At 49.5% G+C, this 114764-nt stretch overlaps 2 protein-coding genes across 3 annotated transcripts; one reads left to right on the top strand and one right to left on the bottom strand.

Moving 5' to 3' along the window:
- The first annotated feature begins 8222 nt into the window (after positions 1-8222).
- Positions 8223-31141, top strand: PODN (podocan). The gene is made up of 11 exons (XM_081223884.1): positions 8223-8344; positions 14897-15213; positions 16577-16670; positions 18048-18112; positions 19732-19841; positions 20990-21146; positions 21451-21566; positions 22124-22781; positions 25888-26036; positions 27157-27369; positions 30075-31141. The coding sequence occupies exons 1-10, from the start codon at positions 8260-8262 to the stop codon at positions 27341-27343; spliced, it is 1938 nt and encodes a 645-aa protein (XP_081080010.1). The 5' UTR covers positions 8223-8259; the 3' UTR covers positions 27344-27369; positions 30075-31141.
- A 2258-nt stretch (positions 31142-33399) lies between these two features.
- Positions 33400-80723, bottom strand: SLC1A7 (solute carrier family 1 member 7; the record flags this gene model as incomplete). Of its 2 annotated transcripts, XM_081218477.1 has the most annotated exons (11): positions 80421-80723; positions 74091-74170; positions 54187-54402; positions 45036-45078; positions 42699-42921; positions 38980-39079; positions 38038-38271; positions 35890-36084; positions 34981-35115; positions 34449-34551; positions 33400-33819 (listed from the first exon to the last, which is right to left on the bottom strand). In XM_081218477.1, exons 1-11 carry the CDS (start codon positions 80595-80597, stop codon positions 33601-33603), a joined length of 1725 nt encoding a protein of 574 aa, XP_081074603.1. In that variant the 5' UTR covers positions 80598-80723. The 2 variants fall into 2 exon arrangements, with proteins under 2 accessions (XP_081074603.1, XP_081074604.1); XM_081218478.1 differs by lacking the exon at positions 54187-54402 and having other exon boundaries at positions 33734-33838.
- Positions 80724-114764: the final 34041 nt, after the last annotated feature.

Raw genomic sequence — 114764 nt, 5'->3', positions numbered from 1 at the left:
CTGATGACCATCACAGAAGGGCTCTAGGCAGGGGAATGAAATAATTTAAACTGTCACTGTAGCTGCTGTGTGGAGAATGTACTGGGAGTACAGGGCTGGAGAATGGAAGGTGCAAGAAGATGGTGTCCTGGACTAGGGTGTCAGTGGTGGACTTAGATGTGGAAATTAGGCAGAGGTAGAGCTGACAGAACTTGGTGACTGGATATAGGGGCAAGAGTGGCTTCCAGTGACTGGCCAGGTGAATGGTGGGTCATGACTGGAATGAGGAGGGGACAGCAGGTTTTAGGGAGAGTGGTTGAAATAATAAGCTCCACTTTTGAACTTGTTAACTTTGAGATGCCTGAAAAGATTTCCAGGTGGAGATATCAAGGAGGCAGCTGCATTTACAAGACTGGAGCTCAGAGGCGGGGTCAGCTTACAGATGCACTTTTGGAAGTCATGAGCATATGGGTGGTAGTTAAAGCCACAGGAATGGATGGTGTTACCTGGGGAGGGAAGAAGGGGGATTAGAGTACGCCTTGAGGAACTCCATCTGTTAGAGATCAGGTAGAGGAGGAGGATCTGGCGAGGGGTATGAGGACGAAGGACTAAAGAGGTGGAGGAAATTTTCCTGAGAAAAGATACAGCCTAAAAGTGGCAGTGGTCAACCGTGTCCTGTGCTGCTTGTGAGGTCAGTTAGGATGATGTCTGAAAAGTGTCTACTGGATTAAATTTGTCAACATGGAAGTCATTGGTGATTACTACAAAATCACTTTCAGTGCTAGATTGGAATTGGTTTCATAAAGAGCTACAAAACACAAGAACAGAAAAGTTCCATTTGGTAGTGATATGTTCAGTTTCCAAGTGATTAGTACAGAGCAAGCACATTAGCTAATACTTTTAGTTCTAGATTAGGTCATCTTGCACATGCTGTTCTCTGTGCCCACCCTCACCATTCTCTCCCTGCTGCCTGCCACCTTATCCACTTGGCAAATTCCTTTTCATCCTTTTCATGCCTTAGCTTTCAGGAAGTTGTCCCTCTTTGCCACACACACACACACACACAAAACAAAAAAACAAACACTACGTAATCATTCCTTTGTAGTAATATGTTTCTGTCTCCTACCGAACAGAGAGCTCCTTAAGGGCAGGGACTGCATTTCATGCGTCCATTTTGATACCCCCAGTGCAAAGTCTTGGCTTACTGTCATAAAGTGAATGAATGAGATAAGCTGAATAACAATTTCATATTCACAGGGGGCTTTTCTGAAGATAGGAACCTCATCATAGCAATGCATTCTCTCTGACAATGACCTTCTGTTGCCCCGATGTTGAAGGAGAACATTAAAAATTCCTCCTTAGCCGGACTTATCTTGCTATTTTTTTTTTTAAGAATCAATTTTATTTATTTATTTTTGGTTGTGTTGGGTCTTCGTTGCTGCATGCAGGCTTTCTGTAGTTGCGGTGAGCGGGGGCTACTCTTTGTTGCAGTGCGTGGGCTTCTCATTGCGGTGGCTTCTCTTGTTGCAGAGCACGGGCTCTAGGCATGCAGGCTTCAGTAGTTGTGGCACGTGGGATCAGTAGTTGTGACCCGCGGGCTCTAGAGGACAGGCTCAGTAGTTGTGGTGCACGGTCTTAGTTTCTCCGCGGCATGTGGGACCTTCCCAGACCAGGGCTCGAACCCGTGTCCCCTGCACTGGCAGACAGATTCTTAACCACTGCACCACCAGGGAAGTGCTATCTTGCTATTTCTTTGAAAATATTTGCAGCTTCTCAGAATAGTCTTTCAATTAAAGATTGAAGCAGCCTGAAGTAATCAGAAAAGTCAGTTTATTTGTTGTTTTATTACATGTTTGTAAAAAACAAAGTGGCCTAGTTGGTTCTGGGTACATTAAAATCATTAGTCTTCTTGCTGTACTTGTCCAAATGAATTAAAAATCTCAGGTTTCTGTAATCCTTGTTGCATATGTAGAAGAACAGTAAATGGAGCACATGATTAGGAAGTTGAGTGTGGAGGTGACGGAGGAGTCACTGAGGTGGGATCAGAAGAATCTCAGATCAGGTCCTGTCTGCCTCCTGGAAGCTAAGTTAGGACAAGGCTTTAAGCTTTGTCAGACTTTAGTTTCTTCCTCTGCACAAGGGGGACACTGTTCATATTTTTAAAAATAGTCTCATTAGACTGTGAACACCTTGAGGGCAGAAACTGTTATTCACCTCTGTCTCTAGTATTAATACCATGTCTACCAAAGTAAGCATCAGCAAAGGTTTCTCAGACAAATGAGGAGTAGAAAACAATCCATTAAAGTTCTTTTAAAATTGTAATACACCTTGTAAAAGGTTCAGTTACATATAAACATAAATTCCTTCTGTTTTCTTCATCTGTGTCACCCTAGAAAAAAGAAACATGAAGTTAAATCCTGTAAGTAACCACTTTATCTTCTGAAACTTTAGCAGTTAGAGAAAATAATACATTTAGAGCAGCCTGGTATAGTGGGAAAACTTGGGGCCTATCAGATGAGGGTTTTGGTCCTAGCTCTGGCACTTAAACATTGGGACCTTCCTTGAGCTGATAATGACTCTGAGCCTGTTTCTCACTCTGTAAAAAGAGAATAATAATGCCTACCTTGCTGGTTGTGAGGATTAGCAATTGTAGCTGTAAAGTGTCACGTACTCAATAGATGGTGCCTAATGTTATTTGAGAAATTTTTTTAACATGAAGGAATTTATTCATTGGAACATTTTGTGATAATCCTTTGAGTTCAGATAATCAGCTAACTTCAGGATTGGGGACAATTTGCATTCCTCGTTGACTGTCATCTTACATTTTTCTCAAGATTCATTAAAATTTAATAGTCTCTGTAACTGAGTGAAATATAGGATTATGTAGACTTTCAGAAGGTTTGCATTTCATCCAAAGATTACAGTTCTAGCTGTCCATGGCATGGCTGCTTTTTGAACACAAAGAAGTTGCTTGATTTTATTGACTGGGGGAAAAAAGGGTAATCAGCCAGATTGTACCTCTGGGTAACTTACTCTGTGGGATTGAGTTTGTTTAGAGACTTACTCTGGGATTGAGTTTGTTTAGAGACCACACTGATGTGAATTAGGAACTTTGGGTATACTACTAAACAGCTAATGAGGGCCCTGAAAGATTTATGTGCTATCAGGAACCACAGCCATGTCTGGCCAAATTTTAGAGTTTTTCTCAATAGAGAGTTACAAAATCTACTGGAAAGGTCCAGTATTAATATCTATCTGGAGACTGCTGCAAACAAACAGCTCTTTAGTTCTTGGTAAGAACAGAGACTATTGGGCCAGATTTCTGGCCCTTAAGAAATGTGGTGTCTGATTCCATTTGGCAGGAAGTTTAATCTGGTACGGAAACCTTAGCCAGACTTCTTGGAGAAATATTTTTTTAATGTAACATATCCAAAACTTATTGCAAAAAGCAATGTCCACTTAGTCTATCCTATTAATAATCATTTAAATACTTTGTAAATATTCACAGTGCTGTTTTCAGCAACATCTAGTAAATGCTTGACCTTTTAGTTCCTGAATTTGTTGTGGCCATAAACTTTTATGTAAAATTGGGGGAAATTCATTGTAGTCTGCTGTTTATTTAAGCTGCAGGCAGAGAAGCAGTAAGTGCTACAGATTTCTGATCAGCTACCAAACAGCGGTAGGTTTTCTTTTTCTTTGCAAGTTATTGTATAACTCACTTTTTAGAACATGGCACCTTCTGTAGTGTACAGAACACTTGGTTCAAGATTAAACACCTCATTTAGAACTGGAATATATGGACACGAATTTTGGACAGGAAGGCGGAGCATTATAAGAGAACGGCTGACTTAGGCAGGCTGAAAGGAACCTTCCCCTTGGCAAAATGATACCCAAGGGCAGGGGGTGATAACAGTTTACAAATATTTGAGAGGTGCAAAGACCAAAGGGGGAGGGGATTATTTTGCTTAGTTATTAGAATTAATGAGAAGAAATATAGAAAGGAAAATTTCAGACTGAAAACCAGTTGAATCTCCTGACAGTAAAAATTGGTCGTGAGAGGACTGAACGCTCCAACCACAGAGAAGATCCTAAACGAATCTGGCAAAGCAGAGCATTTCATTGCGGAAGATGTACCTCAACAGTGGCCGAAGGAGCATCTGAATGGGAGGAAATATTTTATTGACAGGCACTCTTGAGGATTTCTCTTTATCCTCTGTATCAAAATCTTTTTTCTTCTATGTGTCAGAAAGAAGACTTCGATATCTTTTTATACTTACTTGTTTATACCCTGACGGGTTCCCTGACTTACTAGATACCTTCGGAAGAAACAGAAAGAAATGAGTATTCAGAAGCTTTTAAGTTTTCACGATGTAAAAGCAGCCTGAATTTTTGTTTGTTTGTTCTTTTCTTTTTTTTTTAGTCTGTTTTTTATTTAGCTTGAGGTAGTAGAATCTGAAAGCCACCAAATGGTAGCTGCAGTGTAGGAGACACCTCTCACCGGAGTTGGAACCAGAAGGCCTACGTTTGAATCCTGGCTCAAGTACATACTCATTAGCTGGTCACCTGAGCAAGTTCCTTAGCCTCCCTGAGCATCAATTTCCTAAAATAAGGGGGCAATGATCCCATCATGCTTGGGAAGATTAAGTGAAACGATGTGTAGGAGAATGCTGCTGTACAATGAACCAGTTCTAGTTGTGTTTATGTTGTTTTTTTTTATTGCTACTGTGACAAATTACCACAAACTTAGTGGCTTAACTTCTTACCTGGAGGTTCTGGGAGAGAATCTGCTTCCATGCTCATTCAGGATGTTGGCAGAATTCAGTTGCATGCGGCTGTGGGACTGAAGTCCTGGTATCCTTACTGGCAGCCAGGGGTAGTTCTCAGCTTCTAGAGGCTGCCTGTATTTCCTGCATCTTTAAAGCTAGTCAAGTCCTCACATTTCAGATCTCTGTAACCTCCCCTTCTGCCTCATCTACCTCCAGCCAGAGAAAGTCCTCTGGTTTTTATTTATTTATTTATTTATTTTTGCTGTGTTGGGTCTTCGTGTCTGTGCGAGGGCTTTCTCTAGTTGTGGCAAGCGGGGGCCACTCTTCATCGCGGTGCGCGGGCCTCTCACTATCGTGGCCTTTCTTGTTGCGGAGCACAGGCTCCAGACGCGCAGGCTCAGTAGTTGTGGCTCATGGGCCTAGTTGCTCCGCGGCATGTGGGGTCCTCCCAGACCAAGGCTCGAACCCATGTCCCCTGCATTAGCAGGCAGATTCTCAACCACTGCGCCACCAGGGAAGCCCAGTTCTCTGTTTTTAAGAGCTCATGTGATTAGGTTAGAACCACCTGGTTAATCCGGGATGATCTCCCTATTTTAAGGTCCATAACCTTAATTACATCTGCAAAATCTCTTTTGTCATATAATGTAACTGTTCACAGGCTCTAGGGATTAGGGTTTGGACATCTTTGGGGGTTCATTCTGCCTACTACAATGATGGTATTTTAGGGCTAGAAAGGGACCTTACAGAACATGAGATGGGGTTCTTGCCCTGGAGGGTTTATAATCCAGGGGGAAAGAGATGAGAAATATAATATTCAGCAAGAAAAGTCTGATAATAAAGAATTTGTATGGGATGTTATAGGAGCCCAGAAGACTTTTTCTGTACCTAATTTAGCCTGTGGTTTTTTCATCATGCCCTGCTTGTTCTTTGATCGCATTTATCAAGATCCTTCAGGTGGAATTCATATACACAGAGCACCACCATGCAATTTGATTTCTGAATGTCCAGAAAATTAAGCTGCTGCCATAGCTCAGTATTTGGGACTCTGCTACTTAATAAGGAAAGGTCTTGAGCCCTTGAGGTCTTGAGTAAGAGGAGTTATTTTCTTCTCTGATGATGAAGTATAACACCACCTTATCTCCCCTTATCTTGTCCCTTATCCCCGATTTTTCCTCATCAGGCCCCCCTTTGAGAGCCTTCCTGTCCCTCACTCCTAGGTCTTTCCGTCCGTGTATGTCTTTACTCTTACCCTCATTTGAGTTTTCTTGTTTCGTATTGTTTTGAAATAGAAGGCACTTACCTGGGGCCATGCAAAGGTTTCTGTTTAATTCTTGTCACTTGTCATTTCTGCTTTAATAATGTTCCGTGGATGTTCAGTCAGAGCTCGGTGATAGTTTTGTAGTAATAGCAGCTGCCATTTATTGAGCACTGGCCATGTGCCAGGTGCTGTGCAGAGTCCTGTACTTCCACCTTCTCATTTAACTTAGACATTCTGTGAGGTGTAGGTAATATTTATCTTCATTTGAACCGGGCTGGGATTTGAACCCAAATCTAAGTCCAAAGCCTGTACTTGACACCATGCACTACAGTAATATTAGGAGCTGAAACTGAGGGGCAGTATGAAGGCACCAAAGCAGCACAAGCAGATTCAGGAAACCTAAATTTCAAACTCTACTCTGTCTTGACAGCCCATGTGAAAGTTAGAGGATCTGCTTCGAGAGCACCAGGATTGTCTCCATTTCCCACCAGAGACACTCAAAGTGATTTCTGCATATAAGACTTCAGCCAGGTGAATTTAGCTTGTGCCTACAGCACTGGGCAGCCACAGAGCATGTGTGGGCCCTGGCTTGGCATTCCACAGAAGAGCCTATTTCTCTGACGGGGGGTGCAGGCAGGCAGGGGGAAGTGGTGTGCCCTGTGGCTGGAGAATACCTTCCCCACAGGGCTGGGATGATTAAGATCTTCAAGTATTTAACTTAGTAGGCACTCAGTATGTGCTGGTTCTCATTGTCCTTCTAGAAGGTTGTCTTTAGTTCATGGGTATTCAAACCAGTAGAATCGTGCTCTTCTAGCTCCACTTGAATCTAGGCTCAAGGAGAATTGAGGAGAAGACATGAGATGCATCTCTGTTGGCTCCTGTCCAATCCTGTGAATCATACCAACTCATAAATTTAAGCTGGAATCTGAGGCCAAAGAAGGCAAAATATTTCCCTTTCCCCTTCTTGAGTTCTTGAGTTACTGATGTAATGGAAACAGACAGTCCAGGGTTCAAATCCAGGCTCGGCACTTGGCTGCTCAAGTTACGTGCCTGTCTCCATCATGGAAAGAACTTGGACTGTGGGGAACAGTACACTTGGCCTTTTTACCCAGTCACTTATCCTTTCTGAGGCTGTCTCCTCACCTGTGAATGGAGGCAACAGCAGTTCTTCTTTTACAGGGTTGTGAAGATTAGAGAGTAATGCATGTGGTACAGTCAGGATCCGGTAGCAGAAGCAGTGAAAGGTCTGGAGCTTTTACACCAGCTGTTCATTCATTCAGGGCCCTGGCAATTTAAGTTGAGCGAGTAGTCCCAAGTTGCAGTCACTTATCCTTTTCCCTCTCCAGCAGGAGGGCAGCCAGGTAAGGTAGCTGGGGGTGCTCTGTCCACAGGCCAGAGCAGGTATGGGGGAGAGCCTTGTTAGGCCGTGGAGGTGCCAAGTACCACCTAAACCCAGCCTGACTGCGTTCTACCACCAAAGACCCTGGCGCCAAACGGTGTTGCTTCAGCTGCTAGTAGTTAATGCTCCTTGACTTGGAAACGTTTTCAGTTCCTGGGAGCAGTATGGTGCCGCGAGGGCTCACGGCTCACCCCCCTAGTCTTCCTGCGACTGGGATCCCCATGCACCCTACTCCCAGCGCAATTTATCGTCCTTCAAGGCTCAGCAGGCTGTGGGCCCAGGGCCGAGGTGGACGTGGGGGGAGTTTTCCGGGAATGGGCCCAGTAGGGTCTTGGCTGGAGGCCCCGTTAGCCACGGCCCAGGACCCCCGGGTGGGAGAGTGAATGGAAAGGTACTCGCGCCTGGAGCGGTTGCAGAATCCTCTGTCGTGAGGAAGGAAGAGCTAAGAGGCACTTGGTGGAAGGGGCCCTCTCTCCGGCCCTCCTTTCAGGTGCTGGGGCCTAGAGGGGGTCCAGTTCCACTTGGGAAGGCTGGGAACTAGGAAGTGTTGCGGGCTAGACACCCCGCCTTCCCAGTCTCCTGGAGTGGGGGGGTTCCGGGGGGTGGGTACGGCGGCCCCGCCAGGGCGGAGAGCGGGTGAGGGGGTCCGTGCGGCGGCACTGCCTCCCCGGGAAGTGGGGCTCGGCCCAGTCCAACGCGGGGGGAGAGGCGGGCCCTCCCCTGCCCCCGCCTGCGGGGACCCTACGCCTGTGTCCGGAGGAGGCTGGCGTCCAGCAGATGCGCGCGGGGCGGGTGAGGGGCGGGGAGGAGAAAACCCACAACAAAACTTGCGTCGCCGATCGCACGGCTGGACTTGAATGGAAGGAGCCCGCGCCAGCGGACCGCAGCCGAGACTCGGGAGAGGGCGGTCAGCCGGCGGGGCGCGGCGCGGGGGCGCAGCAGGTACCGGGCTCGGGCGGCCGGGTGGGCCGAGGGCCGGGGCCGAGCTGGGCAGCGGACTTGGACTTCCCGCCTGGTGCGACGGCTCCAGCAGCTGGCCTGGCGGGGCCGCGCATCTCGCCCCGTCAGTCGGAGCCCTACACGGAGGGCGCAGTCGGAGAGCTCTCCCTCGGGGGCGCGACCCCCCGCGATTCCCACCCCGCAGGGGCCTGTTCTCTCCCGCCAGAGGCTGGTCCCAGCCCCGGCCCCTCCTGCTGCGCACATCTGGAAAGAATCTGAGGGCGGATGGGGTGGGGGATGGAGTGGAAGGACGCAGGCAGGCAACAGGGAATGTGGGGGGCAGGTGGAACCGGGGAGGGTCGAGGACCCCTGTACTTAGAGCCTGGGCGCTGAATATGCCCGTGTCTTTCCACGTCAGCTCATCCCAGGTAGCCCACCGTTCGACATCTTTACAGACAGAGAAACTGAGGCCTATAGAGGGACAGAGATCTGCCCCCAGGACGCGCGGACAGCCCGTGCGTCCCCTTCCCGTCCTTCTCCTGGCTTGGCTCCCCGGCCCCGCGCCGCGCAATCGCTGAGCCAGAGCTCTCAGCTGGGGTCCTGGTGTCAGTCTGTCTATCCGGCTGCCTCCCCGCTGGGACAGCAGGACTGAGGAGGGGGCAGGGGGGTGGCCGCGGAGCGCGGGGTGGGGGGCGAGGCCGGCGCGCCGCGGCGAAAGCGGCCAAAGCCCCCAGCCTGAAGGTCCTTGAACCGCCGGCTGGCCTGGGCTGAGGATAAGATCGTGGCGTTAGAATACCTGATGCGCTGTCAGGTGGAAGAGGGGGCGTCGGCGAGCTCCTGGCGGCCCCCGGGGCTGGGGCCGAGGCTGGGGGTGGGAGGCAGCTGCAGCCTGAACTTCAGGAGAGGAGCAGACACAAGCGTGCATGCGTGCGGCACTGACCGTCCCGATCCGGTCCGGGAGGCACAGAAGGATACGCGCCCGTCGCTTGCCGGGCATCACGGAACGTCGGAGGGTCACGCAACCTGAGCGTCTGCCCTAGGACTTCGGGCTGGCTGGGGAAGGTGAAGCTGTGGTCTACTCAGCTACACAAGGCACCACGGGAGCTCCTGGGTGGTCATGTCCCCTTGTAGGGCCCAGGGCCCAGCCGATTCTAAACTAGAGTGCAAGTTAAGAAATGTCAGATTCACATGAATGCTTTCATGAAACCTTGTGGGAGCATACTTTGTCCCTTCTAACTGAATCTTGGGACAGGGGTGACTAGTGGTGGCACCTTTAGGCCTGGTAGAGTCCTACGTAAGAGCTCCAACCATGATCTGCTTACAGCCCTTGATAGCTCCCTATCATCAACCCGTTAGCAAAGTGCCTGATGCCCTTGGAGACTTGGACCTTCGTTCCCTGTTACCCTTCCTTAAACATACCTCCCTCTTTGCCCTCCCCATACTGTGCCTTTGCTCATGCCCTGTCCTCTGCCCTGAGTGCCTTTCCTCCCCTTTGTCCACCTAGAGAACTCTTCCTCAGTCTTCAAGACAGGCTCAAGGCTCTAAGCAGGAGTCAGAAGACACGAATTCTAATCCTGGCCTTGCCTTTAAAATACTAATCAGTAAACTGAGGGAATCAGACCAGATAATAATGCTGTAGCTCTTTCCAACTCTGCCTTCCACAAATACATTCCTTCATTCAGCAAACATTTCCTGAGCACCTGCTTCTTGCCTGGGGAGTCAGGAAAGACTCAGCTGAGCCCTGAAGGGTGCTGTGGGAGCATCAAGGGACTCCCTAACCCAGCCAAGGGGGCAGGAGCAGCTTCCCAGGGCAGGAGCGTTTGAGTAGGAGCTTGCTGGAGATGGGCGGCAGTGGGAGCCTCCTTGTGCTTTAGTTTCCTCATCTGCAAAATAGAAAGACTAGCTCTTAGTCTTGGGATTTCTGTTATAGTCAATAAGAAACAGCTGTTCAGGGCCCAGCACAGAGCAGGTGGTCAGCAAATCTTTACTGAATTTGAGTGGAGAAGGAAGGCGGTGCTGGGGTTTGAGGATCTACCTCCTGATTTGGTTCTCCCTTCCCCTTCCTTCTACTAGTCCTGCCTTAATCCCCCACTTAAGCAGTTCAGGACCTTAAGGTTTGGTTCCCTGGGGCGAGTGAGTGGGTGGGTGACAGCGGGTCCCAGGTACTTCCTCAGTAAGAGTAACCCCAAGTATGTTGCACTTGCTGGGCGCCAGCATCAGCTGGGCATGTCATTTCATTTACACCTCACGAGGAGCTCTCATCTCCATTGCCTAGACTAGTAAACAGAGGCTCAGAGCAGTGAAGGGACTTGTCCAGGCTCACACAGCAGTCAGGACTGGAACAACTCACCACGGACTGAGCTGCCCTTCTCGCCCAGCATTTGCTGTTGCTCAGCAGGGGGATTCCTCACTCTGGGGACTTCCAGAGACTAGGAAGGCTCTCTCCTCTGTTCTTCCACACCCAGCTCCAACATGGCTAGGCACAAAGAAGGGGCTTTGGGGGCTTATCTTGCTCCACATTCTTAGAGAAACAAAAAAAATTGAGACTCAGATGGGTCAGTGATGTCGCCAAAGTCACACGGTAAACTAGGTGATGGAGCTGGAGTTGCCCAGGATCCCAACATCCTGAGGGTGGCTGGCCAAGCTAGGAGGAGGGGGACGTGGCACTGGGGCCACCACTCTCCAAGCCCTGTCTGTTCTTCCTCCCTCTCCCTTGAATCCACCTCCTTCTCTCCATCCCTGCAGCCCAGCACCTCCCTCTGCCCAGACCAGGCTTATTATCCGTTGCCTGCACCACCGCACAGCCTCTGAGAGCTCCCCACTGGTCCCTCCATAAACCTGCCTACGCCACACTCCAACTCTTCAATGGCTCCTCATTTCTCCTAAGATAAGGGTCAGTCTTCCTAACCTGGCTTTCAAGTTCTTTCTTGGCTTGGACTGTGGCCACTGCCCACTTGCATCTCTCCCAGTCCCCACACCACACCAGACACTCTAGTGAGCTTTGTAGAGGTAACATGGGCTCTCTTGCCCCAGGGCCTTTGCACATGTTGACCCCTTTGCTTGTATCACCCTTTTCCTTTTGCCTAATATTCATCCTTCGTGGCTAAATAAAGCATCACGTTTTCTTGGAAGTCTTCTTGGCATCAGGCAGACTTAGGCCTCGGGCACACCTAGGCCTTCTCTGGGTCCCTACGGATGCTAGATTCCCTCTATCACACCTCTGATGACACTGGGATTATAATACTTAATTTACACATAATATCTAGACCACCACTGACCATTAGAAATATAATGTGAACCACAAATGCAAGCCACAAGTGTGTAATGTAAAATTTTCTAGAAGCCACGTTAAAAAAGTAAAATGAAACAGGCAAAACTTTAATGATTTAACTCAAAATATCCAAAATATTATGTAATCACTATAAAAATAAATGAGATATTTTATAAGATATCATTAATATTAATGAGATGTTTTACTTTTTTTTGTACTAAGTGTGTGAAATCCATGTACACTACATTTTATACTTATAGCACCTCTCAATTTAGAGTAGCCACATTTCAAGTGCTTGGTAGCCACATGTGGCCACCACATTGAACAGTGCAGGTGTGAGCTTTTTAAGGATAGTAGACATACCTGAGTCGTCTGTCTGGGTCCTTGGTGCCCAGCTGTGCTTGGCCCAAGGAAGGGCCTCATGGCTTTGTGGTTAAGACTCAGGCTGGGAGCACAGCCTTGCCACTTAACAGCTGTGTTACATTGGCCAATCCCACTGGGCCTCAGCTCCTCATCTATAAAGTGGTGAGGATAACATTTTCAATATGGTTCATGATGTTAATATAAATTAAATATTTTTACAGATACAGTTTAGAGACCTTTACAGATATGAAACTGAAGGTGAGCGTACAGGGTATGTGGGGAGGATCCTCCTCCTTGGCCTCCTGCCCGGATTGAATCTGGGGCCTGGGCCTGTGCCCATACTCCGCCTCCCAGAGTCTGGATCTGCAGTGGGGTCAGGCAGGCAGGCAGGCAGGCAGGGTGGGGAGACTCTGGTCTAATGCTGGTGGCGCCAGGGACTGAAGGCTGTTGACCTAGCTGGGGGGTTATAACGTGCCCTGGGAATGATGGTCTGTAGACTGGCCAAGGATTTATGGCGCATCTGGTCAGGGCACGGAGCAGCAGGGGTGTAGTAGGGCAGGCAGGGCTGGGCTGCAGCATGCATCGCTCACTGCTGCCGACAGAGCCTGGGAGCTGTGTGTGCTGGGCTCCCTGGTGCTCTGATGGGCCAGTGGCTGGGGCCCAAGTCTGCTTAGACCTTCTGGACCTACCTATAGGGTCAAGCAATCCAGGTTGCCAGCCCTCTTCTCTCTCCTTACAGCTTGCTTTCTAGGACCTCGTGCACCTTGGGGCCCCTTTTACAGGGCTCACCCAGTCTGGTGGGCAGTGGTTATTGACCTGGGGTCTGCTGCCTCCTGACAACAAAGGGCAGGGGCCTTGTGTACTTTACCTGTATCTTCCATGCCCAGCACAGGGCTGGGGGCAGATGGGGCCTCACCTTCAAGAAGTGGCTGAGCCAACACGTAAGGCAAAGCAGTATCTGAAATACCACAGCAGTCACAGGGCAGCAGGAATTCACAGGAGGCTAGGAGGAGGGCCACATCTGGGAGGAGGTGGGCCTGGGACTGGACTGGAAAAGCACGATCAGGAGCTACACGGGAAAGGGAAGAAGCAGGGGGTTCTGAAGCGGAGAGTGGCGTGGTTGGGATGTGAACAGTGCACATGGATCAGATATTAGTGGTAGAGCTAATTAGCAGAGAGCTAACATTTATTGAGCACTTACTGTGTGCAGTATGTGCATCCCACTGACTCTCACAGTATCCCCAGTAGGACAGCTCTGGGGCCACCCAATGGACGGGTGAGGAAGGTGAGGTTTAGAGGGTGACAAAACTTGCCCAAAGTCACACGGCTGATAAGAGCCAGAGCCGAGCTCGAAGCTCCGGCTCTCTGGCTCCAGAGCCTGCTTTCTTAACCAGACATCAGTGTCATCATCAAGCTCCCAGGTGCCCAACCCTCCCAGGCCCAGCATCTCGTCAGACCCTTCTAACCACTCTGGGTTGTGATCTCTGCTCTAATGGTGGGGAGAGAGGCTCAGACTGCGGCAGGTGCCCCCAGGCCTGGACGCTTATCTGGTACCTGCGTTCATAATCACTGCAGCAGTGACAGCAACGCCTCATCACCTAATGGGTGCTTCGCATCTGCTATCTTGCTGACTCCTCCCTGGAGCTCTGAGGTTCGATATATTATGTGCATTGTAAGATGAGGAACCTGAGGCTCAGCAAGGTCAGAGCCACTAAGTGATAGAGGGGGACGTGAACTGGGGTGTGTATGACTCCAGAGTCAGTGTACCTGAGCTACCACCTGTTACAACTTACCACACCCCAGACATGTTTTCTAAGTGAGTCCCTGTAAAGAGAGCTCCAGGGACCAGCCCAGAGCCAAGCCACGCCCATAGCTGCCTGGAGGATGAAACCCCAGCATCTTCCTCAATGGCCTGAGGCCATCCCTATACCCCTACTCCCTGCTGTCCCAAGGGAACATGCTGGGGCGTGGTCTCTTGCAGGTGGCAGTGGTCACGTGAGCAAAGCTGTCCCTGGTGAGGGCAGCTGAGGGTGTAAGCAGGAACAGGACTTGGGGGGCTCTGGGGGCAGCAGCAGCTCCATTCACTAATGACTACTCTGTGCCTGGCACACAGAGACAGAAAGTGGCTCACAGCCCTGTGTGGGAGAAAGACAACATCACATATTCAAAACCCAACCGAACTCATGCAAAGCCCCGAGGCAACAAAGTGATGCAGAGCCCTGGGACATCTCAGAGTTATCTCAGGGGATCTGACACTGGAGTTGGTTCTTGGAGAAGTTGCTGATTGCACAGGAGAGGGGGAGGCTGTTCTAGGCAGAAGGAACGCACATGCAAAGGCCTGGAGACAGGAGCTACTATACTAAACAGACCTGTGTAAGCGGGGCAGGTGAGGGGGGGGATTGGAAGAGAGGCAGGGCCACGTCCTGAAGATCCTAGAATGGCAGGCTGAGGAGCTGGGACACACCCTGCTGGTGCTGGCCCACCACGGCCTGTGGCTGCTGGAGAAGGGACAGGGCCTCAGCGCTGCCTGTGCCAGGGCAGCGAGAGCTCAGCAAAGTCCAGACCAAGCCCTGCAAGTCACAGTTCTTCCTGGGCCTCAGCTTTCCTTTCTGTGAAATGGGGGTACAGATTCCTTGAGGTCAGGCCTGTGAGGGTTGTGGGAGGCTTTGCAGACCTGCCTAAGGACAGGGCTTCACTTCACCCCGACCCCTCCAGAGGGCAGCCCTGAGGGGGTGGGTGGGAGGGGAGGGTGGCAGCCAGCAGGTCAGATGCATGCTGAGGACAGGGTCCAGAGTGGGCTCCGCCTTGTGGCCTGGAGGGCCCCATTATGACTTTCGTGGGCCCTGGTCCCCTGCCTGCTCTACCTGACAGGTTAAGTCAGTCCTGGTGCCCAGGTGGGTCTGACTTGACCCCTCCTGCAGGCACCATGGCCCGGAGCAGGGCACTGCTGCTCCTGCTGCTGTTGCCGCTGCAGCTGCAGCTGGGACCGGGGCTCGCCGTGAGGGCCCCCGTGTCTGGCCGAAGTGGAGCCCACAGCCTGAGCCCTGAAGAGAATGAATTCGTGGAAGAGGAGCCGGTGCTGGTCCTGAGCCCTGAGGAGCCGGGGCGCGGCCCGCCCACCATCGACTGCCCCCGAGACTGTGCCTGCTCCCAGGAGGGGGTCGTGGACTGCGGCGGCATCGACCTGCGCGAGTTCCCGGGGGACCTGCCTGAGCACACCAACCACCTGTCCCTGCAGGTGAGGCCGGCGCCGCGCCAGCGGTCACCAGGGCCCGCCCCCCACACGGTGACTCCCGCCCCAGAACCACCCGCGCCACAGCCCCCAGACGCAGGGCGGGTCAGACTCGAGGAGGCTGGCTCTACCACGGGGCGTGAACCGCCCCCCCGCCCGCGTCCTAGGTACAGAGCACAGTGACCTCATGACCTGCTTTGTCTCACGGGGGGAGTCTGGGCTGAGGCCTTGTCAGCAGAGTCAGGCCCTGAGAACAGACACAGACCTCCCCGGCAGCTGACCCTCTGGACAGACAGGGCACCTCAGACTCCATTACAGGCCAGGAAAGTGAGAGCAAAGCAGACCCCCCTGGGGTGCCTTGGGGGCTCAGGGGACACAGTGCTCTCCCCAGCTGAGGCACAGGCTAGATTTTAGAACCTGAAGAAGTGGGACATGGCATTCCAGACGGGGACTCAGGGAGCGCTGGTGCGCCCATGACACCCTCGTGTGGCCCAGCAGCCCTGGGGGAGAGGGAGGGTCTGTCACACCCATTTCCAGAGGAGACCAGGCCCAGTGAAGGAAAGTGACTGGCCCACGGTCACGTAGCCCTGTGGGGTCTGGGCTGGCCAGTGGTGGGAGCCCAAGACCGGGGTAGCCTATGAGGGAAAGGGACGAGCTGAGGGCAGCCCTTACTGTTGCTTCATTCATCAAATAGCTCCTGTGTACCTGCTGTATGTTTCTGCTCCTATGTGGGGTGCTGGGCACGTAGGGAGGTCTCGGACATGCTCTGCCCTTGAGGCTCTCAGAGTCTGTGAGGGAGGCAGAGACCTAAACAGGTAGAGATAACAAATAGAGATAAAGGACTAGTGCTGTGAGGCCAGGGCAGCTCCTAATCCAGCCCCCTGATCCAACCCAGGAAGGCTTCTGGAGGAGGTGGTATCTGACCCAGGTTTTAAAGCATCTCAAGGGTAGTGGGGCCTACAGGGCATAGAAAGGGAACTAAAAGTGGTTTCTGGCTTGGGGGAGGGGAGAATGGGCTGGGACACCTGTCACTAAGTGGGAACATGCAGGGAGCAGGTGTGGAGGGTAGACCACATTCCAAGTTTGAACTGCCTGTGGATGCCCATGTGCATGTGCGCGGTGATCCTAGAAGAGGGACCCACACCTCTGTTGTGGTTACTGCTGAGCCTGCAATGCCCACATCTGGGCTTGCTTCAGAGCCGGTCCCCAGGGTTCGTCCACCACGGGGCAGAATCCCAAGGGAAGCACCCAACAGAGGGACTGGCTCCTGGGACTCTGGCTGAGGGTGGGTGCAGGCCTCTAATGGGGCAGGAGTCCTGGGCACCCCCTCATGCTGCCTCCTCACCGCCCCCATCCCCCTACTCCCCAGAACAACCAGCTGGAGAAGATCTACCCCAGGGAGCTCTCCCGGCTGAATCGGCTAGAGACTCTGAACCTCCAGAACAACCGCCTGACTTCCCGAGGTGAGGGATCACCCAGGGCTGGGGACCGGGACCCCAGGCAGGGAACTGGGTGCCCATGGGGAGAGGCCCGCCCTGCAGACCCTGGCATATGGGAAAGAGGAGGCCTAGGCTGGGCTGGCATTGGGGCCCCATGGCAGGGACTCCCTGTGGTTGGTTGCCTAACAGCCGCCACTGGGCGTTTCTGAGACCCGGGAGTCCGATCAGGGGAGAGGCTTCAGAGCAACTCAGACTCCAGGTCCTGAAGAGTCACAGACTCTTCAGTTCACAGAAGGCCTTTAGAATCAAACAGTGTAGAGTCCTCAAATTTTAAAAATTTAAATTATAAATAAATTTAAAATTTATTTTTCATCATTTTTCTGATGATGAAAATAGTTTCTGATTATAGTAGAAAATTTGGAAAATATAGAAAATAAAATGGAATAAAAAAAACCCACTCATGATTCTGCCACTTGGAGTTTAGTCACTATTGACATTTTGGTATATTTCTTTCCATTTTAAGAAAAAGCATAATTTATATACCATAAGGTTTACCCGAATTAAATGTACAATTTGATGAGTTTTAGTAAGTTTATATGTTGTACAACCATCACCAGAATTCAGCCCAGCCCTTTTCCTTGTGTTTTTAAATTCATAGCTGGACTGATAGTATGAATATTATAACTATTAGAACTGCTTTGTTTCACTTAGCAATTAGCTCAGCTGCAAATCTCATGTTGCTAAAAACTCTCCGTGGCTATTATTATACACAGGGTATTCTATGAAGGGATGCTGCACAGTTTATGTAACTGTTCCCTCTAGTTAGATACTTGGGTGAGTCCCAGCATCTGAGGGTCTGGGAGCCCAGAACTGAGTGTCAGAGGCCGACTTCAGGACTGGAGAAGGGCCAGCCTGGCCGGGCTCCCAGTGACAGCCCAGTTCTGACCCTGCATCTGCCAGATGGGGCAGGGGAGGGCCAGGTGGGGTGGAAGCTCAGAGGCCACAGACCTGCCCTGCCCTGCTGTGGGGCTAGGTATGAAGAGGACCCTTCTGGGGCTGCCCCCAGGGACGCACTCCTTCCTGGCAGGTCCTCTGCCCTGTGGCCTGACCTTATGGGGGCCCATTCCCACCCAGGCTGCCCTGAGTAGGTGAAGGATCAGTCATTTCTCAGTGGACACTTCCCATCTGCTCTTCTCAGCTTGGGCCCCTGAGAGCCAGGGGAAGGAAAAGGGGCTGGGCAAGCCTGTTGGGTGGGGCTGGGAAGGGGTCACAGCCACACCTGCCCCAGGGAGTACCTCCCTGTCCTGGCAAGTGGGGTGCGTGTGGGGGCGGTCAGTGTTCACGTGCTCCCCTGTAGCGTCTCCTTCATCCAGGGCTCTGACTGATGCCTGTCCTTTGAAGGGCTCCCGGAGGAGGCATTTGAGCATCTGATCAACCTCAATTACCTGTACCTGGCCAATAACAAGGTGAGGGGCCTTCAGCAGGGCAGGGTGTGGGGGGCTAAGCACCAGGGACTCTTCTGGGCTAGCTGCTGGGTTCCTGTTGCTGCTCAGACATGGCCCAGACCCAGGGCTTCAGAGCGGTCAGATAATGGCAGAGGCTGAGACCTACATCGGCATAGTGGGGTGAGAGCTCATCCCTATGGGGAGGGGGTGCTGGAGGGCTTCCTGGAGGAGATGGCATTTGAAGGGCCGTGAAGGGTAATAGGATTTCAGCCAGAGGCCTCAAGGGGGAGGGCACCACAGTAGAAGGGACAGCATGAGTGAAGACATAAAGGCACTCAACCTCAAGATATTTGGCCTGCCCCCGGGCTCTGTCCTGGCCCCCTCTCTCTGAACTCTCAAGGAGACTGTCTCTCCTCCCTGGCCTGTAACACCCATCTACATCATGGCCACATCCAGAGGCAGTCTCCAGCCTTTCCCCTACTCCCACTTGAGACTCAAAGGTCCACCTGCCTCCTCAGCATCTCCCCCAGATCTTTAATAGAAGTAGAACTGGTTGGTGCTTCCTGCCACAGCCCCCAAACCCCAGTCGTCCCGTTGTCTCCCCACCTCTGGAAAGGGCATCTCCAACTACCTGCAACACCACTGGTCAGAGCCACAAATCCAGGTGTGCTTCGCTCATGCACGTATGGTCCCACTGCAGGCCCTCAGCTCCCCACACCCAGCAGCCCAGGACCGCCATCCCGCAGCGGGACACAGACGTGGAGCCCCTGCCTCCTCGCTTGCTGCCCCTTCTCCTCAGAGCAGCCAGAGGGGCTTTACAAAATCGTGCCTCACTTCTACCACTCCATCTCCCCTCCCCACTTAAAACCCTCCTGTGGCTTCAACCTCGGCCCAGGAAGAAACCCACACGTCTCCCCAAGGCCCGCAGATCTGTGTGGCCTGGGGCCGCGTGTCTCTCTTATCTCCCCACTGGCCCCCTCACACTCCGCTTCACCCCCAGGCCTGGCAGACCCCACACACAGGGCCTCTGCTTGCTGCCCCTGCTGTGTGGGTGCTCTCCCCGCAGACAGCATTTAGGGTGCTGTCATGCCTTAAGTGTTACCTGTTCCCCAAGCACCCAACCCAGTCGTTCTCTGTCATCAGTCTGTTTGAATTCCCTGCAGAGCAGTGATCACTCTCAGATGCTTTTATTCCTGTTTATTCACTAGGATGTAAGCTTTGGTGGTGGAGGTGGAAGGAGGTATCTCTGTATCTTGTTCCCTAGGACATGTCCAGTGCCTGGAACTGTGCCTGGAATATTGCAGACACAGGGACTACTATTGAATGAATGAAGGGTAGACACTGTGAGCCGGGTCTGGGGAAGTGTGGGTGCTCACTGTGGCTGCACAGAGGGCCAGTGTCGGGGGGCAATGAGGGGAGAGACCAGGAGAACAGGCAGAGCAGGGGACAGGCTGGAGAGCTTTGAGTGCCAAGCTCAGGACTATGGGGAACTGATTTTGTGTTACTGAGGATTTTAGAAAGATGGCTCTGGTTGCAGGGAGGAGACGAATTGAAGGGGCTCAGATGAGCAGCAGGTAGTGTAACTCAGCAGCAGCCTCTGACCTGCCACTGGTCCTTCTAACCAACTCTTCCCTTTCCAGCTGACCTTGGCACCCCGGTTCCTGCCAAATGCCCTGATCAGTGTGGACTTTGCTGCCAACTATCTCACCAAGATCTACGGGCTCACCTTTGGCCAGAAGCCAAACTTGAGGTCAGAGGTCAGAGGGGGGCCCTGGGCTTAGGCTGGAGAAAAGGCAGGAGCTGAGGCAGAGGCTGCCAGCCCTGAGTGGGGCCCAAGGGCCCAGACAGGCCCTGGAGGAGGGGCATGCTGTGCAGAGCAGGCATGATACCCCATGCTCAGGGCTGCGGTGACAGACGCCCAGGGCTGCCAGGGCACAGGATCTGGAAGACTGACCCCTAAAAGATGAGGAGGGATCAGTACAGGAGGCGAGGACAGAGGGTGATATCTGGGGAATTGCGGGGAGCCGAGTGAGGGTGTTTCCCTCCTTCCCCAGCCCCCAGGGGAAGGGAGCATCTTTCAACAGGCAGAGCCATCCCTCGCTGAGAGCTGCTTTGGGAGGAGTGAGTCCCCCCAGCACAGTTGTGTGGGCAGCACAGGGTGGTGTTGGGGAGGGAAGGTGCTGACAACCTCTGGTGCCACTCTGTCCCTGAATCTGTCACCTCGATTCTCTCCATTCCCTGGAGGAGTCGGAGTTGCTGTGCATGGCCCCTTCCCACAGATGAAAAGGCTGAGGCCCAAGAGAGGCCACACAGCAAGAATGAACTATATTGCCTGTGGATTTCTCTTGTTCCTTATCTTCTCTCCTTGTAGTATGGTGGCTCCATGAGGGCAGGGGCTTGTTGGTTCTGTCCACTGCTATATCTTTAGGATCTAGAACAGTCCTGTCACCTGGAGGCACTCATTGTATATTTGCTGAATGAATTGAGGGGTCACCTCCTCTGAGCCAGGATCCTGTGCTGGGCACTAGGGACAAAGAGGTGATAAGGATAGGACCGTTCTCAGGAAGTCCACAGAACTCAGAGCCAGCTGTGTAAAGCCGACAGGCAGGGACTCCAGGGCTGCAACACTAGAGGAACAACTGAGAACCTTGAAGGATATAGAGGAGCAGGGACTTGGGGTCAGGAAATCCTGTTTCTTCCACTAACTTGTGGGGTGGGTCCTTGGTCCCCTCGGCTATGTAGGGGGGACTGGATTTGGCGGGGTCTGAGGTTCTTGAGATGGGAGGACGGTGCCCTGGGCCCCAGGCCCAAACTGAGCAAGGTCTGGAGCCTCACCAGGTGAGGTGATGCCGGGGCTGGGAGGCCTGGGTGGGTGAGCACCTGTGCCTCATCCCCTAGGTCTGTGTACCTGCACAACAACAAGCTGGCGGATGCTGGGCTGCCGGACAACATGTTCAATGGCTCCAGCAACGTGGAGATCCTCATCCTGTCCAGCAACTTCCTGCGCCACGTGCCCAAGCACCTGCCACCTGCCCTGTACAAGCTGCACCTCAAGGTGGGAGGGAGAGGGCAGGGAGGAACACTGCCAGAGCAGGGACCCACAGCAGGGGAAGAGCCCAGTCCCACACGGGCACAGCAGTAAGGCTGTGGGGCCTTGAGCACGTGCCGGCGGGCACAGCGTCTGCTGAGGAGAAACAAGCAGAAGCCCGGGCACCTGGCTGTCAGCCCCACAGGGAGTACTTTAGGCCTGGGCCCCTCCCCGTGGCTCCGCCAGACCCCTCTCCACACCTCATCCCAAGACTCTGCCCTTGCCCCTTGGCCGCCCCTCACGCTCCCCTCCCTACCGTCCCCCCTCTCAGAACAACAAGCTGGAGAAGATCCCACCAGGGGCCTTCAGTGAGCTGAGCAACCTGCGTGAGCTGTACCTGCAGAACAACTACCTGACTGATAAGGGCCTGGACAACGAGACCTTCTGGTGAGCCCCTACCTGGGCCCTCAGTGTGAGCTCGGCACCCAGGAAGCCCTTCCCAGGGCTCACATGGCCAGGCCCTTGCCCACCTGCCCCTGGCCAGTTTCCACAGAGAAGGAACTTTGAGACTTTTGCCTTTACTGACATTTCTGTCCCCAAGAATAATGATATGTAAGGCCTGCCAAAATTCTAATAAGGCAAGGAAGTGTTTGCAGAGGCTGTCTTCTTCGTACAAAATAGAAACTCAAACATACTTGTTGAAGGCAAATCTATTTTCAGTTTTTAGGGCCCGGGTAGCCTAAAAGGACAAAAGGCGTTAGTAAAACAGTTAGTCTTCAAATAAACTTTTATGTGTCAGAAACCATGCTAGATCCTCCCTATATCAATATGTCATTGCATCAAACCAGTGAGAGCCTCGGAGAGGATTGAGGTCCCCCAGTCAGCTAGCGGCGGAGCTGGGATGAGTTAGAGGCAGGTCCCCTGCCACCTCCCTTGGGAATAATGTTGGAAACAAGTGCCATGTGGGCTCCTGCCCACTGGCCTGATCCCCCGCCTCCCTCCAGGAAGCTCTCCAGCCTGGAGTACCTGGATCTGTCCAGCAACAACCTGTCGCGGGTCCCGGCAGGGCTGCCGCGCAGCCTGGTGCTGCTGCACCTGGAGAAGAACGCCATCCGGAGCGTGGACGCAGACGTGCTGACCCCCATCCGCAGCCTCGAGTACCTGCTGCTGCACAGCAACAAGCTGCGCGCGCAGGGCATCCACCCGCGGGCCTTCCAGGGCCTCAAACGGCTGCACACGGTGCACCTGTACAACAACGCGCTGGAGCGCGTGCCCAGTGGCCTGCCCCGCCGCGTGCGCACCCTCATGATCCTGCACAACCAGATCACCGGCATCGGCCGCGACGACTTTGCCACCACCTACTTCCTGGAGGAGCTCAACCTCAGCTACAACCGCATCACCAGCCCGCAGGTGCACCGCGATGCCTTCCGCAAGCTGCGCCTGCTGCGCTCCCTGGACCTGTCAGGCAACCGGCTGCGCACGCTGCCGCCCGGGCTGCCGCGCAACGTGCACGTGCTGAAGATCAAGCGCAATGAGCTGGCCGCCCTGGCGCGCGGGGCGCTGGCCGGCATGGCCCAGCTGCGGGAGCTCTACCTCACGGGCAACCGGCTGCGCAGCCGGGCCCTGGCCCCCCGTGCCTGGGCCGACCTCGCTGGTCTGCAGGTGAGGGGGCGGGGCGAGGCGGGGGCAGGGCCATGCCCGTGTTGGGGGGCTACTGGTCTGGCTGCCCTGAGCCCACCCATCTGCTGGGCCCGGGTGAGGGGTGGGCGGGAGGGCTGGGCCGTGAGGGAGGTACCCGCTGGGCAGTCTGGGCCTTAGGGTAGGGGGTCTGGGCCATAGCCAGGGTACGGCGGGCTCGCGGTACAGGAGCGCAGGGCAGAGCTCAGCGGACATGGCTAGGCAGAGCTCATCACCTGCAGGGACGAGCTTGAGGAGCCCTGTGGGGATAAGGGGAGGTCATGGCTGCAGGTGCGGGGGGCACTGGGCATTGCTCAGGAGGACTGGGGGGCAGGGACAGTTCAGGTGGCATGGGAGAGTGGAGCTCACCCCCCTGTGGGCAAAGGATAGGTGCCTGGAGAAGGCTGGGCTTGGGGCAGGGGAGGACGGCAGGCCCGTGAGGGGTGCTGACCTCACCAGTCTGCAGAGTCTAGGGGGGTGTACTTGAGGCTTCTGGGACTGGTCAGTGAGCGAGGCTCCCGTGGCCAGAGTCTGAGACAGGAGGGCTATCTGGCCATGTGAACTGAGCCTCCTTGGTTACAAGTGAAACCTGCCAACCCAATGAGGGGCGGAAAGGGAACTTCATTAGAGAAACCTGGGAGGCTCTGCTGCCTGACCAGGCCCCTCTCTCCCAGATGTCCTCAGGCCTTGCTCTTCCCTTTTCCTCAGGGCTCTGCTTAGATATCAGCTCCTTGGGAGGTCTTCCTTCACCACCTGCCACCTTCCTCTGCTTTGTTTTTCTTCATAACCCTCATCCCTTCCGACAAGAGATCATCTGTTTGCTTGTTTGTTGTCTGCTCTTCCTGCTAGAACAAGGGGCGGGCATTTTAGTCTGTTGTGTTTCCTGCTGGACCAGGGCCCTCGTCGTGATAGGTGCATGGTACATGCTTGTGTGGGGAGCTGTCAGGGTGGGGATGTCTGAGGGGAGTACAGGGGAGAGGCCCTGAGAGTGGGAGGCTGGGAGGTGGGGCAGAACCCTGAAGGTGGAGTTGGGGGTTGGCAGCTGGCCCTGCAGGAGCAGCTGGGGTCTCTCCCAACCCAGACAGCCCGGCCGAGTGCCAGACACCAGGATCCAACCACCTGTGCCAGTCTCTCTTGGGTATTCTTAAGGGGCCCAAAGCCCATTATCCTCTCTTCCACACCTACTCCTTCTGCTGCATTTTCTAACTCGCTGAAGGGGGCAACATCCACCCAAGCGTCCACGGGAAATGTGGATGCTGCCCTGACACCCCCTTTGCACGCTGTCTGCCCTCCAACGCCCACTGTCCCTAAACCCTGCCAACTCTACCATCACATCTCCCCATCTCTCCACTTCTCTCCATCCCTACTGCTCATACCACCAAGTCAAGCCTTCCCCATTTCTTTCCTGGACCCCAGCTTCCTAGGAGCTCTCCACTCCTAGATTCCACATGCAGTCAGAGGGTATCTTGAAAAAAACATGCTCACCTTACACTCCCACCCAGGACCCTTCTGTGTCTCCCCGCTGCCTTTAGAACCCAGACCAGCACCCTTGCCAGAGCCTTCAAGGCCTAGTCTGCCCCGGCTCCCAGCCTAGTGTCTCCGTTTCCCAGGTGCACTGGGCTTTGTTCATACTGTCCCCTCTGCTGGAAGCACCTTCTCCACCCTGGTGGCACCTACTCATTCATTCATTCCACAAGCCTGTACCCAGCTTCACCATGTGCAGACACAGCTCTAGAACTGAAGACCCAGAGGGAAATAAAACAGAGCCAGGGTCACTCACTACCCTCCTAGAGCTTATAATATACCTTGGACTCAGCTAAAGTGTCACCTCCTCCAGGAAGCCACCGGTGATGGGCAGGTTAGATGCCTTCCCCGGGTGAGTCCAGTCGGGGATGAGGTGTCTGGTGGAGGGGGCTCTTCCTCTCACTGTTGGATCTTTCTACAAGCAGCTGCTCTTGTTGCTTCAGAGCCCCCGCCTGCACTGGCTGCCAGTCTATTCCCTCCACCCGAGGCTGGATCGGGCCCCTCCCCCAGGCTCCCTCATCACAGCCCAGTTCCACTGCTGCTACTGTCAGATTGTTGCGTCCATCTCCCCTGCCAGATTGGCTTCCTGAGCACGGAGGCAGCGTCTCAGTGGATTCCATGCCCCCAGTGCCCATGGGCAGGCACTGAGGATGTTTGGAATGAATGAGGAAGTGCTGGAACCATGTGGAAGGAACCCAGTGGGGAGCAGGGAGCCCTGCTGGGTAGGGGAGGTGACAAGGAGGCTCCCTCAGGTGACTGAAGCGAGTGCTCCCCTTGAATCTTGCATCTGGATTCATGGCCCCCAGTTTCCTGGCCCTGAGCCCCAGCCCGTCAGGGTGAGGAGGGAGCTTAGAGATGATGGAAGCCCACCTGTGGCTGCACAGGTGTATGTCGGGGCAAGGGTGCTGACAGCCCAAGGGGCAGGCAGTGAGTTGGGCCCGGGCACGTCCTGGTCTCCTGCCTGCTGCAGGTGCGTCCTTCTCCCTGGGAAAACTACCCCATTTTCCTGGCCACCTGCTTCCTGGACTCTAGGCCTGTTTTGACTCTGAGACTGACCAGCCTGGGGCCTGGCTGCCATGCCAAGGTCACTGTGGGCTTTGAACCCTTGCCCCTGGCCCCTGTCCACATGGCCCTGAGATCCACAAATGAGCAGCCCCATCTCCACCCTCATCTGACACCACTGGGGTGAGATTTAAAGACTGGAGGACCCCTAGCCCCTGCCCTTCTGGGGTCTTTAGTCTGATGGCGGTGACAGGTGTGTTAAGGAGGGAGGACTTTGACACCTAGACATCTCGGCCGTGAATTCCTGTGGGAAGGCAGAAGGAGCGGAGTAGGATGTACATCAATTAGAACAAGGGCTCGGAGTCAGGTGCACCGGCCTCTGGCCCGTACAGGCTGTATGGCCTGGGATAGATCTCTGAACCTCTCTAAGCCTCTGTTTCCTCATCTGGAAATGGGGATAATTATAGACCCCACCTCACAGGGTTATGAGATTTAGATAGGCTCTGGAGTTGGTGGGAGCTTGGCATGCTGTTAAGTGCTTTGGCTCCCCTGGTCACCCCTGCAGCTGCTCGACATCGCCGGGAATCAGCTCACGGATATCCCCGAGAGGCTCCCCGAGTCGCTTGAGTACCTGTACCTGCAGAACAACAAGATCAGTACTGTGCCCGCCAATGCCTTTGACTCCACACCCAACCTCAAAGGGATCTTTCTCAGGTAGGAGGTCGTCTGGGGCCCTGCACGTGCCCCTCTGGGGACTGGCCCGGCTCCAGCAGGATAGTCAGGGCACATGGGAACCACTGGCAGGTAGAGGTCAGTATTTGAAGCCTAGCTTTCCTGCTGACCAGCTGTGTGACCCTGGGTACATCACAGAACCCGACTGAGCCCCTGTTTCCTCAGCGCTCAAGGGTGGGGACAGTCCTGGCCAGGCCTGGTGAGGTTCATAGGTTTGTGAAAGGGCTTTGGAAGATTTAAAAAGCAGAGCATTTGGGTATTATTGATGTTCCTGTGGCAGGAGGGGACCACAGAAAGCATCTTCCCAATTTACAGCTGGGAAGGCTGAAGCCCAGAGAGCACAGGTGACCACTGTGCCCACAGCTGGCCAGGCTGCGCCTGGGCCTCAGATCCAGGACAGCAGATGTTCAGGTCTTCACTGGGTTCTGGGGGTTTAGAATGATTCAGGGGACCCAGCTACGCAAGGAACTTCCATACAGCAGAGCCAGGGTGGTTCTTCCCACCATCCCCATCCCCCAAGTCAGAGAGGAGACAGATCAGAGTAAGGCAGTATGTGCACTCCCAGGGGCTGTGTGACCCAGAAGGCCAGGCTGGGTGACATCGGGGTGCAGTGTGACCTGTGCCTCTCGGCTCCTGCAGAAGACTGAGGTGCAGAGAGTTGAGGGGGCCTGAGAAGAGAGCCCAGCCTCCCCCTTCGCAAACCTAAGTGTATCCCTGGCCCAGCTTGGCCCTGGCCTTGTCTGTGTGCCCCTCCACACCTGGCACCAAGGCGACTCCAGGCTGGCAGCGCAGGAGCCTCAGGCCTAGAGGTTAATGCCAAAGGGCAGGCAGAGAGGAGGTGTCTGTGTCTGCCCCCCCAATCATAGTGAGAGCACATATGGGGGAGGCCTTCCCTCCACTGCACTGGGTCACCCCTACCCCCCAGCAGCAGCCACATTGAACAGCTTGAGCTCCCTGTGACACCTGTGCTCCTGAGCCGCCTCCTTTTGTGTTTGCCGCGCGTCTTCCTGGAGGGCCCGTCCCCTGCGCTCCACTTCTGGGCTGGGTCAATGTGGGGCGTGGTCAGCCCCCGGCGCTGACCCCACATGGGTGGCCTGCACAGGTTTAACAAGCTGGCTGTGGGCTCTGTGGTGGAAAGTGCCTTCCGGAGGCTGAAGCACCTGCAGGTCTTGGACATAGAAGGCAACCATGAGTACAGTGACGTTTCCAAGGACCGGGGCCGGTTGGAAGAGGAAGAGGAGGAGAAGGACAAGGACGAGGAGGATGAGGAGGACAAGGAAAGGTGGTAGTGACAGGGTAACCGGCTCTGACATAGGTAGGTGGTCTGTGTGGGGTGCACTAACCTGCTTCACCAGTTTCCTGGCCCTGACCCCAGTTTGGGTCTTTCTGTCCTTTCTTCACCCTCTGTCCCCTGCTTCATCATTCATTTTGCAAATCTGTTAGGGCACTTGGTATGCTCAGGCCCTGAGTGAGAGGTCGGGTATGACAGTGCACCTGTGGGAGGCCGGCCGGTGCTGGGGGCCTCCATGCAGGGTGATGCATCCCTGCTGGGACCCGCACAGGCGCTGGGATGGTGGGAGCAGGGAATGAATGTGGGGCCCCGGGAGGAGGCTACTGCTGTATCCAAGTCAGAGATGCTGGGGGCGGGCGGTGAGGATGCAGACAAGCAGCTGGGCCTGAAAAGAGTCTGGGGGTGCACACTAGAGGAGCCCAAGTAATCCTGCTGGACATGGGGTGAGGGAGAAGACAAGATGCCAGTTCTAGCTTGGAATTCCAGGTGGACGACAGTACTGGGAGGAGCAGGTTGTGGGGGGGAGTGATGAGTTTGGAGGGCGCTGGAGGGGTTGTTCAGCGTGGGCTGGATATGTGGGTCTGGGGCTCAGGAGTGAGGTCTGGGCTGGAGATGGGGGTCCAGGCATCGTCAGCCTTGAAACAGTCACTGAGGCCACAGGAGGCTGGGGGAGCTCGCCTTGGGGGGGAGAGAGAGAGAGAGAGAGAAAGAGGGAGGGAGGGAGGGAGGGGGAGAGAGAGAGAGAGAGGGAGGGAGGGAGGGAGGGAGAGAGAGAGAGAGAGAGAGAGAGAGAGAGAGAGAGAGAGAGAGAGAGAGAGGGAAAACGGCCAGCCGGAGGGGAACGGCGGAAGGAGCCGGGACAGAGCAGTGGGGGACTGAGACAGGAGAAATGCAGGCAGCCCAGGACAGAGGGTGATTACACACGTGTGCAACACAAACACCTGCACGTGCACACAGCACACCAACCCACAGGTACCCACGCTCACACCCACGTCTAAGCATGTACACACATGTTTAACACAAAGCACACACTCAAACACACACCACACATGTGCACACAGAGACACATATACTCCATCGCACATTCACAGATGCAGGACAGGTGCACCATTGCATGCACGTATGTGCATGCGAGTACATGCGCACATGCCTCCCCAGGCACACGTGCCCTTGTGTGCACACGTGCACACACACATACGTGTGCATGCCCATTATGCCTCCATGCACAGGGTTCTCTGGAAGTAGAGGGAATCAGCCGTGCTTCTGACAGACTGATAGAGCCGAGCATGGCCACGGACTCACCGGATTTATCCACAAGGAGGTCACCATGACCTTGTGGGGAGCGGCTTCAGGGGCAAAGAGGGTGGAGAAAGCGGCTGGAAAGGAGAGGGTCCAGGGAGTGTAGACACTTCTAAGAAGTTTGACTGTGAAGAGATGAAAGAGGGTGGTGGTGGGAAAGGGGGCGTGAAGTTCAGGCAGGGCTCTGTTCACGTTATGCCTTTTTTAAGGGATAGAGCTGGCTTGAGGGCTGATGGGGAGGGGCAGTGTGGAGGGGGGAGTTATAAAATATAAGAGAAGAGAGCTGGGTGTAGCTATCCCTGTGGGAACAGGAGGAAGGACTGGCTTGGGCAGGAGGGTCCCTGCTCCTTTCACTGTGTCAGGAGGACGGAGGACCGAGTGGCTGCAGTTACACGCATATTAGTGGCTTGGTAGCTGCACATGAAGTCGCACCTGCCTGATGCACACCTCTCTGTGCAGCAGGAGGTGCTCAGCAGATGGGGGTGGGTGTGGAGACGATGACCAGTTGGATCCGTCCATGGCTGGGGTTTTGGCCAGGTGTGTGGGACAGGAGGGCAAGGAACAAGGAAACTGAGGGTACTGGCAAGAGAATGGCTGCCTCGCGGAGCCTGGGGGTCAGGCTGGGAAGGGAAGAGGGTGCAGACAGGAGGGGTTGGTCTCCTGGGGGGGATGTTGGAGAGTGGGCACAGTGGTGGCGAGTAGCCAGGAGGAGAGGTGTGATCAGGAGGGAGAATCAGAGTGAGCGGAGCTGGGAGTCCTGGGGCCAGGGTGTGGCCATGGGAGGAGGCCACTGGGCCACTGTTCGGATGCTGAATTGAAGTGGGGCCTGGGTCAGAGAAAGGCCTGAGGGGGATTGAGGATACCGTGGGTGGATGACAGAGGGAGGTGGGGAAAGGGGTCCAGTGGATGACAGAGGGAGCAGTGTGCTGGGCTGGCTATCCAAGCGTGGAGGGCAGGCCCAGAGGCAGTGCTCGGGAGTCATCTTACTTGACTCCTGGGGCCCTGGGCCATGAAGCTGGAGCCCCTTCTCTCCATGCATTGTCCTCAGGCAGAGCCAGGGGTCAGCGACTGGGGTGACTGGCCATTCAGTGAGGATGCTGTGGCCCTCACGAGGGGTACCCTGGGTCCTGGGGTGGAGAAGATCTGCCCCCTTTAGAGGACATTGGCCACGGTCAGGTGTGCTGAGCGGGACCCTAGGAGAGGCCCTGGGAAAGGCCAGAGAGATCCGAAGTGCCTTCAGTCCACACCAGGCCCCCCAGGAGCACCTCCTGGTGGGTGACCCGCTGGCTCTGGACCCCCGGGGCACCTCCCCCTCAGGCCTGCAGTTGCCTGACCCTCCCAGAGCCCCCAGCTCTAATCTACCTGTCCCAGGCTGGTCGTGGTTGGCGGGTCTGCCCTGGCCTCCCCTGACTCTCCCGCGTGTTCTGCAGGATGACGGACCGCTGGAGCCTTTCTGCAGCACGTGCCTGAGCCTTGTGCGTCCCCACTCTGCCTCGCTCACAGACACACCCAGCGCAGCACCTGCCGGGCCCCCGCTCCGCACACAGGCTGGACCCAGTCTCCCACACCCACCCCTTCCTGCATCTCATCCGCAGCCAGACACATGCAGACACCGCACCCACCGCACCCACACACACCACACAGCTGCACATCATCCTCCAAATGTCCCACTCTCACCCCACACCCAACACCGCCATCACTTCCTGAGTCCTGCAGACTCGAGGAAGGGTCTGACCTGCCCCGGCACTCATGGGTGCCTGTTCCCTGCCCCGTGGACACACGTACATACACACACATACACGAGTCACATGCAAACAGCCCTCCTTGGCCTATGCTGCCAAGAGCTCTTGCCCCAGCCAGAAATGGCCAGAGCAGCTTGCTGGCTGACTGTCTGCCCGTCCGTCTGTCCCTTGCGGAAGACACAGAGTTACCTCCATCCTCTCTGCGGCCAGGTGCCTGCACCCTCTGGAATTCACAAAAGCTGGCTTTTGTTCCTTTCCCTCCATCTGGGGACAGGAACCTTCAGGACTGCTGCCCTGGCCCGCCCACCTGGCTCCCCACCACTGGGGCCGTCACTCCCCGCCAGGCCCTGGCCGGCTGCAGGCACGTCTCTGATGGACCAGCCCCCCTGAGGCCAGAGGGAAGGTCTGGGGCCGCTAGGGCCCTTGGGCCGCTAGGGCCCTTGGGCTGGAACTAGGCGGAGGCCATGGGGCCGGGCACAGCAAGAGCGAAGGGCCCAGCTGCACCGATGAGAGAACTTTTTTATTCTTTGGGCCTGAGGGGAGTTCTGGGTGCCTTTGGTTTTTTTATTCTTTTTTAAGGAAAAAAAATGATAAAAACTTCAAAGCAGATTTTTCTTGTTACAGAAAAACTAATATAAAAGCATTACCCCAGTCTGGCAGCCTGTGGCCGTGTCTATGTGTGCTTCCTGCCAGGTGCTGGGCTCATGCCTGGCCGGGTGGGCAGGATCCAAGCACCTCAGCACCTTCTGGACCAGCAGGAGTCAGTGCAGAGTTCAGTTCTCGGGGCCCACAAAGTAATCACACAGGCAGAGGTCCAGGGACGCAGGGTTTAGTTGCAGGTAAGGCGGCCTGGAGGCAGGTGCAGCCCCTCAGCTGGGTGGAGGTCAGCAGGTTGGGACCACCACACTAGGCCGTGAGCTCACTCTGCACTCCCAGGGTCTGAGCATCCAAGCAAAGGACTTGCCGGCTTCAGGCTGCTCAGGGCTCCTGTGCACTGAGTGGGCATTCCTGATGGGGTCTGTCCCATAGAGGATGCTGGAGTGGGAAAGGGGCTGGAGGCAGGCCTGGGAGCTGGGGCTCTGGTCTCTGCAGACCTGCCCAGGGAAGAAGTTGCAGACATGCCCAGTGTACCACCACCACCAGCAGGGCCAGAGCTGGACCAGAAGGCAGTACCCGGCTTAGAGCAAAGAAAAACCTCTGACGGGCAGAGCTGCCCCACAGTGGATGAGATGCCCAGCAAGTAGTGGCCCCTCACTACTGCAGGTGTGTAAGCATGCTCCTGTCAAGCCCAGTAAAGAGCAGGTTCCTGCCTTGTGTGGAGCAGATACCATTGCTCAAAGGGCCTTAGAGATGTGACACAGGGAAGGGGCCAATAAGCCAGGCCACACCATGTGGGGAGTTAGGATAGCTTGACATCTGACCTCTCCTAGGTGACTGGGCCTTAAGGAAGGAAAGATGCTCCCATGGTGGATACTACAGCCCTCAGCCCTGCAGTGGGAGGGGGAGCCGGGCGCCCTTCCTGGGCTCCTCAGACTATGGCCCTGGGAGGAGGATGGAAGTAGTTCAGGAGCGGGGGCTGGGAGGCAGGTACCCTCCTGATTCTCGGAGTGAGCCTGGAAGGCCCCTCCCCTCCCCCAGCTTCAGTGTCTCCAGGGCTCCACATTGTTAAGACCCTGGGGCTGCAACTTCTCCCCAGAGTACGTCCAGAGCAGGCTGTGTGGCCAGGGCTCTTCTGTGTCCCCTGCGAGCCTCCTGGAGGCACCAAGGGGCTGAGGAGAATGACGGAGGAAGAGTCCAGAAACTTCTTGGGCACATCCCCTCCTTAAAGCAAAGCATTCACTGAAAGGAGCCAGGCTGGCTGAGGAAATGTGTTTCTTTGTGAGGACTGACCTCAGGGCCCTGCCTGCAGAGCAGAGCGCAGGCTGCGGGCAGAGTGGTCTGTCCACACTGTGGCTGTCCAGACAGGCCCCTGGGCAGCCTGGTTTGCACTCTACCTCCTGCATGTGACGGCCCAGGCAGGCCTGTCCCCACTCCAGCCACCAGGATGGGCTCATTTGCACGCTGGCTGCCCAGGCAGGCCTGTCCACACGCTGACAGCCCAGGCAGAGCTGTCTACACTCCAGCTACACAGACAAGGCTGTTGACATTCTGGCTTCCTGGACAGCCCTGTCTGTACTCTGGCTGCCCAGACAGGCCAGTCTGCTCTTTGACTGCCTGTATTAGCCCAATAAAGAAATGCTGGCCAGAGTATGGTCGCTAGGTGCACAAGATTGAAAAAGAAAATACCTTTATTTAGTCATCACTGAATTTGCAAACACAGAAGGGAATAGAAAATCTAACTCCACTTCATCACACGGGCTTTGGGGGAGCGCTGACCCCAGGGCCACATGGGTAGCTTGACTGAAGCATCCCAGGTGAGTCTGCCTCCCCAGTCCCGGCCAGCCCACCTGTTCAGTGGGAGGCTAGCCCTGGTGTTTCTAAGGGCCCTGTGGCTCTGATGAAGACATCCTCATCTCCACATTGGGTGAGCTTTGTGAGAGATAACTGGTAGGACAGGAGACAGGATGGGCTGTGGCACATGGAAGGCAGCGGTCTTGGCCTTAGGCTGGGCCCATCCTCGGGGAGAGCAGTTTGTTTGAGGCCACGTGTTACGGGGCAGGGTGGGGGCTGGCCTGGGCTGGGACACAGCTGGGGCAGAACCAGGACATTGCTATGTCTTCATAAATTGAAAGCAGTGGTGGCTTTGGGGCTCCTGGGGAGGGGCGGAGCCTCTCTCTCGGCATCTGGCCTTGCAGGCATCCCTATCCTCCGGGAGGGAGGGGCCGAGGCTTGAAAGCCTTGAACTAGAGTCCTGGCCCTGACATTATTTGCTCTGAGACCTGGGCAACTGTTTTCAGCTCTCAGAGCCTCAACTCTGAGCTCCAGAAAGTGGGGACCGTACCCCTGCCTGCCGCCCTCACAGGCCAACATGATGGAAATGTTACAGTCGGGGCTTGGGCTACGCCTGCCTGTAACTCTCCAGCTGGGGCTCCCATGTGCAGTCTTTCCCCTTTCTGAGACTCCACTCTCCGTCAAGTGGATCTCATTCCGGTCTCTCAAGGTGGGGGAAAGATAGTGTGAGCCTGGTCCTTGTGCTCAGGAAAGTCATGAGTTGAGATCCTGCCCTTGGCCCCTGATCGCGGAGGCCTCCCCTGGCCCCTACAGCTCCGCAGGCTCAGACGTTGGTCTCAAGCTCACTGATCTCAATGGTGCAGTGGTCCAGGCTGGTGGCAGCTGGCTCCTCATCCTGCTCTACCTGGATGGGGACGTGGTGGGGACAGGTGGGGCCCAGGGTCAGCTCTGAGGCCTCAGCCACGCTCTTCACACAGCCGTTCTGCTGGGTCGCCACGATCTCCTGGAGGCTCACTGGCTTGGTCTCGCAGGGCGGCAGCTTCTGGTGAGGGGAAACAGGTCTTGGCAGCAGCAGGCGAGACTGGGGTGAGGCGGTAGGGAGGACTGAAGGAGCAAAGGGCTGGGAACAACCTGACCGGGTTTCCTGCAGATGTGCTGGGGGGTCTTGATAGGTCACAAGGACTCTCTGGGCTCCAGTTCCAAGCTGTCCTGCCTTCTCCTGGGACTGTCTTAGTAGAGGAGGGCACCTGGCCCACGGGGTCCAGTGCGGGAATGGGCGGCTCCCCTGCCTGGCCTCAGCGTCCTCCCCATGGAGTGGGGCAGCCTGCTACACGTGGTTGCTGAAGGAACCCTGAGGACCGTGAAGCCCCCGCAGACGTGTGGACGCTGGCATTGTTGTCGGCAGGACACTAGGGTGCTGCTCCCTGAGGGCACTGACTGTGTTCACCACTGCTGCTCCTGTGTCTGGATCAGCACCGGCCACAGTGGGTGCTCAGCAATTTGCTGTTAGAGGAATCTGTCACCCGGGTGCCCACGATGAGAACAAGGCATGCAGGGATCAGGCGAGGGCTGCCCAGCTGGTGGGTGGCCGATGTGCTGCCTTGCCCACCCCACCTGGCTCCACCCCCGGGTCTTTGGGCAGCCCGGCTGGGAGGGAGGCACCCTTCTCACCTCAGTGCCCGTGTCCTGAGAGAAGTCCTTCCGGCAGACGTGAGCCATGATCCCGGCGGCCAGTGCATCACCCAGCACGTTAATCATGGTGCGGAAACGGTCCCTGGTGGGCCAAGGTGGGCGGTGAGCGGCAGGCCCTCTGCTGTAAGGGGAGCTGGAAGAGGACAGTGCTCACCCCAGCAGCACCCACAGGATGGGCGCCTTCCTGGTCCTCCCAGCCCACCACCCCGTGGTGATGCTGAAGTGGGGGATGCAGGGTCGGCTTTGTAGGCACGTGACTGTGCAGTGGCGCAGGGCCTGTGTGTAGAAGGGCCTGGACTTGGGCTAACGCTCTGCTCCCACCCTCTTGAAATTCTGTATAATGTTCGAACAAGGGATCCCACATTTTCATTTTTGAAAACTGGGCCCCGCAAAGAATGCAGCTGGGCCGGTGTCAGCGAGTACCCACTGTGCCAAACCACAGCAGTTCCCCAGCCCACCCCGAGTGCCTGCCACCCAAGGGATAGGGGTGGGTGGGGCGAACCCCACTCACAGAGCCCAGTCGACGGCGATGATGAGGGTGATGTCATCAGTGGGAAGTCCCACGGAGGTGAGCACGATGACCATGGTGACGAGCCCGGCCTGAGGGATGCCAGCTGCCCCGATGCTGGCTGCGGTGGCTGTGATGCTGCAGGAGGGGCAGGGAGCATTGCTGGGCCCTGGACCCAAGAAGGAGGCCAAAATCCCAGGGCCTCTGGGGATAGCATTGTGGAGCAGGAATTGTTAGGAATGCCACATCAGGGGGTTCCCTGGGTGGGAGGCATGTCTCTGCTTAAGGTCTTGTGGTCCCAGAGGCCCCCATCCCTGGCCTCAGCAGAACCTCCTGAGAAGTTTGTGGAAAACCCTGTGTCTGGAGCCACTGTCTCTGTAGGTTTCCAGGAAGCTGCCCACAGATTCTGATTGTCCACTGGCACAGCTCTGCCCAGCCTCCCTCTAGGACTGGGTCCCCAGGGTCAGACTTGTACCCTCGGGGTGGCATGTGAGGCTTTCCCCTTGGCCTCTGCCCCTCACCCTAGCACCCTTCCCTCAGCTCTAGCCACACCAGCAGCTCTTCCACCGTCCCTCAATCCTGCCCCTGGCCTCTGCTTACCCTGTGCCTGCCTGCATCACCCTCCCTGCTCTGCATGTCCAGACTGCAGGCCCTCCTCTGGCCCCAAGCTTCCCAGCCTGCTCAGAGCTCCCCCTCTGCAGAGCAGCGCTGGGGGAGGATACTGGTGCCCTGAGTCACGAGGCCAGGTCACATTTCAGCCCCAGCACTGGCTTGCTGTGTGGCCTGGAATAAGCCCCTTGCCTTCTCTGGGCCTCAGAGACTCCATGAGATCTGGGAGCTCAAGACTCCTGAAGGCTGTTCCGGAGTACCCCCACCCCAATCCACACTGGGTGCAGGGTGTCAGGAGTGCACCTGATGGTGATGATCTGGCCGAAGTCCAGCTCATAGTTGTTGACCTGGGCAATGAAGATGGCGGCCACAGCCTCGTAGAGTGCGGTGCCATCCATGTTGATGGTGGCGCCCACGGGCAGCACGAAGCGGGCAATGCGCCGGTCGATGTGGTTGTTCTCCAGCAGGCACTTGAAGGTGATTGGCAGTGTGGCTGAGCTGTGGGCAGAGGGGCCAGTGTCTGCTCATCACCCTGCTCCAGGATGGTCAGGGCCCCCAGGTTGCCCGCTGACCAGTGATGGAAGCTCTCCACCCCCACCCCCGGCCCCACGCCAGGCAATTGGCCCATCTGGGGTGGGGGGAGAGCAGGCTGAAGGGGCTTTGAAAATGGTCACATGGCCAGACTTGCCCAGGCCCAGGGCCTCAGAGACCCCCATACACACAGGTCAGGAAGGGAGTTACCACCAGCCGAGCTCCTACTATGCATCGGGCACTGTGCTTTATACATCCTCACGGCTTCCTGCGAGGGAGGGGTTTTAAGTCCCTTTTACAGGAGAAAAAACTGAAGCCCAGAGGGGAGGAGGGGCTGACCCTGTGTCGCACGACTGTGCCAAGTGCGGATGAAGAGGTCAGTCAAAAGCAGGGCTCTGGCGGGACCGCTGGCTTCAGATTCCGGCCTCCCACTAGCCCAGTGGCCCTGGCACCTCCTTAACCTGCGTGTGCCGTAGTTTCCTTGTCCCAAGCAGTCCATACATTACAGAGCTATTAGGATTAACGAGTGGGCCCTCAGGACAGCGTCTGCATACTGTAGGCGCTCAACCAGTGGTAGCCACTGCTCACGTTGCAGCTGTGTTGTTACTGAGCTCCCAGTGGCAGTGTTGGGACTGAAACTTGGGTTAGCCTGGCCCCAGAGCCCTTCCTCTTCCACAGGCCATTGCCTGGGAAGCCCACTGGCCCCTGCCAGAGCCCCTCATGGGCCCCAGGCATGCTGGGCCCTAGGCCGTGGTTCCTGCCAACAGGAAATGGCGAGGGCTGCCGGCTCTGTCACGGGGGCCAGCAGCTGCTTGGGGCTTCGTCTTTCCCTCTCACCTCCTCCCTCGGCCCTGGGTGAGGGTTCCTGGACAAGGCTTCTAGGGCTTCTCCTCACTGGGCTTCTGCTCCTCCTGAGTCCTGTATGAGGTGCTTCTGCTGCCAAGGGTGGGCCATGTGGCTGCCAGGGAAGGGGGTCTGTGGTGGCCCTCATTCCCATTTTACAGGTTGGGAAGCTGAGGCCCAGGGAAGAGAAGGCAGTAAGGGATGCAGGGAAGAGCCAGGCCTTTGGTGCCAGAGACATGGGCTCAAGTTTGGGTGACTTCTTCCATGCGGAGCTTGGACATTTGCTGTGGGGAGAACCACCCTTTCTTCACAGGGTTAGATGCCCAGTAAGTGACCACCTCCTTTCCCCCACCCCACCCCTTGCTCAATAGCCGAGTTTGCATGACACTACCTCCCTGGGTCTCCTGCACTCGTTGCGGTCTGGGATATTTGAGGGCAGGTGCTGCTTCATCAAGCCCAGACCGGCCTTAGTGGGTTATCTCCATTAATCCCACAGTAACCCTATGTGGCAGAGGCCACAATGATCCTCAGTCTGTATCCGAGGAAACTGACAGGGAGGTCACCAGGGAGGTCAGGTGACTGGCCCACAGCCACACAGCTCGTGGGTGATGGAACCATGAGGCAAGTTCCCACTGTCTGGAGACACCGCCAAGGTTGTGACGGGGCAACCTGCCAGGCTGTCCCAGTGACAGTAGACAGGCAAGGTCCCTAAACAGCACAGGGCCTGACTTCAACAGAAGCACCACGTGGCAGTGCAAGGCAACAGCGATAGCGACTGCAGACTCAGCACTCTTCAGCTCTCCCTGCCCCTGTTGCGTGGAAGCCGAGCCCCATGTGGATTGAGTGAACCCGGGGTATGTGGGCAGGTGGAGGAGGGCTTTCTGCCATTTGGGCAGGTAGTGCCTCAAGCATTACATTTTAAGAATACGTCTTGTTACCGTAGCGTCTCCCAAGTTTGTGAAGCAGGTCACGCTGACACTTTCCGTGGTTCTATGGCTACGGACAAATGATGGCTGGACAGAAGGACAGCATTCAGCCATGGTCTCCTCCCCCATCCTGCCCGCTGCCCAGGGCTACCTGGAGGAGGTGGCCAGCGCGATGAGCAGGGCCTGGAGAATGCCGCGGATGAAGACGATGGGGTTCTTTTTGGTGATGAAGAAGTAGAGCAGGGGCAGGATGAAGAGGCCGTGCACCACCAGCCCGCACACCACGGTGACAGCGTAGAAGCCCAGCTTCTTTCCCACGGTCGTGGGGTTGTCCATCTCCAGGATCTTGCCAGCGATGAGGAACACGATGCCAAAGGGGAAGTACCTGGGGTGGGCGGGGCAGCCGGCTCAGTGCCGGGCAGACAAAGGTCCTGGGAGGCCCTGGCACTGCATCACTGCCTAGCTTCACCCTTCTAAGCCTCCCGGGGCCCCTGTGAGGACAGAATGAGACTGTGTGCCCAGGTGCCTGGCACGTGGTGAAACGAATGCTACCTCAACCGGCCCAGCGATGCACAGCCTCCTGCCGCTCTGCCTTCCTCCGTCCAGGCCTTTGAGGAGCTCCCCTGCCCTCTGCAAGCCCACGTTTCAGCCCAGCAATGCCACAGCCTCTGGAGGTGACCTTGGCAGGCCTCTGCATTTCCCCATCTGACTGTGCAAGGTTAAATTAGAAGATTCCTAACGTCTGAACTCTGAACCAAGAAGGGGCAGCTGGTTGTCGCTTCCAGTGTTTCCTTTCTCCAAAAACTGAGCTGATGAGGCCCCAGGTGATGGGGAAGCTGAGGCCAAGAGCACAGGGCCAGGTTTATTAGCTCTTAGCTTGCCGCCAGTGGGCCTGATGGGGCCAGAAGTAGCAGGCCCAGGGCTGGAACCCGGCCTGGTCAGGGCTGGGGGGATCCAGGGGAACGCAGCCTCCCGGGCAGCTTTCTGCTCCCTCCTAAGGGACCACGGTGTCCCTCCGGCTGCCCAGGGCAGAGCTGGCAGGGGGTGGAGTGGGTAGAAGAGAAGCCCCCCGCACCCCTACGATGAGGCTTACCACACAGCCACTGCCACGATCTTCATGACGGACTCATTGAGGCACTGGCAGAAGCTGACCAGGGGGGCCCCGCTGTCACCCATACGGCCCAGCATGATGCCTGCGGGGGGCAGGGACACAGCATATCACAGACGCCGCAGACGGCGGCAGATGTGCACGACGCCTACGTGTGCCAACACACGCTGGCGGCCAGGCAGGGACAGACCTCAGGCACATGCAGATCTCGGCGCTTAGCCGACTGCCCAGCAGCCTCTGACGCCCCAGCGCTTCCCCCGCACCTCCCCTCTCCTCCCCGCTGGAGCAGGCTGTGACCTCCCCACAGGGCTCTCATCTCTTCCTCCTCTCTCACCCCGCTCTACCCAGCAGCAAGTGCCATGTTCTGAAGATAAAAATGCTCCCTGCCAACACCTCCAACTGGCTTCCCTGCACACACAGAGCATAACCAACACTCCCACACCCCCCGCTTCAGGCCCCACTTGATCTGACCCCGTTTCCAACTCCCGCCTCTGTCAGGCCCTGCTTTCCCTTCCTCACTGTGCTCCTGCGTCGCGGCCTTCTTCACGTTTCTAGACTACATCAAGCTCTTGACTGTGGTGGGGCCTTTGCCTGCATGGTACCCAACGCCCGAAGCTCTGGCCTGGCTGGAGACCCGCTCCCACTGCCCTGGCAGACTCCCTGCCTACTCCCCTCTGTTTCACTTCTTTCTGATCCCTTCATATCACTTATTACAACAGTCTGGTGTTTTTGTCTGTCTTCTCCAGTAGAAGGTTAACCCCATAAAGGCAACTCATCATTGGATGGATGAATGAATGTATGAATGAACAAATGAATGCATGATAAAGCCTTTTCCGGAGCCCCTGTTACCCTACCCTTGGGGTTCTGGGCTCTCCGTCACTCAGGAAGCATTCACATGCGTGCTATTCTGTGGGGTGAGCTCATGCAGGTGAGCATGGTGAGGCCACTCCTGGAACAGTGACAAGTGACTGCCCTCCCTCTGGTGACACAAAAATGGAGAGCAAATCACACCCTGTGACTGCCCTCATGGAGCTTACTGTCACTGTGTCCGAGAGGCTCACCCACTGACTCAGCTGGGGAGGGGCAGGATTTGAACCCTGGTCTGTGGGACTCCAGAGAAGAGCTCTTTCCCTGCCCACGAAGCCTGAATCCACGTTGTCTGTGGAGCAGCTACCACGGGTGATGGGGAGCGGTGGCGCCCTGCTGGGGTGGGTAGGAGAGGCCGGAGATGCGATGACCCTGGGCCCAGCCCTGCGCATCTGGCCCACGGAAGCCTGACTGAGCTCAGAGCCAGGGTTTCTGCTGCCTCTGTCCCTTCTCGGCTATTCCTGTTCCCCATCAGGCTCCCTGGGGCACCCATGGGCTCCGGCTAGCTGGGTGCTAGTGTGCATGGGACGCAGCGGGTGGCAGTGGGCTTCCTCCGACAGGCAAGGCGAATGACACCTTAGCGTCAGCCACATCCCAGCACCAGGGAGGAAACGGGGAAGGAGGTTGCGGTGAGGGGAGCAGCCGTGCAAGTGTGCTCGCTCACACTCAGATGTGGGCACACAGATGTGGGTGCAGCTAGAGCTGGGCACACACAACAAATATACACTGACACGTGGACAGTTGCATGTGCTCAGCAAACAGTGAGTTGAAGGGTCTCAAAGGTTCCTTTAGCTCTGCCAATAGATGTCCTTTAAGTGTGTTACCACCCCTAAGAGAGGTGATGGCTGGGAGGAGGAAGAAAGTCCAGGATTGGGGACAGATTATCAGATGGACTGAGGATGCTTCCAAATACCATCTCCTCACACACTCGGGTCTCTGAGGTCCTGGCCCCTCTGTGTGCCTGCCTGGCCTTTTGACCACGACGATAAGTGCTCCATTACCCCTTATCATCCATCCATCCATCCATCCATCTACCCGTCTCTCTGGAAGATTTTTTTTTTTTTTTTTGTGGTACGCGGGCCTCTCACTGTTGTGGCCTCTCCCGTTGCGGAGCACAGGCTCCAGACGCACAGGCTCCAGACGCGCAGGCTCAGCGACCATGGCTCACGGGCCCAGCCGCTCCGCAGCATGTGGGATCTTCCCGGACCGGGGCACGAACCCGTGTCCCCTGCATCAGCAGGCGGACTCTCAACCACTGCGCCACCAGGGAAGCCCTCTCTGGAAGATTTTACTGAGCACCTGTTCCAGCCAGTCCCGTGGAGGCTATGGGGCTAAATGGAGAACAAGCCCTGTCTCCGCCTGCATGGAGCGTACACAGCTGCCATGCAGCCGTTAAACAGTCACACAAACAATTACCTAACTGCACTGGGTCAAACATGTGAGTAACACAGGGCACCTGACTGGGGGGCCAGGTAGACTTTCCCCAGGACGGGATGCTTATGCAGAGGCCCCTCAAGGATGAGAAAGGTGCAGGGGAGAGGGAGGGGCAGGAACAGCCAGGCTGAGGGGAGGTGGGAAGGGTCCGGGAGGCGCCTTCCAGGAACTGGCGGGCAGCTCGGCGTGGGGAAGTGAGCAGGACGAGAGGGGGCAGCCTGGCCAGAGCTTGCAGGCTCTGTGGGCCGCGCGCGGCGTTTGGACCCCTCTTGGAGTACAGTGGAGCCAGTGGAGGCTTTACATAGAGACTCAGTGACCCTGTGAGGAGGACACAGCAGGACAGGGAACTCTTGAGGCGGTATTTGCAGAAACCAGGTAAGAGATGACGGCGGCCTTAGCTGGGGCAGTGGGCCGAAGGTAAAATGCACAGACTGGAGAGAGATTTCAGAGGCAGGCCTGACTGGATTTGGGTGTGGGCTGAGGCAGAAGGTGCGGTAGCAAGTGACCCCCAGGTTCCTTGCCTGAGAATCCAGGAGGATGGGGAGGCTTTCCAGTGAGAACAAAGCCCTGCAGAGGAGTTGGAAGCCAGAGAGGCCCTCCCAGGTCTGGGGCTGGGGTGACGGGGGGCTGATGTGATTTTATAGTGAGACTCATGATGACCCCTGGGCTGGCCTAGAAGGACGAGGTGGGACTGACAAGCTAGATTGCTGTGGAGGGGTTAGGACTTCCTAGGCTCCAAAAAAGGGAGAAGGTTGTATGCGTACGTTGGCGGGGGTGGCCATGGGCGCACAGGCAGGGGCGTATCCAGAGGTTTTGTGGGATCTGAAGCTTACACAGTTTGCGGACCTCTTCAAGAAAAAGAATACAAACTTAAAAAAAGAAAAATAGGTACAGGCCCCAAAAGGGGCCTGTGCAAGTTAAGCGTTACCAGCTTCCTGGTTAAGTAGCCTGTGGTGGGCCTTGGGGACCCAGAGAAGAGTAGCAAAGGGAAGGGTGTGGTCAGGGGGCCCCAAGAAATGGCACAGACAGGTCTGCAGAGAGAAGGCCCCATGGTTGAGGGCCGAGGGGAGGAATGAGGGCTTTAAATAAACAGCCGCTGGGACGGGACTAGAGGCATGCTCTTCTCATAGGGAGGGCCGACACCCCTGGAGGCAAACAGCACCCAGGGATGGGGAATTCTGAGTGAGGAACATCAGCTCCAACTTGAGGGAGGGCTGGGGATACCTCCTGCCCCCGTAATGGAATGGGGACATGAGCCCCTCCCTTGGAAAGGAAAGGAAGGAACCACCTGGAAGATGGGGAGACTCCAGGCTATTCAGGTTACTGGACGCAGGGATGCAGGGAGGGATAAATGCAAGGAAGGCAGGCTCCAGGGCACGCCGGGGCGGGTGGGCAGCACATACCCATGGTGGCAGAGAAGATGACGATCCCTAGCACGTTCATGCCGTCGCTGGTGCCAGGTTCTGACTTGTAAACAACCTCGGGCGGTGGGGTCAGGTCCAGGGCGAAGTTCTGCACACGAGAGCCATTCTCCTCCTGGACACCATAGATGAGGATCCGCCGAGGAGGGGCCTCCTCCAGTGCCACCTTGGGGGACTTCACAACGGGGGTAGTCTTGGTGCGGTACTGTGGGGTGACATCCCAACCCGGAATGAGTCCAAGTGTTGTTATTAATATCAACAAAACAATAATAATAACATCTTGGAAGCACATTTGTATCCACTCATGAACTATTTGATTGACACTAACCCTGTGACATAGGCAGGACAGGGATTATTATCAATTATTATCAATATCTTACCAAAAATAAAACTGAGATTCCTTTATCCATACATACACTACCCAGCCACACCTCCCTCCATCCCGCCTTCCCTCTTCTTTCTATGCCTCATTACACCCACCTGGGACCCTCTCTAATCATCCATCCATCTCCTACCTGGATAATCTACTTGGATAATCCTCCTTTCATCTGTTTATCCCCTTTCAACCATCCATTATCCATCCATAACGGCCAGCCGGCCCTGCCTTCTACTGACGGAAACTTGGATTTTCTATTTGAAAAGCTCAGCTTGTCCCGAGCTTTCTTCCCCAGCTGGGAAGAGTTGAGTAGCTGAGTCACCTCCCTTTCCTCCTCAGCCCTCAGGGCATTCCTGAGTCTTTTCCTCTCATTCCTCAGGTACTAGGAGTCCACACAAGGGCTCCTATCCTCCCAACACCACAGTATCAATAAAGCAAGTCTTCTAGTGGGGGAAAAAGGGAACCACTCAGGATCTGTGCTTCAGTTCCCTCATCTGTAAAATGGGGTCTTAATAGTTAATCTACCTCGTTAGGTTAAATGAGACAATATATGTAAAGTGTTGACAGCAGGGCCTGGCACATGGTAAGCCTTCTGTAATCATTACTGCTATTAACACCACCACCACCATCACCATCATAATCATCATCCCAACGTTGAACGCTCTGTGCTGGGTGCTGGGCCTTGAAGGATGGGTAGGAGTTTGCCAAAAGATAAAGGGCATTCCAGGCAGGGAAGTGAAGTAGCGCAATATTCTCTCTTTCTCTCTCACATCTTCAATAATTCCCCATCACTGTTGGAATAATATCTAAACTCCTTAGCCTAGCATTCAGGGCCCTTCACTACCTGGCTCATTTCACAGATGAAGACCCAGGAGGTTAGGAAAGATATAGTGATTAGCTCAGGGTTTCACAGCTCCTTATTTCGAAGCCTCTTCCGCAACCCTCAGCCACCTCCTCTGTGTCTCCGGGCCCAATACAGGGCCCCAGCACAGGGAAGTAGATCAGGAAATGCTTGTTGGACTGAGTCAACCAACCGGCTGACACTTTAGAAGGGGAAAAGAATGGGAAATTATTAGAAGTGCAGACAAAGATTGGTGTACAAGGTTGTTTACCATAATTTCTTGTTTTGGAAAACAACTGAAAGGGGAAATGGGCAAATAAATTATAGCCCAGCCTTACAAGAGCCAAAGAGTTGCATCACCACTAAATATTGTATTTTTAAGAAACATTTAATAACCATGGAAAGTACCCATTATATAACGGGAGTGGGGGGAAAAAAAGCAAGATGCACACCATATATGTCCTATGATCCTAATTTTATTTTTTAAAACATTTCTGCAGAGAAAAAAAGACTAGAAACATACCTTCTACTATCGCTATTGCTAGGTGCTGGAACTACAGGTGATTTTTATCCTCTGCTTTATATTTTTTAGTATTTTCCTAATATTTTACAGTGAATGTTGTTACTGTTTTTATTAGGGGCAAAGGATTATTCTAAAAAGAAAGAGAAAACAGGCTTAGACGCAGACAGGTCTGGGTTCACCTATTAGCTCTGCCATTTACTAGTGGAATAACCTTGGGCAAATCCTTTAACCCTCCTGAGCCTCAGATTCCTCTTCCAGGAGAGGGGCTGGCCCTACCTCAGGGCAGGGTTATTATGAGGACTGAAGGGGATGGTGTGTGCGAGCGGGTGTAAACGAGCTCAGAGCAGGCACTCAGCAGGGGCTTCCCTCCACCCTCATAATTCTTCCTCGTGAAAAGTTGGAACCCAGGGCAGGAGTGTGGCCACAGGAGGCTCTAAGGATCCAGGTCCTCCCACCACCTCTCCCTGTAGTGTCCCAACCCCAGGGACAGGGAGACTGGCTGGGCAAGCCTGTCATTCCCTAGCCAGGCCCAGGCTGGCCCTGCCTGCCCACCCCTCCATTGCCCGGGGACCCACTCACCTGTTTGAATGTGGCTTCCACCAGGTTGGCTGGGAACATGTTCCTGGGAAGAGAGTCAGTAATTGAAGAATTCCAGGACAGGAGGGCCCGTGGGGTCATCTGAACACTTCCCTTGGCAGTGAAGGGCTTCTATGATCCTGCCCCACCTCCCTATGCAGTCTTACTTCTTCCCACCACCCCCATCCCAGGACTTAAAGCTCCAACACCATCTGCATAAGGTTCCCAAAACACGCTGCATACGTCTCCAGCTCCAGGCCTTTGACCACTGTTCCTTCTGCCCAAAATGCACTGCCTACTTCTCTGGCTGATTCCTACTCCAATCAAGCAGAGGCCAAGCCTTCTATGACTGCTCCAGGTGGACTCCATGGCCCTTGCCCTGTGGGTCAACTATGCTCCAGCACGCTGCTGGATGGCACTGGTCACATGATTGCTTCCCCCACAGACTGGCTTCCTTGAAGGTGGGACTTGGTCATTCATATCTTATCTGTGGCTCCCAACACAGGACCTGGCACATAAATGGGATCATTATTCTCGTTAATATAATTTTCATAAAGCTAAAGGAGGAGGAAGTCTTGTCCTACCAGATATGAAAGCATACTATAAAGATGTAACTGTCAAAACAGTGAGATACTGATAGAGCCGTCAATCGAAAAATCAATGTAATGGAACCTGTAGCCTAGAGACAGAACCTGGGACATCTAAGTATTTCATATTTGATAGAAGTTGCTTCACAAATCAGTGAAGAAAGGAAGGACTCATTCTAGAGAACTGCATAACTAATCAACAATTCAGAAAAATGGAAACTAGATCTTTATGTACACTGCACCAAAATAAATCCCAGATGGCTTAAAGAAATAAATAATTTAAAAAATGAAACCATAAAAATATAGAAGAAACACAGGTTCATATTTTATCAGATCTCAGGATATGGAAGGACACTGTAAGAACAAAATCAATAGATTTTACTTCATTAAAATTCAGAATTTCCTAAGTGCAACTTAGTATCCTGCATTGGATTCTGGAATAGAAAAAAAGAACACTAGTGGAAAAACTGGTGAAATCCAATGAAACAATTTAGTTAATAGTGTGTACTAATTTCATGTCTTACTTTTGACAAATGTGCTAGATGTAAGTCACTAACATCAGGGGAAGACGGGCACAGCTGGGAACTCTCTTTCCCATCTGTGCAACTTTTCTATAAATCTAAAATTATGCCAAAATCAAAAGCTAAAAAAATTGAGAAGCTCTCTAAAACAGATTACAATACAAGTAAAATAATAAAGCAAATGACAAACTGGGGAAACTATACAACAAAGTGTTATCATCTTAATCTTTAAAGAGTTTTTACAAATCTTGGCCTTGTTTCCATGTTCACTGTCTGTCATTTCTCACCAGAACATCAGCTCCCTGGAGGGCAGGGATCTCTGTTTTGTTTTCTGCCGTGTCCCCAGCACCTGGAAGAGTGCCCGGCATGTAACAGGCACTCAGTAAATATTTGCTGCATACATAAATGGACCACAGAAACATTAATACCTCAGTAGAAACATGATGGAACGTCCTGACCAGGTTATTCACTTTGCAGAAGAAAAAGAACATAAGTAGCCAAAAAACCTTTTAAAAAATGTTCGGGGTGGTGCAGTGGTTAAGAATCCGCCTGCCAATGCAGGGGACACGGGTTTGAGCCCTGGGGCAGGAAGATCCCACATGCTGCGGAGCAACTAAGCCCACGAGCCACAGCTACTAAGCCCGTGTGCCACAACTACTGAAGACCGCGTGCCTAGAGCCGGTGCTCTGCAACAAGAGAAGGCACCGCAATGAGAAGCCCGCGCACCACAACGAAGAGTAGCCCCCGCTCGCTGCAACCAGAGAAAGCCCGTGCGCAGCAGTGAAGACCCAACGCAGCCAAAAAAAAAAAAACCCATTAAAAAAAAAGAAATGTTCAGCTTCACTGAAAAAGACATTTTCACCTATCAAACTGTTAAAGAAATTTTCAAATGACAGTATACACCGCTGAGGATGTTTGGTGACTCCCTCACATGGTTCTGGCAGCAAACTTTGTGTAAAGCAATCTGCAGTTCACAGAGAGGGTCTTTGTCTTTAAAATCTGCTTTAGGAATCTAACCTAAATCAGAGATGCTAACAAGGATTTTTGTTCCTGTGCTGGTACTTCCTTGAACAGGCCATGCGCCTCGTGCTCACGTTCCTCCTCTACCTGGACCCTCCTTCCCGCTCACTCTTGCTCTTGGCCAGTCTCTCCTTTTGCGAGACTCAGCTCACACATCCATGGAGTTATACACATGAATATGAGTGTGCGTTCTTTCTTAACTTCACACCCTGGCAGCCACTGTTGGGAAGCAGAAGCTATACTTTTTTTCACTGCTGCTAAAATACAGGTTCAGGGTTAGCATATGGCAGGAGGAAGAGGGCTTAGAATGAGCTACCGTGGCAGAAAACTGGTAGAGAATCGTCTTGGCTTTCCCCACTGATTTCAGCTTTGTCACAAGGGAGAGAAGAAGCAGGGTCAGGAACTGAGATCACAGAAGCTCACATGAGGCTTATTTTTGATGAGTGCTAAGCAGATTTCTGCCACCAGAATAATAGCTGCCTGCAAGGGCTTTGGACAGCAAACAGAGCCAAAGTCACGCCAGGCACACAGCCTGCCAGAGTGCATGGCCTACTGGCCCTGGGCGCTCCTAACCAGAAGGGAGGAGGCCCACACTGCATCATGTGGTAACAGTTTGAAAATGTCTCCTGGGTATACTTCCAGTAGGTTCGAGTGATGAAGTGGTTAGAGGGAAGGATGCTTTAGCATGAGCAGAAACCAAGGGCGTTCAAAAGGCCGTACGTAAGAAACCGAATGGAACTTATACCTCATATATACATCTCTCTACAACTTCCTTTAAAATGACAATAATTTAAATTAGGTGTTTCAGCAAGGATGACTAGTTGTCTACCCAGTCTCCATGCTTTCTCCTTACTCACTTACAGAAACCCAGGCATGTTACAGGGACCAAGAAGGCCCTGCCATCAAGCCCTGTTTCCCAGCCTCTCTTGCCAAAGGGGTGGCCAATGCAATGTAAGTGGGAGTCATTGGGTGGCATTTCCTGGAAGAAGCTTTAAAAGATGCCCATGCAGCCAGGACCCTTTGGTCCTTTCCTCCAGTTCTTTTCTTTCTGCCCGGAACATGGACATAATAGCTGGAGCTTCAGCAACCTTACTGAACCATGAGACACACTGATGATAAAAGCCAAGTGCTTAATAAGTCCAGCAAAGCACAAAGGTGGAGGGAGCATGGGCTCCTGATGACCACGAGCTGCCACCTCTGGTCTGCTTATTTGGGAGAAAATGCAGGCCTTTACCTTACTTAAGGCTCTGCTGCTTCAGGTTTCTGTGAAGTAGCAGCCAAAAGCATTTCCTAATACATGTGGTCATACTAATTATCAATGAACTTACCCTCAGATTTTAATAAAGAAGTATACCTTTGATTATTAAATGAAAAAATATACACCATTTTCTTTTGGCTTTGAAGACCCATGGGAAGCCTTCCTGTTTGCCCCATGAGGCCTGTGTTCCTGGTGGTGGTTACATAAAATGCAGACATAATGTGCCTGGGAGACATTGGCAGCCAAGCCCATCAAGTATACACACACTCTGCCCTGGGCCTCCCCACACATCTCTTGGGGCAAGGCCACAGTCCACCTCACTTACTATTTGTAAGTTCCCACTGTGACGGTTTCAAACTCACCCCCATCCCCAATCCAAGCTCCAAAGGTGGGAATTATTCCTTTCCAAGCACAGCTCCCAAGAGCTTCATCCAATCCCTGAGGAGGTAACTGGGAGCTATAAATAGAGCTAAGTCATTACTTAATCTCTCTGGTGTTTTCAAAAGATTGGAAAACAAAGAAGGGGCCCAGCTCTGACTGGTGTTCCGCTTGGCTTTGTTCTGTGAGGCTGCTCTGTGAGCAGACGTCAGTTTTCTGGAACCCCTGCTTGGAGCCCTGGGAAATGAACTCATGTCTTGGAGAGTCATCCAGGGACATGGCCTACTGTGTTCCTCTGGATCATCTTTGAGAGACGGATGTGTATCTTCCCTCCCTGAAGGATGCAGTGGGCCTTATTTCCCTGTTCGGTTGGACCCCTCATCTTTCTGACTTTTCCTTAGGCACACCTGCCTCCATTTCCCAGTTCCCTGCCCTGGTCCTCTGTGTTCTTGGTTGGTAGGCAACTGTTCTGGGCCAGAGCAAGGGTGAGGGGGCCGCTGGTACCCTCATCGCTGGTGTCCTCATTTTCTGCACAGCCTCTCAGAATGTCAGAGCTAGAAAGGGTCGCAGAGAGTAGCTGTCCAGGGCATTCTTCTGGTCTGTCTGTCCTAAGATGGTTGACAGCTGGATGCAGGGACCTGTATTTCCCCCCTCGCTCTCCCCACCAGCTCTCAGCACAATGTCTTTGCCCTGAGCAGTTACTTAATAAAAGTGGGCTGAATGGAACGAAAGTGACTGCACCCACTCCCAGGGTGTCCCCATGCCTCCAGGCACATCCTGCCCACTCCATGCTACCCTGCTCCAATCCATCCTTCCCAAACTCACTGCCGGCCTCCCCCTTCTCGAGAGGAACAGCCACCCCCTCACCTGGGATCAAGGTCTGCAAGGTTGAGCTCTGTGCCATCCTTCCAACCTCGTCCCGGAACCAACCCACCTCCAGAACCTTCTGCTCGTGCCCAGAAGCCTCCTCACTGGCCTCTAGGCCTTTGTGTTTCGGAACCACAGAGCTAGAAGGGATCTTGAAATCCACAGGGGGAATAGGCCCAGGGAGCGGGCTGGCCTGCCTGCAGCCACACAGAGGTGAGACGAGCTTCCCTGCAGGAAGCATGTGATCTCCCCTGCAGCTCTGCTCTCTGACTAAGAAATGGTGACAGTGATGTCCAACCACCCAGCTTTGCAAAACAACTTGCTCAGGGTTGAGAGCGACTGGGGAAAAAACCTCAAACCAGAAGGATCGATTTTCACCACGTGAAAAGCAACTGAGAGCAGGAACTCCTCCTGGAACATTTGACTCTGACATGTGGATCGGATCCAGAGCCCTCAGCCCCCAAGCAGGGGAGGCCATTGGGGAGGGGGGGTGCTCCCCGAGTGCCAACAGTCCTTCCACCACGAGGAAAGGCTGTTTCAAATCATAGGATCCAAGAAATGATGAATCACAGTCACCAAATCTTAAAAATAGTGGATCTTAGACATGAAGCTTCTCAAAATTCCTCCTCCCTTGGCTTCCAGGCTGTCGGCTTTCCTGGTTCTCCTCCTGCCCCAGCAGCTGGACGCAGCCTTCCAGTGCGGCCTCGCGCCTCGTGCTCAGCCACTCTCCCTGTGCTGGTGCTTCTTCCTGCGGCTTCAAACCCCAGCGTCACCGATGCCCCTGCATCCCATGTATGCAATCAGCAAACACTCAGCACCTCTGCCGTGCAGTTGCTGTTCTAGGCTCCGGAATACAGTGGGGTGATTTTTTTTTTTGTGGTACGCGGGCCTCTCACTGTTGTGGCCTCTCCCGTTGCGGAGCACAGGCTCCGGACGCACAGGCTCAGTGGCCATGGCTCACGGGCCCAGCCGCTCCGCGGCATGTGGGATCTTCCCAGACCGGGGCACGAACCCGCGTCCCCTGCATCGGCAGGCGGACTCTCAACCACTGCGCCACCAGGGAAGCCCATACTGGGGTGATTTTTAACTGGCCCTCCCAAAGCATATTTTATTCCAGTGGGGGAGACAGAAAAAGAAATACAGAAATACACAGATAGGGTAGTGTCAGGTAGTAATCCAAGCTATGAGGAGAGAGGCTGATGGAGGCTGGGAGGCCCCTCTGAAGAGGTGACACGGCAGCGGTGTCAATGGAAGGAGGGAAGGGCCATCCAGGTAGAGGCAGCGAGGAAGACAAAGCTCCCAGATGGGACCCTAAGCACGTTTGGAGGCGTGCACAGAGGCCTGCAGGCTGGAGTGAGGGGAGGGAGAGTTGGAGCAAAGGTCAGAGGCCAACCTGTGCATGGTGGGGGGATCTTGACGGGCCTGTAGGCCATAGTGAGCACTGTGGATTTTGAGGACCTGTGACAGGTTGAGGGCAGGTTTTTAAAGGATCCCTCTGGCTGTGGTGCTGAGAACAGACTGTAGGGAAACAGAGAAAGCAGGTGACCATACAGGACCCTCAAGTGAGAGGCGATGGTGGTCTGTGCGATGGTGGGAGTGGCAGAGGAGGACAGAAGGGGCACGGTTTAAGATATTATTTTGAAGGCAGAGCTGACAGAATTTGCTGACAAACTGGATGCAGGATATGAGAGAAAAAGAGAGGCATCAGACTAAGATGGGCAGGACTGAGGAAAGGACAGATCTATGGGGAAAATCAAGAGTTTAGCTTTGGATGTGCTAATTTCGAGATGCCTTTAGACAAGTGTATGTAAGAATCTGGAGTGCTGGTGAGAGGTTTCCACTGGAAACAAAATTCAGCAGCGTCAGTGTACAGAAGGTGTACAACACCATGGTACTAGATGAAATCACCAGGCAAGTAAGTGTAGATACAACAGACCTTGCCTGGGTCTCTCTGGCTCTTGACCCTGTGCGTGAGAACCACACAACAGGAACAAAACTGCAGGTATTTTTGTGATCTTTAGTTCATCACACATCTCAAAGGATAAAAAGAACCTGGAGAATGGAGAAAATGGAGGGAGTGGTAGCTGAAGGCCCTCATTCGTGGATGCCTTTGCCTTGTCACATTGCCAACCCTTCCCACCCTGAGTCTGGGCGTGGCCACATGGCTTGCTTTGGCCAATAGGATGTTAGCAGACTTGACAAAAGCAGAGACTTGGAAAAATACTTGTATGTTTCTTTTTGCCTCTCTCGTTCTTCTACCTTCCTCGTAAGAACATGCCCAGGCTAGCTCTCTCTTGGAACCCTCCCACCACCATGAAATAAATACAGGCTGGCCTATGGGAAGGTGAGGGACCACGTGGAGCCCAGGTGGATTATCTCAGCCAAGATCACCCTGGAGCTGCTGTTCCCCAGTTGAGCAGCCAGCTGCCTGCAGACACATGAGCAAGCTCAGCTAAGCCCAGTCCAAGTCAGCAGAAACTTCCAGCTGACCTTATGGTTGTTGTCTTAAGGCACTAGGTCTTCAGATGGTTTGTCACACAGCAACAGCTAACTGATGCAGAGGGTGAGGGTTTTTCAAGAGAAAGGGAAAGGGAGAGAGAGAGACTGTATGCTGAGGACGAGAGGAGTGCTTCTCCCTAACTTTAAGCCAAGAGAACTACTCAAAGACCTTGGCGGTGTCCCCTAAGATTTGAAGTATGTAGGGGCTGGTGCCTGACTCACATCCAAAGGCCTTGGGAAAGGGCTGCGTTTCCAGCAAGGATGTGTGTGTTTTTCACGGGCCAATGCGGACCTTGCAGAAGGGACACTGCCTAAGAGGATCACCGGGGCGGGGGGCGGGGAGGTGTCCCCAGCAGGGGAGCTGACCAGAGGTCAGGCCTGAGGAGGGCGCTGTGAGCAGCCAGATGGCGCAGGGAGCGCCTGAGTCAAGGAAATAACAGGTGAGAGACACCAGTGATAGGAGGGGCCCCAAAGAGCCCGCAAAAGCTCCGCTGAAGAAAAACAACCAGGGAGCAGCTACCCCGGCTCACCTCACTACCATAAAGGAGGACCTTACTAGCTCCCTCCCTCTCCCTCTTCACTGCGCCACCCCCAGGGCTAGCAACAGGGGAGTAGGTGCAGCAAGAAAGGGAGAAAAACCTGCTAGGACCTTCTTCCCACTCCAGCTTTCCACATCTGAATCAGATGCAGAAGGCTAGGACAGGATTCGCTTTAAACTGGATGAGTCTGGAGTTTTACTGTTAGACTGGACTGGATTTCTTTCTTTCTTTTTTTTTTTTTTGCACGTGTGGGCGTCTCACTGTTGTGGCCTCTCCCGTTGCGGAGCACAGGCTCCGGACGCGCAGGCTCAGCGGCCATGGCTCACGGGCCCAGCCGCTCCGCGGCATGTGGGATCTTCCCGGACCGGGGCACAAACCCGTGTCCCCTGCATCGGCAGGCGGACTCTCAACCACTGCGCCACCAGGGAAACCCTGGACTGGATTGCTTATCTCTGAAATTGGTGAGAAAATGGGAGGGACCAGAAGGAGAGCAAGTTTAATGGGGCGCCCTATTGAGCCCAATAAACCGTTTCCAATGTGGTGCTTCCCCCGGCTCTGTCCCAGACCTGCTGTCCTCACCCACACTGGCCTGGGAGACTCCTCTGCCATCAGGGCCTCCCTAACACCTCTACCTGCTGCTCTCCCAACCTCCATCTCCCGTTCAGACTTCCCCACAGGATTCAGATCCACCAGCCAACCATCAGCTGACGCCTCCCTCAGGAGGTCCGCACCTGCTCCAGCACAGACCTTCATGCCCTTTCAGTCAGACTCCCACTGCCTCCACCCTTCCCCCCTTCTCACCGTCTCTTGCAGACTGATTTTACCTCCTGAGCAGCCTTCAGTCTTCCCTCTTCCCCCAGGCCCATGGCTGCCAGCCTGGCCCAGTCCCTGCTTCTGTCTTCCCCGCCTGCCATGCGCCCCACCTCCAGTCCACCAGCACTCTGGCGGACAGAGGGAGCCTTCTGAGTTGGATCATGCTACTCCTAGGTTTAAAACCCATTTCCGGGGGCCTTTAGGATAAAATGCAATTTGGGGCCTGATTCCCAATGCTCTTCACGGTCTGGCCCCAGCCGACTTCTCCAGCAATGACTGTCCACTCCCCGCTCACATCTCAAGCTCCAGTCACACTGAATGGGCCATAACTTCTCCCCATAATACTACCTCCCAGCTCAGGACCTTTGCACAGCTGTTGTCTTCTTCGGGAATGCCCTTCCTGTGTCCCCTGTGCCCTCCCACTCATCCCATCTTGATGGGGGTGGACAGTTCAGTGTGAGCCCAGCAGGAGGCACGGGGGTGCTGAGGGGACAGAGAGTGGCCTCTGCGGCTGCCCCCCTTGTTACCACTAGTGATCAAGGGCAGACCCTGAGCACCTCATCCCCACACCCTCTTCTGCCCCCTGGGTGACCTGCGGGGCTGGGCCTGAGAGGTCAGCAGCCCCAGCCCAGGCATGGCGTTCCCAAGCAGGGTGCCGGCGGCAGGACTTACCGAATGAGGTCCAGCAGGGGGTCTGCTGAGCTCATGATGGGCTTCCCACTATGCTCCGTCGTCTCCTTCTGGGCTGCGCTGCCTGGGTGGATGATGGAGACCATGACGATGCCCACGATGACTGCCACGAAGGTGGTCCACAGGTAGTAGGCTACCGTGAGGATGCCCAGGCGGCTGGAGGTCTTGGCATCCAGGGAGGCGAGGCCGGACATCAAGCTGGGAGAACGATAGGGGTCAGTGTCTGTCGGTGGGCAGGCCAGGCACTCAGGCGTACCCACTCTCGCCCCCTCCTGGCTCTGCCTAGCACCCTCACAGCGTTCCAGGGAATGTGCAGGCATGGGGATGCCCCCCACTAATCCAGTCCCTGAGGCTCCATCCAGCCTCTCTATTCTCTGCTCCGCTCTCTCCACCTTGCCCAGTGTCATCAGCCAAGCCCGTTCACACCTCTAGACCTTTCCATGTGTGGTGTCCTCCTTTCACTTGTTCAAATCCTACCCAGCAGGTAAGACCAAGCTCAGTGCCTCCTCTTGGGTGAAATCTTTTAGGAGCCCATTCTGGGGGTCCCACAGCTCCCAGCCTCCTCTGTCATGACCCTGGTTGTCACTGTCACTGTCTGTCTCTTTCATCAGACTGAGGACATGTGAGAAGAGGAGCAGATCTGACTTCTCTGTGGGCCCCTCGTGCCCAGCACGAGCTCTCTGTCCTGCCACCAAGCAGGTGGTTACTGCAGGCTTTTGAATGAACTAATGAGTGAGAGTGAATGAGTGAGTGAGTTAGAGCCCTGGGCTGGGACTTGGTGACCTGGGTCCTAGTCCCAGTTCTGCCCATTGGCTATGTGACCCAGGCAAGCAAGTCACTCCTCCATCTTTAGGCCTCAGGATCTGCATCTAAAAAATGGGGCCATGGTTAGATTTTCCTTGAGAGGTGCCACCCTGTGGCCGTCTTGGGTTAGTGCCCTGGCCCAGACTCTCCTCTCGGGAGACTGTATGGAGAGGCTTGCGGGTCTCTCTCCTCTTGGCTCCTCCCCACTCACCGCCTGCCCTGACCCTGGCTCTCTGCCCACCAGAGCAAGTCAGCCCTGGAGCTATTTTAATCATGGCTGTTTGGCTGGGGATGGGGGATGGGGGATGGGGGCAGGTGGGGAGTGAGAGATTAGTTAAGGAGAGGCTTGCACTTTGCTGCCAAAAGGATTTTTCCCCAAAGCCTTTTCATTCTTTCAGATAAAGGAAGTATTTGTCTGGCTTTAATCATGTAAACAAGAGCAGATAATCCCTCCCCATCCACCTCCTCTATCATTAGGCTACATCTAGCATCAGGGCTGAGCACAGAAAGTCTCTCCTGCACCCCATGGTAACCGCTGCCTGTGAGCACCCTACTCTTCCCTGCTTGCTGTAGCAAAGACTCACTCCTCTTTTAAGACACAGTTAAAGTGTCCCCTCCTCCAGGAAGCCTTCCCTGACCATCAGGCAGGAGTAAGGCCCCTTCTCTGGGCTCCCATGGCCCCTGTGCTGCTCTCTGTCCCAGCCCCACCTCATTGAACTGTTGACTATTTACTGGAAGCACTTCCAGGGCTAGGCCTGGGTCTGATTCAATGCTGGGTCCACAGAGCCAGAACCAAACTATACTGCTGGAGTGTAGTTTGCTGAATGAAGGAGTGAATGAATGAATGAATGAGTCAATGTTTACAACCTCTATTCATGCCTGTCTGCCAGGACACCATATGTTAGTGATGGGCTTAGGGTGGGTCTTAGATGTAAATCCTGAAGGGCTCATAATGAGATTGTGTGGCCAGGAGAAATGGGGGCCACCCTGCAACATCATCCATGAGAGAGATTATCTCCAGACAAGGGCCAGCACCTCGGCCCAGGGCCAGACAGGTCTCTGACCATAACAGGATTTCCTCACAGTCAAGTCCAACTACTTCAGGCCACAGGGAAGCCATAGCCCTGAGAAGAGGCCCTGCTCGAGGCCACACAGGACACTAGTGGCCAGCTGGACCGGAACTCATTCCCCACCTCCAGGCCTGTCCTCCTTCATCCATGTAGTTATTCAATCCTTTAGCACGTGCCCACTCTGTGCCATGCCCTGTGCCCACAGAAAGAAATCAGAAATCAGTCCCTGACCTCAAGTAACTCCTGGTCTGGCAGGGGGGGTTGGGAAGAAGATGGACATGGACACTCGGGACAGAAGTGGACTCAAGTACCCAGGGGTCAAGGTGTTTGCATCAGTACCACAAGGGAGGGGACAAGGACGTGCTATCTTTTTTTTTTTCCCCCGGTACGCGGGCCTCTCACTGTTGTGGCCTCTCCCGTTGCGGAGCACAGGCTCCGGACGCGCAGGCTCAGCGGCCATGGCTCACGGGCCCAGCCGCTCCACGGCATGTGGGATCTTCCCGCACCGGGGCACGAACCCATGTCCCCTGCATCGGCAGGTGGACTCTCAACCACTGCGCCACCAGGGAAGCCCAGGACGTGCTATCTTTATTCAGAGGAGTGAGGGATCACTTCTAGCTAGGAGGATCAGGAAAGGCTACATGGAGCAAGGGGCACTGGAAGATGAGGCAGATTTGGAGACAGAGCAGACGTGCCAGGCAGCGGGACACCAGAAGACAACAGGGAGGCTGGAAAGTGTGGGGACACTGTGGTGTTTAATGTGGTCAGAGCTCAGGTCATATTTGAGGTAGAGTGAGATATGGGGCAGAAAAGATGGACTGAGCTCAGGAGTAGGAGTGACCTTGAGTGCGAGGCCAAGGGGGACACGGGAAAGTGGGGTCCAACACAACACAGCTAGCAGAATTTGCTGGATGTCTGAGAAGGGAGAACTAAGAAGTCCTTAGATCTAAGAATATCAAAGTAAACAAAGTATATAGGGAGGGTCACTGAAGTGGTATTTGTAAGAGCAAAAAGCTGGGACCAACTTCAATTATCAAGGCAGATTAGATTAAAAGTTACAGCATATCCATGCAGTGGGCTTCTAAGCAGCCATCAGAAGTGATGGTGTCATTGGAAAGATGTTCCTATTTTATGTCAAGTGGAGAAAGCAGAGTACAGCATAGTTTGCAGCTCTGCAGGGTGCCCTGGAGCTCCTGTGACATAGACCCCTCTCGAGGTTTGTGGTCCAGATAAACATAGACATGCTTGAGGGATCGTGCAGGAGAGGGGTGCAGATGAAGATCAGATCTCAGAAAGGGGCAAAGGGCTCCTCAGAAGGCCACCCTGAGAAAGAAGAGGTCTAACATGGGGCTGGTGACAGCTCAGGGACAGAGCGGATGTGGTAAGGAAGGGAGTGCAGGTTCTAGATATAGCAGGAGTGGACCCCTGACACAGGGGCTCTGGAAGGGAGAGGGCTGATGAATAAAATGGAAAGAATCCCATCACCTGGGACACAAGCAGTTCCACTGTGGAACGTGGCTCCCGCCCGCCGAATAGAAGGGGTTTTTCTACTGGCTGAAGAGAAAGGGGAGCAGCCGAGGTGGGAGCGGTTGGGGAGGAACAGCTGACAGTATGACAGAGCAGACCCTCCCCTCCCCAGGCTGGTGCCGGCAGTGCCAGGGTGACCGCAGGTGATGGCAGAGGCCGAGGAGAACGGGAGCTAAGTGCGGGGAGGGCCTGGATTCCACGTGAGACGGCAGCCACTCCCGGAACTCACAGTCACAGGGAAGGAAGTTCAACTGACTTCCTTGACAGCCTGCCATTTGGCTGGAGGGGGCTCCTTGAGGTCTAGACTTTTGGGCCAAGCTGTTAAAGTGACCTTTCTGAGAACCTCCAAGCCGGGGTGGTGTGGTCTGCAGGGAGTGTTAGGTCACATGGACATGCACAGGGGAAAAACTAAAGTTTAACAGTAGCTGTCTTTGGGTGGTAGGATGATGGGCAATTTTTGTTTTGTTTTTAATGTTTTTCCACATTTTCTAATATTTTTAGAATAAGCATGTCTTGCTTGTATGATGAAAAACACAACCCCTCAAGTGCCAGCAGCCACAGAAACCGTAATTCATCTGGAGCTTAACTGTCCCCAAACATCTGAACATCCACCTCATTTGATCCTTAACGTTCTGTCAGTGCTGCCCAATAGGACAATAATGTGAGCCACTGTAATGTTAAAGTTTCTAGTAGTGACAGTAAAAAAAAAAAAAAAAAAAAAAAGTCAAAAGAAACAGATGAGGGCTTCCCTGGTGGCGCAGTGGTTGAGAGTCCGCTTGCCAACGCAGGGGACACGGGTTCGTGCCCCGGTCCGGGAAGATCTCACATGCCGCGGAGTGGCTGGGCCCATGAGCCATGGCCACTGAGCCTGCACGTCTGGAGCCTGTGCTCCACAACGGGAGAGGCCACAACAGTGAGAGGCCTGTGTACCGCAAAAAAAAAAAAAAGAAAGAAAGAAACAGGTGAAGTTCATTTTTGGTAAAATTAACTTTAATAATACTTTATTTAACCCAATTTATCCAAATTATTATCATTTCAATGTGTAATCAACACAAAAATGCTTAGAAAAACGGCTTCTGGTTTAAAATTTTAATTTAAATTAATTAAAACCAAAAAGTTCAGTTGCTCCTTGCACTAGCCACATTTCAAGGGTTCAGTAGTCACTTATGACTAGCGACTGCCTGCTTGGGTTGTGCAGTTTGAGTTACAGATAAGGAAAATAAAGCACAGGGGATGGAGCTAATTGGCCAAGCTGCCTAGCTGTGAAGTTAAGACTGGAACAGGGATTCAGCCCTGTGGGGTTTGCCTTCTCCCACAGTGGCTCTCCGTGGTACAGATCTGGTTTAACTCCTGTGCAAGAAAAGGCCTTCCGGTTTTGGCTAACCATGATTTTAATGTGATTCAGCCCACATAATGCCTCTTTAGTTCAACGCTCGGAGTTCATGACCTGCCCCATGGCTACAGCCCTCAGATTTGTGGTGGTGAGCTCCCCATCTTTGGAGGTTTCCAAATGGAGGCTGGGTGGCCACCTGTTGGAAGGCTAGATCAAGGCTTCCAGACTGAGTGGGAGATTCCATGAGGATGACTTCAAATGCTCCTTCAGGCTCTGTGATTTATGGTGAGGGGAGAATAGGTAACCTTGCCTCCGTGACTCCCACGATCTCCGGGTGCTCCTGGGAGTACCCCACATCCTCGAGGGCCCTGGCAAAGCACCTCAGGAAGCCCAGAAGTGTGGGACTCCCTCCGAAGCCATCTGGCCAGCACCCCCGCCCCGCCCCCAGGGCCTGGGATTATGGTTCAAGAGCTTGATGTGACTGGGGACTGGCTGGTTCCTGGGCCCAGCCTGTTTCCATCTGGTAACCCCTCCACTTGCAGGGGGCGGGGAATGGAGGGAGAAAAAGGCCACTACTGACCCTCACCTGTTCTCACGCCTACTCCTGAGGTGGGTATGGTGACCCCATATAACACCAGGAGGCACCCACCGCTGCCTGCACACTTCACTGCGGGGGGCGGACAGGCTGCTGACTCTGCTGGGGGCCCCTCGCTGTTTGAAGTCCTTGGTGGCTCCCCTTCGCCCTCAGGAACTGTCCACGCTCCTTCAAGACCTTGGGCCACTCTCCTCCTCCTCACTGGCACCTCTCCAGCCACCCCGTTCTCCCTGCTGCTCCTTGCACCATCTTTGTGCTGGTTGTTCCTTTAGCCTGGCACTCTCCACCCACACCCCCCAACGCCTCACATACCTGCCCAGCCCAACCAATTTCCACTTGCCCTTTCCAAGGTCAGCTCAGACATCCTTCCTCTGGGAAGTCTTCCCTGATACGGCGATCTCACCTACCTCCCCAGGGCACCCCGTGCTTCCCAGTTTCTCACAGGGCACTCTGCCGGCATGCTCAACCCTGAAGCCCCACGGCCCAGCCCAGCTCTGGCGCAGGGCAGGCTGGCAGGAACACATGCTGAGCGAAGCAGTGAACACTGAAGGAACCCAGTCCCCTTGCCCTCCCTGCTTTACTTTCCGATCCTCTCCTGTTGCTGCTACCCAGCTCTCTAGTCTCCACTCAGGTACTTCCTCCCTCTGAGGGCCTCCTGACCCTGCTGACTAGGCCAGGCAGCTCCCGGATGCTCCTGAACACAGCCCTCACTGGCTGGGAGCCTTGGGCAAGTTCCTCAGCCTCTGTGCGCCTCAGTTTCCATTGGAGGATAGAATGGGGATAATGATGGTTTATTGTGAGCATTGATCTAGGTTTAGAATAGTACCTGGTACATAGCAAGTATTCAATATATTCCAGTAATTAGCACTCCTCTGTGATGGCATCATCTGCTCTGTGACCACCTGCCCCAGGAGACTGTGAGCTCCTCCAGGGAAAGGCTGAATCTGGCTCAGTTCTAGGCCCTCAGAGCCCAGGGCCTGGCCTGGCCTGGGTGCTGGTTTGCTGGTGTGTATGTGTGATGTTAAGCCAGGGTAGAACTCTAGACTAGTTGTGAAAAGAGGTGACTTCTGAGCTCTGATGACCATGAGCAACCACTGTGGGTTCCCGGAGGAAAAGTCACCTGGACCAGCCTTGGGCCCCTTGCCAGGTTTAGAGAAATGGCCCTGGCACTGTGTGTCCGTGTGACATCAAGCAGTTGACACCAGGTTCTCTGAGAACTTCGGGGAATGATTACCACAGGCAGTGCCCTCTTCTGAGTGCTGAGAACCTGAGAGGGTCTCTGGAGGTGTACTTTGGGGCTCTCCCTTCAGCCCTCTCCTTCCTGGTTGTTTTTATCAATGCCTTGGCCAAGGGCACTGACAGAATGTGGATCAGATTTGTAGAGGTTGGGAGGCTGGGAGGAACAGCTAATGTGTTGGATGAGGGAGTTGGAACTAAGCAGACCTCAGGCCAGTTCTGACTGACATGATGAAGAACACGGACACACGCAGAGCCATGCTTGGCTTCAACAGCTCGGAGAGCACAAGCTCTGGGGTGGAGGGGGGCCTGAGCCGCAGTGGCAGCACGTGGGAGGGGGACGTTGGGGGTTTGTTTGCTGCTAGCTTGGTGAGTCACCAGGGAATAAGGGTGCCAAAGGGGTGGGGGGCCCTCAGCCTGTGCGGCCAGAAGCCCGGAGGGCTTGCTGAGGAGGCCACGGACCTGCCCTGACGTTAAGACCCCCCTAGGAAAGGGACAGGGGAGGGAGGTGTGTGTCCCATAGAGGGCAGCTGGGGAAGGTGGCAGGGGACAGTGATGCCAGCTTGGAGGGCAGGGGCTGTGGAACACAGCAGAGCAGACCCCGGGAACACTGGGATTGATGCAGAAAGCCACAGGGAAGCAGATCTCAGCTCAGCACCAGGAATAACTTTCTAGCAAACAGAGCTGTCCCGTCCTGGAAGGGACGACCTTGAGAAGTAGTGAACTCCCAGTCACTGGAGGTGTGCAAGCAACTTGCTAAAGTCACACAGTGAGTAAGTAGATTTGAACCTTGGTCTACTAGCGTGACAACATCCATAGTCACAACATCCTGCACTAGGAAGTTAAAGGCAGGAAGGAGCCAAATCCTTGGGCTCTGGCTTTGTGTGACCTAGTCAGGGAGGCTCCCCCAAGCTGGTCCCTGGGTGCAGCTGCAGGCAGTCCACCTGACAGGCAAGTGGATGGAGGCATCTGGGGGTCCATGGGAGTCTCGTCAGCCCCTCCAAATATTAAGGTCTTTTTCCTTCCCCTGAGCAAATGACAGGCCCAGCAGTTGATAGCAAGTGCTACGTTAGCACCGAATTACGCTTCCCAGCTGTTCCTGCTACGGCCCCACCCTCAAGCCAACTCCTTCTAAGACCTGAGGCAGGAGGTCAGACTCCCACTTGGCTAAGGTCTGCGTCATCTGGTCCCAGCACTCCCTTCCAAGGGCAGAAATTCCTCTACCACCTCTGACTGCACACCTCAGAGGACAGAGAACTCACTACCTCCACTGTGGGCTAGTTATGCTTATGAGTATGAAATCTGCCTCCAGGAGAGAGAATTTCCACACTGGGCCCAGCCCTGTCCTCTGGAGCCACACAGACCAAACCTCTTTGGTTCCACTTTAGATTCCACGGGATGGAGGCAGATAGGAAGGTGGGGAGGGAGTGCAGGGCTCAGAGGGTAGAAGGTGGGGTGGGAGAGGGAGGAGGCGGCACACAGACAGGCATGGGCCTCGGGGCGTGCTGCCACACTGGCATCCCCAACTGCCTTCTGCAGGCCTCTCCTTCCCAGGCCCCTGGGCATGGGGAGGGGATCGATTGGGAACTCAAAAATAACAAGCTTGGGGCTTCCCTGGTGACGCAGTGGTTGAGAATCTGCCTGCTAATGCAGGGGACACGGGTTCGAGCCCTGGTCTGGGAAGATCCCACATGCCGCCGAGCAACTAAGCCCGTGAACCACAGCTACTGAGCCTGCGCGTCTGAAGCCTGTGCTCCGCAACAAGAGAGGCCGCGACAGTGGGAGGCCCGCGCACTGTGATGAAGAGTGGCCCCCGCTCGCCGCACCTAGAGAAAGCCCTTGCACAGAAACGAAGACCCAACACAGCAAAAATAAATAAATAAATTAATAAACTTCTACCCGCAACATCTAAAAAAATAATAATAATAACAAGCTTGAACTCAGTCAAAAGCAAAAGCTGGAGGAGCTGCAGCTGCAGCCCTCTGAGAGCTCACATATGACCATCGACCAGTCTCAATTCCTTTCCACTGGAAAGGCTGCATTCTTGAGTGTCATAAGGGTCAATCCAGTTCCCAATCCACGTGAGCGGAACCCCTACCCCTTTCTTTCCCACAAGGCAAAGAATGGCAGGTGGGAGGGAAACAGTGTGCCCACGGGTGACCGTTACTCTGCTCTGCAGTCGCAGGCTGTCGCTAGGAATGACTTCCCTGGGCTGCCCGTCACTGGTTTTTACGACCAGTGCCACTACGCCATGGTTAGGAGCCCTGCTCCAGCGGGAGGGAAAGACCCCACCCAGAGGGAACACAGGTCCCCTGCCTCCCTTCCCTCCTCCATCAGGGCTGCCGGTGTCTACTCCCCAAAGGCTCTGGCTGGGCCTGCCTGCCCCAGGCAAACGAGACCCTCTCTGTGCAGTGTCTCCACAGAGAAGAGTAGCAGCTTTTTCAAAACCCCACCCACCTCCCCAGGCTCAGAGAGGTCCCCAGCACGCCCCACGTTGAACACCTGCTCTGTGTGCTATGGGGTCCCAGAAACAAAGGAGGTGGGTTTGTGGTCCTCAGGTGGGTGGAGAGACCTGCAGTCTGGACAACACAAAACGCTGGGTCATGGCTGGGATTGAGAGAGGCCAGAAGCAGGGTCTAGCCCAGCCTGGGAATCAGGCTAGGTTTCCCAGGGGAGGGGGCTGCTGAATGGATCCTTGAAGAATGAACAGGAATTCTCTAACTGGAAGGGGGAAAGAGCACGGGAGTCTGTGATGGGTGATAAAATCTGGGAGTTTTTCAGAGTCACCAGGCTGATGGTCTGATCCCACCCGCAGCCCACAGCTGGGCCATGTTTCCCCTCCTGATGAGTAAGGCGATCAGGTGACTGGGCAAGAGGGCCAAAGAGCGATCCCAGGGCTCCCATCAGAGAGGTCAGCAGAGCTCTGCTAAGAACGGTTGCCCCATGGCTTGCAGAAGCCGTGGCTGCCCATTCCTCCTGCCCTCTCCCACTCACTGTCTATCCTGGGACGCCCCCGGCACGCTGGCTCCCAAACCAGACTCCGACGGCTGCTTGGCCCAGGACCATCTCCAGTAAGCTAGAACGTGGGTGTTTGGGAGTTTTCTGCCAAACTAGAGTTCCTCAGGAAGGGGGAGAAGGGAGTGTTGGGTTTCTTTGGCCAAACGTGACTTCCTGATTCTAAGAAAAATCAGTTTAAAATTCTTACAATAGAAAGAAAAGCAATACATACACACGCACACACACACACACACAACATACACGTATGTAAAGACCCACACCACACATTCACATACTAACCCACACACGCCCTTGGATTTCTCTGCTGCGATGTAGAGCTGACAAAACATTCTGCCATGTTCAGCATCAGTGAATCACAAACACATGGATTCAGTTTTCTTTGAATGATGCCTGGTTTAAGAAATTGAAGAATGAGGGGAGAGGAGGGTTTGGCAAAAAAGCAAGTGGAGACTTGGAGGCCCCAGCTGGATTCAGATGCTGGTTTGACCCACCCCTGGTTCCTTGCATTGCTCTTGCCTGGAGATGTGTGAAAACAAGGTTCAGTTGACTTTCCAACGTTAGAAGCAAACTCCAGCCTCAGTGGGGACAAAACGCCCCCTGGCCCCAACGCACACAGCACCTGCCGGGAATTTCTTTGTAAATCTGCAGATGGCGTTGTGTCCATTCTATGGCCGAGGTGAAGAGTGTGGTAAATAACAGAGGCTGAGGTACATCTAGAATCCTGGGGCATAGTGATGCCCCAGCAGGGTATCCAGCAGCATCCTGAGTGTCTAGTAAAAGGAAAAGGGCTTTGCAAACTCTGCTCCAGCCTCTGAGTGGAACAGTCAAATGTGATTACAAAGATGAGGGTGTGGCATAGGCTTTTTTTGTGTGTGTGTGTGGTACGCGGGGCCCCTCACTGTTGTGGCCTCTCCCGTTGCAGAGCACAGGCTCCGGATGCGCAGGCTCAGCGGCCATGGCTCACAGGCCCAGCCGCTCCGCAGCATGTGGGATCTTCCTGGACTGGGGCATGAACCCGTGTCCCCTGCATCGGCAGGCGGACTCTCAACCACTGCGCCACCAGGGAAGCCCCATGGGCATTTTTATATCATGTTGAATGAAAAAAAAAAAAAAAGGCAGATAGACATACTTTTGCAGAAGTAACAGTAAGGTTTCCTCCAAGAACTTAAAAGAACAGAAAGTTGCCAGTATTCTTTGGGTTAAACCATAAATTAAAAGCAAAAGGGATCAGAGCAGCAACAAGTGGTGTTACAGGGAGAAAATGGGAAAGGAAGGCTCCAAAGGCTTGACTTTCTAATGAAAGAAGGTGTAATTAGCATGGAATCAGTCAGCAGTGGAGCAGAGAGAAGAGAGTGGAGAGTGGCAAAGTACTCAGCACCGTTCAAGTACCACCCGTGGGAGAGGGGCCCTAGTTCAAGGACATGACAATGCCGTGGCAGGTCCTAATCATCAGACAACTAGTTCCTATGCCAATGTAACATGAGGCAGAGTTTTCTAAATTTTGTCTGAGGCTTTTGTGTTCAAAGGTAGAGACAGCAAGTCTCCTTACAGTTGACTTTGTTTTTAGAAGAATTTTTCAAATGGCAAATGCAAGGCAAGAAGGCACACATTGTCCAGGGGAAGGGAGAGATTTGCGGTTTGATGGTCTCCTTGAGACCTTAAGATTTGTAGAGTGATGGAAAGGGGCACCAATCTGCATGAGAGGCTCAGGAGCCTTCCGAGAAAAAAGAGACTAAGCCCCCCAACCCCTGCTCCTTGCAATTTGAAGTTAGAATCAGGGTATACTAGAGTGCCCATGACCAAGGTCTGTCAGCACTAAAGGTCTCCAGGGCTAACCCACCAGGGTAGAAAATGGACTCAGGGATCAAGCCCAGGGAGCTAAGCCCAGGGCATGACTGAGGTTGCTTTGAGGAACAACAATTGAGCTCTTTGGTATGATCTAGGGGCCAGAGCAGAGCATCCCTGTGGCTTGAGCAGGGACATGTAACTGCAAGGGGGCCATGTTCAGACTTGAACCAAACCATGCAAGACCTGTGTTCAACAGCGACACCATATGGAAGGAACCAGAGCAACAAGGCTAGTGGCAAGATCGGATGTTCCAGTTCTCTCTTTACCTACTTATAAGCTGACCTTGGCCAATGGATGCAGGCCTCAAGAGGAAGACACTGGGCTTCCTCCTTGTACAGAGGAGAAGTAGGACCATATTCGGCGCATTCAGTTCTCAAGTCAGTATATAAAGCAAAACCCACTCATAATTAAATTTGCCCTTGAAGATCCCTTAAGTTGTTCGTTAAGTTCAGGAGGTATATAATTTCACTCAAGACAGGTTTCCTCCCAGTTTTGGAATGGGTTGCTGTTTCTTAAGGTGAACACCAGCTAACGCAGTCAGCATACACTTAGAGGCCATGATGTAAAAAGGAAACCAAACAACCCTCTCTTCATGGCCTAGAATCACAATAATGATGTGGGGAGATGCTCACTCTGAAAGGCACTTGGGAACTGAGACTGGCTTAGAGTGAGGTAGACCCAGCTCTCCCACGGTGCACTCACCCTGGACATAGCTCTTCGAATGGGGGAAGCTGCTTGTCTCCTTTAAATGATTTTCTCTCTTCTTCATAGCATATGTAATTGAATTCACTAAATTTAAATGCACATACGATGGAACTCCACCACCTGGGGCCCCAGAAACTAACTGAAAATGGCAAACCTGGACTCATACTGGTTGTACCATTAAATAATTAAATTGTCCTGCCAGGCAACAGATTTAACCAGTGGGGTCCCCAAGTGATGAGCCTATAGGGAGAAATGCTCTGGCCAGAGGCTGTGTGCATCCGTCCTCCTTGGCAACTGTATTTATCTCTGTGGATGAATAAGTTGGCATTTAGTTTATTTGGTTGCCTCTTGTCAGCATCAGAGGACAGCCCTGACCAGCTCAGGGACTCGGATGAGGCTGAGCTTCTGAACCAGTCAGCCAAGGACCACACCCTGGGCCTAGTGAATTTGCTACTAAGAATGACAAGAACAAACATTTATAGGAAGAAGAACAGTGGCAGAATTAGGGTTGTGGAATGATGGGATTTTTTGTTGTTGTTATCCACAATGTTTGTAATTTGCTTATATAACTTTTTAAAGTACCAACTTTTTTTTTTTTTTTTTTTTTTTTTTGTGGTACGCAGGCCTCTCACTGTTGTGGCCTCTCCCGTTGCGGAGCACAGGCTCCGGACGTGCAGGCTCAGCGGCCATGGCTCACGGGCCCAGCCGCTCCGCGGCATGTGGGATCTTCCCGGGCCGGGTCACGAACCCGTGTCCCCTGCATCGGCAGGTGGACTCTCAACCACTGTGCCTCCAGGGAAGCCCAAAGTACCAACCTTTTAAAAAAGACAACTCCTAATCATCCTCCAAGGGTCATTTCAAATGAAGGTCATAAAACTTCCCTGAATTCTGACTCAACTTTCCTTCCACTGCTCTTTATTTATTTAATAAGCAGTTCTTAGGCACTTACTATGTACCAGACCCTTGATGTCCCTGAGACAGAGGTGAATTCAAATTCTTCAGGATTCTTTTTATGGTAAGGGCGTTCGGAAGAATTTCCTTGATGAGCCACTTGGACCAGAATCTGAGCAACACATCCACCTAACCCCACTCCAGGAACGGGGCACGAGTGGAGGTGACTTATAAAGACAAGGAGGGCACTATTTCTGGCTGGTCTCGGAAGAAGGGTAGAGAGAAGGAAGGTGTGGAGAGAGAAAAGAGGTGGACACACCCTAGGTGACCCCCAGTGATCCATGCCCTCTGTAATCCCCCTCCCTGTGTGGGTGAGATCTGTGACTTGCTTCTAATAGAATATGGCAAAGGTGATGGATACTATACCCATGATTATGTTATATAAGACTTTGTCTTAGAAGACTGGAGAGAGAGGATCCTCCTCCTGGCCTTGACAAAGCAAAAAGCCATGTTGGGAACTGCCTTTGGAGATGGCCAGAAGGCAGGGTACTACAGGTAGCCTCTAGGACCCGAGGGTGGCCTCCAGTTGATAGCCTTTAACAAGGAAATAATTTCTGCCAAGAACCTGAATGGGCTTAGAAGTGGATTCTTCCCTGGCTGAGCCTTCAGATGAGAACACAGCCCAGATGACACTTTGATTGCAGCCTTGTGAGACTCTGAGCAGAGGATCCAACTAAGCCATGCCTGGGTTTCTGACCCATGGAAATTGGTAGATAGTAAATGGTGTTAAGTCACTAAGTTTGTGGTAATTTGTTACACAGCAATAGATAGGTAATATACAGAGACAGAAAGAAAGAACCAAGAGACAGCTGAAGGGCTTACACTTATAGATGTGATCCTCACCTGTGATCTTGCTCCCAGCTGTTGGTGAAGTTGAAAAATTTAGGAACTGCTTGAAGCGAGGGAAATATACTTGAATGGGAAACTGGCAAAGGCTGTGCCTCATGACTGCTTGTAGGAATGTGAGGGTAGATAAAATCAAGAGGCAGTAAGAACTAGGAATTCATGGAAAATGAGGAGGCTTTGACAATCATGGCATGAGGAATGGTTCTGGGCAAGGTGACAATGTGCTATATGGAGACGTGTGGTCCATGCCCCTGCAAAGGCTGCTGTGAACACAGATGTGCAGGACTCAGATGGAGGAGTGCTACATGCACTGTGCCTGTATCAATGTTGAGGGAGCACCCAAGCATACCTGAGTCAAGGGAGACTTTCTAGAGGAAGTGACAAGTAAGCTGCAGGTGCTAAAGGAGCATGAGGAAGGAAGAGGTCACCCCAAGGGGCTGCCTGCTGAAAGAAGAAACAGAGGTAGAGGTTTTCATGAAACATCTCATCTGGGCCTTGGCGAAGACTGGTGATGTATCAGGAGCTATGCTGGGTGCTTCAAGGGCATTATCTTGTTTCATTCTCAGAATAACCCTGCAAGGGACGGAGGTGTTCTTCCCATTTTACAGATAAGGTCACTGAGGCTCAGATGCTAAGAGACTTGGTCAAGTTCACACATCTAGTGAGTGACTCCAGAGCCCCTGTTCTTCCCCTGGAACCTCTGCTGCCTGCTCACCCCCCTCAATATGCCTTACAAAGCCATGACTGGCCAAGGGTAGGTGGCCCTCCGCTTGCCTGCATGTGCCTGTCTGAGGAGGGTGTCAGGCTGGGGGCTGGTTTGGAGTGGATTCTAGAAAAAAGAGGCCCACGATCTGGAAGATGTCAGATTGTGGGAAGAATGACTGAGTTGGGCTCTAACCCAGGCCACAAGCCCCACCTCCCTCCCCCTGGGGCTCCGTTTTCTGGAACCAAGTGGCTCTGTGGCTGTCTCCCTGCCGATGGTGAGACCCTCCAAGGCAGGCACAGGTCTTCTCTCCCCTCGCATCAACCCCACCATTACCACCCATACTTCTTTACATCTCATCCTCTCTCTTTGCTTGTCTATTAGATTTCCATCTCCTGCAAAAATCTGTTACACTGACCAGCAGGAAGAGGTTAGTGTGAATGACAAGGGGGAAATGAACTGACCCCCTCCCAGTATCTCACATAAAAACACAGCAGTGCACATGGTTCTTCTCCAGAGAGGGGTCATGGCGACTGGTTCCGCCCATTGGCAGGGCCACTTCTTGTTCAGCAGCATGAGTGGCTAGTCCAGATAAGAATGCTAATTTATTTCTATGTCACTACTTGCAAAAAATGGTGTCTGTACCCCATAATGTGGTGTGCCAGCTGTGAGTGTGAATTCATTTAACTAACAACACTGTGTCCATCCAGGGTTAAAAGCTGCATTAGGGATGGAGACAGGTCATCATCACTACTTATCAGTAAATGAAGAGCTGGGAGGATTTCATGGAAGAAACTTGATCTAGGTCTTGAACACAGAGGGGGACTTAACTAATTAAGAGAAGAGGGCGTTCGTGGGAGGGGAGCAGCATGAGCAGAGGTGGTATGTGGCATGCTTAGAGACCAAGGAGGTGACCGGCCTGATGCCAGAGGCTTGGCATAGGGAAGGGTGGCAGGTTCTACTGGAAGAGGTGGGAGCATTTAGAGTCATGGGTGCCAGGCTTTGGGACCCAGGCTTGCAGGTTATTGGAACTGAAGCAAATGTGCCTTGATGTATATCCTCCCACTGCCCTGGAGCAATTTATACTGCAGGAAACCTCTGTCTCCTGGTCGGGGGTACAGCTTGGGGGCCCTGGGGACTGAAAAGCAGCAGTGCTCATGCCAGGCTCTTTAGCTATCCAGCCAGAAGCCCTGATCCCAAGACATCAGGGTTTCTTTTCAAACCATTAGAACACTTGTGGGGCTTTAAAACCTGTTTGGGCCCTTCGGCAGTTCTGGTTCAGTAGGCCCGGCATGAGACCTGACGTCTGAATTTCCAGAGTAGCTTTGGTGACTCTGCTCTGTCCGGAGTGACAACCGCCACACCAGAGTGGTTGCTCCTTGAGGATAGGGATGCCCCGCCCTGGGCTGGCCAGGAGCAAGGGATCAGGGGACCATGAGCGATGGATGGATGGATGGATGGAAGGATGGATTAACGGATGGATTATAAACCAGTTGAAGCTAAAGGAATGAGGGCTCAGGGGTGGAGTGGTTTGGAACTCAGAAATGTGTCATTTTCCCCTAAGAAGGTTTACTTCTCCCTTAGGAAAATTTTAAAGCACTTCCATTTTTCAGTGACACGGTTGCTTTGAACCAGCCGAAATTGTATAATAAACAAATGAAACATATGAGCACACACTGGCTTTTCTCAAGTTAATACCACATTTCGTTTCCAGCCAAGAGAAAGCACTTGAGTTTGGTGGTGAGAGACCAAACCTTTGAGAGCCAGGACCCAGAGAGCTGAATGGGCCCAAAGCCACTGGGTAACCTTGGTAAACTGAGACTCAAGGTGAGGGTGCCTGCCCCAAGATCACGTGATTTGCGGAGAAGCAGGTCTAGGACCCAGGCCTTTGACTCTGACTTCAGGATTTTAAGTTAAATAACTTGCCCAAGGTCACACAGCAAGGAAATGGCAGGGCCAGGATGGGAACCCAGGTCTGTCTGACTCCAGGGTCTACTCAAGGGCCTCTGCCTTGGAGGCATTTCAGTTCTGAGTAAGAGGCAACACCCTGGCAGTAAGTAAGGTCAACAATAAAGGATGATTGGGACTTCCCTGGTGGTGCAGTGGTTAAGAATCCGCCTGCCAATGCAGGGCACATGGGTTTGAGCCCTGGGCCGGGAAGATCCCACATACCACGGAGCAACTAAGCCCGTGTGCTACAACTACTGAGCCTTGCGCTCTAGAGCCTGCGAGCCACAACTACTGAAGCCCACACACCTAGAGCCCGTGCTCCGCAACAAGAGAAGCCACGGCAATGAGAAGCCCACGCACCGCAACGAAGAGTAGCCCCCGCTCGTCGCAATTAGAGAAAGCCCGCGCGCAGCAACAAAGACCCAATACAGCCAAAAATAAATAAATAAATAAACAAAAAACACAATAAAGGATGATCAAGCTGCCTAACCATATTGCAATACAACTGGGAAAAAGGGAAACAACAAAAAAGAGTCCTGTGCTTCCTGCATCGACACGCTTACTTGGCTGTCGTGTAATTATTTATTTTCTCATCAGTCTCCCAGGGCAGGGTCATGTACCAGAAAGCACAGTGCATGATTGCTGAATTCATGAATCCACTGGGCAAGTATTAATGAGCACCTATGATGAGCCAGGCATTTGGTGTGAAGGCCAGAGTGGAACCTTAACAGAGTACTGTATCTGCCTTCACAGAGTTTACAGTCCAGTGGAAGATAAACAAGTTAACAATTGAATCCATATAGAATAACAGTACAAAAGTAAGTGCTGTGCAGGAAAAGGAAGGGGGCATGGTGGGGGAGAGTGAAGGTGGGGGTGAAGGGGGACAGGTTGGGAGGGGCTTTCTAAGGAGGTCACATGGAAGTTGAGATCTAAAGGATGAGGAAGGGGAAGACGTGTAAAGCATTGAGGAAGCGTGCTCCAGGCAGAAGGGACAGCATGTGTGGAGACCCTGAGACAGGGGAAGGGTTTGGTCTGCTTAGGAAACTAAGAGGTCAGGGGACCGGAGTGAATGAGGCATGACATGAAGTGAGGCACAGGCAGGGAGGATCCTGCAGGGCCTCCAAGGTGACGTTAAGGATGCAAGGGTTTATTCTAAATGCCATGGGAGCCACTGAAGGGTTTTAGGTGAATGAATGGCATGGCCCGCTTGGCTTTTCACAAGATCATTCTGGCCACCAGGTGGAGAACAGATGGGAGGGGAACAAAAACCAGAGCCAGGAGACCAGTGAGGTCATTGTGGAGTCTGCCCAGTGGTAGGGATGACGCTGGGTTCTAGTTGGGGGGAAGAATCAGCTGGAGTCGCTGATGGAAGAGCTGGGGGTGGGGGAAGAGAATAAATATGGAGGCTTGAGTAACTGGGTAGATGGAACTGCCGCTTACTGACAAGCAGAAAACAGGAGAAGGAACTGGTTTGCGGGTAAAATCTCAAGTTGGTTACGTTAAACTGAAATCCTTGTGAGACATCAGTGGCAATGTCAGGTAGGTAGTTTGAGTGGCACTCAGAGGGGAGGTTGGGGAGGGAGATCTATATTTGGAAGGGCTGGACTTGTAGGTGGTATGTTAAAGCCCTGAGGACAGATGAGAAAAGGCCTGAGAAACTACAATGGTTCAGAGGTTGAGTAGAGAGAGAGAAACTCGGCTGGTGGGGCAGGGAGCAGACAAAGCCGGAGAGTGTAAGGCCATAGGGAGGAGTGTTTCAAGAGGGAAGGAGTGACCAACTGCTGTATCAACTGCTGTGGACAGGTCACGCAGAACAAGAACTCGGAGTGTCCTTTCGGTCTAGCAATATGGAGCCTACCGGTGACCTTGACAGATTCCCTGACTCAGTGAATGACTCAAAAGATGCATGAAGAGGAGACAACTACAGAAGTGGGTTGAGGAGTCAGGGAAAGCTTCTGGAGGGAGGTGGCCTTTCAGCAGAGCCTTGAAGGCTGAGTCCTGAGAGACCCAACTGCTGCCTGCACAAAGCCGAACTGAGCTTAACAAGGCCCCCTGGGGGCAGCAGAAAGCACCATTACCTGGCCTCCCGGGCCGGGGGGAGCATTATCTCCACCACCCTAGAGGGAAAGGGTTAGGGTTCTCAGCAGGGAGGCTGAGAAGGCTGACGACACTGTCCCAGGGGACAGAGCCCACTACGTCCCCCAGGACTCAGAGGCTTGTCCACTTCCCTCCCTGCGCACAAGTCCTGGGAAGTGAGGATTCCAAACCCATGGTCTCAGAGCAAAGGGCTCTTAGACACCATCTGGAGCTGCCGACTCATTACACATCTGGAAATTCTGAGACCTAGAGAGGACCAGGGGCTTGTCCAAGGTCACCAGCACACCAGTGGTAGAGACTAGGTGACCTCCAAGGATTTGCTGTGGTCCCACTCTAGTGGGTAAAGACTGAATTCTTTTTTTTTTTTTTTTTTTGTGGTACGCGGGCCTCTCACTGTTGTGGCCTCTCCCATTGCGGAGCACAGGCTCCGGACGCGCAGGCCCAGTGGCCATAGCTCATGGGCCCAGGCGCTCCATGGCACGTTGGATCCCCCCGGACCGGGGCACGAACCCGTGTCCCCTGCATCGGCAGGCGGACTCCCAACCACTGAGCCACCAGGGAAGCCCCAAGACTGAATTCTTTAGCCTGGCATTCAAGGTCTTTCATAATCAAGCAAGAACCCATCCTCCAACTTCATCTCCCACCTGTCTGCCCTGTGATCAGTCCCTGAACGTTTAGCAAATAGATAGCCTCCTACAGTCCTCGCAGCAACCTTTTGGAGTAGGTGTTACTATTATCATTTTACAGATGAGGAAACGGAGGCTCAGAGAAGTCTGACCTGTCCAAGGTTCCACAGCCAGTACAGCACACAGTTGAGCCAGGATATCATCTTGTGATCATCTCCAAGGTCATCTTTTCCCCCATGTCTTGCTGCATTCACCACAAAGAGCCTCTCCCTGGGAACAGTGCGTGAACTCCCTGGCCCCGAGCTACCCTGGAGTCAGGTCACGTCCTAGGACTCCAAATCACTTACTCAAGTCACTCAAATGTCCACTGAATGGGACTGAAACAACTGGTGTCACTGAATGACCCAGACTCCAGCGCCTGTGCCACAGTCTATGCCCCATGAAGCCCCCAGGGTCACACCACCCAGAGCCTGCAGTCCAGCCACCCACAGCAGGAGGAGGGCACCTACAGAATCTGTACAGAATCCTCCTCCTGCAACCCCACCCCAGACCTCCCAGCCAAACACCCGCCCCTCACCTGGAGACCACCAGTGGTAGGATCAGCATCTTCAACATCCTCATCAAGAGCTCTCCCGGAAACTGGAAGTAACTAATTTCCTGAAAACACAGCAGGAGCTGGGGTTATAGCAGGTAGTGCAGACTTCACAGTTGCTTTACAATCTTCAAAGCACCATTTCATCTGTATTCTCCTGTCTGGCCCATGGACAGCAAAGTCCATGGAGAAAACACTGGCTTTGGAGCCAAGCAGACTTGGATTCTAACCTTGGCCCCCTAGAAGTATCTGTGGCCTTAAGCAAGTTCCTCGGCCTCTCTGAGTTTTTCTCGTCTGTAACATGAGGGTAATAACCACTTCATAGGGCCACTGGGAGGCTTAAATGAGAGGATGCACATAAAGCACTTGGCAGAGGGTCTGGATGAGAGTAAATGGTCAGTAATAACAGTAGATAACAGCTCTTCCCCACCTTTTCACCATTCACCTGCCTAGCCTTGCTACAAATCGGTCTCATGTAACAGATGATAAGTGGCGAGAGGGCAGGGCTGCCTACTGTTCACACATTCATTCAGCCCATACTTTGGCAGGCATTGTACTGGGCACCCACGAGTGAATTAGGCACAGTTCCTGCACTGGAGGAATTGTCAGTCTACTTTATGAAAAGACTGACTCGTAAACAGCATTTTTGAGTCAGTTTCCCTACTGTACTGGGTTCCCTCGCCCCACACTTTCGTAAATTCTTACCCCACCCTTGAAGCAGGGCTCACATTTGAAATGCTGAGAGAGAGAGAATCGGATTGGTTGGTGAGACACCACTCTCAATATTAAAGAGCCCTCACTGGGCGGAGTTCCTGCGTCGGGCTTCCTCATAGGCTGCTGGTTCCAGCCTATCTGCCGGCCCTTGGATTAGTGCGCCAAATCCTTGCGCAGTCAGCTGTCGCCAGAGTAACCGGTCACATGACAGGAACCTAACAGCAGAAGAGGAAGGTACGCCAAAGCCCAGTTAAGTTTGAATTTTGGATAAACAACAAATATTGGTTCTTTACTTATACTAAAAATTATTTGTTTATGCGAAATGCAAATTTAACTGGATGTGCTCTTTAAAAATTTTTACATTTAACTTAGTTCAATTTTGCTATTTCTGGCAATGCTAGCTTGAGTCCACTTTCCTCAGAGGGTAAGCTTCTGGGTGAGGCCAGTACGTGGACTTTCAAACACCATCTGACTTAAATTTTTGTACTTGTAACTTTTTTTTTTTTAAACACAAAACCAAACATAACCCTTGGTTACTGGCCTGATGCTTTGAAAAGTCACAAATTATAGAATGTTGGTGCTGAGAAGGGGTTTTACAGATCTCTTAGTTCAGCTGACAACTCATTTTATAGATGAGGGAGCTGAGCCAGGAGAGGGAGGTGATTTGCCCGCAGAGTGATTTAGTGACAGTGCAGGACCAGAAAACAGGCCTCCTAGTCCACTTCTACTACCATTTCCAACACACCAGAAAATCAACTTTTAAAAATTTACCCATCTGTCTTTTGAATTAATTTTAATCCATGTGTATATTCTTTAATTTAGATAGCACTATAATGATAAAAAGGCAGCCGTTCCTCACCCATCTCTATGCTTAACCCCAACTTCCTAGGAGTGACGACCCCCAACTCCTCCAGCTGTTTTTCCTTTAGTATTGTTATTTGTAAATAATATGGTTATAAAGCTATTTCCAGATATATCTTTTTGACATCTATTAACTTCCCTGCCATGACAGATGAGGACTTAGTTCCTACTCCTTTTTTCCTCCTACCATTTCACCATTATATCAATTTTTGATTAAACTAATTGTCAAGGTTTAAAATATTTTGATCACAAAATATTGCTCGCTGTTGAGCCAACCATGCCTCCTTTCTGTACAACCTTCAGTTTTTCCCTGAAGTTAAGAACTGACTGATTTTTCATTTACCTTGTTTTCTGTGAGCCACTCGTTAATTTCTTCCAAGTGCTTTAACGTTGCTTTTTAAATGTCTAACAATAGTATTTTCTATATACTCAAACACATAGGTCCGTTTCTAGGCCCCTGGTACCACAGTGCAAGAGCTCTCCATCCTCTTGTTCCAGGTTGGACAGATTGCTCTCTAGGCCCAGTGGTTGTCATGGGTCTCTTCTTCGCTGTCATTCTGGGACTTTTCCCATATCGGAACCCTTCTTTCCTGGATCCCTTGCCTTCTTGGCTTACTTCTTTGTTTTGCTGGAATATCTCCTTTGGTACCTTCCTAGTAAGCATGAATGGGAGAGAAACTTCTGAGTCTTACATAGTAAAAATGTTTTTATTCTAGCTTTAACTCTGATAATAGATTGGCTATATATAAGACTCTTAGTTTAAAGAATTTCCCCTCCAAATTTCAAAGCTGTTTCCTCTTTGTCTTCTAGATTCCAGTGTTGCTTAAGATGTTGGGAGCCAATCTTACTTCCTATTCTTTACATCAGACCCAGTTTATTCCCTCAGAACCATTTAAGGCTCACCTATCTATCTACAGTTTTTCTGTACTTTTCATGATGACGTACCATGGTATGAGATTTTCTCCTTTCTTTTTAAAACATTCATAGTGCTGTGCATACCTTTTACTTCAGAGAAATGTTCTTGTTTTCTCTGTGAAATTTTTCTCTCCATTTTTTTCTGTTAGCTCTCTTTAAAACTTTTATTAGTAAGTTGAATGTTAGACATCCTAATTTTCTTATAATTTTCCTATTTTTAGCTCATTTTGTTTTACTTTCTGGGAGATTTCTGCAGCTTTATCCCAGCTATTGATATTTTTATCTTGGCTCATCTATTTTTAATTTCCCAAAGTTCTTTCTTTTTCTCGAATCGTTTCTTCTTTTTGCACCCTCTTCTACTTTATGGTCACTGTACCTTCTCTCATATCTTCAAACAACTTGAGGAAAGGTTTTAAAAGTTTTCTTCTACTCCCTGCATTGCCTCTGCTTCATTAGAGACCTAGTGTTCTGTTCGTTTGGTCTCTGTCTTCCATATTAGCAGCTTTGACTTCGGCTTCTGCTTGTGTATAAGTGTGACACACTAAACTTCTGTGTGCATGAGTGGAACTTGTCAACTGATGGCTCCTCAAGGAAGGCTAACAGGTGAAGATGTAGCTTTTTCACTGGGGGGAGGGTGGAATGGGGAGGATTCCCCTTCACAGCAGAATTTGGAGATCTTTCCTCTGAGGCTTCAGTGAAAGAAGTCCCTTCCTGCCTCTGGCTGTGTGTGGGGTGGGAGGTGGGGGGATGGGGCTGTGCCTAAGCCCAGCTGACAGCAGACTTAGGGGGACCCCACGCTCAAGATGCAGATGTCCACTAATTCACCTGAAGCGTGTGCCTCACCACCTCCCATCCCCCAACACTTACAGGTGGGCCTAACATCCCTAAGTCAAGCTTCTCTGGCTCCTTGGGACAAGCAGGGGGATAGAGATAGTGGATGAGGGGTCCTCTGATTACATGAACTGTAAGGGACCTAGGGGTCGAACTGGTCCAGTTACAAAATTCTAACCAACATCCCTGATTTCAGCTGCATGCTTAACCCTTGCCTCCTGCAGTGCCTTGCACTTTCAGGTCCAGAGCCCTTCTGGAGTTCTCCAAGACAAACTCAGGTGGTATCTGCTGTCATTCTGCTTCTACAGACACAAGATTTCAGCTTTCTGTGCTCTACTAAATAAGATCATTCAACTCTATCCACTTCCCATCCAGGAATTATTGTAATTCCTCGACTTCTTTTCTCAGTTGTCTCCATTTGTATTGTCTTTGTTCTTGGGAGTTTATATTTTTAAACAATTCCATTACTGCAATTTTAGTGGTATCCCAGGAAGGAAAGAAAAATGGGTACAATTATAAATTCATCATGGTTTAACTGGAACTCTCAAAATGATCTATATTTTTAAATGAGATACTCATTTCCAAAGATAAATCTTGTGATTTTGTAAGTTCTTTTCACAAATAGGACATTCTACCATTTTGCATATTGTTTATGATTTTTGCCTTGTTGCATAAGCTTACAAAACAAGAAGGGTTTGGTTTCTGAGTCACAGGCAGAGATCAAATAAACAACTCCTGGATTTCAAAATAAGATGCTGAGAAAGCCAATTCCTGACAAGTAATTGTTCTAAGGCTCCACATCCTTCCTTCAATTTATCTGGCAGGTTAATCCAGACCAGAACGCGTTAGCGCTTCCAAACAGATGGGGAAGGCAGCTTTGGCAAAGGAGGCGCCAGATGAGTTTGGCTTTTAAGAATAGGCATTCCAATTTGTTTTCACAGAATAATCTTCCTGCAAGAAATATATTTTAGTTGCTGAGGAAAATTAAAGAAAGTGGCTTGCAAATTGTTTGTGCCGTTGCCAATTTAATTCAGGCATTAGTTGAGGGTTCTCTCTGTGACACCGAGCTAGGCTCACCTTTTGGTTCAAGAAAGCCCATGTGATAGTCAGCAAGTCAAAGGCTGATGGGAGAAATAGACTTTGAACAAACAGCTCTGAAGCAAGACCTCCAGCACCTGGGTTCCAGTGGAGGGATGAGCATGGGGTGAGTGTGGGAGGAGAGTGGGCAGATGTGGGCAGGTCTGGAAGAATTTTCATAAGATACGGGATCTATGAGGCGGTTCTTGACGTAGGTAGGACTTGGACAGGTGGGTAAGGGAGGGAGGAGTAAAGTAACACTCACTAAGCACCCGCTGTGTCCAGGCACTGATGACTCCTTGATTACTCTTCACAGCAATTCTAGCAGACATATAGTCCCACCCTCCTCCATTTTACAGATAACGAAACTGAGCCCCAGAAAGGAGACAAGAGTTGGCCTAGGGCCACACAGCCATTCACTAGTAGAGTCCAAGTTCACGGTTCCTCTGACTCCAGAGTCTATGCTTCTCCCTAAATAACTGACAGCACCTTAACAGTGTAACCATAATAATAGCGGGCTCGATTCCCAGAGAGGCGTGTTTTCCTTTTAATGGAAGATGAAATCTGATACCTCGAGCCCCAGTTGTAGAGAACATATTAGATATCACTGAACTGCAGGAAGAGGAATATTATGAAACAAGGAATCTTCCAGGAGCCCATTGACAAAAACTTTCCTTGACCGAACTTTAGACCGGCCATTCTGAGCCCTCTTTTCAACTAAGCCTCATCCTTTCTTTGTCCTGCTTCACCCATGTGTAGCAAAAACCCTGCTAAGTCAATTTAGTGAGAATCCCCCCAACTCTGCCTTCAACAAAGATCTTCTTAGTGGGTTTAGCAAGACTCCCCTTCCCCATCCTTGATGTCTCCCCTTAGTAATTTTCTAGTCACTGACCTCCTCACTATGCTCATTGGCAGTAAATCCCCAGCTGCAGTTGCCGTATTTGAGTTGCTCCTGGTCACACTCCCCTGTCGCCATAGTCTTAACACCCATCACAGTAGTCCTGAATAAAGTCCTGTTAGAAAAGTTTTGCCTTCGACAGCATGAGTGTCCCTCAGTCTCCCGCATGAGATGAGTGCTAAGTGAGAAGAGGGCCCTTCCCCAGGCAAGGCACCGTCACCCTTGCAGTTACACAGGCCAGAACCCTGGGGGCCTGCATTGCCTCCCTGTCCCCCCAACCCCACATCCAATCAGCCACCACATCCTGAAGCTATCTCTTTGGGAAACAGTTCTCAGATCTGCCCTGCTCATCCCCACTGTCATGTCTCACCCCTCACCTGGCCCCCTGCCCGTTCCGCCACTACCCCATCCTCCACTCAGCACCAGAGGGATGTCTCCAAGCTCAGGTCTGACCATATCACTGCTCAAAGCTTCTCGTGGTTGCCCCAAGCCCTTGCTCGGTGGTGGGATCTAGAAGCCTGATGGCCCCTGTGCTCTAGCCCCTGCCTCACAGCGTACGTTCCGGCTGCTGTGAACAGCTTGCTCCACCTGCACCCCCCAGCCCCCCGCAAACCTTTCATGCCCCTTTGCCTTGCTTCTGCTGTTACCTCTGCCTAGAATGCCCATTCTGGCTCTCTGCCCATGAGCTGCTTTAGGAGGTATTCTCTGATGCCTGCTTTGCATGCTTATAGGATCCCATTCTTCCTTCCCCTACAGCTCTTAGCCTGTGGTTATTCCAACAAGGCATCCTTCCCTATCTTTCACCTGGAGATGCTGGTGTGAAGCCACTTCCTCTCTCACTCTAGTCCTGCAATGCGTTTATCACACCCATTTTACAGAGGAGAAAACTGGGTCCCAGAGAGGCAAAGTGACCCACTGTCATGTCATCAGGGAGCCACGGAGTGGGAATGTGACCCCCAGATTCCTCAGGCCCACCCAGCCCTCCGAGATGGGGACCCTTGATGCCCCTCATGGCTGACCTGTGGTGAGAGGTGCCGGGTCCTCAGGAAGAAGCCGAGGAGGCAGCCCACGGTGACAGAGAGCACAGACAGGATGAGCAGTCCATTCCGCCTGCACACATCCCGCCCTCGTGCCAGGATGGCACCCAGCACCATGGCAAGCCCAGCCTGCTGGCCCGGGGCACAGCACCATTCCATGCACGGGAGGCCAGCCCGGGCACAGGGTCCTGGCTGGGGGCTCTGGCTCCTCAGCCGGCAGGTGGTCAGGGTTGCTAAGCGCTAGCTGCCAGCCCCATGGCCATGGCCCGTGTGGTTGCCCCAGAGGGAGGCCACAATCCTATTACTAGCTGCATCATTAGGAGCCAGGGAGCAGATTAGAGCCTGGGAAATTAGAGCAGGCCACGTGGTTGGGGGCTCAGACCTCAAAGCCAAGTGCTCCTTTTAGAAAGGGGAGGGGACAGGGGACTGGTGGGAGGAAGAAGAGAAACATTTGTTTGGTTGGTTTGATTTTTACCTCCACTTCATTCCAGAAAGCATTGAAGGCAAGGCAATAACTGGCAATAATAAATAACAATAGACTAGCAATAATAAATAACTAGCAATGCTAGCAATCGTCAGCATTAAGCATTTACTGTACACCACGTGCTGTTCTAGACACACATTACTTGTATTAGCACATTTAATCCTAGCACTAAACCCAAGAAGTAAGTACTATAAGTATCATTTTACAGATGAGGAAACTGAGGTAAAGAGAGGTCAGGAAACGAGCAGGTTGTGTGGGAGTCCTGTTCCAGTTGTGTGACCTGTGTGAACCATTGGGAATCATCTCAACAACCCCAGGGTTCCAACCTTCATTTTACTGAAAGTAAAATGAGATTGAGACCCCAGGAGCCAGAGTCCCTTGGCCATGGGACTCTGGCCAGAGCTAGCAAGTAGCAGAGTGGAAATCAGGCCTACGTTGTTTGGTTCCCATCACGTGTACAGGTGGATGGGTTCAAAGGTGCTTCCCAATATTGTGGGGAATGTAGGATTTGAGTCCAGTGGACCCGAGTTCAAACTTGGGCTGTGTTACCCGTTGTGAGGTATGTCCTTCAGGGCTGCTTTCAGCCTAAAGCTGGGAACCCTGTAGGTTCTCAGGGCTTATTATTTTTAGAGATGACAGTGTCCAGGGGACCTACATTCAAGTCCCAGCTCTGCCACTTACTAGCTGTGTGATCCTGGACCAGCCATTTAAGAGCACACTGCCTCAGTTTCCCCAACCAAGCAGACATAATAATAGCATCTACTTTGTTAGGGCTGGTGCGACATTCCATCCAGAGGACATTTGTGAAAGCAGGAATGAACTGCAGCATGCCAAGCAGGGAAATGGCTGTTAGGTCACCATCTATATTTAGCGTTTTTAGATAAAGGTGTTCTCTTGTTTGTGTTTTTGGGGCGGTTGTTTGTTTGTTTTGTTTTGTTTTTTGCTATTTCTTGTGGCCTGGCCTGCCCTTTAAAGCCAGAGGGAATTAACTCTCGTCTATTTCACCAGGAGTCTGTAATCTCATTAGGGGCAGTCAGATGACAGCAGGGAGCTCTGTCTGTGGGTCTGTGGTGGGCGGTGTGTGCACAAGGCTGCCTCCCCTGACAAAGGGGACAGGGCCAAGAAAGTGCCAGTGGTCTTGGTGGAGGGGACTGCAGTGCAGGCCCTGAAGCCATGGGCAGAGCCCCGGACTGGGAGGGGACCCTCAGATTCTGGTCTCAACCAGCTCTGTGACCTTGCCCTCTCTGGACCTCAGTCTTGCCCTCCTTAGAATGAGAGAAACAGCCTAGGTGCTTTCTAAGGATCCCTTGGTTCAACGAGCCAACCTTCCAAATCCCCTGCTCTTTGCCAGTAGCTTTGTGGGTGTGGGGATGGATATAGGCTCTGAGAGTGATTTTTTTCCCTCCAACTCTGACTCTTAAAAGCAAGAATCTACTGATGCACCTTCAACTCCAACAAATGCCTCATTTTCCGGTTGACCAGGTGGGTTAGCGGCTGTCTAAAAGAGAAAATATTCTGAGTAGATATTTGGATTTGCACTTCGATCAATGTTCACGCCTGGCCTTTAGTGAGTTTGGCTTTTGCATTTCAAGTCCAAGACTCTGGACCCCATGGTGCCCTCACAACTGTCCCTACCTGCCTCCTGTCCCTCACACTCTGACATGACCACCTCCCCGGCTGCAGGCCTTTCCTTCCGTTGCTCCCACTGTCCTCAACAGGGGAAGTTACAATTCATTCAAGCAAATGTTCTTATAGCACCATCTCATGTCATCCCTCCTGGGTACTGGGGAGATAGCAAGACTATTGATGTGCTCTAGGAAAGGACTAATTCACACCAAAGTGTAAGTGCCTGATAACAGCATACTAAGGATATTTGCAAATCAAATAGAAAGCTCCTGGATAAGAACCCTTGAATAGCTCCCCATTGCCCACAGAATCAATTGTCTTGCAATATTACCAGATGTGCAAAAATTTTTCCATAATTAAAAACAAGTCAGGAAAAGTTGGATGAAACAAAGTTAAGCCCATTCTTTACTCCAGGAAGCTCAAAATCAGACTGCTCAAGTTCATATCTTAGCTCTACCACTTACCAGCTGTGTGACCTTTACCCCCCTATAAAATTTCTTAACCTCTCTATAAAATAGGAATGATACAACAGGACCTAGATCATAGGGTTGTGAGGTGGGTCAAATTCGGTGATGCCTGCCTGGTGCCTTGCAGACACTCACAGGTAGTTACTATTAGTTTTAGCAAAACCTTTACAAAACTCACATATGTCGGAGGAAGTCACGTGGGGGACACAGAAACCCAGCCCTCTTCTGGAGCTGAGAGTTCCATGGGTCTAGTGTTTGGGGAATACATACTGGAACACTGCCGCCCCCAGGATGAAGTCCCTGGCTCTGGGGTCCTCAGGAGCTTTGCTCACCTCTCCAGCACACCAACTGTTCCTGCTCGGCATCATACCTTGAGTTCCTATAATACCTAACAACTTTGAGTTCCTTGAGTCCTGCATCTTCTCTCAGGCCTCCACACCTATGCGCATGCTATTTCCTCTGCCTGGAAGGTTTTTGTCTCTAAAGTCACAGGTCAAATGCCCCATCTTCCCTGAAACCTTCGCTGACCTCCCCAGATACACACTCCCTCCCTCCCCTCCCACTAACTCAAGCCCTTCCTCAGTCACCACTGGGGATTAACCCCAGTTCCCCCCCACCTTTTTTTTGGCCACACCACATGGCTTGTGGGATCTCGGTTCCCTGACCAGGGATTGAACCCGGGCCACAGCAGTGAAAGCCCGGAGTCCTAACCATTAGGCCACCAGGAAACTCCCCCCAGTTCCCTTTTAAGTGGCTCTGACAAGGAAGTAAAAATCTGTGAGAATAAAATTAAGTCTCTGTTATCGTGTTATTTGGAAACACCTTGATGGATCATCCTCAAAGTTAGAGGGGAGCCCGGGGGAGCCCCAAGGGGCAAAGAGTTGCCCTCCAGAGCAGCTGAAACTGATGGGCAGCAGGAAGCCCAGGAGATGCTTCTTGGGAGATTTGAGCTGCACTGATTAAGATGCTATGGACAGAGAAGATAAACAGTGTTGTCAAAAAAGAGCCCCAAATCACAAAGCTGCCCCACTCTGCAGGAGTGAGTTTGCAGTCGGGCTGTTTCTCACCACGGCAACCCTGTGCAGGATGTGCCACGGTAGACAGCTGCAGGGTCAGTTTATTTGCTAATTATTAATGATTCTCCAGGGTCAGCAGAGGGGCCAACTCAGCCCAGGAAGGTGGGTGGAGGAAGGCTTCTCGGAGGAGGGGTCATTTAGTCAGAGACCTGAACAAGCCAGGAGTTAACCTGGGGGTGGGGGGCAGGCGCTGGTCAAGGGGGAGGCAAGAGGAGAGCTTGTTCCAAAGAGGGGCCCAGGCTGGAGATACAAGAGCTGCTTCTGGGAACCCTCAACCCAGTGGGCTGGAGCGGCCAGCAGGCCTGGGGCCTCACTTCTTCCACCATGTATCAAAGTGACTTTAGGTTGAGCTCTCTGAGCTCCCAGCTGGGTTTATGGTGTTGACAGCTCTGGGTTTGTTGGCTGCTTTTCAGAGACATACCAGAGGCGCCTTCATCTCCTCCCTGACACGTCTCCCAGCTCATTGTAGGCTGGGCCCTTCTCGGAAGGTTTTCTGTGGACAGCTAACCCAGCTGGGTGTGGATTCCTGTGAGCGTTAGTCACCGAGGGGCTGTCCTACCTCCGCTGAGGCTGGTCCTTTCCTGTGTTTGCCTCAGGATGGGGTAAAGTGACATTCCTGTGACAGTCGCCTTCCTTCTTCCATTTCCAGCCCCCTGTCTGGATTCTTCATCTATAGAAATGGCCTCGAGCACCCACGAAACCACTCAGTTGCTGTTTGTTGAGCACCTATTATGTGTCAGGCTCTGCCAAAGAGCCTCGCACCAGAGGGAACCAGTGAGTGATTCAGCCCCTCCATAGACACTGCTGAATCCAGTCAAGTGTTGAGGTACAGGGGAATGGCACAAGTTCTGGTTCTGTTCAGTCCAATACAGTAGCACTACTTAAAATGAAATTAATGAAAAATAAAGTTTAAAATTCAGATCTCTGAGATGAGATGTCCCAGCTCAAGCAATAAGGCAGAAAAAAGGGGCAAATTCCTCCTTCCTCTGTCCTTTTGTTCTATACCAGCCCTCAACAGATTGGAGGAGGGCCACCCACACTGGGGAAGGCCATCTACTTTCCTCTGTCTGCTGACCCAAATGCAAATTTCAGCCAGAAACACTCTCACAGACACACTCAGAAATAATGCTTAACCAGATATCTGGGCATCCGCTGATCCAGTCAAGTTGACACATAAAATTAACTATTGCAGTCCTTGAAAAAAGTTTCTGGTCACCTGGTATATGTAGACTTTGACAAGGACAGCTTGTGCCAAACCAGTGTTGTCATCACTTGAGCCATTGAATCAAATAAATGGACTGCTAGCCACACCTACATAAACTTGGGACTTGTTCAAGCACGCACACTTAAACTTGCTTCAGTAGAATTTTCTTCACTGAAAACAACACCAATCAATTTGTAATGTGATTAAAATGTTACGATAACAAGGAGAATATATGTCCTGACATAAAAAAAATTAAAAATAATAAACAACCCAGCTTGAACAGTAAGAGGAAAAAAAAAGAATTTAGAGGTGGTGATAGCAGAGCATTAAACCAAGCCTGGGGCCCTTCTGATGCCTATGAAACCAGTCCTGTTTACAAGACTGGCTGGTGAGGCTTTCAAGAACCCAAGGGCAAGAGGAGAACTGAGCTGCAGAGACCTTCTGAACTAGGTGCTCAATTGTTACAGAATTCTCTCTCTCACCCGCTCTCCTTTCTGCCTGCCTGATCCATTCATTCATTTTTCCTTCAACACAGGTTTACTGACACCTGGTGTAGGATGGTGATTAAGAGCACGGACTCTGGAACCACATGACTGGTATTTGAATCCTGGTTCCTAGACCAATGATCTGTGTGACTTTAGGCAAGTTACCCTGTGTCTCAGTTTTCCCATATGGAATATGGTGATAATATTATTCTATCTTATAGGGTTGTTATGTGGATTAAATGAATTACATGTGTGAAGCACTTAGGACAGTTGTCTGATCATAATAAGCACTATATATATGTTCCTATTATTAGCATTATTACTATGTTCCAGGCATATTCTAGGGATACGGCAATGAACAGAAATAGCCAACAATCTCTGCTCTCATAGGACTTACGTTTTGGTGGTGATATTTGTGCTACATTATTCTTTCTCTAATGGAGAAAATGGAGCATTTCCACTACTGCTCTGGTCCAGGTGGAGGAAACATGGCTACCAGAGCTCCCTTTCACTCCAAGTCCAAAATTCCCAGGGAAGGTTCTGATTGGCCCAGCTTGGACCAATCATCTGTGGCTAGTAGGGGCAGGGGGCAGGGTCACATTGTTTAAAATTGCTACTTTCATGGAAACCCTGTAGATGTATGTGGTAGCAATTAGAAAAGTGGACTGAATAGGCACAGCAAAGTAGTACATTATCCTAGTCGTTCAGCTCTTGGCTTTCTTTTCTTTCTTGTATAAAATGCCTAACATCTTATCCCCTGTAACGCTGCTCCAGAACTTAGGATCAGCTGCTCATCTTTCATCATTGCTCTGCCTTCTCTGATGCCTACCTCTCCCCTTTATGGCAGCAGGCACCTGGGACCCCACCCAAGTGGGCTCAGAACAGACTGCAGGCCACCGTCTGGTCCAGGTGATTTCTTACTCCTCAGCGCATTGCTTCTCACTTGTTTGGGCCCACAAGGCCACCAACTTAGTGAACCAGCATTCAACACCCAGGCTTAAAGACCACAAGGAGCCCTAGACATTCTGGAACATCCTCTGAGGCCCAAAGAGAGAAAGGAACCTGGGCAAGGTCACTGGAAACTAGGTGTCAGGTCAGGAACAGAATTGGGGTCTTCCTCTCCCTACTCTTCCATCTTCCCTAAACCTGGGAACACTCCTCAAAGAATTGTTCTGCTGTTGGCTGTTATTTTGCAGCCTCTGTCTCCTTTATGGTCTAGACTTTGCTTCCACCTCCTAACTTGCATGGCAGTAACTGTATGGACCCTCTTCTGGGACAAGCCCCCTCCCCTCCCTCTGCCCACTGATTCCTGTACAACCTGTGTCCAGGCTCTTGCTACCGCTGCCTCTGGCGGTCAGATGCTCTTTTCCTTTGGGAAGGTGCTGAGGTCAGTGGTTGCTGAATGGGAGAGGTAGGGCAGGGGACACAGGACAGCTGTCTGCAGAGCCACAGTGGTCAGTGACTGGGAAAAGACTTGGGGAGTTGGGACCACGGATGTTTAGGGAATCAGATTAAGAAATTGAACAGGGAATGGATTCAGCCTTAGTTTCTGATGAAAGCTGCGGTGAGAGTAGGCCAATGCACAGAGGCTCAGGACAGAGGGTGAACAAGTCAGGGGAAGGGCAAAGATTTAGGTTCCTGTTCCAGTATTGAGGAATGCTTTCAGGGAAGTCATTTGACCTCTCAGAGCCTTAGCTTTCTCAACTCAAAGATGACTCCTTGCTTCATGAGGCTGCAATGGGGCTGTGAGAGAGGCAAACACAGTGGTGGGGAAGAGGGCTTTGGTGTCAGACAGACCTGAATGTAAACCCAGCCCCACCATTAACTAGCCTTGTGACTTTTTAGCATGTTGCCTCACTGCTCTGAATCTGTATTTCCTCATCTATGAAATGAGGATATTAATTATACAAAACTCACAGGGCTTGGGGAAGTTTCAATAGACTCTTACATGAATAATAATTAATACAGAGCTTGGCACGTACTAACTGCTCAGTAAATGGTTGCAAGATATAGAGACCCCAATGAAGAAAACTTAAACTTAAAAGAGCAATTTATTCAAAAGCTCTTGAACTTTCCCTCCTTCCCACCACATCCCCATTTCACAATTGCTCAGCATTTTAGAACCTGACAACCACATATATCTAAGAATGGAATAGGCTACCTCTGAAGGTAGTAAATTCCTTGTTCCCAGAGAAAAACAAAAAAAGCTAGGAGATGTCTTGGAGGGCACATGGCAGAAGGGATTCAAGCAACTAATGGGATAGGGGTGAGGGGAGGAGGGCACTGGGCTACAGCCCTCAGTGATCTTTTCCAGACCCTCTCCCTCACAGAGTCCACCCCCACCCCAGATGTAGATGTGGGTGGTGACCGCTGAAAACTCTTAACTGGGCAACACTAAGGAAAATCCTGCTGAGAACTGGCTGCCAGGAAAGTCCACTATAAACGGGTCTCTCCACATCATCACACATACCTGTGTTTGGATTTCCCCTTCGTAGAGCCGGGGGCTGGTCCTACGAGAGGAAATGGCTCAGGTGGCTGGCCAGTGGACTCCTTCAGTCACAGCCTGGCCAAAGAGGGGTCTGCAGTGATCACAGAGAATCTCCAGGCCAGAGATGAGACTTCATGGGAGCAGCGATGAGGAGTTCAGGGAAGCAGTTCACAAACCTGCCCTCCTGGGCCTTCTCAGACAGCCAGACCAGACACTAGACCTGGGCACAACTGCAGACTGGTTATCTGATCAAGTGATTCTCCTCTCTGGGAGGAAGGGGTGCGGCACAGTCCCTTGAGGGGCATGGTGCAACATCTGAAGGAGGTTTGGCTTTCAAAAGCATGCCCAATACCACAATTTCATTTTGGAAAATAAACACAAATCCCCTTTTCTTTTACTCCATGAGCCACAGAATAAAGCTCAACAAAAACTTCTTGGCTGGTGGTACTGTTTCTACCTAACCCCGCCGGCCAAGAAAATTCCCAAAATGCTAGGGGAGAGAGAATGTTCCCCTGGAAGGTCCACATCATAATCTCTGGGGAGTATGAAACTTTTCTGTTCTTCCAAAGAGAGTATGTGTTCAAAAGACTAAAAAATGTTAGAAGTGAGCTGGTTCTGGGTTGTAATTAAATCTTATCTTTTCTTATTAAGTCCAGGACTCTTTAATGCATTGATTGATTGAATGATTGTGATGTGGCACTTGAGGAAAACAATATGGGCAATGGTGTTTAGAATTTTTAGCCTTTAGCTCGAGTCAAGAGGTCAAGGTCAGGGGTTGGCTCCTGTTGGGGTCAGGAAGGCTGGCTCAGCTCCTTGGCCCCAAACTCTTATGAAGGGGCAAGTTCACTCTAGCAGAAGGCTGTTGTGCTTCCCTTGGCCCCAAGCTCTGATCAGTAAAATCTAAGGATGCCATAATTAAGAACATAAGTCTTAACCATCTCATGTGCTGAATATTTAAAAGAGGAATTTTATTTTATGTCTCTCTTCTCTTCCCAAAGTAACCAGTCTCCCAAACTTTGTGTTTTAGCGTTCTACTGCTTTTCTTTATAGATTTGAATGTATCAGTTTTGCCTGTTTTTGAACTTACGTAAATTGATGCCATTGAATTTTTTCTCCACTTTATATCATGGTCTAGAGATTCAGTGTCAACAAATGTAGCTATAATTTCTTTTTTCTATGTTACGTAATATTCCGTGGTATGAATGGAATATACATATATATTTTTTTTTTCTTTTTTTTTTTTTGGCTGTGCTGAGTGGCTTGTGGGAACTTAGTTCCCCAACCAGGGACTAAACCTGGGCCATGCAGTGAAGTTGCCGAGTCCTAACCACTGGACCACCAGGGAATTCCCTGGAATATTATATATTTATCATATATTGTAGATAGACATTTGTGTTTTTTCCAGTTTTTGACTATCATGAATAATGCTACTATAAGCATTAACTGCAACTGCATTTGTGCAAAACTCTCTCTAGATTATATACATTGCAATGAAATTGCTAGCTCATAGGTTATGCAAATGTTCAACTTTACTAGGTAATGCCACCTCTTTTCCAGATTACTTTTACCAATTGATAGATTCAACCACAGTCTATGAAAGTTCCCTTGCTCCACATGCACACCAACATTTGGTACTGATTAATTTTTAACTCTTGCCAATCTGGTAGGTGTGAAATAGTATTACATTATGGTGTCTATTTGTAGCCCTGATTACTAAAATTAAATATATTTTAGTATGTTTTTGAGCCATCTGTGTTTCCTTTTCAGTAAAATTCCTGTTCTTTTGCCCATTTTTAATTGGGTTGTTTATCTTCTCTTATTGATTTATCTTCTTTATATAATCTTTTTTACCTGTTTTATATAATCTGGATATTAACTCTTTATCATTTATATGCCTTTCCCTGTTTATGGCTTATCTATGATATCTTTAGATAAACAGAATTTATAGCTATTAATGTAATTGAATGTATCAGTCTTTTTCTTTATGATTTGTCTGTCTTATTTTAAAAATCTTCCCATCTCTATTAAATTACTCTTTTATGTAAATTTCTAAGAATTGTGTACTTTTACTTTTCTCATATGGGTCTAACCAACCTGGTTAAAGACTAATTTAAGAGTCTACTATCATGTTTTCCTTAAGGTTAGCTAATTGTCCCAGTACCACATGTTGAAAAATCTATCCTTTCACCTTGAACTAAAATGTTTGCTCTACAGTAAAATTAAGTTTTGTGTGTGTTTGGATCTATAATGCCACTCTGTCTTAATTACTATAAGTTTATGATAATTCTTGATACTTTGCCAAGCAAATATCTTTTTCTTCCTTTTTAGGAATGTAATAGTTTTCAATAAAGGCACAAAAAATTTGGGAAACAACTTGTCAAATTCCAGAAAAAATTGTGATTTTTATTGTAATTGCATGGAAATTATTTTTATCAATCTGATAAATTTGATATCTTTATGATATTGAATCTTCCAATTCATGAACATGATATATCTTTCCACTTATTTAGATCTTGTTTCAATAGTTTTATCATTTTTCTCCATGTGTTGAACATCCTTTTTTAGATCTGTTACTACATACTTTACTTTTGTTGATGAAATTGTAAATAGTATCCTGTTTTATTGCATTTTGTTTGTTTCTGGTATATAGAAATACAACTGATTTTTGTTCCTGGGTTTTGTATCCTGTTGACTACCAAATTCTCTTATATACTTTGAGGTATTCTATGTAGACAAGCATATTATCAGCAAATAATGATAGCTTTGCTTCTTCCATTTCAATACTTCCACATTTTATATTTTTCCCCCCTTACTGCCATGGTTAAAACCTCCAGTACAAAGTTGAATGAAAATCATGATTTGGGGCATCCATGTCTTGTTCCTGATCTTAAAGAGAAATGCTTTCAACATTTCATCAGTAAGTATTGCTATTGTTATAGTTTTTTGGTAGATGCTCTTTATCAGATTAAGGAAGTACTCTCTTATTCCTAACTTGCTAAAAGAGTTTTTGTTTTGGGGTTTTTTTATAAGTATGTTTCTGAACTTCCCAGAATAACTTTTTCCTACTTATCTTTTTGTTATTTTTTTAAAAAGCTTTATTTAGGTATAATTTACATATCATATGATTCACTCATTTTAAGCATGGAATTCAATGTTTTTTAGTAAATGTACTGAGTGTGCAATCATCACCACAACCCAATTTTAGAACATTTCCATCATCCCCAAAAGACCCCCTCATGCCCAATTTTAGTCAATCCTCAATCCCTAGGCAAACACCAATCTGTTTTCCATATCCATAGATTTGCCTTTTCTAGATATATTGTATAAATGGAACCATAAAATATGTGGTCTTTTTTTTATTTGACTTTTTTCACTGAGCATAATATTTTTGAAGTTCATCCATGATTGTAGCAGGTATCAGTGATTCACTCCTCTTATTGATGAAAAGTATTATATTGTATGGATATAGCACATTTTGTTTTTCCCACTCATCAGTTAATGGACATTTGTATTGTTTCCACTTTTTGGCTTTTATGAATAATGTTGCTATGAACTTTCCTATACAAGTGTTTCTGTGGACACATGTTTTTGTTTATCTTGAGTGCATATCTATGAGTCTAATTACTAGGTTGTTAAACATAAATTTATGTTTAACTTTTTAAGAGATTGCCAAGCTATTTTCCAAAGTGAATATACTATTCTACATTCCTGTCAGCAATCTACAAGGATTCCAATTTCTTCACATCCCTTCCTACAGTTATTATTCTCTTTTTAATTATAGGCATCCTAGTGGGTATGAAGTGGCATCTCCTTGTGGTTTTAATTTGCATTTTCCTAATGACTAATGATGTTAAGCATCTTTTAATGTACTTATTAGCTATTCACATATCTTCTTTGGTGAAATGTCTATTCAAATCTTTTGTCTATTTAAAAATTGGGTTGTTTGTCTTCTTCTTGAGTTGTGCAAGTTCTCTGTATTCTGAATATAAGACCTCTATCAGAATTATGACTTACAAATATTTTCTCCCAGTCTGTGGTTTACCTTTTCATTTTCTTAGTAGTGTCTTTCAAAGTACAATTTTTTTTAAAAAAATAGCTTTTTATTATGTATTTTATGCTTTTTCTGTTTCTTTTTCTTTTCTTTTTTTTTTTTTTGGCAGTGCAGTTTGGCTTGTGGGATCTTAGTTCCTCCACTGGGGATTGAACCCAGGCCCTTGGCAGTGAAAGAGCAGAGTCCCAACCATTGGACTGCCAGGGAATTCTCCCAATTTTTAAAAATTAAATCAAATTTATCAATTTTTTTGTTTTATGGATCATGACTTTAGTGTCACATCTAAGAACTCTTTGCCTAATCCAAAGTCAAGAAAATTTTCTCCCATGCTTTTTCCTAAAAGTTTTATAGTTTTAGCTCTTAAATTTTGGTTTATGGTCATTTTGAATTAATTTTTATGTAAGGTGTGAGTTAAAGGTATAAATAATCTTTCTGCATGTGAATATACAATTCTTCCAGCACTGTTGGTTGAAAAAACTTGTTTTTGGTTTCTAATAACCCTATTGTGGACAGAGAATGAGGATCTATGAGAGTAATCCTTTGAGATTTGTAGAGATTTGCTTTATGACCCAGTGAATGTTTGATTTTTATAAATGTTCAGCTTGTGCCTATAAAGAATGTGTATTCTGCAAATGATGGGTGCAGTGTTATATGTATATCCATTAAATCAAACTTGAGAATACATTAGTTCAAATCTTCTATATCTGTACTCACTTTTTGTGTCTGTTTGATCCATCAATTACTGATGGGTGTTAAAATCTAACAACATGATAGCAGATTTATCTTTTTCTTCTTGTCCTTTTGATTTGAAATGTATATATATATATATTTTAATTTTATTTTACTTATTTTTTTATACAGCAGGTTCTTACTAGTCATCCATTTTATACACATCAGTGTATACATGTCAATCCCAATCGCCCAATTCATCCCACCAGCACCACCCACCCCCTGCCTCTTTCCCCTTGGTGTCCATATGTTTGTTCTCTACATCTGTGTCTCAATTTCTGTCCTGCAAACCGGTTCATCTGTACCATTTTTCTAGGTTCCACATATATGCGTTAATATACGATATTTGTTTTTCTCTTTCTGACTTATTTCACTCTGTATGACAGTCTGTAGATCCATCCACGTCTCAACAAATGACCCAATTTCGTTCCTTTTTATGGCTGACTAATATTCCATTGTACATATGTACCACGACTTCTTTATCCATTCGTCTGTCGATGGGAATTTAGGTTGCTTCCATGACCTGGCTATTGTAAATAGTGCTGCAAAGAACATTGAGGTGCATGTGTCTTTTTGAATTATGGTTTTCTCTGCATATATGCCCAGTAGGGGGATTGCTGGGTCATATGGTAATTCTATTTTTAGTTTTTTAAGGAACCTCCAAACTGTTCTCCATAGTGGCTGTATCAATTTACATTCCCACCAACAGTGCAAGATGGTTCCCTTTTCTCACATCCTCTCCAGCATTTGTTGCTTGTAGATGTTCTGATGATGCCCATTCTAACTGGTGTGAGGTGATACCTCATTGTAGTTTTGATTTGCAATTCTCTAATAATTAGTGATGTTGAGCAGCTTTTCATGTGCTTCTTGGCCATCTGTATGTCGACTTGGAGAAATGTCTATTTAGGTTTTCCATCCACTTTTGGATTGGGGTGTTTCTTTCTTTAATATTGAGCTGCATGGGCTGTTTATATAATTTGGAGATTAATCCTTTGTCCATTGATTCGTTTGCAAATATTTTCTCCCATTTTGAGGGTTGTCTTTTTGTCTTGTTTATGGTTTCCTTTGCTGTGCAAAAGCTTTTAGGTTTCATTAGGTCCCATTTGTTTATTTTTATTTCCATTATTCTAGTAGGTGGATCAAAAAAGATCTTGCTGTGATTTATGCCAAAGAGTGTTCTTCCTATGTTTCCCTCTAAGAGTTTTATAGTGTCCAGTCTTACATTTAGGTCTCGAATCCATTTTGAGTTTATTTTTGTGTATGGTGTTAGGGAATGTTCTAATTTCATTCTTTTACATGTAGCTATCCAGTTTTCCCAGCACCACTTATTGAAGAGACTGACTTTTCTCCATTGTATATCCTTGCCTCCTTTGTTATAGATTAGTTCACCATAGGTGTGTGGGTTTATCTCTGGGCTTTCTACCTTGTTCCACTGATCTATGTTTCTGTTTTTGTGCCAGTACCATATTGTCTTGATTAGTGTAGCTTTGTAGTATAGTCTGAAGTCAGGGAGTCTGATTCCTCCAGCTCCGTTTTTTTTTCCTCAAGACTGCTTTGGCTATTCGGGGTCTTATTGTCTCCATGCAAATTTTAAGATTTTTTGCTCTAGTTCCATAAAAAATGCCATTGATAATTTGAAAGGGATTGCACTGAACCTGCAGATTGCTTTGGGCAGTATAGTCATTTTCACAATGTTGATTCTTCCAATGCAAGAACATGGTATATCTCTCCATCTGTTGGTATCATCTTTAATTTCTTTCCTCAGTGTCTTACAGTTTTCTGCATACAGGTCTTTTGTCTCCCTAGGTAAGTTTATTCCTAGGTATTTTATTCTTTTTGTTGCATTGGTAAATGGGAGTGTTTCCTTAATTTCTCTTTCAGATTTTTCATCATTAGTGTATAGGAAGGCAAGAGATTTCTGTGCATTAATTTTATATCCTGTAACTTTACCAAATTCATTGATTAGCTCTAGTAGTTTTCTGGTGGCATCTTTAGGATTCTCTATGTATAGTATCATGTCATCTTCAAACAGTGACAGTTTTACTTCTTTTCCAATTTGTATTCCTTTTATTTCTTTTTCTTCTCTGATTGCCATGGCTAGGACTTCCGAAGCTATGTTGAATAACAGTGGTGAGAGTGGACATCCTTGTCTCATTCCTGATCTTAGAGGAAATGCTTTCAGTTTTTCACCATTAAGAATGATGGAATCCCGGGGCCGAAGAATGATGTTTGCTGTAGGTTTGTCATATATGGCCTTTATTATGTTGAGGTAGTTTCCCTCTCTGCTCACTTTCTGGAGAGTTTTTAATATAAGTGGGTGTTGAATTTTGTCAAAAGCTTTTTCTGCATCTATTGAGATGATCATATGGTTTTTATTTTTTAATTTGTTAATATGGTGTATCACATTGATTATTTGCGTATATTGAAGAATCCTTGCATCCCTGGGATAAATACCACTTGATCATGGTGTATGATCCTTTTAATGTGTTGTTGGATTCTGTTTGCTAGTATTTTGTTGAGGAGTTTTGCATCTATATTCATCACTGATATTGGTCTGTAATTTTCTTTTTTTGTAGTATCTTTGTCTGCTTTTGGTATCAGGGTGATGGTGGCCTCATAGAATGAGTTTGAGAGTGTTCCTTCCTCTGCAATTTTTTGGAAGAGTTTGAGAAGGATGGATGTTAGCTTTTCTCTAAATGTTTGATAGAATTCACCTGTGAAGCCATCTGGTCCTGGACTTTTGTTTGTTGGAATATTTTAAATCACAGTTTCAATTTCATTACTTGTGATTGGTCTGTTCATATTTTCTATTTCTTCCTGGTTCGTCTTGGGAGGTTATACCTTGCTAAGAGTTTGTCCATTTCTTCCAGGTTGTCCATTTTATTGGCATAGAGTTGCTTGCAGTAGTCTCTTAGGATGCTTTGTGTTTCTGCGGTGTCTGTTGTAATTTCTCCTTTTTCATTTCTAATTTGATTGATTTGAGTCCTCTCCCTCTTTTTCTTGATGAGTCTGGCTAATGGTTTATCAATTTTGTTTATTTTCTCAAAGAACCAGCTTTTAGTTTTAGTGATCTTTGCTATTGTTTTCTTTGTTTCTATTTCATTTATTTCTGCTCTGATTATGATTTCTTTCCTTCTACTAACTTTGGGTTTTGTTTGTTCTTCTTTCTCTAGTTCCTTTAGGTGTAAAGTTAGATTGTTTGTTTGAGATTTTTCTTGTTTCTTGAGGTAAGCTTGTATAGCTATAAACTTCCCTCTTAGAACTGCTTTCGCTGCATCCCATAGGTTTTGGATTGTCGTGTTTTCATTGTCATTTGTCTCTAGGTATTTTTTGATTTCTTCAGTGATCGCTTGGTTATTTAGTAATGTATTGTTTAGCCTCCATGTGTTTCTGTTTTTTACACTTTTTCCCTGTAATTGATTTCTAATCTCATAATGTTGTGGTCAGAAAAGATGCTTGATATGATTTCAATTTTCTTAAATTTACTGAGGCTTGATTTGTGACCCAAGATGTGATCTATCCTGGAGAACGTTCCATGCGCACTTGAGAAGAAATTGTAATCTGCTGTTTTTGGATGGAATGTCCTATAAATATCAAGTAAATCTATCTGGTCTATTGTGTCATTTAAAGCTTCTGTTTCCTTATTTATTTTCATTTTGGATGATCTGTCCATTAGTGTAAGTGAGGTGTTAAAGTCCCCCACTATTATTGTGTCACTGTCAATTTCCTCTTTTATAGCTGTTAGCAGTTGCCTTATGTATTGTGGTGCTCCTATGTTGGGTGTATATATATTTATAATTGTTATATCTTCTTCTTGGATTGATCCATTGATCATCATGTAGTGTCCTTCCTTGTCTCTTGTAACATTCTTTATTTTAAAGTCTATTTTATCTGATATGAGTATTGCTGTTCCAGCTTTCTTTTGATTTCCATTTGCATGGAATATCTTTTCCCATCCCCTCACTTTCAGTCTGTATGTGTCCCTAGGTCTGAAGTGGGTCTCTTGTAGACAGCATATATATGGGTCTTGTTTTTGTATCCATTCAGCGAGGCTGTGTCTTTTGGTTGGAGCATTTAATCCATTCACGTTTAAGGTAATTATCGATATGTATGTTCCTATGACCATTTTCTTAATCGTTTTGGGTTTGTTTTTGTAGGTCCTTTTCTTCTCTTCTGTTTCCCACTTAGAGAATTTCCTTTGGCATTTGTTGTAGAGCTGGTTTGGTGGTGCTGAATTCTCTTAGCTTTTGCTTGTCTGTAAAGCTTTTGATTTATCCATCAAATCTGAATGAGATCCTTGCTGGATAGAGTAATCTTGGTTGTAGGTTTTTCCCTTTAATTACTTTAAGTATATTATGCCACTCCCTTCTGGCTTGTAGAGTTTCTGCTGAGAAATCAGCTGTTAACCTTATGGGAGTTCCCTTGTATGTTGTCGTTTTTCCCTTGCTGCTTTCAATAATTTTTCTTTGTCTTTAATTTTTGCCAATTTGATTACTACGTGTCTCGGCATGTTTCTCCTTGGGTTTATCCTGTATGGGACTCTCTGTGCTTCCTGGACCTGGGTGGCTATTTCCTTTCCCATGTTAGGGAAGTTTTCAACTATAATCTCTTCAAATATTTTCTCAGGTCCTTTCTCTCTCTCTTCTCCTTCTGGGACCCCTATAATGCGAATGTTGTTGTGTTTAATGTTGTCCCAGAGGTCTCTTAGGCTGTCTTCATTTCTTTTCATTCTTTTTTCTTTATTCTGTTCTGCAGCAGTGAATTCCACCATTCTGTCTTCCAGGTCCCTTATCCGTTCTTCTGCCTCAGTTATTCTGCTATTGATTCTTTCTAGTGTATTTTTCATTTCAATTATTGCATTGTTCATCTCTGTTTGTTTGTTCTTTAATTCTTCTAGGTCTCTGTTAAACATTTCTTGCATCTTCTCGATCTTTGCCTCCATTCTTTTTCCGAGGTCCTGGATCATCTTCACTATCATTATTCTGAATTCTTTTTCTGGAAGGTTGCCTATCTCCACTTCATTTAGTTGTTTTTCTGGGGTTTTATCTTGTTCCTTCATCTGGTACATATCCTTCTGCCTTTTCACCTTGTCTATCTTTCTGTGAAGGTGGTTTTTGTTCCACAGGCTGCAGGATTGTAGTTCTTCTTGCTTCTGCTGTCTGCCCTCTGGTGGATGAGGCTACCTAAGAGGCTTGTGCAAGTTTCCTGATGGGAGGGACTGGTGGTGGGTAGAGCTGGGTGTTGCTCTGGTGGGCAGAGCTCAGTAAAACTTTAATCTGCTTGCCTGCTGATGGGTGGGGCTGGGTCCCCTCCCTGTTGGTTGGTTGGCCTGAGGCGACCCAACACTGGAGCCTACCCAGGCTCTTTGGTGGGGCTAATGGCGGACTCTGGGAGGGCTCACGCCAAGGAGCACTTCCCAGAACTTCTGCTGCCAGTGTCCTTGTTCTCACCGTGAGACAGGGCCACCGCCCGCCTCTGCAGGAGACCCTCCAACACTAGCAGGTAGGTCTGGTTCCTCCTCTATGGGGTCACTGCTCCTTCCCCTGGGTCCTGATGCGCACACTACTTTGTGTGTACTGTCCAAGAGTGGAGTCTCTGTTTCCCCCGGTCCTGTCGAAGTCCTGCAATCAAATCCTGCTAGCCTTCAAAGTCTGATTCTTTAGGAATCCCTCCTCCCATTGCCAGACCCCCAGGTTGGGAAGCCTGATGTGGGGCTCAGAACCTTCACTCCAGTGGGTAGACTTCTGTGGTATAAGTGTTCTCCAGTTTGTGGGTCACCCACCCAGCAGTTATGGGATTTGATTTTATTGTGATTGTGCCCCTCCTACCATCTCAGTGTGGCTTCTCCTTTGTCTTTGGATGTGGGTTATCTTTTTTGGTGAGTTCCAGTATCTTCCTGTCGATGATTGTTCATCAGTTAGCTGTGATTCCAGTGGTCCTGCAAGAGGGGTGAGAGCACATCCTTCTACTCTGCCATCTTGAACCAATCTGAAATGTATATATTTTAAGGCTGTGTTGTTAAATTTCCTACAAGTTTTCCTTATGATTTGATCATTTTATCATTATGTAGGGACTCTCTTTATCTCTAGCAATATTTTTTGCCTTCAAGTCTATTTTGTCTGATATTGATATCTTTCAGGGAGAAAGTCCAGGGACTGTATACATGGAAGATTTGATCTGGTGGGGTGATAAATACTGCCTAAAATATAGTTCACACAGCACTTTTCCTCTCTCTCCCCCATAGCCAGGCTCACATCTTTATATTAATCTAAGGACATCTTCATTGAGCAGGCAGCATCTTTTCCTTGGGATGCCAGAGAGCACCAATAATTTTTAACAGGTTATTCAAATCATGTGTTGTTTGGTACAAGGAAATGAAAATATGACAGAGAAAGAAGGTTCTGCCTTTCAAAGCCAGACAGACCTAGGAAACTTTCATATGTAAACAGATGTACATACCAGAGGAATGCAAAATGTTTTGGGCTCTAGATTTCTTTTTTAAGGTACAATAGCTCTACATGTATGCAGTGTAAAGCACTGCCAGCTTCTCCTGCATTCCAACCTGGACTCAACAGAAAGGCGTGGACAGCCATATTTTAACAGACTCCGAAGCAGTTGGACCAGTCACACAAATGGGGGTGAGGCTTTCTCCCTATCCAGACATCATCCCCTCATACCCAAGGAAAGGGCACCTCCTCTTCCTCACTGGTTCATGCAGAGAAATTCTCTCCCCCAGTGTGGATGAAGGCCTTGGTCTCATCCAACATACCAAAAGAAAACCCACTTATTCAGCATTTATTCTGTGCTGCGTCCTTGGCAAACACGATTTTGTCTAATCTATAAAACAACCCCATGAGGAAGTATTGTCATTATTATTTTACAAATGAGAACACTTAGGCTTAAATAAACCGACTTTCCAAAGGATATGCAGCTAGTAAGTAGCAAAGTCAGGATTTGGAACCCAGCACTTCTTACCTTCCTATTTGAAGGAGAAACCAGAGAACCAGGCTTCTGTAGAGGAGGGTTTTCAATCCACCCAGAGCAGCCAGGAAAGCAGGCAGGGGGAGGGGAAAGCATGAGTGGCCACCTTCCCTCCTGCTCCCTTCTGAGCCCTGGTACTTCGTACAGGGGGACATCAAACAGGCACAGTGGGCCCAGGAGTGACAGGGACCTAGGTGTCAATCCTGCTCCACCACCCTACCAGCTGGATAACATTGGGCAGTCACTTAACCTCCGAGGAGCCCAGTTTCCTCATCAGTAACTAGTGGAGCTGTTAATAGTTCTTGTTCCGAGGGCAATTATGAGCATTAACTAGCGTTACACATGAAAAACACCTGTGTTCTAACTGCATCTTAGATTCATATTAAGTATATTTTCTTGTATTCTTGATGCTCTGGCATTTGGGGGCTTTACAGACGCAGGAAGAGACTGCCCCTCCCAAGACTGGCAGATTCCAAGAGATAATAACAACGTGCCCATAGACTTAGCATGTCTATCATGTGCAAACAAGCCAGTCCTGGGTCTATACCCCCATAAATACCTCCTTATCTCTCACACTCGAAGCCAATATTTCCCCGGCCCTAAATCATCCCAGGGTCAGGTACCAGGCAACTAGAGACCATGCCTATTGCCCAAAGCCCACCAGAATTATCCTGTTTACCTTGCCCTGCCTTGTCTTTACTGCAGAAACCCCAACAAAGGCTCTGGCCTAGACTATTCCCTCACTCCTTTCTGTCTCCTGAATGACACTGGTGCTTTCCCCTGTGGCTGCACAGAGCCCCCTCTTTGGGATCTGTGAGCATAATAAACTTCTTCCTTTCAATCCTTGTTCTCATTTCCTCTTGTGGCCATGGTGACTTTACCATCTCATATCCAACATGGACACTCTTAACAAGAGCCTGGCAGTCTCTGGCCTGTGGGAAACATTCAATAATTGTTAGCTATTACTGTTATGACTATTGTTAGTATTCTATTTTTTTAACTTTAAAAAAATAAATTTATTTATTTATTTTTGGCTGCATTGGGTGTTCATTGCTGCACATGGGCTTTCTCTAGTTGCAGCGAGCGGGGGCTACTCTTCATTGTAGTGCGTGGCCTTCTCATTGCAGTGGCTTCTCTTGTTGCAGAGCACAGGCTCTAGGTTTGTGCGCTTCAGTAGTTGTGGCTCACGGGCTCTAGAGTGCAGGCTCAGTAGTTGTGGCGCACGGGCTTAGTTGCTCTGCAGCATGTGGGATCTTCCCGGACCAGGGCTCTAACCCATGTCCCCTGCATTGGCAGGCGGATTCTTAACCACTGCGCCACCAGGGAAGTCCCTATTTTTAGTATTCTAGACCAGCTTCCGATTTATTATGCAACCATAACGAGTCCCTTTCCTTTCTGGACCTCAGTTTCCTCAGGCCACCAGTGGGGATCCACGATAGCCGCAAACTCAGTGGGATGGTTTTGGAGATCGAATATGTAAAATGTAAATATTAGTCTATTTTCTCTTTTATTCCTCTGTCTCCTTCTAGAAGCTTCAAAGAAAGAAAGATTACCTTGAGCTCATGGGGGTTTCGTAGTCATAGGGAGCTTCGGAGCCAAAGGGGTCGAATTGGCTCAGATTGTGATGAACTCTGGATTCCCAGGCCAGTAGTCAGGCTCTGGCCAGAGCCAGCAACCATCTACCTTTCATCTGTTGTGCCTAGTTCCTCCTAGTACCACCAGGGCACAGGGCTGTGATCCAGAAGTAACAAGGGCCCCAGCTTAAGGCCCTGCCCCAGGGAGCTGGCTAAGGCCCGAGCTTCAGAGAAGAGGTACACAGGAAGACACCAGACCAAGAGAATAACATGTACACAGGTGTGGACACTTACAGACATGATGCACTCAATTAGGCCACCTTCTCCATGACTGATCTATTAGTAAGTTGTTCTCAGAAGTATTTAGTGAGCGCTGTGTGGGACCTGGTCTCTGCCTTCAGAGCTTAGCTCTAAGCTGCAGACATAAAATGTACCAACCTGCTTGTGAACATATAAGCATTCCAGAATTTCACTAGTCAATCAGTGCTTGGTTCTCATAATAAGTTGTACTTTGGGGGCATAAAACAATTATACACTGTACTATGTATTGTATTTCTGACCCCATCCATGGAAAAATATTTGATATATATAATTATATATAGTGATATATATTTGTAATGAAAAGTTGTTGGAAAAATAAGCAGCTCAAAAAAAAAAACTATGTGTTTGTTCCTGACACATAGTAGATTCTGCATAAATGTTTGTAGACAAAATATTTGTCTACAAAACATTGTAGACAAAAAAACTAACTTGTTTTTGGTCTCAGTTGCCTTCCTTAGGACCTGGTCACTTGCTTCTAATAGGTCCTGGTAAGCCTTGTAATTGATTTTGAATGAGTTACCAAATTCAGATTTTCAAGGACTAAATTTTAGGTAGAAAACAATTATTAAAATTAAAAATGAAAGTAAAACCAAAAAACACCATAAAGTCAAAAGGCAAGAAACAAACTGGGAAAAATTATTTGTAACTCATGTCACAAAGGATTAATCCCCCTAATATCTAAAAAGCTTCTAGAAATAAAGGAGAAAAAGAGCACCGATCTAATAGAGATGGGCAAAAGACAAGCATGAGAAGTTCACAGGTAAATACAGATGGCCCTTAAACATATGCAAAGATGGTCAACTTCGTTCAAAATAAGAGAAATATAGATTAAAATGACTAGAGGGTGCAATTTTTTACTTGACAGATTAGCAAAAATCCAACAGATTGTATGTAGTGAGTTTATGGTGAAACAAACATTCTCATCATTGCAGACAAGAAAGCAAAAACCTCTGTGAGCAGCAAACACCATCTATGAAATTTCCAAATTCATTTGCCCTTTGATCTTACACCCCACTTCTAGGAATTCATCCTCTGACTTGCATAAATGTGAAATGACACATGCACAAGGGTATTAAGTATGGTAATAGCAAATAGTAATAGCAAAAGATGGAAATAACCTACAATCATTAAGCGGGAGATGGTTAAATACTCCATGGTATATCCACACTACGAAAGCATAGGAACGTACAGAAAATAATGAACTTTGTGTTTAAATAGAAAGATCTCTAGTACATGTTAAGTAATAAAACTAAGGTGCAGAATAGTAATTGTATAAGAAGGGGAAAAACAAGAATGAATATTCACGTTACTGCTATTTACAAAAGAGACACTGGAAGGATACGTCAGAAATGAAGAGAAATGTTTATTAGACTAGAGCAGTTGTTCTCAAATGCCAGCATGCATCAGCATCACCTGGAGGGCTTGCTACAACACAGATTACTAGTCCCATCCACAGAGCTTCTGCTTCAGTAGGTCTGGGATGGAGCCCAAACTGTGCATTTCTAAAGTTCCCAGGTTACCAGTCAGGGGATCATATTTTGAGACCTACTGGGCCAGAAAAATAGAATAGAGTCAGAGGCTGCAGTAAGGCTTCTCAAGGTTTATCTTTTTTTATCGTTTTGATTTTTTTAAACATATGAATGTATTACCTGCTCAAAAAAAATCTCAATGTAAAGAAACCAGTGTGTCCAATAAAATAACCTGCTCCTCAGTCACTCTCTATTCCTTGAACTGTTTTATTTTTCTTTATAACACTTATTATTATACCTAAAATGATGTTATTTTGTTTACGTGCTTTTCTCCCTGCCCCCCCCACTAGACTAAAGTCAAGACATTGCCTTTCTATTGCTCACTAATTTCCAACATACTATGTATCTGGCACATAGTGGGTGCTCAAGAAACAGCTGTTGAATGAATAAAGTATCTGCTGAATTCTCTTAATAGACACTCAGTCAGTGATCCTTGGTTGATCACCTGGGGAGCTTTTAAAACTTACCACTGTCCCTGTTAAATGCCCAGGTTTTGATGTAATGTGGGGAGGTGGACCCAACATTAGGTTGAGGGTGATGGGAGTCACTGGTCTAAACCACAGCAATTTAGAGACTTATGGTTTGTATTCTTAACATAAAATGTATTAGTATATAGACCTTGCTGCATTTTTGTACATTGCTTTTGGGACTGGTTCCAAGACCCTTTTTGATCGGGAGACTGATGTCCTCTCTCTCCTATCTCTTTAGGCTGCCTATGGCAGATCTGGAAGCCTCACTGAAAAGATACCCTAATGCCCAAGACCCTCTTCTGGGCAAGGTCTAGTTCAGGCATTGATTGATGGAACACAGTTGACTTTAATGGTCTTCAAGTAGGTTTCCCCCATTGTGAAGCAGAGCAAGGCAATGAGTCTGAATGCTGGGCCCACAGACTTTGCCCATTGCCATGACATTGTACTTCTGCTGTGAAGTCGAGGGGCCTATGGGCTCAGGTGATACTGTGTTGCAATCTTGCAAAGTCATCAGAGTGAAAAGAGATTGGGTTTCGGAGGCAGAGAGGTGGCATTCAACCCTATTGGCCCCTCACCAGTTGTGTGACCTTAGGCATCTCTGGGCCTCAGTTTCCTCATCTGTAGAATGGGAGTGCTAATGCCCATCTCTTGAGGTTGCTGGGAGAATCAAATGCTATAATGTTCATGACACATAGAACCCAATTAATGTTCGTTGTTTCTTGGCTTTTCAATTTAGTTATTGCATCAGCTACTTTTATTGTTCTCCCCTGGGGTTTATTAAATAATAGCTGTAAAAGTTTATAACAGGTCACAAGTTGGCAGCCTGCATCTTTATTTTGATTGGCTTTCAAAGTGTTTTATAAAAATCCAACTTAATTGCCAACATTTAAAAACTAGAGATCTTACATAAAAATCTGGATTTGTGGTTTCATTAGAAACATCTGCATGACCATAATCGCTGGAACGAAGTGCTGGCTTCTTGCTCTGCCTGCAGTCCCCATGACTCCTCCACCTTCCAGCTCACCACCCCGCATCTCCCGGGGTTCCCTGAACAGCTACCTGCTGAAGGCTTTGAGTCCTAGATTAAGCCCTCAGTTTATAAAGAGCTTTCACTTACTTCATCTCACTTGAACCTTACCCATGAGGTAGATGTTACTACTATCCCCCGTTTTGCAGGGGAAGAAACTGAAGCTGAGATGTTATGTGACCTACTCAGGGTTGTTCATACCAGCGACAACAATAAATAGCTAACATTTATTGGGTATTCAACATGCGCCAGGCATTATTCTAGGCACTTTACATTGTCTTGATTAATTTAATCCTCACCACAATGTTATTAGATGTTTTCATTATCCCTATTTTACAGAAGAGGGGATTGAGGCAGAGAGAGGTCAATTAACTTCCCCAAGGTCAGACAGCTAGAAAGCACAAAGTAAACCCAAGACTTCTGAGTCCTAATCTGCACTTATTCTACTGCACTGCAACATAGTCTTGCCTGCCTTCCTCCCTTTCTCTTTTTTAAAATAGGCAAATCTATGGGCCCCAGCTTCTGGTAAGATTTTGTAAGGCTTTTTTTGGTGGGGAGCAGGTGGGATTACATTTTGTAATATTTACTTCCTGCTGTATTCTCAGCACCTAGAACAATGCCTGTAGCATAAGCGTAAGAAACACAGCAAAGAAAAGAATATAGTAATAAAGGTATTAATCATTATCATCAGCATTTAGTATTCCTGGTGTCTGTAAATAAGTTAATTGGTTAACTAATTAGCATAAAGATAAAGAGGACCTACTATGTGGACATATAATGGGTTCCCTGCTCTTGAGTAGCTCAAGTCCAGGTGAGAAATACTGAGAAATATAATTCAAATACAAGATATATGTGGACATGTCACTTGCCAAGAAAGTTACTTTTCCCATTAGAAATGATCAATGATCTACTTGTGATGTTTTCAGTAAAGGCTAAAAGTGTAATCAAGTTAGTTTAGAATGATAATTATCTTACTGAGTTTTTATTTTCAGTAGTGAAACTGGGTCCATGAGACAGGAAGACCTGAAGTCTGGAAAAGTTTTATGATGAAAACACAAGAATTTGAAAGAATTTGAAAGAATGCAATTTGAAAGAATTTCCTGCTAAAATATTCCTGTGTTGCTGGGGTAGGCTCATGGGGATCCAGCAGAGACATTGAAGTTTAACATGTTTGATAAAACTAATTTCTACCACTGTTTCCCTTACCAGGGCTTCTGCAAAGTCCAGGTAAGGACTGCAGCCTTCCCGAGACAGGTGGGAAAAATAGAACCTACACAATTTAAATATTCAATATAGAGCCTCAAGAAGTTAAATATATCCAAAGAAGATGAAATTCCTATCTTGAAGAGATAGCTGCACTCCCCATAGCAGCTTTATTCACAATAGCCAAGACATGGAAACAACCTGAATCCACAGGCCCCTCGACTGCAGAAGTAAAATGCCAGGGCAACGGGCAGAGTCAGTGGGCCCAGCATTCAGACTCATTGCCCTGCCCTGCTCCACAGTGGGGGAACTTACATGAAGACCATTAAAGTTAACTGTGTTCCATCAATCAATGCCTGAAGTAATTCTTGCCCAGAAGAGGGTCTTGGGCCGAAGAGGCAGAGGGGAAACACACATCACACAGACCCTGCCAGTGGAGGTACACCCTTCCCTGCCACCACCGCCCACCAGTCAGTTTGTACCTGTACTGCCCGTCTCCTTCCTTTTTTCAGCTAAAAAAGAAAATGCTTCAAAGAATACATGTTCATTGCTGAAAAGTAAGAAAAACACAAAAATATCCTGTATTCTAACACCTAGAAATAGCTTTTTAGTTTATACTCCCATACATTTTTCTTTTTTTTTTTTAACATCTTTGTTGGAGTATAATTGCTTTACAATGGTGTGTTAGTTTCTGCTTTATAACAAAGTGAATCAGTTATACATACACATATGTCCCCATATCTCTTCCCTCTTGCGTCTCCCTCCCTCCCACCCTCCCTATCCCACCCCTCTACGTGGTCACAAACAACCGAGCTGATCTCCCTGTGCTATGCGGCTGCTTCCCACTAGCTATTTTACATTTGGTAGTGTATATATGTCCATGCCACTCTCTCACTTTGTCACAGCTTACCCTTCCCCCTCCCCATATCCTCAAGTCCATTCGCTAGTAGGTCTGTGTCTTTATTCCCGTCTTACTCCTAGGTTCTTCATGACTTTTTTTTTTTTTTAAGTGGTGCTGGGGAAACTGGACAGGTACATAAAAAAGTATGAAATTAGAACATTCCCTAACACCATACGCAAAAATAAACTCAAAATGGATTAAAGACCTAAATGTAAGGCCAGACACTATCAAACTCTTAGAGGAAAACATAGGCAGACCACTCTATGACATAAATCACAGCAAGATCCTTTTTGACCCACCTCCTAGAGAAATGGAAATAAAAACAAAAATAAACAAATGGGGCCTAATGAAACTTAAAAGCTTTTGCACAGCAAAGGAAACCATAAACAAGACCAAAAGACAACCCTCAGAATGGGAGAAAATACTTGCAAATGAAGCAACTGATAAAGGATTAATCTCCAAAATATACAAACAGCTCATGCAGCTCAATAACATACATTTTTCTATGTTTAATTATTTTTTGCAAAAGCTTTCATATTGCTTGTTTCTTTTTCCCTTGTGCTAAAATATGCATAACACAAAATTTACTCTTTTAACCATTTTTAGGTGTATGGTTCTGTGGCATTAAGTACATGTACAGTGTTGTACATCCATCACCACCTTCCATTTCCAGAACTTTTCCATTCATCTTTCCCAACTGAAACTCTGTACCCTTTAAAAACCAACTCTCCATTCCTCTCTTCCCCAGCCCCTGGCAACCATCATTTTACTTTCTGTCTCTGTGAATTTGACCACTCTAAGTACCTCGAATAAGTGGAACATATACTATTTGTCTTTTTGTGACTGGCTTATTTCACGTAGCACAATGTCCTCAAGGTTCATCCATGTTGTAGCATGTGTCAGAATTCCCTTCCTTTTTAAGGCTGAATAATATCCCATTGTATGCATATACCACATTTTGTTTATCCACTCATCCATCCATGGACACTTCGGTGGCTTCCACATTTTGGCTCTTGTGAATAACGCTGTTATGAACATGGGTGTACAAATATCTGTTTGAATCTCTGCTTTCAATTCTTTTGGGTATATATCCCAAAGTGGAATTGCTGGATCACATACACACTGTTTTCTTTTTCTAGTTTTTAAAAATTGTAGTAAAATACACGTAAAATATAATTTATCATTTTAACCATTTTTGTTTTTTTGGCTGTGTGGCTTGTGGGATCTTAGTTCCTGAGCAGGGATTGAACCCGAGCCCTCGGCAGTGAGAGCACGGAGTCCTAACCACTGGACCACCAGGGAATTAACCATTTTTAAGTGTACAGTTTAGTAGTATTAAGTACATTCATTTTCGTGGGCAATTATCGCTACCGTCCATCTCCAGCGCTCTTTTTATCTTGTAAAATTGAAACTCTGTGCCCCTTAAACAGTGACTCCCCATTCTCCCCAACCCCCAGCTCTCAGCAACCACCATTCTACTTTCTATCTCTATGAATCTGACTATTCTAGGAACCTCATATAAGTGGAATCATATGGTATTTGTCTTTTTGTGACTGCCTCATTTCACTTAATATAATGTCTTCAAGGTTCATCTATGTTGTAGAATATTGTAGAATTTCCTCCCTTTTTTGTGGCTGAATAATATTGCTTATCCATTCATATCTCAATGGACACGTGGGTTGCTTCTACCTTTTAACTATTGTATATATTCCTTCTTGATATATTATGAACATCTTTTCATATGAATAACCAAATTTCCCCAAGGCCTTCTTTATAGCACATTATGTGGCTGTTCCACAATTTAGTTGACAAATCCCCGTTAGTTAAAAATTTGGTTCATTTCAAAGTTTTTGCTCAAGTGGTTTGACAAGATGTTTTTAAGACATGCTAAGCATTCAATCCCTGACTTTTATCATCTCACTCCTGGGAATGTAGTTTGAGGATATGATGCCAATTAAAAATTTCATTTGTACTAACTTTTGAGAAGAAGTATGGCTTAATGACAAAGTGTGGGTTTTGAAGACAGACTGACCAAATTCCACTCCAGGCTCCCCTGCTTCCTAACTTTATGAATCTTTGGGGACATGTTGATTTACCTCTTAGAGCCCCATTTTCTTCATCTGTAATACCCATCTCCCCCTTCAAGCTCTTTTTTGCTTCAAAGAATTATTGATTGTGAGGCTTAGATAAAACCACACAGAGGGAAGTGTCTGGATATGTGGTATCATAGGCGCAGCATAAATGGTGGTATTATTACTATTATTTTTCACTGCAACATTATCTGTAACAAAAAGTTTGGAAATAGCCTAGATATGTAACAATAGGGATATGATTAAGTAATTCATGCCTGCAGCTTCACTCTATGAAATATAAGCATGAACACAATGGTGAAGACAATGGGGCCACATGGGATAATGTCTCCATTCTGAAGTTGAATGAAAATAAAGAATTGCAAATACTAGTTTTATAATATTCATAAGTATAATGAATGGAAGAGAATATGAAGATATAGAAATAATCAATATGCCTGGTGAGGATCATGGGTATTTTTTTTGTTTCTTTTGAAAAAACTTTTAGGTGGTTTTAACAGTGTTTCTATAAACATAGTTTTCAAAATCACACAATTATTTGACCTGAGCAAAAGAAATTTCTTCTTATGGGTGACTATATTCTTTTCCTACGGCTGCTGTAACAAATTACCACAAACTCAGTGGCTTAAAACAACAGAAATTTTTTCTTTCACTGTTCTGGAGGTCAGAAGTCCTAAATCAAGGTGTCAGCCATACTAATAAATTGAAGAATAAAAACCATATGATCATCTCAATAGATGCAGGAAAAGCTTTTGACAAAATTCAACACCCATTTATTATAAAAACTCTCCAGAAAGTGGGCATAGAGGGAAACTACCTCAATATAATAAAGGCCATATATGACAAACCCACAGCAAACATCAGGAACAAGACAAGGCTGTCCACTCTTGCCACTCTTATTCCACATAGTTTTGGAAGTCCTAGCCATGGCAATCAGAGAAGAAAAAGAAATAAAAGGAATACAAATTGAAAAGAAGAAGTAAAACTGTCACTGTTTGCAGATGACATGATACTATACATAGAGAATCCTAAAGTTGCCACCAGAAAACTACTAGAGCTAATCAGTGAATTTTGTAAAGTTGCCAGATACAAAATTAATGCACAGAAATCTCTTGCAGTCCTATACACTAACAATGAAAGATCAGAAAGAGAAATTAAGGAAACAATTCCATTCACCACTGCAACAGAAAGAATAAAATACCTAGGAATAAACATACCTAAGCAGGTAAAAGCCCTGTACTCAGAAAACCACAAGATACTGATGAAAGAAATCAAAGATGACACAAACAGATGGAGAGGTATACCATGTTCTTGGATTGGAAGAATCAACATCATGAAAATGACCAAACTACCCAAAGCAATCTACATATTCAATGCAATCCCTATCAAATTACCAAGGGCATTTTTCACTGAACTAGAACAAAAAATCTTAAAATCTGTATGGAGAAACAAAAGACCCCAAATAGCCAAAACAATCTTGAGGGAAAAAAACAGAGCTGGAGGAATCAGACTCCCTGACTTCAGACTATACTACAAAGGTACAGTCATCAAAACAGTATGGTACTGGCACAAAAACAGAAATATAGATCAGTGGAACAGGATAGAAAGCCCAGAGATAAACCCACACACCTATGGTCAACTAATCTATGATAAAGGAGGCAAAAATATACAATGGAGAAGAGACATCCTCTTCAATAAGTGGTGCTGGGAAAACTGGACAGCTACATGTAAAAAACTGAAATTAGAACACTCCCTAACACCACACATAAAAATAAACTCAAAATGAATTAAAGACCTAGATGTAAGACTGGACACTATAAAACCCTTAGAGGAAGAACACTCTTTGACATAAATCACAGCAACATCTTTTTTGACCCACCTCCTAGAGTAATGAAAATTAAAACAAAAATGAACAAATGGGACCTAATGAAACTTAAAAGTTTTTGCACAGCAAAGGAAACCATAAGCAAGACAAAAAGACAACACTCAGAATGGGAGAAAATATTTGCAAACGAATCAATGGACAAAGGATTAATCTCCAAAATATACAAACAGCTTATCCAGCTCAATATCAAAAAAAAAACAACTCCATGAAAAAATGGGTGGAAGACCTAAACAGACATTTCTTCAAAGAAGACATACAGATGGCCAAGAGGCACATGAAAACCTGCTCAACATCACTAATTATTATAGAAATGCAAATCAAAACTACAATGAGGGGACTTCCTTGGTGGTGCAGTGGTTGGGACTCTGTGCTCCCAATGCAGGGGGCCTGGGTTCAATCCCTGGTCAAAGAACTAGATCCCAGATGCATGCTGCAACTAAGGTTCGCATGATGCAACTAAGGAGCCCTTGAGCCACAACTAAGGAGCCCTCCTGCCACAACTAAGACCCAGCATAACCAAATAAATAAATAAATAAAATTAAAAAAAAAACCTACAATGACGTATCACCTCACACTGGTCAGAATGGCCAACATCAGAAAATCTACAAAAAATAAATGCTGGAGAGGGTGTGGAGAAAAGGGAACCCTCTTGCTCTGTTGGTGGGAATGTAAATTGATACAGCCACTGTGGAGAACAGTATGGAGGTTCCTTAAAAAACTAACAGTAGAATTACCATATGACCCAGCAATCCCACTACTGGGCATATACCCAGAGAAAACCGTAATTCAAAAAGACACATGCAGGACTTCCCTGGTGGCGCAGTGGTTAAGAATCTGCCCCCCATTGCAGGGGACACAGGCTCGAGCCCTGGTCCAGGAAGATCCCACATGCCGCAGAGCAACTAAGCCCGTGAGCCACAACTACTGAGCCCACGTGCCACAAATACTGAAGCCCATGTGCCTAGAGCCTGTGCTCTGCAACAAGAGAAGCCACCGCAATGAGAAGCCCACGCACTGCAATGAAGAGTGGCCCCCTCTCACCACAACTAGAGAAAGACCATGTGCAGCAACAAAGACCCAATGCAGCCAAAAATAAATAAATAATTTTATTTAAAAAAAAAAGACACATGCACCCCAATGTTCATTGTGGCACTATTTACAATAGCCAGGTCATGGAAGCAACCTTAATGTCCACTGACAGATGAATGGATAAAGAAGATGTGGTACATATACACAATGGAATATTACTCAGCCATGAAAAGGGACGAAATTGGGTCATTTGTAGATACGTGGATGGACCTAGAGACTGTCATACGGAGTGAAGTAAGTCAGAAAGAGGAAAACAAATGTCGTATATTAACGCATATATGTGGAATATAGAAAAATGGTACAGATGAACCTGTTTGCGAGGCAGAAACAGAGACACAGATGTAGAGAACAAACGTATGGACACCAAGGGGGGAAAGGAGGGGTGGATGAATTGGGAGATTGGGATAGACATATATACACTGATAAGTATAAAACAGATAACTAATGAGAACCTGCTGTATAGCATAGGAGACTCTACTTAATGCTCTATGGTGACCTAAATGGGCAGGAAATCCAAAAATGTGGGGATATATGTATATGTTTACTTGATTCACTTTGCTGTACAGCAGAAACTAACACAACATTGTAAAACAACTATACCCCCAATTTAAAAAAAAAAAGAAAGAAAATCCCAGCTCCCTGGTGACAGGAAAAAAAAAAAAAAAAATGGTGTCAGCAGGGCCATTCCACCCCAGAGCCTCTGGGGGAGAATCCATTCATTGGAGAATCATGCCTCTCTCCAAGCTTCTGGGGGCTTCCAGCAATCCTTGGCGTTCCTTGGTTTGTGCCTGCATCTCTCCAGTCTCTGTCTTCACATTGCTTCTCCTCTGTGTCTGTGTGGTCCCCCTCTGACTCGGTCTTATAAGGACACTTGCCATTGGATTTAGGGTCCACCCATATAATCAAGAATAATCTACTTATCTTAAAATCCTTAATTTAATTACATCTGCAAAGATCCTTTTACCAAATAAGGTCACATTCACAGATCCCAGGGAGGATGTGGCCATATCTTTTTGACGAGCCATCATTTAAGCCATTTAAGAGAATTCAGAAACTGGGGAGGGTGGGGGGGAAATTCAGCAACTTGGGGGAGGGAAACCAAGCTGAAACATCAGAACAGATGATGCTTATTGGGGGAAGAACTAGTGGAAGAAAAGGAAGACAACTTTAACACAACAATAACAAATAAAAATGTTTATTGAATGGATGGAATGAATTAAAGGGAATTGAGGATGAGCTATAATAGAAGCCTGAAGTCCCAGATTTATCTCCCAGCCTCAATAATAAACCATGGACTTATTAAATGTCTGCTGTCCACTCATCACTGTGCTGAACTCTCCTCCTCACCTCTTAACCCAGCTTTGCCTCTAGCTTGTTCCTATTTGCTAAATGTCTCAATCTGAAAATGAAAATGAAAATCATGGGTGTGTGTGTGTACTGAGAGATCAAATATATAAACAGACAATTGTCAGATCATATTTGACAATTGAATTCTGACCCACAAACTCTGCAGCAACCAGCTTGGGAAGCAAAACCATAACCTCGGAAGTAATCAGCCCAAAACAATCAGGACTGAGTCAACAATGGTCAGTTTTTTGAATCTTTGCCCTCACTTCCAACTCAGGACTAGCCAGAGAAAACCAAATTTGCTCCCCAAACCAATTACACAAAGATGTCCCTCTTCTAGTCAGCTGTTTCCACTCTTCTTTGCCAACAACCTCCAATCAGAGTACCCTTGAAGCCTTCACTTTTTTTCCACTATAAAGCTTTCCTGCTCCCTTGCCTGCCAAATGCAAGTGATGGTGGCCGTCTCCCTTGCTATATAGCAAGCTTGGAATCAGCCCCTGTTTGTTCTCATTTGGGTGGTCTTCATTTCCACAGTGTAGTCTATTCCTTCTGCTCAGTTGAGCTCACTTAGGCCCCTACCCCTTGGCTATTCCTAGAAAGTTGAACCATTCTAGGTTAAGGTGAAGTGGGTTGCTGCAGCTCCAAGTTCTTAAATTAAATTCTGGGGAGTAAGTCCAGGATATTTACTTTTAGGGAGACTCCAATGAATTCTTGGTTATTCTGAATTCTTTGGAAAATGGAGCTTTCTAGTTAACTGAACTTTCTGGTTGACTCAATCAAAGGGTCTGAATGCCCTCAAATATGGCCCTCACTTAACAGACCTTAATGGTTCTTAAAGATGCAAATGGCATGTTGTAATTTCACAAATGTTGCTGTGAAAAGTCTTGAGTGCCACACAAAATGAGTAGAAGTTGGATGGTGCCACCTGAGGGGCTACACCAACCCAGGGGGCTATTTTTGAACTAAGTGCCTAACAGGAGCATGTTTTCTTATTATTTCTTGCTCATAGAATGGAATACAAACTGCTCTCATATACCATCACCACTGTAGCATTCCTTGATTCTCTTGGTTGTTTAGATTGTGGATAAACAGGCTGTTGCTTGGTTACTGGGGAGAAAGTCTGGAGGCAGCAGAGATGAGGAAAGCAGTGGGCCTGTAGAAAGAAGTCTCAGAAGAGGCTCCTGAGAGGTTGCTGTGCCCGTGAGACACTGGGACCACAGGATCTTTCACTTCTGTTAATTATGCAAGGTGACAGTCACCAGTTCCAAGGCCCAGAGAAGACAATTTCCCTCAAAACAG

The sequence above is a fragment of the Mesoplodon bidens genome (assembly GCF_964165515.1).
Source record: "Mesoplodon bidens genome assembly, chromosome: 2".
Lineage (NCBI taxonomy): Eukaryota > Metazoa > Chordata > Mammalia > Artiodactyla > Ziphiidae > Mesoplodon > Mesoplodon bidens.
Note: the sequence above shows the minus strand (reverse complement) of the source record. Positions and strands in the feature narration are given on the sequence as shown.

Excerpts from the sequence above, each read along its gene's own strand:
- PODN (XM_081223884.1), top strand. The coding sequence starts at position 8,260 with ATGGAAGGAGCCCGCGCCAGCGGACCGCAGCCGAGACTCGGGAGAGGG. Across the intron at positions 15,214-16,576 it reads CCAACCACCTGTCCCTGCAG|AACAACCAGCTGGAGAAGAT; the intron begins GTGAGGCCGGCG and ends CCTACTCCCCAG. Across the intron at positions 22,782-25,887 it reads CCGACCTCGCTGGTCTGCAG|CTGCTCGACATCGCCGGGAA; the intron begins GTGAGGGGGCGG and ends TCACCCCTGCAG.